Source organism: Neolamprologus multifasciatus, chromosome 16 (assembly GCF_963576455.1).
Source record: "Neolamprologus multifasciatus chromosome 16, fNeoMul1.2, whole genome shotgun sequence".
Taxonomy (NCBI): domain Eukaryota; kingdom Metazoa; phylum Chordata; class Actinopteri; order Cichliformes; family Cichlidae; genus Neolamprologus; species Neolamprologus multifasciatus.
Genome location: NC_140454.1, coordinates 25359038 through 25503216, shown reverse-complemented (window position 1 = coordinate 25503216; position 144179 = coordinate 25359038). Strand labels below are relative to the sequence as shown.

The 144179-nt window shown below is 39.4% G+C and overlaps 5 protein-coding genes across 11 annotated transcripts; 4 read left to right on the top strand and 1 right to left on the bottom strand.

The window, feature by feature from the left end:
- Positions 1–61284: 61284 nt before the first annotated feature.
- Positions 61285–64526, top strand: cxcr4b (chemokine (C-X-C motif), receptor 4b). Its single transcript, XM_085135420.1, has 2 exons — positions 61285–61441; positions 61825–64526. The coding sequence occupies exons 1-2, from the start codon at positions 61424–61426 to the stop codon at positions 62953–62955; spliced, it is 1149 nt and encodes a 382-aa protein (XP_084991546.1). The 5' UTR covers positions 61285–61423; the 3' UTR covers positions 62956–64526.
- A 1675-nt stretch (positions 64527–66201) lies between these two features.
- On the top strand, positions 66202–101612 carry dars1 (aspartyl-tRNA synthetase 1). The gene is made up of 18 exons (XM_085135415.1): positions 66202–66353; positions 72894–72996; positions 76168–76197; positions 76548–76605; positions 78295–78387; positions 79603–79705; positions 84180–84282; positions 84965–85045; positions 86690–86749; positions 93341–93452; positions 95243–95377; positions 96948–97095; positions 99249–99395; positions 99711–99753; positions 100133–100213; positions 100633–100744; positions 100877–100948; positions 101059–101612. The coding sequence occupies exons 1-18, from the start codon at positions 66331–66333 to the stop codon at positions 101148–101150; spliced, it is 1596 nt and encodes a 531-aa protein (XP_084991541.1). The 5' UTR covers positions 66202–66330; the 3' UTR covers positions 101151–101612.
- LOC146500926 (protein lifeguard 3-like) lies at positions 101189–108399 on the bottom strand. 4 transcript variants are annotated; one of them, XM_085135424.1, is made up of 12 exons: positions 108285–108399; positions 107534–107702; positions 105285–105725; positions 105129–105193; positions 104969–105022; positions 104797–104847; positions 104647–104686; positions 104413–104450; positions 104209–104296; positions 103754–103849; positions 103566–103619; positions 101189–102075 (listed from the first exon to the last, which is right to left on the bottom strand). In XM_085135424.1, the coding sequence occupies exons 3-12, from the start codon at positions 105621–105623 to the stop codon at positions 101926–101928; spliced, it is 975 nt and encodes a 324-aa protein (XP_084991550.1). In that variant the 5' UTR covers positions 105624–105725; positions 107534–107702; positions 108285–108399; the 3' UTR covers positions 101189–101925. The 4 variants fall into 4 exon arrangements, with proteins under 4 accessions (XP_084991550.1, XP_084991551.1, XP_084991552.1 ...); XM_085135425.1 differs by having other exon boundaries at positions 107534–107662; positions 108285–108397; XM_085135426.1 differs by lacking the exon at positions 108285–108399 and having other exon boundaries at positions 105285–105352; positions 105456–105725; positions 107534–108229.
- pnkd (PNKD metallo-beta-lactamase domain containing) lies at positions 108340–116664 on the top strand. 2 transcript variants are annotated; one of them, XM_085135421.1, is made up of 9 exons: positions 108340–108494; positions 108875–108990; positions 109196–109308; positions 110094–110152; positions 111123–111215; positions 111608–111771; positions 113369–113455; positions 113688–113803; positions 115223–116664. In XM_085135421.1, exons 1-9 carry the CDS (start codon positions 108340–108342, stop codon positions 115394–115396), a joined length of 1077 nt encoding a protein of 358 aa, XP_084991547.1. In that variant the 3' UTR covers positions 115397–116664. The 2 variants fall into 2 exon arrangements, with proteins under 2 accessions (XP_084991547.1, XP_084991548.1); XM_085135422.1 differs by lacking the exon at positions 108340–108494 and adding an exon at positions 108658–108764.
- Positions 116665–119642: 2978 nt separating this feature from the next.
- On the top strand, positions 119643–130364 carry gmppaa (GDP-mannose pyrophosphorylase Aa). 3 transcript variants are annotated; one of them, XM_085135416.1, is made up of 13 exons: positions 119646–119804; positions 121857–121954; positions 122177–122280; positions 122565–122757; positions 122930–122989; positions 123076–123206; positions 123353–123367; positions 126487–126621; positions 126952–127049; positions 127141–127187; positions 127399–127491; positions 129236–129404; positions 129762–130364. In XM_085135416.1, the coding sequence occupies exons 1-13, from the start codon at positions 119765–119767 to the stop codon at positions 129860–129862; spliced, it is 1284 nt and encodes a 427-aa protein (XP_084991542.1). In that variant the 5' UTR covers positions 119646–119764; the 3' UTR covers positions 129863–130364. The 3 variants fall into 3 exon arrangements, with proteins under 3 accessions (XP_084991545.1, XP_084991542.1, XP_084991543.1); XM_085135419.1 differs by lacking the exons at positions 129236–129404; positions 129762–130364 and adding an exon at positions 127768–129229 and having other exon boundaries at positions 119643–119804; XM_085135417.1 differs by lacking the exon at positions 123353–123367.
- The last annotated feature ends 13815 nt before the right edge of the window (positions 130365–144179 follow it).

Sequence of the window (144179 nt, the reverse complement as noted above, 5' to 3'; positions counted from 1 at the left end):
CCATTATAGCTGAGAGTACCAGGAGGAGGGTAAGCTCACCCAGAAATGCAGTTCCTATTTACATTTAGACAAGCCTTTCTCTGATGCCAACCCTGCTCTCTCTCCCTCATGACAGGGTTAACAGTCTTTTAATCTGCTGCTGATGGGCAGAGTCACATGATTGATAAAGCCAAGGTCCGGGACAGTCTACAAGGTGGCAGTGGTGTGTGTAAAAGCGATGCAAGTTTAATGTATAATTTGGGTTTTCCCACAGGCTCTCATTGTTTTCACAGAAAACATTTGGCAGAAACTGCCATGCTGATAAGTGCAATCCATCATTATAAATAACTAGTTTTACATTTTTCCAGCTACGATTTATAAGCTCATCCATAATCATAGCAGATGCAATAACGTCAAATTTAAAATCATTCATGCAGCAACGTGTTTTTTCACCAGCGTGTCTAAAGTTTTTGTTACGACTTTTCATTACCAGCTGAAGGGCATCATCAACTCCATCAACTGTCATCAACTCCATCACAACTGACACACCTGACTGGAAAATGTGGCATGACATTTCTTATTTTTAATTTAAAAAAATAATAATTTACCAGTTACATTATATTACCAGTTACACTAACCATCAATTCAAATATGATCATCAAATTCCATGGAAAGCAGTATTAAATGTCTTTTGAAAATCAAGATTTTAAGTTTATGTTTCAAAATTGTTAAAGAATAAGCAGATGCTGGCAACAACTTTTAAAACTACATTAGGGGGTTGTACCTAATTCAACATTTTGTAGAATTAGCTTAACCTAGGAAGGTATGACTCAAGTTATAGTCCTCTAAATGCACAAAGCAACTGGGACTCATTGTTGGGAACTAGTGCCAATAATAGGACTGGCTGTCAATCAGGCAAGTAGAAGCAGTACTTGGTAAATCCCCCTCAACAGTAATAGCAGATTGTCCATGAATCCCAGTGTTATACTTGTGAACTACAGTGTAACAGCACAGGTGAGTGTTAGTGGTGATCATCAGTGTTGCTCTTACCACACCGAATCAAACCACCTTTTTATAAATCATCGTACTTAGGATATTTAAATAAAATGCTTTTCTCCAAATGTATTTATTTATGATTTAACCTTTATTTAAAAAGAGAACAAAAAATTTTTTTTTAACAGATGGAGGAACAAATCCCTTTTGTGGCTGTATCAGGAAGGGTATATAACTGTGCCAAATCAAACATGTGGACCTGTTCACTGTGGTGATCCCTTGTGACAAGGGAGCAGCCAAAAGTCACTTTTTCTAGTAAGATGTGGACAAAAAGGTATGTCAACAAAATTACAACTGAGAAAATAAATAAACTACAACGTAAATACACATAAAACAAAACACAACAAGTCAACAAGTAACCTAAAACAAAATAAAAAGTCCAGAAGACAGAAGACTGTAGAGCTCTGAACTCTCGGAGGCAGACAAAAGCATTCAGCTTTAGTTTACTCTAAAGGTCATTCCACAGCCAAGGTGCAAAATTACATAATGCTGTTCGAGCACATCCAGAAAAAAGTCTGGGTACAAAACAAAAAACAGCCAAAAAAAAAAAAGAGCACAAATCACAGCATTTGTTTGAAGGTTTTATTCAGATAACAAGAAAGTTTACCCAATATGGGTTTTTTTACATAAAGAAATTATACCAGTGCTGTTGTTTTCTTAGGCTAATGAAGTCCAAAGAGCCAAATTTAAATTACATCATGATATGTGCCATACAGTGACTTTTATATAAAACAAACAACTATGATGAAAATATTTCCCTAACTGATAAATTAATACTGGCTCTGTTTTGATAATAAAATAAAAATGTCAACAAGTGCTCTATGTACTCAAGGAGAAAGTCTATCATTCATCCAGATACCAAAATATGTATAAGATCCATATGTTTGATAAAGTCTCCTCCTAGGCTAAGAATATTAACGTCATGTTTCCTTGTATTTTCTTTTGGCCTTTCTTCTGGCTTTATTGGATAGGTGCAGTGAAGACTGACAGGAAAGATGATGGAAGACATGAAGATAATAATTATATTTACAATTATATTTATAAAGTCAAAATGATCAGCTACACTAACAGTCACTTCCAAGATGATGCTCAAATTCCATGTAAAGCACTATGAAATGACTATTGAGTTCATGGATCAAATAAAATGTGCTATGAACCACAAAGGTAGATTAAAACCTTTTTAAAAACAAAAAGCAGCTGCTGGCAACACCTTTTAAGTCTACATTAGAGGGTTGTACCTCATACAGTGTTTTGTAAAATTAGTTTACTAGGGTAAGGAAGCTATGACTCAAAGTTAATCCTCTAAACACACAAAGCAACTGGGACTCAAGCATGAACAACACCATTTGATACCAACATTGCAGTTGTTATGGTACCATGACCCAAGCTAAAGCCAGCCTTAATTTCACTTAAAATATTATTGTTAGCCAAGTAATGTTTCAACTGAGAGTTTATTTTAGATGGGCCAAAAGAAATTGAATACAGGAGTGATGAAAACAGTTCAGTGGCCTAAATCTACAATTTAAAACAACATAGTTCTCAGTCCTTCATGCGTTTTCAGCCATTCCATCTATTTGCTTCCACTTTGCAAGAAAATGGATAGAGCCTATCCTAGCTGTCATAGGTTGAAAGACGGGCTACTCCCTGGACAGGTTTCCAGTTAATCAGAGGGCTGGCACAGAGACAGACAACCATTCACACTCACATTCACACCCAACTTACCAATTTAGAATTGTCAATTAGCCTAAGAGGCACATCTTTTGGGTTTTCTTCAGGTGCTCTAGCCACCTCCTACAGTCCAAAGACATACAGGTTAGTCTGATTGGTGATTCTAATTTGCCCATAGGTGTGAATGTGAGTGTGAATGGTTGTCTGTCTCTGTGTCAGCCCTGTGATAGAAGAAACTTAAACTGGATATGCTTTTACAGGGACTTCAAAGTAAAAGAAAAACCTCTTCAACCTGAGATGTAGGCAGCTAATAATTCTTACAAAAGTTTACAAAAGCTTAAAAATTACTTTTCCTGACTCCAAGGTACTACAAAATTAGTGCCACCTTCCTTCCCCTGCATCTTTTATAACTCATATTGCCCCTGTCCTTAGTCTTTTCTATTGCACGATTATCTTCAGGGCTTTTTCTAAGTCATCTATGCTCTAGTGCAAGCAGTTAAAGCTCTGATCTTTTCCACCATTTCTCCAGATGACCTAAATCCTCCCACAGTATATTTGATATTGCATAGAAGAACTGATTTTCCTTCATCTATTTAAATATTTTCTGTCCAGTGGTTGTCCAAATTATGCTTTTTCTGTAATTTAAGGACTAGTACAGTACATGTTTATCTAAAAGGTACTGGATTTTTTTATGCCCCCCACTGCAGCATGCAGTATATTGAGAACTCCATGACCAGTACACATCACCGTGGTGACACTTTGGTCTGAATGGGTTTTTTGCAGTTACAAGAGAGTGAAAAAATGTCAACCACTGCAGTTTTTCTAAGCTCTGCAGAGTTTTATGGTCTTTTAGCTTACTGTTGGGGCATTACCAAAGCTTCACTGCCTATTTTATTGTCAGTAATCAAGTATGGTTATTAAACTACTGTATCATTAAACACTACCTGTTCAGCATTAAGCAGCAGACATACATAGTAATTAGCTGATGAGCATTTAATGGTTAAAGGGCCATGAAGAGTTACAAAAGGGATCAAAAGCAGAGCTAAAAGGGCAGAGAACAATGACTTCAGCTTTCCTCTATGAGGAATATTACTTTATGCTACTTTATAAATCCATGTTATCTTTTGTGATTTGGAAGCAATATCTGAATGCTCACAAGTGTAAATGTGCCAGCCATTACTTATCAGCTCTAACTTACACAAATCTTTATCAAATAAACAGTAACAATAACAGTATTTAGTATTTTCAGCAATGCAAGTAGCATTGTTACGTGCCAAGAGATGTGGCTTTGCTTTTGGTGTTCTTTTTAGCTTTCAGGTGTCAAGCCTCCACCTATTGGCCAGTTCAAAGTTGATTGGCATGTGTCTATTGGCTGGTCTGGGCACAGTTGGCCAATAACTCTCCAAAGAACACTACAAATGAGCAGCTCCCTGGCCAGCTGGTGGCTGCTGGTTTCTGCTTTATGATAAACATTTGCGAACAGGATTTTTTTTTGACCCTATGCGACCCATATCCGATCATGGTATGACAGTGTGAATGGCACAAATCCGATATTTTCAAATCCGATCTGGGTCACTTTCGTATGTGGTACTGAATCCGATACATATCCGATGCTACAGAAAGCTACTGCTGTGTGAATGGTCAAGTCGCATTAAAGCCATCTTTTACGTCACTGACACAAGACAGACACCAATTATCAGCGCCCGATAAGACATCGCGAACGCTTCCTGGCAATCCGGTGAAACTGCTGGGAAGACAACGTTGGAGAAACGTGAACATTTTATTTGTACTGTATAATCTGCAGATTCTGACAGAAATCTGCAACTATCCTTTGAAGCACCGCTCCTCTAAAACAGCAATAAGGATCATTACTAGGTTGTTTACATTATTATGTAAATAGCAAAATAACTTAAAGCAAAAATTGGGAAACGTGAAGTCCGAAGTCTTTATATTAAGGGCCATCAGTCAAACAATATTGTTTGCTCTGGGTCTAAACAGAGCACGTTGTGTGTGACATCTTCTTTTGCGCATGGGGGCCGCTTTGAGCGTTCACACTAGAGCGCGTTTTCTGTCGCATTTTATTTGTAGTGTGAACGAGCAGACAAAAAAAAATTGGATTTGATCAAAAAATCGGAATTGAGCATCAAGACCTGCAGTGTGAACGTACCCTTAGTCACACTAGGTTATGCAGTTGATGCCACTCTTGTATGTTTTCACTGACCTTTTGTCGAGTAGCTAGGTAGGCTTTTTGTTTTGCATTTTTTGTTTCAGTTAGGCCCTGGAAGCTATCGACCTCTTTTTTTGTTTTATTAATTTCTTTGATTTTGATCAACCGCCCAGTCCTCCTCCCCCACCTCTTTTCTTTGGTTAATTTTGACTATCAAGGCAAGCCACCAATAAATCCTGCCTGATTCTTAACTGTTCTGTTGTCTTCCTCCTTCATTGATTGTGGTTGTCCAGTGTTGCTGTCTCCTTCCTACCTTTGCCTCCACCATGGTGGGGGGGACGTAACAAGCATGCAGTATGGAAATGTATAGTCATATACTAAAAGGGTTAAACATGTTATACAACATGACATGTGAAAAGCATAAATACAGCAAAGATAGGAAAGCTAATTACCTTTAATAAAAAGGGAGCTCTAATAGATGCTTTCAATTTCCTTTTCGTGTTTCCTATGATGGCACACACTTATACACGCTCTTGCATAGCATACATAACTTCTGCAAATTTTGCGATATATGTCCTTGGTGAATGCTGTCACAGATGCAGCATTTGCAAGATTGAGATCTAACAAAAAGTATTTGCTGAACAGCTGGGTGCGGTATTTAAGCGCAGCACCAGTGAGCTACAATTTGTAAAACACAGACATCTATTCCCAGAGTGAGAACAATTACAAATGTGTTTACAGGGGAAGTACTGTAGCCATTCCAATTAATCCAATGTACCAGAAAATAACTTCTATTAAATAACTGCTCTGCCTTACTTGCATGGGTGCCTCTGGGTCTAAATTTCCCCCCTTTTGTTCAGTGGAGGATTGTTCTTCCTCTTGGAAACATAGAAGTCATAGTGTGAATGAGGTACAAAAGACTAAAAGAATAATGTGTTCAGTCTAAAGGTATCATGTTTAAAAACAGAAACATACTGTAAACTCCACGGAATCTTAAACATGAAAGCTTTTTATACTATTCATCCATCCATTCAACCATCCATCCATCCATCCTCTTAACACCTTGGGCTTCAATCACACAGGCCTAAAAATCACTCAGCCACCACTTGGCAAGCTCCCACCTGGCAACCTGCCTCCACCAGGGAAAAATATTTTTTCCCCCAACTGGTTGGCAAGTCATTTGAGATTGGAGGAAGCCGGGCGAAACCGAAGAGGGTGCTGCAAAAAAAACCAATTGCTTACAATAATTAAGCAAAAATAATTATGATTAATGGTCACTAGCAGAATGATGTAGTTGCCCGAAAGATGCATGAAAGACTTGTCTGCAAATTTACTCTCTGAGCTGCAGTGAAACTCGAAAAAGGTTGAAGCAAAACACAAAGTAAAAGTTGTGCCCTGCTGCTATAACCAGCACCCTTCAACATTCTCCATTTCCAGTTTGCTTCAAACTACTTCCTGGTGAGGACTTTGAGTGTTTGCTGACGAGTCTGTGTCTTTCATGCAAATTACTTGTGACCATGGCAACCTGTTAGTGACCAGAACATTTGCAAAGAAATTTCCCGTGTAGAACTATATACCTCTTTGCGATTAATTTCACTATGGGAACTTCCAGCAACTAGTCAGCACCAACTTGCCAGCTGGTCATTTAATACACATTCAATAAATGGTCTCTAAGTGATCAGGGTTTAGCAATTTTCACAGCATGGTTTCAAGATAGTCACTGACTAGATGTGACCAGAGCCTTATACAATTCAGGGTTGTGAAATTCTGGATAGGGCACCAGCCTATCACAGAGCTAACACGGAGACAAAGATAACCATATGCGCTATGGGAGGTGTAGTATACATACAGTGGTCAGAAAAAGTGTTTCCCCCTTCCTGGTTTCCCACTTTTTTATGTTTGTCATGCTTAAATGTTTAGATCAAATCAATCAAATTGAAATATTATACAGAGATGACACACGTAAATACAAAATTGAGTTTCTAAATGAAGGTGTGAAAAAAATCCAAACTTACATGGCCCTGTGTGAAAAAGAGATAAGTGGCAATGAGTCTTTTACAGCACTGTGGAGGAATTTGTGCCTACTCATCTTTGCAGAATTGCAGCCACATTGGAGAGTGTTTGAGCATTAACCGCCTTTTCAAGTTCATGCCACAGCATCTCAATGGGAGTCAGGTCAGGACTTTGACTGGCTTAAGAGAAACAAAATGAAGAGTTTGGAGTGGCCTAGTCAGAAGTGGACTCGCTGGTGTGTTTCAGATCATCGTCCTGCTGCAGAACCCAAGTGTCCTTCAGCTTGAGGTCACAAACAGATGGCCATACATCTGGTTCCATGGTTCCATTTACCACAGGACATTTTTCAGGTCCTGAGGAAGCAAAACAGCCCCAGACCATCAAACTACCACCATTATGTTTTACTGTTGGTATGATGTTACTTTCCTAAAATGCTGTGTTACTTTTACATCAGATGTAATGGGACACGCACATTCAGCTTTTGATTTCTCAGTCCACAGAGTATTTTCTCAAAATTCTTGGGGATCATCAAGATGTTTCTGGTAAAACTGAGACGAGCCTTTATGTTCCTTTTGCTCAGCAATGGTTTTAATCTTGAAACTTTGCCATGCAGGCCATTTTTGCACAGTCTCGTTCTTATGGTGGAGACATGAACACTGACCTTAACTGAGGCGAGTGAGGCCTGGAGGTCTTTGGAAGTTGTTCTGGGGTTTTTGTGACATCATGGATGAGCCATCACTGCGCTCTTGGGGTAATTTTGGTTGACCGGACATTTCCCAGAAGGTTTGCCATGGTTCCATGTTTTCACCATTTGTGGATAACAGTTCTCACTACGGTTTGCTGGAGTCCCACAACTTTAGTAATAAATTTATAACCTTTTCAAGACGGAGAGATCTCAATTACTTTATTTCTTATTGCTCCTAAACTTCCTTTGATCCCAGCATGATGTCTGACTTTGGAGGATCTTTTGGTTTACTCAGCTTTGTCAGTCAGGTCCTGTTTAAGTGATTTCTTGATTGAGAACAGGTATGGCAGTAATCAGACCTGGGTTTGGCTAGAGAAATTGAACTCAGGTTTCCAAAGATGTGATGGAGGAGGGGGGAATCACTTTTTCACATAGGGCCATGTAAATATAATTTATTTTTGCATGTCACAATGAATGTTATTTTAAGATAAAAAACACAATTTTATTGTACAAACTGTTATGCTTCTGTGTAGCACACAGTAAAATCATACCACTATCATCTTCCTAACCATCAGCTCACTCACCAAGACTCTCCATTCTGTGTAAGATTTATCTCTTAAAGCACTCTGAGAAAAAATACTGTTTAATCAATGTCCCAAAAGAACTTTGGTCATATCAGCTCATCCAGCTCAACCTCATCTCCCTTGACAGTATCTAGGTGACTGTTTGTCCCATTATTTTATTTCTGATAGCTCTTCCCGTGTCAGTTTGGTCCACAGCAACATTCACAATTTCACCTTTGTTACGACCCTGCATTAAGTTGGGAATTCATGTGGGCTGAGAGAGACAAGTGAAGGAGAAAAGAATCTAAGGTTGTGAGATGAGATAACATGACAAAAGGTTAGCTAGAAGCAAGCATCCTGTAAACACACACTCGGGGATAACATCAAGAGCTTAAATTCAAATGGAAAGTAGTTGATGGAAATAGATATGACAGGTCACTGCACAGTTACATGAGATGGACAGAAGAATCGCTAGCTGGATATTTTTATAGCTTGTTCATTTCCATGGGCCAGCTGCTGTGCACTGTGCACACCTGCACATTCATAAATATATTCTCTCTTCCTTGCAAAACTATTATCATGCAGCTACCTATGATGCAACGTTAAGCTAGGATGGAAATTTACTTCCCATCTTCCTTTAACCCCTCCATGACAGATGGTTTATAGTATTGTTTGTGTCACACTTCGTGTTTTTCCCTTGGCAACCTTTGCCATTACCATGTATAGATTACAATGGGTTTCATCAATAGCTACAGCATAAGCAAGGCAGCACAAGACTGGAACTCAGAGATGTGAAAAATGTGATTCTGGAAATACTCGTTTATAAATTGCAGAGACTTAAATTTTGGAAATGCCCTGCTTGTGCTTCTTCACCCTGCCAAGGCAATTTCCTGAGGAAAAGAGTGGTAGTAAATATAGTTAATGTGCTGAGGCGGCAGTGTTACACCAACATGCCATTAAACAAGACATGAGATATTGGCGTGATTCTTCACACAATTGGGACTTGAAATCCTGAATTGTAAAACTCGGCTTGGATGGGATTACCCACAAGAGGACCACCCGGAGGTATAAGTGCTGAATCCCTCCCCAGAAAAAATAAATAAATAAGTGCATCAAGCCTGAAATTAAGAAAAATAAGACATGTCTGTACATCATTTTAAAATGCCTTGTAATTCTATCAAACACTATAACACATTAAAAACTGTTCACAATATCTGAACATCACCAAATCTTGCTTTCTGAGGAAGGGGAGCGGCTACGCTTTGATGACTTTTTGAGTTTTCAATTGCTTTTTGACTAATTTAGGTCATTTAAGGCATCTTGATTTGCTGCACACTACAGTGTATTCACTTCTTCCCAATGAGAATTTGGCTTTATCATCAAGACTTGTTCTCTATGACATGCTATTTGGTGAGAAGGGTGGTGTTTGAATATTAATGACTCAACATGTTGTGTTGAGAGTTGAGCACGAAGTAGTGAGGAACATAGCAGTCCCAGAACATGAAAACCATGTCTATATGTACACACTAAAATAGTTTTGACACAGATATTCTTTGTATTCTGTTGCGGTGGCTGTAGAAGCTCAGAAGGTGGAGCAGGTTGTCTACAAGATCTAAGATGCTGTCCGACAAATCCATTAGAGTGTGAATGTCTGTAAGTTAGTTTTAGAAAGCACTGCTTGTATGGATCGATGTGAAAGGGTGAGTGAGATATGTTGTAAAAAGCTCTTTTAGTAGTCAGGTAGAGTAGAAAAGCACTATATAAGAACCAGTCCATTTACCATTTTTGCAGTTTGTTGGGTGTGGTTGTTCTGCATCAGTGTTTGCGTGGATAGCATTTCCAAACGACATTCACATGAAACCCAAGATTTCCCAGCGGAACATTGTACTGAGATAATTATGATTTTATGATTTTAATGTAGCTGATCTGTATGTACTTTCATAGAGTGCTATGAAAATGGTAAATGGACTGATTCTTACATAGCGCTCTCTACTCTCCTGGAGTACCCAAAGCACTCTAAACATCATGCCACATTCACCCATTTACACAAGCACTGTTTCTATCTTTTGAAGTGCTTTCTAACAACCACTCACGCACATTCATATCGTATCTTGCCCAAAGATTCATGCAGACTACCCCTATGCAAGACATTCCTAATTTAACATTTACCATGCTGAGCAAGAAGGACGCTATAGAGTTTGACATAATTTAGAGGGATTTCTCTTTATCTGACATATTTGATTTACATGCACACTGCACTGGCTGAATAGAGCAACTCACCCATGAACTCTATCAATATCTAATAATATAATACTGTTCTGCAGAATTTTCCATAACTGCCTTGAGACCGCCACAATTATTTTAGATGGCATCAGGGACCACAAGAATAGTATTCTGAGCTGAGAATAACATCTTTCCTACTACAAGACTGTAGCCAAGAGGAGAAGTTTGGAGCTATTTAAAACCAGTGGATGAAGTGGCTTTTAGAAAAGTCGTCAAACTCCAAATAATATCCATGTCCAGGTATTTGAACAGATGTGCTATGTGTGAAGAACTGATAATAGCTCTAATAAATGGACAAATTGAATGAAATACATTTTTTGAAGACGTGAGCTAAAACATTGACCAGTGAACAGGAAAAGGATTAACTAATTATAGCAATTATTGGTTAGATGGCTGATTTGAATGCTACCATGGAAAAGAATAATATTGAAGGGATGTCTGTAATTCTGTTTATAAGATCAAAGAAATACTAAGAATGTGCAGTCCCCTCCATGTATTTTCTACTTTGTACTTTTCCACTTTTCTTTGCGCAGATGTCCTCATTAAGCCAGGCCTTATAAGTCTATAAGGAGCAATATTTTCTAAAATATATTTCTACAACAACAATTTTCAGAAGTTCAAAGATTGCTGTTGTACAGTATATTTGGTTTTTACTGAATATATGACCATGGGCTCATTCTACGTATATGGATTAAAGCTTCAGGTATCCTGGATATTTCAGTTCTTCAAAGGCGCATAGCCATGAAGTTGAACCATGGAGCTGGTTTAATTAATGTAAATAAGATAACATCGTTACTTAAGTGTTGTCCAGCCATGGCTGATGGTTTCTTGTTGGAGCAACCGGTTGCATTTGGTGAATTTATGAGATGTAATAACAGCATTTCAGGTGGAGAAGAAACTGTAGGAATATCATGTCACGTCCGGTGTGGCAGACGTGTGAAATAGGAGATAGGACCCAAAAGGCGGCAGCTCTGGTGCAGATGAGTATTTATTTACAAAAGAAAATACAACAGCAATGGCGCGGGTGAAGGTGTAACAGAAAACCTAAACCGGGCAAACTAACAAAACAAACCAGAAACGTAGATGTAGGGAGGTTCGGGGAAATACATACAGAGAGACGCAGGGAGACCGAGGGGAAACAACACAGATGAACCAGCACGAGGACGAGGTAACACACCCTATAAATACACACGGCAGGAATCAGGGGATGGGAAACAGGAGGGGAACACACCTGGAAGACATTACAGCTGACGAGGCAGGGGAAACGTAAACAGAACACACTGACATAAGACTTTCACAATAAAAGAGGAACTTACACATGAAAGGACACAAACTAAGAAACGTGGACTAGATACAGGAACACACGGGCAGAACAGAGTAAACACTAAACAGGAAGAACAAAACCAATAATCACACAAATAGAAAACACAAAACGCTGGGTCAAAAGGACCCAGGACCATGACATATCATGGACCTGTAGTATATCGTAACCTTACTTTCATAGAGATATCAGGAGTAAATCATTTAGATATTAGATAGACAGTACTGTCTAAAAGTCTTAAACCAGCACTCATTTTTATATGTTTTCTGGAAAAGTGAGAAATAGATGCAGTGATTTATTGAAACATATGCAAAAATACAAGGCCTTGTACAATTTTAGCTTTCTTCAGGAATATATTTTTTGAGGCTTCTTAACAGCTCTGGGGAGGCCAATCCATGGCTGGTAGTTTTCCAGTGTGTGTTTTTCTATCAGTATGTTTTACTGCATTGATAGTGTGTTTGGAATCATTGCTGATGGCAAAATGAAGGCACTGCCATTACGATTGTTTTCAAGATGGCATTTTGTTGTGTATTAAAATTAGATCATGCTTTTCTACATTAAATATTTACATCAGATATAACAAGCAACAACAAACATGCAGCACCATACCATGACAGTCTTCAATGTGTTTTACAGATAGCAGCAGACACTCACTGTTGTAGCTCTCTCCTGACCTTGTCCATGACAAATATGTCAAATTTGGATCACCCATAAGTCCTGTTGCCACAGAGTTTCAGTCCAGGTCATGTGTAACTTGGTCTACCTCAGCCTTTTCTTGATGTTTCTTGCTGTTCCCCTTCCTTAAGAATGATTTCTTGACAGCCACCCTTCCACTGAGACCATTTCTAATGAGGCTTCAGTGAACAGTAGATGGATCAACCGAAGGGCCAGATGCATCATCTCTCAGGTGATTATAGTAACACATTAGGATGGAACACATTACATCCAACAGTGCTGATAAATCCGTGTTAAACAGCTTAAAAAAACAAAAACTATTCATCTAAAAGTGATCAGGTAGAAAAACTTGTGTAACAAATGTTAAAAAATGACTCCTTAGCACCTTACAACACCTTATAACACTTGCGCCAAGACTTAAAATAAAGAAATGACACCACAAGATCTGTGATATGAGTTAACTTTACCCGACAAGAAGTCTGCCACAAGAGCTCTCTTCTTTCACACCCTCTAAAAGCAGCTAATTAATATTTTCCTTGCATATAAAGTAATAGGTTAGTAGTTTTTTTTCCCCTAAATCTGTCCTCTTTCTATTTGCTTTTAAATGGCAGACAACATTAATTGCTTTGGAGCCTATTAAATAGGTCTAATAGAAAAATCCTACCTAGCCATTTGACAACTATTTGTGTATTTTCCCTTTTTTGTTCTGATGTCCTTGGTGTGCTGCTACTCGGTTTGAATATTAAAGAATACATGATAAGACTGTATAAATAATAAGATTATTATTGCAGTGGACAAACAAAGGGTACTAGAGCTAACTTAAAAGGGACACACATTTATCTAGCTTTCTGCTTTTGAGATTTTATTCTCCTACGCTGTTTGTCTTGTCTTCTTCAGTGTGTATTGACCTTCACTTTGATTTTTTGAATAACTATAATAAAGTATTGGGCTATGTTATCTGAGAGTTGATGAAATAGAGTTTTTGATTCGCTTTTCCGTTTTAATTATAGTTAATTAATTAATAGTCCAAAGAAAAATTAGAAATTAGAAAATTTTTTAGAAGTGTGTACAGAGGATTGCATGTTTTTATTTTGTTACCACTTTTTGTTCTTACTGCCTTTATGATTTGACCTTTAATGCACAGCCCTCAAATAGAATCTCTTGTTCCAGTAAAACAAGAAATCTCCCATTCGTCATTCCTCTTATTAGAGTTGCTAATCATGGTTTCCGGTAATTATGGGATTTGCCAAGTCAGTGATCACAAGAGCGCACAATCATCTCGATTGATGAATCCAGCTTAGATAATCCAATTCTCTTGCGGCTTTAAAGAACTAAATAAACAGGATTAGATGATGTTTGATGACCCGGTAGATCTCATAAGTGGCATAGAGAGAAAGGGCCCCCGGTGTCACAAGAAACGTGAGAGTGTTAAAAGAAATGCCTCACCTTTATTTATTTTCCTGACATTCAAATTGTCATAATTTCTTTCATTTCTGTGTAAAATAACTCGCCTTTTATAGAAGAACTTACTGTAATTCCATAAGCATAAACAAACTCATGTTAAGTAATACATAATAAAAACATCCCTGGCTGACTCAATCATTTCCTTTAGCTTTTAAATGTTACGCAGTTGTTACTATAATTAACTATTCTATACTAAAAAGTAAAACTGTGCGCTTGAAAGAAATGTTGAAAAAAAGGACATAGATGTGAAAAACAAGAAATGGAAAATGATGCTGCTAATACCAACCTAACTGAAATTAAATCAAAACATGCAAGACATGTCTTTAGTTTTACTCTTTATCAGTGTCAAAGTTTATTACAATCTTTATTAACAGCTGTTAGTCAGATGGCTTAAAAAGTGAAAAATAGCACTGGGTTTGTTTTGTAATATGTATTCTAATATCATGAAACGATAATCAGAAAAACTAGAAGTTACATACTAACTAGAAACTAACATAAACTGAACTGGAATTGAAGTTTTAGGTTTTGAAAACTAAAAATCAAAATGAAAATGAATAACAATAACAATAAATTAGAAAAAAAAAAACGTTGATATTTCTGGTGTTTAGGGTAGATGAGACTGGAAGATTGCAGTATTTCTGGAGTATTTGAAATCTCAGCAGCCTAGAAAAAGAGACGTGGGATGACTGGCATTGATCAGCAAAGCTGGAAAGCTCTTTTGGGGTTATTAAGGTTATTTTGTGCTGGTGTCTGGTGAAATATTACTGAAGAGACCATTAAATGAACACTGTGGTACAGTTAAAGGATAAATCCAGTTCATTTCAAGCTGGCATATTTCCCTTTAATGTGGCTATTATACCACTGTGGATCATTCTCAATTTCCACTCACCCACTGTCATCTAAAGATTCAGTAAAAGAAGGACACTCGCACAAAACGGTACACAACTATCCGACTTTCCATCTGTCATTTTTAATATTTCTGATTACGTCTCACTTAAAGTAAACACAGAAAACGCTACCTGAAAATAACCACTTTGCCAGCTGTGTTAGGGATCTCCATCAGGGGCAACTAAGGTGATCTGATCAGCTGTTTGTTCATGAGCAGTCTATTCTTATGTTTACTGGCAAATTCTCACAGAAAAGCACAATGTGTTCTTTGGGATTGGTTTATGGAACCAACGAGATGGATCTAGATTTCCTAACTCATCACATTTGGACTTCTTCAGGACCCCCTTGGCATTGTGAAGAGCCCAGGGTTGACTGGGGGTTTTGATCTTTTTACATTGAATTTTTTGTTTGATGTTCATAGTTTTGTTTACTCAGCTTTATGTTTTCTTGATTATTTTGGAGTCTTTAGTTACTGTTAGAATTATCAATTTCTTTGATTATCTTCACCTGTGTGTCATTTCCCAACTGTGTCCTTCTAATGACCCTCGTGTGTGACATATAGTGCCGTCTTCCCTTCAGCCTTTGTTCCAGCATCCGTTACTTTCCCTGTATGTCTCTCTGAACATTTCTGTGGGCTTTGTGATTTTGGATTTTGAAATCAGCCTAAATAAAGTTGTGCTCTGCGTTTATTTTTGACTGACACCAAGTCTGTATTTGGTTCCTCTTCTCCCAGTTCATGACAGACATAGTTACCCAAATCATTATATTTTCCTAAAAACCCCAACACTGTTTAGTGCCTAAACCAGAGAAGTAGTTTTTGGTATCGAAAGTAAACCAGTGCGTGAAAGGAAAAGCAAAAAGCAGGTACAAATGAGCTAATCAGCAAGCAAAAGCAAAATGATAAAAAACTCCCAAAACACAAAGCTAACAAATAGGACACAAACTGAATTTTCCTAGCTGAAAAATGTTTAATCAAATGTTCTAACCTCCAAATGTTTACTATGTCGCTCATTAAAAGGGGAACGTTATCTCTCAGCATCCAATTTTGCATAAAAGGATGGACACCAAAGGAGCCTGTCCTTTCTCTGAAAAGCCTTCAGTATCTGACAACAATGTGCTGGGGCCTGGTTTTTAACTTCTGTGTGTGTGTGTGTGTGTGTGTGTGTGTGTGTGTGTGTGTGTGTGTGTGTGTGTGTGTGTGTGTGTGTGTGTGTGTGTGTCAGTGCCATTCTCAAAATGCAACAACTAATTACAACTGCTCAGTGGAGAGTACAAAGTTAGTATTACAAAAAAACACATTTATGGAAAATATGTCAAGTTGAAATAAACTAGAATGATCTTTTCATGTTTGTTCTTGTGGTACTGTCACAATTTTTAATTTTAATTTTTAATTTAATTTTTTTAAGGTGCCAGTAAAATTATAAATCAGTCCTGGATCTTGGACATGGCTTCAAATAAGACTGTGCAGGAAGAAGGCTAAGCTAACCCTAGCTGTGCTCACTATGGTGCGACTCCATCGACTTCTGGTCAAATGAGTTCTCTGTAACAAGGACCCATGCTGCTCTGTGACAAGAGACAGAGGGCATTTGACATAGGTCACCCATGCTGCACAAGTATGAATTCTCTCCGGCACTTGCAGATCTCAACTTGTCCAGCTTTTCATTATTCATAAATAACTCACTGGAAAGAGTGCAATTGCACAAATTACAGCCTAGTGAAGCTTAAAGATGATGCAATTTAAGTTCTGAGACATTGTATTAATGGCTCATCAAACTAAGGAAATGCCAGCTGGCATATGCCTAATGTAGATTCAGTGAGTCCATTAAACTATTGTCATTTCACACTGTTTCATCATAAAAGCCACGGTCTGGTTTCAAACATTTTCTCCCAAATACAAGAAGCTAAATGCAATTTTAAATGTTTTCTGTGACAGAGCTATGCAAGATGTTGAAAGACATGAGGTGACATGAGTGAAATGAGGCATTTCAACCACACTTGAAAATACGGAAAGCTGGAGTAGATCTGTGCAGAAGAATTTTGAATAACTTCTAAAGACAATGACCCTGACTGCAAACTGAAAACTCATATTCAAGGTTTTCTCGTGTATATTAGAGTAAGAAGAAAGTGCAGATTATCTATGGTGGACATCGTTTTAAACTAGCCTTTGTCTCTGAAAGATTGCTGCTTTGTGATGCCTGCATCCATTTTCTCATGAGCATTTCTTTACAAATCACATTGCTTGGTTAACGTTAGCTGACCGAGGGTAGGTGCTTTTATTTGCCTGTCAGACAGGCAAGTAAAAGCACCTCTCAACAATAAATAAGCAATCTTCAGTTACTGGGCTTTTCAAATGGTTTGGAAACAATGAGTCAATTCTCATTTTCACAGTAACCTTACAGCACCTCCCAGCATTAGGAGACATTTGCAATTGTGCCTAGTAAGCGTTTCAACACTAACTTTGCTCATGTTTTTTCAATAAAGGGAAATGAAAACAGCTGAATCTGATAATAGCCCATGCAGCTGCTAAAGGGGTAAATGAGTGAATGGAAGATAACAGCCTATAGCCACCAGAAGAGCTATTTAAGAGTTGTGGCAAGATACAAGGGGACCGTGACAATGGCAGGCCTTTTGTTCTCAACCTTCAGTGCAGTGAGGGCTCCATTCTCTCTGAGTCTGAGGTTCTTTCCCTCCATCAACAGCACAGATAAGTGCAGGTCCCACAGAGAATTGAGGGAAGAAACAGATTAGAGAGAAAATCTGATGCGGAGAAACACCAGCCTTTCCCCTAGGACAGAGAAGGACTGGTTTAATGTCAGCCCTGCACCTCATCACTTTGACAAAGACACAGTGTCCACCATCACAATGAAACAGGATTCACTCACTCTAGTAAGACTTAAAACTCAGAGAGTTTGGGTGTAGAGGTATACTTATTCTGAAGCTTTTGCAAGAAAAAAAAAAGCCCTCAATACATGTGGAAAATATGCATCAAGAGGAAAGAAACACTTTTTTTTAGCTAAATCATAGCACAATCTTATTTTAATCACGCTTGTCTGTTTGTGATTTCACACCGACAGAAAATAGAACAAGAAAAAGATTTAATCTGAAGTCCTCGGTTCTCTGAGCAGAGCCCTGTACGCTATTGTTACAGAAATAGTCTGGATTTCAATGGCACCTGTAAATTTATACGTTCCAGGTGGGAAATGTTCGGGGCGAAATGATGAATGAATGGACAAATGAACTGATTATTCATGCAGTCTTTTTCAACATATTGCTTGCAGTATATGTGGCTCTTGATTTGTAGGACTTTATATCCTGTCAGCCAAAATATTTCTTGTTTAGAAATAGACTGACTGGATCCTGAGAGGTGATATTGGATTTAAATGTGTAAAGGTATTATATTTGATTCCTGGGAGAGAAAAAAAACAGAAAAACTATTTCAATGTGACTAATTGAAAATAAATAAATAAAACCCCACGATAACAGTAGACATCATTCGAATTGCACTTTTTTATTGGTGACATTTATATATTTCTAAGCACAGATTTTTAAGTAATGAATCTTTTTAAACAAAAGACAAGAAAAGTAGTTTTCCTCATTACAGTCAGTACTGTCATTTGCTGTTTACACTTCAGTTATTAGTGTCTGGTATACTGATATGTATCCCTGCACGCAGCTTCAAAACAGAAAATATTTCATTATAGGTTAAATGTGGGATTTGGCGGATGAATGAATCCTAAGATTAGGTGTAGCAAAACACTATGATGAAAGAAATCACTTACAAGTAAGTTATGTAAAAAAAAATTATTGTATGTTCCAGTATTGCTCTGAGATTCAGTTTTCTTTGTTTCTTTCCAGCTGAATACCACAAGATATAAGCAGATGTAAGTATATAAAGGTAGAATTCCAGGAGTGAATCTATGTAACCAACTGTGGTGGAGTACAAACCGATGGGAGTCAGACTCTTCTTCAAATGCCATTTTACTGCTGTCTTAAAACACAGAGTCCCTTTAAAAATGGCAGCTGACTGCTGCTAGCCTCAGACCTGGTCCCCATCTTCGAAGTGACCATTTCAAAGTCAACAAAACTGCACATTCATTGCACACAGTCATGATAATTTTGGTCGTGCCATTCTGCTTTTCCTAGTGTGACAACAGTATTTCAGACTGCTGATGAATTACAGGTTTTTCATGATTACCTATTAATCCAAAGCAGGTGACACATCTTAATATTTTAATATGTTAATTATTTACAATTTAACAACAGTGAACAATTTCTATTTAATAAACTGAATCAAAACAAAATAAATTGTGAGCTCTCTTTTATAAACCACGCTTAAAAGAACATTATCATAAATACTGGAATGTATAGAAATGTGTGTAACAACATCCACAAGAAAAAGAGGAAGGACCTGAAGTGTCAAATATACTTAATGTTTAGCAGTCATGAGCAAATGTTAGTATACAACCAGATGTCCCTCCGATGGTAAACCTGTCTGATATTAAACACTGGTATATTACCAATACCAATATCAATACGCTATATTGCCAAAAGTATTCACTATCCAAATCACTGGATCACCCCTGTGGCCCCAGGTGGGTAAAATCAAGAACCTTGGTATGTAGACTGGTTCTACAAACGTTCGCTCTCAGGAGCCCACTGAATCCCAGCATGGTATCGTGATAGGATTCTACCTGTGCAAAAAGTCGAGTTCCGAAATTTCCTTGCTACCAAATGTTCTACAGTCAACTTTTAGTGGTATTATAATAGGCCACGGATAATCCGCAGAGGTTACCAACTTTCTGCAGGGTCAGTTACTAAAGACCTCCAAACTTTATATAGCCTTCAAATTAGAACACCTTTGGAATGAATTAGACAGGAAACTGTGAGCCAGGCCTTCTTGTCCAGCATCAGTGTCTGACCTCACAAATGCGCTTCTGGAAAAATTGTCAAAAATTCCCATAAATCCAGTCATAAACCTTGTGGAAAGCCTTCCCAGAAGAGTTGAAGCTGTTATAGCTGCAAATGATGTGCCGACCTCATTAACCCTCTGTATGAAGACAGGGATATCACTGAAGTTCTGAATATGAACTTCAGTGATATCCCTATTATGCATATTCAGTGAATATCACTGAATATGCATGTGAAGACAGATCAGCACACAGTGTGGGCGATATAGTGTATCTGAACATGGCAACAGTATCATTTATCTAATTGTAGTACCTCGCTGAACTTTAAGTCTACCTGGTCTTTCTTTGAAATGTTGTTGTGCTACTGGCTATCAGGGAAAATTATGTGACCTTCATCGACAAAAGTACTATTGTAACTACTGTAACAGAAAATGATTAGAGGTGCATTCATAATGAATATTAGCAACCTACATTCACTACTGCATTCACAACAGATGGCAAAGTGCACACTTCACTGCAGCCCTGATTTTCAGCCCTTTGAAGGAACAGCGAGTCATCACTTTGCGCTCTTTTGCTCCCACCACTTCCCTACTGTCATCTCCCACAGCACATTAAATGTATTAACCTGAAAAGAGGACTGCATCATAGAGAATGCATTTCCTGCATCAGCACACACCTGTTTCACTTGACATTCATCTAAGTAAGAGAGAAAAGGGGACGAAAATAACCTTAAGCATAATAGAGCTCATTTCACCACTTAACCTCCATCCGTTTTTCCCTTCTTTCCCTTCATGTGCAGATGTGAAACTTTAGATATTGATCCATTTAGTGCAGCACTCATATGTAGAATTAACAGTTGTTACTGATTGCAAATTTCAACAAATTTCAATTCTACAGTAAGTGAAGGAAGTGATAAATGATCTTGAATAGTCTATTTAACACTGCAGAGTGTGAAGAGGATGTTTTAGCATTGCAATTAGAAATTTTGCATGATGTTGATTGTATTGTAAAGGTGTCCATTTTTTTCATCAGCCTTTCATGGCAGAGTTGGAAAAAAATAAGGAAGGGAATTAATGCAGCTAACAAGCACAGTTCTTAGAGCAACAATGTTTTGTCCGCAGCTTGGCAGTACAAATGCCATTTCATTAGATGGAGAAGGTCAATTGTATCCATCACCCTTGTGGAGATAAATGAACAATTCTGTGGCAGCTAAAAGATCATCAATTGATGAAAGACTAACATTGATCTAAAGGAAAAAAAAGGCCAGCTTGTAACTGCCTCAAAACTAGTTGTTTCTTTAACAAAATTTGCCTCTAAGGCAGAGCTGTAAATTCTAAGCCTTTAATCAGCATAATAAATGAATGCGATTTGAAACTATTACACGTAATTACCTGGTATCTGGGATTATTAAATGCAGAATTTTCATTCATTTATCTATATTAATTAATTTAGGGGTGACCCACGCGTATTTATAACATTGGTACAACTGTAGACAAGTGCTTGAAACTTTATGATAGTTTCTTGGAATACTGCAGACTACTTTTTTATGAATATATGCAGCTTTGTTCCCATTACTAGATTCTGATACGTGGTTTATTCTGAGTGCTAACACCCAATAAATATGTAAAAGATAAATATAGTGTATTTTCCTTCCAGGTATGCTCTTTAACCTAAACAAAGATGACATAGACACAGGCTAGTGTGAAATCTCTGAGGGAAGTCTAGTTGGGGAAAGTCGTCCCCCCAGTCGATGTTTGAATAATGTATGAAGGATCTGGAGACATCACTTAGAGATGCTGCCAATATCAGCTGGGGCTCTGCCCACCCCTGTGGCTGCTGCCCTTTACCACAACCTTTAAAAGGTGGATTCCCTAATGCGAACGCAGTTGTTTTCTAAAATACCCAAATGATAAGGATACAAATAATCTATTCAGTTGTCACGTTGTGTGGTGCATTTTGTGTGAGGGACACAAGGACATTGCCTTATTGAGATAAAAAAGATGGAGCGATAATATAATCTTTTTATCCCCACCTGTGTTTACGTGGTATGACATTTTGAATATCGCTCTGTAGACCTGTAATCTTTTTCAACCCACTAATGCAGTTATTGCTCCTCCTGCTTTCTGTTTACCGTTAATGCTTTTGTTAAAAGAGCAAAACCTTTTTTTTTTTTTTCTTTATGTTGCACCATGTTAACAGGTCTGGTCTGTGTCCCATATAAGGTAAAGGAGTTGCATGGCTGAAGAATATGAATCTTAAATTGACAGTTTATTAGGATTATTAGGATTCAGTTGCCTAGATCTGCGTTCTCATGCCAGAAGGCAGGTCCCCAGGGTAACTCTGTTGATCCCCAAAAGAGAAATTCATGTTGCTCATGTTTCTCGATACAAAGAACTGTGCAAGGCTTCAGCCAACCCTTCATTTCTTTATATTTGAGTCCTGATGACCCAGACTTTATTTTCTATTTTTTTCTAAGTGGACTAAGGCATAGATCACCAGGCTTTCTGAAGGTATTTCAAAAAAAATTCTTTGAGTGCTTTTCGACTCATTTACAGTCCACTTTTCGCACCTGACATATTTTTGTTGCTGTTAACACTGATCTATTAATGTCATGAAACAGCTGAGGCAGGCAGGAGAAAGGACTCAAATGTAGAACTCAAAACACGGGGATGAACTGAAGGAGGCTGCTTTATTGCAGTGGCAAAACCTACACAAAAAAACACTTACAAAAACAAACAAATACCTAGAAACTGGGAACTAAAAACAAAACAATGGGAAACTAGAGATGGCGATCTCAGGGAGCACTACAGGAGAAACCCGGCATGAGGGGACAACGTGATAGAGAGAAACACAGGGCTAAAATACACTGAGGGATAACGAGGGAATCGGACACAGGAGGAGAGCACAGCTGCGACTGATCACACTTGACGAGACTAGGGGGAGACAAGGCTAGAGACACAGACATGAAACAAGAGACCGTCAAAGTAAAATAACATGAACACAAGGGGAGCACAGAGAATGCCTAAACACTGGAAAAATAAAAACAAAAAACGAGAAAAATTCAAAAAATTGATCAACACAAAACATTAACATGGAGTCACCAGACTCTGAAAAATGACAATTAATCATTCAAGAATAAAAAGGCATAAAATAGACATTTATTCAGGCATGAAAAAGTCCAGCAAAGAGTTGATACATGACCTGAGAGATGCATCTGGACCAGGGTTGGCGCAAGTGCGTTAGGAATGGACATGCATTCATACTCCAGTGGATGGATCAGAGAGTAAATTGGGGTTAGTATCTTGAACAGGTGGATTAATGAACTCACCATCAGAAGAGATGGAGATGCTGGGTGCAGCTGCTAAATCTCCTCAACATAACATCCTTCTACTCATTTCGCAGTTTTCGTGTTAGATCTTGTTTAAACGCTAACTGCACAAGCTGAACTTAAAAAACGTCCACCAGCTGCTTAATCCCAGCAGCACTCGTGTAATCCTGGATGCTAATGCTACCTCCATTGCTACAGCTTAGCTGGGTCTCTGGGTCAGGTGTTGTAATTGCGGTTAGTTAGGCGAATCATTAACCCAGGCTTGGTGGTCACTGCTGTGACATATTCCTGATGTGGATGCTCCAAACCGCTTTCTGATATCCATTTTTATTTACCGAGTGATGCACTTTGTACACATAGCTTCTGACATATAGCATCTGAGCTAACCTTCCTTACCGCAAAGAAAATCTCCACATTAGTACCGCACACGTGACACTTCTACCTACAAGGTGATGATCAAACAACGTGAATATGGTAGTTGATTTTAATTGGCTAAAGAAGAGTTAGCTCTATAGCTGTAAATGTATTTCACTTTTCTTTTGTCAGAGGACACACTAATATATTGCACAGGCCTGCCCCCCTATGGCCCTCCATAGCACCAATGCGGATCTTGACCTCCATCAAAAATGTTCTCAGTGGAAGTTTGATGTCAAGAAACCACTCTAAAAGAAGGGAAGCAGGGAGAAAGGGCTAACGCATACCAAGTTACTCAAATACTGAATTAAAAATCAGTGGCAACAGGTCTGATGGAGCGATGAATCTAAATGTGTCCTCACTCATGCGAGAGATACAGTGTGTGTCTTCTGCCAACTGTAAAACACAGCCGCGGCTTTGTCATGGTTTGGGGCTGCATTATCAAATCTGATGGAATTACAAAAAAGTACCATCAGACTTTAATATACCATGTAATACTATCAGCAAAGCATCTGATTGGCAATGGCTTGATTTTCACTGATCCCAAAGACACAGCCAGTAAAAGCACATCTGAATAGAAAAACATACATTTGAACACTGTTGGTCATGGTTAGTCTGGATTAGGCTGTGTTGATGAATAAAGGCGGTAATATCAAATATTAACTTTAATGCTTGTAAAACTGTAAAAACTCAGTTTTCAACTGAACTTCTTGGAGAAGTGGTTGGATTCTTTATTTGCTGAATATTTCAAAGTAAAAAGTGTATTTAAAAACTGTTAAAGCTAATTGCAATCTATTGTTCCTTCAGTATTTCTCTTTATGTAAAATTTTAAATTTGCAAATGGATATCCATTCTTCATTTGTTCACTAACAGCCTCAAACTCAAGGGAACTCCTAAATGTTAAGAGGAAAAAAAGGTAAGTTTCAAATAAATGATTACGTTTTACACCTCAGTTGTATCTAATTCTGCTAATTCGTGAAATGCTGAAAAATGTGGTTTTGACAAACCTTGTGTTGGCAAGCTGAAGTAAATCCAAGATTTACTCAGACCAATCTCAGACCAACAGCAGGAATACCTAGTTTTGACAAAGTCTATGAATACAGAGCCTATCTACACATAGAGCAATGTTAAGTCCATTCAGAACAATCCTGGCTGCTTTTCAAATATTCAGCTTGAAGTCAAATTATTTGCATTACTTTATTACTTTGCTTTCCTATTACGATTTTCACTCACATATGGCACACACAGCAGCATTTTGACCTCTAGAAAAAGTGGGGAAAATTTACAGAAGGAGCATTGGCAATAATTTTCCCAATAATAAGTTAAGCAAATAAGTTCAAACAAAGCTTTGCACTCTGTATATAACATAATTGGTCAATGAAATCGGTGTGCAGCTTTCTCCATTGGTTAGCAATGCCATCCCGTACCAGGAAGGTCACAGTATCCATCACCTCTTTAAAGTTGTTGTATCTGTCTCTCTGTGAGTGCCTGATGAAAACCCTAAACTGCAAGAGGTCTATCAAAAAGTCCACCATGAACTCTGGCTTCTGCAGTAAAGTGTAGCGATATTGAATTTTTAGACTCACAGCAACAAAACAAAAACAGGCTCAAAATTCATGCTGTGTTTGTGCACATTGTGAGTTTTGACTACCTCATTAAGCAGTCTTTCTTATAGTCATTGATGAGACTTTCAAATTTGGCAATAAGAACAGCTTCTGTTTAATAGCATATTAATAGTTATGACTCTAAATCTAAGCTATATAATTTCTAAGAGAAAAGACATCCTTTAATCCACTGGCAGATGTGAACGTCTGGTGTTCGTTGCATAACAATCTGCTTGTTAATCAGTACTGTGAGGTGTGACTGCATTAATGAGGATTCAGATATACCCTTTGTCACTAGTCAACCACTGTTTTTTCTAAGTTTCCTTGACAGCTTGGTAAAATAAATAGGATCTAAACACTCTTTAATGTGACATTAATCTAGATCCACTTTTGCAACACAACAAATACTGGAGTTCCCGTGTCTAGGAGGCGTCTCGTAGACAGACAAATGGCAAAACTACAAATGTTAAGAATCAAATCTTCACAGTGTGATTAAATCATCCCCGGGCTGTACAAAGAAACAGGTGAATTTCATGCAGATTTTTTTTTAAAAACCCAGAATGCCTTTAAGCACCGCCCTTTACTTTCCTTGACAGGTGCATGTTTGTTTTATTTCAAGGGACTGTTTCTGTTTATGAAGCTCCTTTGAAAAATAAATATATCCCAAACGCCACTTCCTGCCATATGCTCCATTACTGGGGACCATCTTCTGATACCCTTTTATACCGATATTACCATATTGCTTGTCATCATCTCAGTGGAAAGTTTCCTGATGGCTATTCTGGAAGCTGAGCAGAGTTAGGGTTAAACACAAACTGTGTCTAAATTGGGCCAGCACTGTCTTTACTGAGCAGACGGATTCTGTGACAGCTGCTGTACTTGTTGTATGCCTTAAATATTTCCTTGAGCCTTCAAGCCTCAAATTCAACCCACAGCTGTGCCTGCACCAAATTCTGAAACCAAACAGCAGAGTGCAACATGGCAGAAGCGATAAGAAGCACTGCTTTCAGTTGTTTCTTTAAAATCTCCCTAGATAATACAAAACTAATTAATCATTTATCATTAAAGGCAATAAGAAAGAGCATAATATTTCATTTTTATGGTTGTTTGCTTAGATTTCATTGAGGTTTAATTTTGCAAGCGGTGAGCAAATAATACAGCATTTTCTCCTTTAAGCAAATGCTGAGAAGAAGACATGCTGACAAGTTTGAAGTCGTAGCTGAGGGAAGCGGTGCGGAGGATCTATCGGAATCACATTTGACAGTTCAACAGAGGCAGATGATTCCAGAGCTGAGGGGGGTGGGGGTTCATTATCTCCTAATTACATGAGATAGAGCAGAGGCTTACTGAGCTGGTGCAGGAAAACACCTGCAGACTCGAGTGTGTCTCCCCAGATTCCAGCGCCAAGCCTGTTAAAATGCTGCATACAATCCGAACAGAGCAATTATGCCAGGCAGCTTTGGAGACAAGTAAATGAGACACTTAAACAGGAAGAGAATGGGAAGGTGGTGATGAATGTCATCAGCTGGGAACTGGAAAAATACATCCAGCGAGTCAGCTCGGTGTCTGAATAAACATCTGCTTTTTTCTCTTCTTTTTTATTTTATTTTTTATATTTTGTCATTTTCATTGTTCCGCAGCCAAAACCTGATTGTCCACCAAATGGATCGAGGCACTGCAGTCATCAGTGCTACCATCTGCTCTACGGTCATTGTCTTTGAGAGAGTGTTAAACACATCTGGTACAGAAATAGCTACCAGAAATTGTCAGAAACAATGCACAGTTTTGTTGCATTTTAAAGTAGTGTAAAAACTTCCAACACCTTCATGCATCGGGATCAGTGTAATGCTTTTGTGTGTGTCTGACGCAGTAATAAGGGACAAGAATAATATCGTTTGTTAAAGCTTGAAAGTCAGGGGGGAAAGGCAATAAAAAGGCAGTCTCTTGCAGATGTTATTCTGTTAGTGCACCCAACCCTGAACAGAGGGTAGAGTGTATCAGAAATGGCTTTCTGTGTGAAATGCCTGACTTTACCTGCATTACTCCTGCAGGGTGCTCTATGACTTCATAAGCAACAGCTGTGACACTCTCTTCCCCTTTCTGCTACACGCTCGAAGTCTTCAAGAAAAGGAGCACAAAAGCAGAGCATCTCAGTCTGTGACTGACGTGAAATAACTGACTCATCAGTTGTCCATTGCAATAGAGGCCACTAAGATTTATCTTTTTAAAAAGGAGATCTAGTTATGATAGAGTCCACACAGTGACAGAATGATTCATCATCCACAAGTAAGATTGGAAGAACTAAGTTACCTGTACACAAAAGGTTTAAAATTGGATTGCAGTGTCTCGTGTGGATATAAGCTCCTGTCACCAAATTGAGAGCAGCCTCTCTGCTGTTGCAGCACAATGGAAACTATATGATAGTGGGCCATCTAGTGGGCGGCTGGGGCACAACACTATTTTTTTCACGTTGCCATAATGAGGTAAACAAGTAGCTGTTCACTCAACCAAGCTTTGCATTTACTTATCAGGTACTTCTCTAAAGTTACAGAGAGTTAAGTCTCTAAAGTAAAATGATACAGCTGACTGATGCGAGGATGCAGAAGATAATTGCACAAGCAAAAGGTAGAACATGCAATTGTCCCGGTTAAATCAAATTAATTTAAGCATTCACTTGCACCTGTCTGTCTTTGCTAAGCTTAAAAGAACAAAAAGAAGAAATAACTGGACTGGTCTCCAAGGAATAGCTTTATTCATCACAAAGAAATACTTGATTGGGTATCAACAGTCCATCACTTTGAGCCACTTCACAGCCAACTGACCCCCAACTGGTACTGTTTATAAAGCTGGGTAGGACACTAAACTTCAGTATTTTTTCTGTTTTGCAAACCAATTATATGTTTATATGAAATCAAATTATATCATATCGCATGAAATCAATCTCCTACACATAAGTTGTAAAGGCAATTTGTTTAGTTCACAGAGTTCATAGAGTGAAATTACATATCATGCCAGCACTGTAGAGAAACGTATCCTCGCTTACTAAATGGAATGCTCTTTGCTAAGTTACAGGAGCACAGAAACCTAAGTAAAGCAGCAGGAGATATTGACTGCCGAGCACCATAATAGAGCACACTTTCTGTCTGATCTTTCTTCAATACACATATCCGCAGCAGATTTCATCCCATGAGACATTAATGGGAAATAGCAGACAGACCTGGGTCACAGGAACAGACAGAGGACCCAGCCTGCCCAGTGCATCCAATTAGCAATCATGGCAAAGCCCCGGCCTGGGGCTAATGGAAATGTAGATAAGATCCTATAGAGACAAATTGGAGGTAGGATATAATAAGGGACAGGCAGATGGAGACCAGGAGACTTAAGATGCTATCTTAGACACATGCTGGCTGGTCTTTCTTTTGCTGAGCAAGCATTAACAGCAGCCTTCACCCACAGAGCAAGAAGAGAGATAATTATGTCACATAATAATAAATTACTCTGGCCCGATTTCAGAGGATTCTAGATAGCGTTTGTCAGCACACCACTTGCTTTGTATGGCTTCCAATTTGGTTGAATCAAATAAAAACCCTGGGAGTGCAGAAGCTATTCACATGAACGTCCCTTTTTGCTTCACAGGAGAAAGAAGAGTAATCAAAGAGGGGGCAGGCTCTCGGTGCCAACTCTTTTCCATTACAATGCGTGAATACAAGGCACTTTGGCTCTCAAGTAAAGACCAAACTTTGCACCGTGTGTCCTGTAGGACACCGTGCTTATGCCGCGTTAATTCTGTGCTAATTACATGAGTGAGCAGACATTGGAGTAGTGCATGTGGCAGCTTTGACTACAGGGCGGGAGGTAAAGCATGCGGCGTCCTCGGCAGAGTTGATCACTGAGACTGATTCCCTGAGTGCAATAAAGCTGTGGGCAACTAACCGGGGGGGGGGGGGGGGGGGGGGGGATTCAGTCGGCATGAAGCTGCAGGTGATTTGTCAGTGTGGTTGAGAATGCAGGAATGTAAGTGAGTGGGTAGAGCAGCCACTGTGTGTGTCTGGATGTGAAGATGATTTTCTCTGTATTTCATCATCTCGAATTATCCTTGGGATTTTTTTTTTCTTTTTTGCTTGTAAGCAAAGGATCGGTTTCATTTTTATTGTAGGATGAAAGTTTCTTGGGTGGTTGCTTAGTCTGTACAAGAGTACAATCTGTATTAATCCTTTAAAAAATATGTCATTCAGGTTGCTGTACATAAAAGATAACTACTGTGACATCTTCCACTGGTTTTAGCCATGTTACTGGTTTTTATTTTTGGAGCAAAAAGTGACCACATTTAGATAACAGACTGGAATGTTAATTATCAGCCAATTGCAAGCCTTGATGGCCCATTGGTATGACAAACTGCACAACAGTTCAGTCAGATAACTGCATTAAAATGCTCCAAAAGGCACCAACACAGCAGTCACAGCCAGAAGGTCGTGTTCTATGACTTCATTTCGCAAAGGTGAAACCTAGCAGAGAGCCAGCTGCTACCACCTGTCAATCAAAGCGGCCACACCTCTAACTTGAACATCTTTAAGCCTGAATATAATATAACTCGGCAAGCACCCTTGCATATGACTTGCATATGACAGCTTGACATTTAAGTGGTAAAAATAGCCACCCTAAATGTAATTTCTTCAGTTTTCAAAATTTGATGATTTTCCCTAAAGTTACCAAAAATACAATGAATATATTAAAAAACTGTATGCTTTTGTACATGTGGTACAATCTAATACATACATTGGTGGCTGTTCTTGGCCATTTAGAATAGAATAGAATAGAATAGAATAGAATAGAATAGAATAGAATAGAATAGCCTTTATTGTCATTGTACAAAGTACAACAAAATTGGAGTGCCACTCCCTTGGTGCAAAATGCAAAATAAATATAAATGTAAAATATAAAAAGTACAATAAAACAACCGTAGTACTCAGACAATAATAAGTACAATATATACAGGTTAGCAGCATAATATAATGATAGTATGAATAGCAGCATAATATAGTGACAATGGCAAGTATAGTTAAGCAGGTTTAATTGTTTTGTGCTTATTTACTACGGTGATAGCTCTGGGAAAGAAGCTATCACCGTAAAGAAGAAGAAGCTATCCCTGAATCTTGAACTGTATCTTTTTAAAAGGGGGTCAAATGAAGGGAAATCTTCCAGGGAATCTTGAAACTGTGAAACTGCATGTCTGTGTGTATTTTTTATGAGACAGCAGTGACAGAGTTCAGGGAGACCTTGACATTGTCATGAGAATTGTTTGTGTTCCCACCACATTTACTCAGTTTCCCACGGACACAGACACCTGCTGGTCTTTGAATGGTTATACAGGGAATCTCCAAAGAGTTTCCTAGTAAACAGCACAGGAGTGATCATATCTGGAGCACAAAAGGAACGGGGGCCATACAGAGGTCAGAGTGGTTAGCACTGTTGCCTCACAGCGAGAAGGTTCCTGGTTAAATTCCCTTTTTGGGTTGTTTGCATCGTCTTTCAGTGCCTGCATGGGTTTCCTACAGATATTCTGGCAGCACAGTGAAATGCATGTCCGGTTTAAGTGGCCAGATAAAGTGTTTAAAGTTTATACAAAAAAAGCTTTGGATGCTACATAAATGCAAGTACATTGCATTAGGTTTGCAACCTGCAATCTAGCAAAATTTAAAAATAATTATTATCGATCTGTTCTGAGTGTACTGAAATTAAACTAGCTAACGAATATTAAAGCAGAACTTTTTCATCTGGCAGTCATAAAAGTATAAAGTTGCCAATTCAGTGGAAAATACACAAACAAGCCCCACAAACACAATGCTTCTTAGGTGTTTTGAATGCACAGACCGGTTTGCAACCAGCATTTTTTTTTATCTTTTGTTTTTGAGTGATAAATCTAGTCGATAATTACAGATGGTGGTATGAGGATAATGAATCCCAACAGTTCCACAGTGTTCTTGCCGGTTTCATTATTATCAATAAAATTTGTTTAAATCATCATGCTTGTCCTTGACGTCTTAGCTTTTTAGGCAAAAGAAAAGTTAACCATTTGTTAATTAGCTAGTTAACTAGTCTATTTACACTATAAATAAATCTATGGTTCATCCTTTGGTATAGATTCTTATTATTAGGAAATTAGTGGCCCAGCTCAAACTGAAAAAAACAGCCACATACCATCTTTTAAATCTATACTGTACTCTACGCACAGAATTAAAGAACATACCATCTTTCATTTCTTTCTCCACCTCTATAAAACAGAGTTTATTGTTTAATCAAATATACTGTAGTAATGTGAAAGAGCCAGTGTAAGATTGTTTTTATGTTTTTTTGTTTGTTTCATATCCTATATGGGTATTTTGTTCAGATGACTTTGCATGTTTGTTTTTTTCTTGATTATTATTAAAATTCTCCTGTATGCCCAAGTCTGGCATATTTACATGATTAATTTAAGCACTTAATGTCACGGCCTGGGGGAATCGGCGAGATGCTGATCGGCCTTTTTCTTTCTTTTGAACTCATTGTGGGTACACGCCCTCGGCCCGCGCCCACGGAAAAGAACACACCTGATGCCCATCAAGGTGAACGGCATTTAAGCCAGGAGGTGACTGCTGGTCTTCGCTGGATCGTTGTCTACCACGCGTCGGTGAGAGTCAAGCTACAGCTCAAGATAAGTCAAGTGTCTTTTGTGAATATCGTACTCATTCCTGTTTCCTCATCTACAGACCCCCTGGATAACCTTTCCCGTGTGAATCTGTGTGTCAAGTGTGAAGAAAGGAACTGCAGTCGTGTATGTGGAGAGTTGGAGAGCGAGTGATTCCCCCCTTGGATTTCCCCGGAGCCCCGTCCCTCACATTGTTGTATATAGCACTGCCCGGCACTCTCTGTATATATACCTGGTGAACTCTGTAAATAAATCCTTGTGTTCAGCTGATTCAGGAGTCCCGCGTTTGAGTCCCCTGCATTGAACCTTAACCCTTAAGTCTATTAATATGCATAGTCTATATTAAATAAATATGCAGATTTCCACTGTGGATTTTGCCATTTTAACATCAAAATCTACAGGGACTACTTTGCTTTAGGAGCCAGGAGGTTGTTGCTTAACCTAAATGCAACGTTTGTTTAGCGATCAATCCTTTACAGACTGCACCTACTCTTCATTTCTGTGCACAGTGAAAAATGTTTCCGGTAAATGTTATAAACTGCAAAGCGAGTGTGCCAAATTTGTTAATGAAAGTGGAGTGTTTCATCTGATGAGGGTAATTAAACAATACTAATTAAGCTCCCTACATAAACAGCTAATTACCTTAACCCCAGCCTCTGAGATAAAGCAAAGTTGCTCCACCACAAACAGCTGAGGTGAGGTGGAAAGATTAGCCAAGTTTTCTGGTTTGATGCAGCCTGCATATTCCAAACTCAGCAGCCCGGCTGCCTTATAATTAGAGAACATCACAGAGAAGACGCAGCTAAGGCAGATATTTACCTCAAGCAGCTTTTCATTTAGTCGGGTCTGAGCTGCATTCAAATCTTCTCCGAGACTCTTTGTTGCCAAGCAACATGAACCTGAGGTACTTTATGGCATTCTGGTTATAGAGTTTTCCCTTCAGGCTTTGACAATTCATATCTGAGATATATACTGACATGTCTATCTTTTGACCTCAACAAAGTCAATCTTCAAAATTAGAATCCTGCTCGAGATGTGCCTCTGCTAGTGCGGCACGACTAAGAGGGATTTGCTGGGATTCTCATATGGAATGTAATTTTTTCCTTTATTCCCTTTAACAGGATATATAGGAAGAAGGAAAGTGGATATGAAATTATGTTCGACAGAAGGTGAGAGCCAATGAAACCAGAGTAGGAAAATATATTGAAATATTCCCACTTGTTTTATCCAGTAAACAGTAAGAGAAAAAAGAAAAAAATATTCTGATTTTTCCTCTTGTGCTGAACATCTTGTTGCTTTCTGCTGGCATGAGGTTCGCCGCTAAACTTTAACTTTGAGAGTGTGGCAGTGTGCCGAGCTGACATGGATGAGGGTAAAGTGTGTGACTGTCTTCACAGAGAATTGTGCTGAAAAGTGACAGTTTGGCCAACACTCACTCTCGCTCTCGCAGGGTGAAAGATGAACCAGTGCGGGCCTCTCACGTCGTTGGAAGCTGTCCAGATTAATTAGGAGACATCTGAGATTACAGAAAGCTGAGTTTGGCAGCCAGCTTCTCTTTCCCCCTCGTCTGACAGGGATGCCATCGTGAGTAGATATCTGTCTGGGGATCGCAGGGAGCAGGCGGACTGCATGATTTATCAGGCAAAATTTTTGCAGCCTACCTGCTGAATTTGTAAACAACATTGATCATTTTGACTTAGCTTATACAAATGGCAGCGGTTTCCAACAATAAAGGTGCAGGAGCAGGAGGTTGCTAATATGTACTATGGCCTGGAGATAAACTCATATAGATTCTGAACAGCATCATTGATTTCCCATGCATCAAGAGGACCAAAACAGTTAGATGAACAATACAGAACCTTACAATGGAGAAAGACTGGGGAACAAAGTGTTGAAAAAGACATACTGGAACAAACCACAGCCACTGGGACAAAGACAGCACATAAACCTTTTGTGATTAAATAGAAACAGCTTCACTCTTTGTGGTTTATAGCACCGGCTTCATGACAAGCGTCTAGCCCACTGTGCTTCTGCTGAATTCTCTTCTCTGCATATCAACTCCTTCATCTTTGAATGTGGCATTTTAATGCTGCATGGTGCTGAAGCACAAACTCATAACACAGTGTGCAAAGACATAAAGGCTGATATTTTTGGTGTCTCTTTTGTGCTTCAGTGAGATTATTTGCTGAAGAAATACATTTTTTTCAGGTTTTGATTCGGCATAGAAAACATGAATAGACTTGGACACAGTCATATGGAATAGAAAGGAATAAATAGACCCTTTTTAAGTACAGTGTGCCTACCCTTTAACAAAGCTGTAGAGCCTGAGAAGTAGGGCAATGCTGTTTCCCTTGCATGCAACCAAATGAACTGTAATTGCCTGGGGACCTGAAAATCAAACTCGAGGGTGCAGACAGGAAGGAAAAGCTCATTCAGTGCTCTGATCAGCAGTGATGACTGGCAGGTCATTGTTAACATTCAGAAAACAAACAACTCTTGCATAAAGAGCCTCAGTGCTCAGACGGGCCAACAAACACTGAGATGGGAGTCACCAGGGACCAATGATATCACCGTGTAGGAGCAGTTAGCAACAGATTTAAGATCAATTTAACACTCTGGTTTGATGCTACAAAGCAGAGAATGATCATATTAAAACTGTAGTAGTGTGTGGAAGTAGGTCATATCGTGGTAGAAGGATTAATTCATGGCTTTGTTCACTTTTTTTGCTATTTAGATCTTATATCATGCAATATCCCGATGGACGCAGTGGGTCTGTCCCAAATTCCAAAATGACAAACGGGCACAGTCACATGGAAAAAATCCCCAAAAACAAGTTTTCCAGAGTTCTTGGAATAACCTGCCAAGTATCTTGTCAAATGTGTTTTTCTCTGTTCGCTGCATTTAGAATGTAGTGACCTAATGAACTATTAATGAGAGGATTCTTACAGCATTTGTACTGGTTCTCCGTGTTTCCTGTTTTATTTTGAAGGGGTCTTGTGTTCTTTGTTCATTGTATTTAGTTTCACTTCCCCTGTCCTGTTGCTAGGTTCATGTCAGTCAGCTGTTTCCCCATGTGTTCCCACTTCCCCTGATCACTCCTGTGTGTATTTAAGTCCTCTGTTTTCTGTATGTCATCGTCAGGTTATCTGTTATCTCCACTTTAGTCACAGTCATAGTGTGGCTTAGTGGTTTGTCATAGTCATAGTGTTTTCACAGTGTTTCTTAGTTTATTTAGTCTTTCATGTTTAAACTTGTGCCATCATAAGATAAGATAAGACAAGACAGTGGTTCCCAAACTTTTTTTGCTAGGCCCCCCTTTGTTTTACAAGAAAAATGTTCGTGCCCCTCGACAAACACATCCTCCAACCACACACACCCATATTTTGCTTCATTGCGGTTTATTCACACCTCAAACATTTAGTAAACAATTAAGCAAATACAAGTAATCTGCAATAAATTACAGGTAGTAATAAAATAAACTACTAATTCTTTTACGCTACGTCCGCACCTACACGGGTATTTTTGAAAACGCAGCTGTTTCGTCCACACGTAAACGGCGTTTCAAATCACCGAAAACTGAGATTTTTTAAAACTCTTTTTTTGCGTTTACCTGTGGACGAGGAATACAGAGTTTGTCATGCAACGTCAAAGGTATGTGACTTTTTTCACGTCATGCTGTGCGCCACGTTACTATTTACATGAGATGAATTGCAGAATGGCAGATAGAGACAAAATACTGTTAATCTGACTATCTTCAGATTTTAAACGCTTACATATACACACGCGGTTACTGTCTCTCTATTTAGAAAGGCAGAGGTGTCACGGTGTGATTATTTTACGTGTAGTTGTTTTTTTCCTGTGTAATAATATTCAACATTGCTATCAATACATTTTTCAAAAAATGCCTCTCTGTGCAAATTGGGTTTAAAAACAAGTGCAAGTGGACAGTGCAAAGTTGCATAGAAAAATTAGAAGAAAAAAAACACTGGAATAATATATTTATAAGATACTGTACACAATAGAATAGAATAAAATAAAATAAAAATAAAATACTATATACAATTGAATAAAATAGAATACAAATGCTATATACAATATGAGCATTATACAACGATGCCAGAAAGAGTATTGCACTTAGTGTTATTGCTATCATCCAAATAAAGGATTGCTTTTTGTTCAACCAGCAACTCCTCTCTTCAAGGTCTGCTTCTGGGTCCAATCAACAAAACACACCGGCGTACCCCGTCGTAACAGCATTGCTATAAACTTTATGTGAGTCTGGCTTTTGCCTGTACAGTAATATGACAGGAAACATTGTTTGACTGGACCTGTGGCTCTTTCAGCTTTTTTTTAACTTAGAAGATACTCTGATTTGGCTTTTTTGTTTTTTCAAGCAGCGGCTTCCGGGGATGGAGATATTGTCAGTCCATAGTGTTAGTAGTTAGATAGTGTTGTAGTCCATTTCTCCATCCATCTAATAGATTTGATCACAGAGACTCCACTGACTTTTCCTTTTTCTTTTCAGTTCCTAGCTAAAATGTTATATGTGTGCCACTTTCAGACTCTTAACAGGCCAATCAATTACATTTAAGCCAAAAGACCGCTGACATTAAAGGCGTGGATTTACCTCTCCATTTTCTGCAATGCTTTCACCATGTAACATACAAATAAAGAGAAATATTTTATCTTGAAGGAACTTTTTTTTTCCTGAGCACTGCGTCTTCCTACCTCTTCTGGAAATTGTTTAAACACGTCACATTTGTTTCACTTAGCAAGGTGTTGTGTATGCGGTGCACATTTGGCAAAGGTAATGAGGCTCACTATGTTTGAGTTCATTTAGCTGCACTGGAGTTTCTACATAAATTTTAGATGTGACTGAAAAGCTACATGGACCAGAAGGAGTCCCCGGTTGCCAGATATTTATAAGTACTGGAAAAGAAAAGAAAAAAAAAAAAAAAAAAACCCAACAAAAACAAAAGAGTCATTTTTAAGAATCATCCATCAGTGAGTCTGCAGTGCTTCATTCTGCCTACAGTGAGTTCATCCTCTAACTCCAAGTCCCACAGCAGCTCTTTTCAGCTACCTTCCTTCTATTCAGACAAGCAAGTATAGCTCTCTCTGTAGCTCTCTCTCTCTGTTAGTGCAGAGACAAATGGCTCCTGTAAATTACCTAAACACACACTGCCAATAATGGCAGTGTAAGCATTGCAAGAATGATTCACTGTGAGCTAAATCAATCTACACAACGCTGTTAGTGTGGAAAACTTTCCTGCAGTAAGCAGCATAACTTCTGCAATCTATTGTTCCCTCAGTGCTTGTCTTTCACTCCTGGATTTGACACACAGCAGCAGCACTAAGAGGCAAAAACATATCACAATCTAGTAATTTTTGTATTTCAATTTGCAAGTCTACTTATCCTGTATTCAGATTGCTAGCAGTTGCGTTCCACTAAATGTCAACAACTATTTTGTCTTGCATAAAAAGCAACATAAAAACTATAATTTTGTTGTCAGAAGCAGATACTGTAATTAAAGAATGCTATAAAAAAGGCAAAATCAAGCATCCCCTGTCTAACAAAATGTAGCATGCTATTTTATTTGCGTGCAACTACTGAGTCACAAAATGAACGATGGTGAATGGTAAAGGTAAAGCCATGAAAAAAAGGGAAGGTTTTCTCATTACATCTCAGGATGTCCTCTGGAGTCGTTTCAACAGGAACCTTCCTCACACTCTCATCTTCTCCGAGATAAATTGGCTGCCAGCCAGCTGGTCTGGATCATTCTGGCCTAAATGAAGAGTGAGACAGAATAGACGGCCTTGTCAATTTGTTCCCAATATCCTGGCTCACAGTGCTCCCCGACCTGCCCACTTCAATCCTCAACGCGATCAAGAGAATCTCAATCCGTGCGGAAAGGAGAGGAGCTATTAAAGCGATGTCGTGTCCCGACGTCCAGCTTTAATTATTAGCGTATAAAAATTAAAACCCTCATATCTTGTACCAGTGATGTCAGGTAAGAGTCATTTATTAGATGCGAGAGAGTGACTTTATTATACAGCAAACGTTCATGCGTGGTTTACTGCACAGTCGCATACCTGTCACTTTTCCATTTCATTCAAATAAATGCTGCTGGGGCTCCTCCAACACCGTGTCTTCATTGCTTTACGCTCCTTTCGGAGACTTTATGGGGGTTTAGCAAATAGTGGCAGTGCCCAGACAGCGTTTAGAGCAGAAGAAATGAGTGCTATTTCACCACCAACAGCTGTTATAAATGCTGACAATGTAATTTAAAGGCTTGTGTAACCTTTGACAAACCAGTTTGGCAAGACGACATCTTCCCCAATAGCTTTGCTGACATTAGGGGAAAAAAAACTATCTGGATTTACCTTGATTTGTGTAAAGCCATTTTTTGGACAAACTGCCTGTACCAAAAGATTAATGAGCTAATGCAAGCTGTTCTCTTGTCTTCTCAGTGAATAAAGCAAGTAAATAATCATGAATGTGGGGGTCATTATGTTCTTAGCGTCTTCAGTCCCGTAGACGCTGAGTTAAATGAGAGAATTTTATCTCAATTGCAGCTGATAAACACGAAGCTATTTGGGGAAACAGGAAAAAATACCTAAATGAATCAAAACGGAAAACCGTCTGGGATTACAGCAAGCATCAGCGCCATTTACAGTAGCCGCTTAGGGTTTGTTGATGTTTCCAGAGGAGTTGTGTAATACTTCATCATCATGTGTTGTAAAGCTTGTCTGCTTTTATACCTTAGAAGGATTTCCCCTCACTGCCTTCATTGTCCAAGTGACAGATGTGATCTGCAGGACGAGCAATCTAAAAATGAAGATCAACAATTGCATTTTGTTTTCATGTGCCCGCTAAGTGATGTCTCATTATATAAAATGAAAACATTTTCCTGTCATCGTTAATACAACCCAGCCAACAATATACCTCAATATTTTAGTTTATCATCCTAATTGGGCGTTAGTGTGATGAAAAGGAAATAGGAATTAAAATAGTCCGTTAACATCTGATTTGAATGCTCTTTGTTTCATAAGCTATTCAATAATCTAATTCAGCCTAATTTACATGATTACTTTTGCATGGCTTTCATCTTCCCAGCCAAAATTCAAATACAAAGAAACTCTTCCTTTTCATTTCCATTTTTAAACAGGCTTGTCAATCAAAGTGTGTAGGCGGGGATGGTAAGAAACCCAGCATTCAGTTCTTGTTTATGCTGGTTAACTGAGCCTGGTAAGTACCACGTGTTTTGATGCTGGATGCCAAAAACAACCCGAAAGATCAGCCTGAGGGGAAAATACAAAAAAAAAAGACGAGAACAGAGAGTAACAAGCGGTGTTAATTTTGGGATTTAAGGGATTTTCTGCAACAAAGATGAAAAGACAAAATCTCTCATCACTGTTGTTTAGTCGTTATTTAGCCACAGCTTAAGTCTTCTCATAATTCACTGCACATTCACTAAACACACTGTACAGTTTGATGAACTAATCCTGCCGAGTGAAACAATTCAAAGGCGAAACGAGAACTAAATCAGAAATTCACACTTCAACAATATGCTGTTATTTTGCAACAGTCAATGGCAAAAGAAAGAGTTTGATAATACAGTGCATTGTGGACTTGAGAAAGTTGGTTACAGCTAACAGCTCGAAGGGGTCTTGCTTCAAATCACCCGTTCTGCGTGGACTTTGCATGTTCTTCATGAGCCTGCAGAGGTTTCCACTGGGGGCTCTGGCTTCTTCACACAGCTCAGAGACATGCGATGTAGCTTCATTGATAATTCAAAAATGGAGATCAGTGTTCATGCAAGTTAGATAAAGTGCTTAAGTGCTGTATGAGTATGTGTGAAAAAGGCTTGTAGCGGTAAAGTGACTTGACTGGTCAGTCAGACTAGATAAAATGCTATGCAAATCAAAGTCCATCCCAGGTGATAAAGCAGCTATTATCTGTGATGTTATCTGCTTTCCAAAACGACTTTGCTATGTAAAAACTTGCAGCCAGTGTTGCTAGGAGATGTAGAGCATCTACCACTGGCAATTTAAGCTAATGGTAATCACAGGAGGGCAATATGTTCCCTGAGCTCAGATTTATATGCTGAATTCTTCAGCATTTGGGGTTAGCGCTCCGACATTGGCGCTCACAGGTTTCCTCCATGAATCACTTCTGTTTTTAAACAAGTGAGTTTCATTTAGCGCTGTGTTCGTTCTTCATGAATTTCTATCAACACAACTTCATGATAAAAAACATTAATTTTTCAGAAAAGCAATGAATTAAAATGATTTCCTAATAATGCAAAAATGAACTCATTGTCATTCTCATAAACCAGCTGTAGACCGCAGGAGAGAGCTGTAGCTCGCAGAGAAGAATATTTTGATGCAGGTAGCATCGAGCCTGAGATCATCTCTTGTTAAAACCCACTTGTACTCTGATCTTTTATGCTAAAGGCTAATTTCAGCCATATTAAAATAAAAAAATATATGAACTTTCCCTCCTGCTATCCAGCTATGAATATGATTCTACTCAGGTTCTAAGATATTACTCTCTGAGATTAGCTTTTACCCTACGGCAATAGAGGTAAATGAAATTTAATTTGTGGTGTTCCTGAATAATTCAACAGTTACTTGTCTTTGCAGAACCAGCATCCCAGTAAGGTTGGAGAATTCACAGAACACACAGTCAACAATTTTCATAGTAGAGTCTATTTTGTGAATAATTTGGAGGAAACCGTTAGAATATGCTTGCTGCGTTTTTGTATAGCCTGACATTGAAGAAACAGTATTTCACTATAACTGCATAAACTAGGAATTGGCAATAGAGCTTCTTAACCTGAGCTGGAAATAAAGGTGAAAAATGCTTCTCAAAGTGAAATGATGGAAAATTAAAATACACTGTGTCTTGGATGAGTGACTCATCTGCTGAATCTTTTTTAAAACTGAACTTCACTGCATCATTTATAGTGAATTCATTTCATTTTAAAATACCTCCATCCACAAGCAGTCCAAACAATGAACACTTTTGTATTATTGAAAGGCAGTTTCCCCATCGGATACAATTCTCCATGCAGCCTGCACAGCACATCACCGAGGTGTTTTTAGGTCTTTAGATGTTTTAGCCTTTCTAAAAAGAATCACAGCTCCTAAAAGTGGCACATATCCTTAACTGCAGTGTGATTGTGTGTTTTAGACTGCGATCCCTTGTCCAACTGTGCGTTACAGTCAAACTGATTCATCCAAGAACAGCCAGATTTCCTCATTTACTTGCTTGCACTAGTTTCCCAAATTTTATTACTAACAGTCTGACATCATTTCTGTCTCCTAGTTCTGGAGTCGCATTCCTACCAAGGAGTGGAAATTATTGAACCCAACAGAAAACAGTGGACTCTATCACAATCCTCGGGGATAGTGACAGATGATCACAATAACTGCTTTACAAATGGCGTGCCATAATAAATGACTACATTTGAATGCTATCCACGTGGATCTGTGCATATAAATTTGAAACGCTTTGACTGTGATCAGTAATCTGTGGGACAATCCATCTGTGTAATGGCATACATGTTTCCACTAGATGGCCCTTGCACCCAGCTGTGCTGCCTCTTTAGGATTCCTGTTCATTAGCGCTTGATCTCATTACTGCTCAATTCTTGCCTCAGTGAAGGAAAGCAACAGCCACTAACATGCAATGTTTCCACAGAGTTCATATTTGAACTCAAAGGCTGATGGCCAATTAGAAAATTAATTAGAAAATTAATTAGAAACCCCAGAACTTAGAGCCCAATTGTTAGTTTTGTGAACATTAATTTATTGGATTTTTTTCTTCTGCAGTGTTTTTTCATGACTTGTGTGCACTGTACTGTTCTTATACTTGTATACTCATTGGCTTGTCCCTTCAAAGGCATTGATTAATTATTCCGTTTAAATTATTTAATTTATGTAAAATTATGCACGAGTAAAATGTTTGGAGGGGAAAAAAAGTTCAAAATGTGCCCCCATAAACACCACAAAGACGTAGTAAGTCAAAAATAGCCTCCCTCATTGAGAACAACAAGTGATATGCAGAGTACAGTGTGTTCTCCTCATTTGAGGAAGTGGTTTGTTCACCAGACTGTGTCACACGCAATTCTATATTGAAATCATTTTGCTTAGCAACGTGAAGCAAAACAAACTGGTGTAGTTTTCTGCCCGAATGAACATTGGCTTGTGCAGTGGACAACGAATTTGACGCACCAAAATCTAAGAAGAACTGTGCATGATGGGAGATGTCAGTCCCTTTCTTGTGCTGGATAGAAACTGTTCTCTCTGCAATGATGGATTCCCCTCCCAAGGCCTTTCATAAACATCTCAGAGCTAAATGCCTTTTTTTCCACCTCGCATGACACCCCAGCTCCTGCTCACGATATTACAAGGTTTCTTTCCTTTCTTCTGGAAGCATGGTACTCTGAGATTCTTCCACACTGGCCCACAAGGGGATACTGGATGTCAGAGGACTGCTCAGCCTTGACATGGCTTCAAGGCACAAGCTAAGCAGCACTGGTAGAGCTGGTACCATTTCTCTTAGTGATTTATGGTCCAGAAACAATGAAAAACATAACAAAAAAATAAGATAAAGGCTGAATACTCTTCTAAAGGAAACAGTAGACAGCTCAGTGACTGAGAGGAGGAGGATAGTTGGGTGGGGGTAATTTGTCCAAAGCCAAAAAGTCACTGACCAGAGGGCAGGGTGGGAACGGGAGTGTCTGCAGGTGGTATGTGTAGGCTGTCCGGCCTTCATCTTTGCTGGGTCAGTTTACCTCTCAGTCCCCACACGCTGACCCTTTAATATGGGCTGTATCTCCTCTCCTTTCACCCTGGCTTTTATGGCCCCATGTAAATCTCTCTGCGGTAACACAAGCTTGTCAGGCCTCCTCTAGCCCCTTTCTTTTCAACACATTTATCCTCATGGAGAATTCAAAGAGGCACTGCAGCAGGGAGCTGGTATGTGGGCCTATTTGACTTGAAATAGATTGAAAAAGACTGGGGGATGATCAAAAAGGAGAAAGTCCGAAGCGAAACCTTAGACATGGGAACGGCTGGACACTCAAGTGGGCAAGAAAGCCCCGCTCAGATGAAAGGCAGTCGTCCATCAATAAGTCATTAAAGCAGACATGTACACCCATAAGAAAAGAACACTGACAATCACAGTCGTCTCCGACTCGAGTGTGAGTGCGCACGGATGGGGATTGGAAGGTGAGCCTGATGTTTGCATTAAAATTCATAAAGGATTAGATGAAAATTGAGGAAAAAGTCAAATGAGGAAGTAGTGAGCACCATCTGGTGGATTTTGTTTTGATGGCCCTGGCTGCTCTTAATTCACTCTGCGTGTGATGAGGAAAACACCTAACAACTTTTGGGCTTTCTATTTGTAATAAGGCTCTGTTGCAGCAGGGGAAAGTAGGTGCACAGAGGTCACTAACTGCTCAGGCAGGATTCTCTTTTACAACATAATGTTTGGCTGTAAAGTACCACCCAGGGCGGTCTGTCGACTTTATGTCTTTAGAGCTGTTTATGCTCTATTTATAGAAAAAGAGAAGAACATGGATGAATTAACAAACAAAACTCACTGAAATTGTGACATTTCTCTCCAGCTGCTCTATGTGTGTGTCTTTGAGCATGACCCTTTGAGGGAAAAGTGAGGCAGCCACCTTTAAAGGCCTATAATTTTATCACTTGTGGTCCAAACAGGCGTCTGTGGCCGTGATCTGTCTTAGTTAACCAATAAGAGATATAATAGCCTGACAGGGGTCACACCAGCACTCACTCATGTTGCTAATGTCACACGTTGAAACCAGGAAGCTTCTGGGGGCGAAGCATATAACAAAATTTACTGGGCAATAAATTCTGCCGCTTTGGAGAGTATAGTGGCAGCACCGTGTTACGTTTTATGCGATAAAATCTGTGCGCTGGGAGAGTAAAACTGCTGCAAAGGTTAGGAGGTTGCAACCATAAAAACACATTTCCCGATGTTTCATAGCTGATATAATTGCATTTTTGCAGCTATTTCAGTAATAATGTGGGATATCAACCTCGCGACGCCTTAATAATTTAAATAGGGCTGTAGCTGCGGAGCTGTTGTTCGTATCACCTTTCCAAATTGCTTTGTATTTTCCCAGTGCAACTGCCACAAGGTGTTATGCATCACCTCAAAATTACAGAGGAATAAGTGTACTCGATAAGTCTGTGGATTGAATCCTAATCATCTAGACTTTAGCTCTAAGCCAAGTAAAGATTTGGAAATAGCTTTGTTGCAATTATTGTGTGAAATACTCAGCACCAAACAAAGTCATTTACAAAGGCTTTCCCCTTTCAGCCATTAGGTGCGGGTCACTTTAACTGCATACTCTGAGGTCTTCGTGGCTCTGTGCTTGTTAGGGCTTTGATTAGTTGGAATTCCCTGAACAAACACTGGGAAGAGCTCTCCTTTCCATCTTTCACCGCGGGGTCAGTTTTCTTTGTTTGTTTGAAGGGTCCTTAACACAAAATTTGACACAGCAGCCTAATTCTAATTTAGGGGTCTCAATTAACCCAAAGGCCCCAAAATGTATTGCTATTACTTTTAAAGCTTCAAAAGTCTCTATTGTCAACTGTGTTTTGGAAAAAAGTGGAACAGTTAACGCCACAAACCAGCTTATAGAATGTGATCAATAGCAGCGTGTCTGTGCAGAACTATATAAATGTATTGCTTTTAACACTAATCTGTTCATTAAAGGTGTTTTAACTTAGTTTGAGGGTTATGCATCTTACTGAAAGTGCATTCAAATTTATTCGACATATAGTAAATGTTTGCAAATGCACCAGCTAGCCAAATGCACAGCATGTTTGATTCGAGACAACGTGACTCTGTTCAGTATTATTGAATGTGGTGTACTGGAAGGACACTAATGAAAGTATCTGAAGTGAGGCAGGGAGACATTAGAGTTGGTTGCAGTCTGGATGGTAAAAAAAGGCATTTTGTTGTTGTTGTTGTTGAATTTGGGCTGCATATCCCTCTTCTCCGCTCTCTGGGGTTGTGATTATCTAATTACAGTTTCCGTTTAGGCGATAACTGTTTCACGTGACTGCCTCACCTCGAGCTTCTGTACGCATGCACAATTTGATCTCTGATCTCAGGGTTTTTGGTCTAAATAAAACTGAACTAAAATAGAAGTGCTCTTGAAGAACAGGTGGAACATGCAGCTGCTTCAGGAGGCAGAGTTGGAATTTCTGTGGTTTTAACATTTTCACGACTATCAGCTGCGAGAATGAAATGCTAACTCTGCATACATGAATGCAGAAGGATGGGCACAGCTCTAGTGTGAGCATGGGACGAGTGTGTTAAGTGAATGCATCGTGAATGAGTGACAGTAGTAGAGCACATGTAGCTGGTCTTTTCCTGCCTTGCGAGCGTCTAATGGTGCGGAGAGCATATCCCGGTGGAGGAGACAAACACTATGGCTCTGCTGCCAGATGTGCTGTCAGGTCTGTATTGTCAGCAGCAACAAAGCACACACCAGGCTCAATGGTCGTAGGGTATTCACATTCAGAGTGAGATGTGGTGCCATTTACATTTATGCTGCTTGCGCCTGCCTGCCCACGCTGAGCAATATAACAGTGCCGTTTGTTCTCATATTCAGTATTTAAGATGTATTTTTCTCAAAACAAGAAAGCTTTTTCTCGTACACTTCCCCTCATTTGAGAAATTTATAAGAAAATGGTATAACAGCCTCGATAGATTTCAGCAAAAGGCTGCATGAGAATCTAGAAAATTACTTTTAATTTTCTCAGATAAGTTAATTTGTACATGAACTGGTAGAAGGAGCCCTCTTCACTGGTTTCATTTTTGCTGTGAAATGCAATTACCCACCCAGAAATAGCAAGAATGAATTGAGACGTGTTCTACATACTAACATACACCCATAGAAACATGAAAACACCATATACACACAGACACGACACGCCCAAGGGCACGTTCATAGACAGGCACACAAAGAAACATAAATACTAACACACACACACACACACTGCCCCATTACTACAGAAGGATCGGCCATCTGCCCCCAGCAGCAGCAACACAATGACCAGATCAGTGGAGTCCACTAATGAGCAAGCCTTTTCTGCTGTTAAGAATTCATTCACTGCCTCTTGCTGTCAAACAGCCAACAGGCTCTACAACCAGAAGCCAGAGTTCATCTGAGGAGGCTGCTCTGCCTGTTTCCAAAGCAGCAGCTCAGTTGCTTTAGTGCTGATGACTTAATCACCTGTGGCGGGGGGGTTTTTTTTGTTGTTGTTTTTGAGCAACACATCCAAAAGTTTGACTTTTCTCTGACTAAGATATAAAACCGTTTATTGCGTAAAAATTCATGGCACAATGCTCCGCACCCGTGTCAACAAGACGGAGCTGGTGTTTTGACACAGTCTGACGCCAGAATAGCCGAGCGAAGAGGCGAAAACAAGACTCACTCATATTTTCAAACCTCTCACGCAATCTGAGATGAGGGAAGTGCGACTCTAGCAGACTGGGGCTACTGCAGTGTCTCGTGATCTGTGGCGGTGTAGGGGTGGGAGGTGCGCGGAGGTTATTGATCTCTCTGTGGACATATGTGGCATCTATCAGGAGAACTGTCAGTGTGAGAGAGAGGAAGTGAGGGCACAGTGGAGTGGTTTTATGTGTGTACGTGTGATACATTGGGCAGACAAACAATAGCAAGACAAACAGGTTCACTAAGAGTTCACCCTGTTTCTCTGCATGTCTCACATAAGCAACTTGTTTTTGTTTCGCTTGGTCCTCTTTCTGTTTATTTCTCTTTCTCTCCCTATGGAGCCCTGCCTTGCTTCCTCCCACTCGCTCCACAGAACACTGAAAGTTAAAGGGTTCACTTACACACAAGGTGCTCTGAAAAAAAAAGAAAAAGAAAAAGCAGCAAAAGAGATAAGCTGTGCATCTGTAGCTATCATTTAATTATCAAGGCAGTGAAAAATGGCCATGCACTGGCCACAAATAATAAATGTTGCTGAGAAAACTGGCTTCAAATTCTTTTGCAAGCTAAGCTGCTGGCTGGCAAAAACATTTTATCCAGACGTTTGCTTGAAGCTTCAAGATAATCTGTTGCAGAAGAAAAAGCAACATGAGTAAACTGCGATACTGACTTTCTCACCACACATCAGTTCGATAAGTTTCCTCTGTGGATGAGTTTGGGTTAGATATACAATTTCACAGGACAGAAGAGAGACAAGTCGAAGATGGATCAGAGGAGCCGTGAGAATTATGCATTACATAAGCAAACATAAAATAGATTCTTTAAAAAACTTGATTTATGACATCTTGTTGCCTGAAGTGTTACAAAGCTGATGTACTATCATTATCTGTGTAGGAGAAATAGAAAAGCCCTGCAGAGGATTTAGAAGCCTGATGATGGAAAAAAAAAAAAAAGAAGAAGATCTTTCTTAGTGTATTATGATGGCAGCTTGCCACTGGGCTTTAAAACGCAGTAAATGTTATGAATCATGGGGAATGAGAAATAAGAAAAAGTTGGTGTGCTCGGCATGCCAGGAAGGGAAAAAAGGTAAAAAAATAAAAATAAAAAAAACAGTAGGTGTTGCATGAGTCACCATTACTGGAGCGCTGTTGGAGGCCTCATACATGGTGAGTAAGACTAATGATAAGTCTGAAGAAGGGAAAGGTGAGTAAGATCAACATACAGGTGCAAGAGAAAGTCTGTTTACCTTTGCATTTCACACCATCAGAGGCAGGGATTATAACACAACATAAGGCCCTTTAAGAGATCAATGGGTTACATGATAACGTTGGATTAAATTCCAATGCTGACCTGAATAAAGCCAGCTAATAATCTTTATAGCCAGCTCAGATGTAACCAAAACACCAGCTTAATAACAGTGAAATAGCAAATATATCAGCGTTATATATTGGGGACACCCTAACTCCACAAAAAGAGGGTTCAAACCTTCTGTGTGGTGTTTGCATCTTCTCCCTTTACATGGGTTATAGCGTCCTTCCTTGGTCATGCATGTCTGTGGACAGGCTGGGTCTGTCCACAAACATGCATGTTAGGTTAACTGGGGTGGATATGATTTATGAGTGTGATGGTCTGTCTGTCAGTCTAGGTTGGCCCTGCGACAGCCGGTGACCCACACAATGACAGCTAGAACGAGCTCCATCACTACTTCCACCATGAACTTGATAAGCGATTAAGGAACTAAATGGATGGTTGGGTTGACACATGGGTAAATACATATTCTTTCTGCAAAAATATAAACTAATACATTAATAAATGAATCACTAACACTCTTGTGTCAGTGCCTTCTTTGCAAAACGTCTGAAACAGTGATGTCAAAACTTGCCACGGTAGAACGACAGGACGGACAGACGAATGTTAAGGTTGTGTCCACATATGATAGCAGTAAAGACGGAACTACTGATACAATTACTGCAAGAAATGAAGAAGTCATTTGGTTACCAAACAGCCGTAAATAGACATCCACACAACACCCACTCCGAATTCATAGATCAGAGTAATATCAGTCTGGTTTTCTTAATATCAACAACACTTTGAAGTCGTGTCAGTCTAAGTGTAAACTCTGTGTCATTTGCTGCATGAAACCTGTGATGTGAGCGCTTTATTGTGTTGTCAGAGAACTCAGCGGCGTCAGTTAACACATGTCCGATGTCGGCACAACTTACTATCTTTCAGGCAGCTTTTTCAGGCAGCTGACGGTTATTCAACCTGAAAATGTTTGCTGGGTTAATTACATAGTTGCACCTAAAGGGCAATTAGCTTAGGTTAGCCTGACTACTGGAGGCAGTGGGAAAAGTCTAGCCAGGCTCTGTCCAGTGATTAGAATAAATAAAAACCTACCACTACCATTAAAGCTGAATCACTGACACATCAAACACCGTTAGAGTGAAACAACTGTGGGGCAGGCAGCTCGTTATAAAGGTCAGTTAGCTGAGGGGGGCTGAAGATTGAGGTGATTATTCTCTATAGGTCACTAAGAGCAATCCTTTTCACGTGGATTGCATTCAGTTCTTACTTCCAGCTGTATATTTAAAATGCGTGCACCAATACTTAACGCTTCAGGGATTTGTCAAGATTTTGCTTTTGCTCTGCGAACAAATTTAAAGCTGTCATGTCGGTGGTTTAACCCCATTTCTTGGCATTTTGGTATAAAAGAGCAGCTCCCTGTCCCCCCACCTGCTTTTGTATTTGTCTTTTACTCTGTAATCGCTTCTGTTAGTGTGTTTGTTTTGCGTCATTTTAATGTAATACTTTTATCTTGAGCCACAGGACATAAAACTCACTGTCTTGTTTATTAAAAGCCAAACTTTATTACACTTTTATGCCATCGCCATGGAAGGAAGCACTTCAGAAAAACGTGATTCTGGCTTTTAGGGTTTGGTCCACAAAGCAAGAAAATATTATTTAAAAAGTCCCATTGTCGTCACGCTGTCATATGTACCCGTTTGACACATGGTTGCCACAAAAAACAATATCTATTTTAACCACTTGCGTATGTGAAAGCAGACAGAAAATATTTCTGTCTGCTTTGTGACTGGGTGATTGTCAGTCGTGTGAGTTGTGCTGCTAGTCAAAAGCAGAAGTCCCAAATAAATGTGCCCTCTCTTTCTATCTCCTTTAACCAGACAACATAAAACATCCTTTAAGGTGAGAAATGGAAGGATATTGCACTCCCAAAATTTGATGGTATATCATCAGCTTTATCAAATGAGTTTTGTGTCACTCTCATGTGTAAACCTATAAATTGTTTAAACAAAATGTGTTTCTTTAAAATTTCCATGTCTTGTGTGGTAGGTTTAAAATTCCAAAATGCATTATCTTTATGGTTCTTGATAGGACGTCTTTCTTTTTTTTTTTTGTAATGACTGTCACGTGTAATCTTATCTTGTGACATTTTCCGAAATTGGACATGGAAAAGTCTTTTTTTTAAAGAAAAGGGAAGTGATGTTTTTGTTTATCCACATCAAATGCTTCAGACTTGGGTGAAATTGAAACGTCACTTCTGCAGTTTTGTTTTTTGTTTTTTTTCCCAATAAATTTAAGCAGAAAACCCAGAGTCATATACATGAGGCGTATTTCAAATAAATGATATACTCATCTCTGGTTTAGAAGTAACTCCTCAGTGTGAAACCTCACAGCTATACTCAAAAGCACCTTCTTTTTTCCAGCACGCTGTCTCAACATCTGCTAATATATGTGTCAAAGTCACCTAATTTTGTCAGATAACATATAGAACCAGATGGAAGGCTCCCTAGAGGGAGAGGGGCCCTCATTAATTCTATTTTGCTGTGTACACACACACACACACACACACACATGCATCAGCCTAAGACATAAGCAGCTTGTTGATACCACAGAGAGTAGTTCTTACAGATCCAAAGCTGCCCTGAAGGAAAGAGGCCCATGATGGATCACGCATTGATTTGATTTAAAGTGAGGGTGAAAGCCGACGTCCATGCCCTCTGCCAGAGAGGTGAACCGTGATTGAGCAATGGCTGTCCAGAGGGTTCACTCAGGAAACTGTAAGTGGACAGGCTGGACCTGCTGCTAACAATCACCTTTTGTACAAATCAGCTGGAAATGAATTGTTGATTCACAGAGTGGAACAATAAGAGAATTCCTGCTGCAAGCTATTTCACCACACCGTGTCTGAGCTTGGAGACAAACACAGAAATTATTTGATTTTTTTCAATTGGCAGTCATTAAATATTCAATGTTTCGCATGCAATGAACGTGCCCAAGCCTTACCTGAGATTCTTCTGTTTACACATAATAATATTTCTGGTGCCGGCTGGGTTACTTGTCTCACGTCTTCCCCACCTACACACAGCGGTGAATCATGGCTTTGAAATCCAAATCGGAGTCCTTATCAGCACTGAGGAGCAAAAAGAAAGTGCCCGCCACACAGAGAGATGGTTTTTTGTTCTTTTTTATTTATTTATATATTTTTTGCATAAAATAGATAAGATGTGTTGTTTACACTGTTGGAAGAAGAATTCAAATAATTCACTTAAACACTTATTATTTGATATTAATACACTGGTTATAACAGTGTGCCAAATTAACAAATGCTGTAAATATGGGAAGGTTTGCAGAGTTTGTGCAGGCATTATGTGTTTATGTGACTGTAAAATGAGCAATTTAATGCTTTAATGCTATAGGGACAGTGTACAATACGTGTTGGTGTTTCAGTACGATTATCTATAACTCATGAGTACTACAGGTACAGATACGCTTGCCAGCCTTGACTACAGTTCTGTTTGCATAACAGAATTTCAAATCCTAAAAGTAAAGAAATGTGGTGACTACAAAGCACAAAAATTCCCCCTCTCTTTGTAGTGATGTATACGTATACAGCAAAACATCAGTAAATGGAAATGATGTAGTTCCTTAGAAATGTATGAGACATTATCGTAGCTGAGCATATTTTTCATTTTACTGCTGGCTGTTTGTATGCGTTTCATTTCTGAAAATCACTGTGCTACTACTCTCGTTTCTACCGCTTGTAAAAGCCTTTACTGTGTGATACACGTCAGGAAAACCCCTGTGATACACAGGAACTGATGTGATTTGCAGCTGCAACGTGTCTAAAACAAACAGAAAATAAAACAAGCGCTAGAAGAAAACAAAACAAAAAAATTGTCAGTACTTTCCATACAGTTTGACTGAAAGATGAGCCACTAAAAGGTTCTTTAGCAGTCTAATCTAATAGACTAGCACATGGTCGAGTGTGAAGGTTGCCAGTGGTGTCCAATAAACACTTCAAAACACACAAGGTTTATCTAAGATACAAGACCAAAGTAAACAGTGAATCACAGCAAGAGATGATACCAGCCGAAACACACATCCTGCTCTTACTGTCATACAGATGTTATTGATGATAACCCAGAAGCTTTGTTGACACTCCTGATAATGACACATTCTGCCACCTGCCTAGGGCCAGTCCTTTCTGGCCACCACAGCTCAAAGCAAATATCTAAGTGTCTCGCTGCTTGACAGATAATAATCAGTCTAAACAATATGAGTTCAGAGGAACTTGCTTCCACCTCGGGCCTGAAAAACCTCTGTCTGTGTCCAGAAAAGCAACATTTTATCACACCCTGCTCTTCAAACTCATGTGCGCTGTTGACCTGCCGCTAATAATTCACGGTTTGTCAGAAGGGAATGTACTTTGAGCAAATGGACCCTCAAATGCTGAGGGGATACCGGATTATAATTTTCAGAAGAACAAAGAGAACAAGCGCTAAAACAAACAGCATCTGTCGTATCCTGATCAATTCCCTTCCTGTGGGAATGCCGTGCTATTGGTATGCTGATAGAGTGACCAGTGCCCATCCTATATCCTGTCATAAACAAGTCTGAAGCATGCTCCAGCTAAATAATCAAAATCCGAAGAACGGATGCTGAGCTAGGCACAGCAAACCCACATGTATTATTTACTCCTTACTTTTGTTTACACAAAAACACAATAATCCTCACAGATTTGGGGCACTAGGGGGTAGGGAAGGCCCAGTATCAGCGGCGGGATCTATGGTCTTTGCAGTTTTTAGAAAAGAAAAGAATTCAATTGTGCTGAGAAAATAAACCCAAAGGCAGCTGAGTACAAAGGGCCTTGACTCCCAAGCGAGCACCTTCAGGAATCAACCAAAGAGTCGGTTTGAGGGGGAAACTCTATCATAAGGCCGAGGGAGTACTGACGGTCGGTTTGTTTAGCTCTAAATCCTGCTATTTTTTATTCACAAGGGGCGCACCTGGTCTGCCTTGATACAAACATGAGTAGAAACAGTGTCGTGACTCCCTCCAATAGCATTAGGATGCTTCTTTCTTAAATAATGCACATTTCAGTATAAGTGCTTCCTTTGTTTCCATATCTTCAGTATCAGACGAAAAAGCTTTGACATTGCCAGAGCGAAGAAAACACTCAGCAAGTTCACCTGTGTTTATTCCAGGTGAAATAGAAAATTGGCACATGGTTGGAATTGCTTCACATGAGGCTCCAGTGTAACCGGTAGACGATGATTAACTCATGTGACTCATAAAGTGAGAACCATAGCAGAAAAACAAAATTTTTGTTGTTTTACAACCCGCTGCCCTTTCCTGGAGACGTTAGGAAAAAGAACATAAAACAATTATTTGCTTTGTGTTCGCTTCAGGCAGTTAGTGTAGACAGTGTCATTTTTAAGACAGGGCGGCACCACGTGGGCGGTGAAGCTTCCCTCTGGCCGAGGCTGATATATATATATATTCCTCCTGTGGTGCTTTGTTCTGGTCTGGTGCTGGACACTCACTCTGGATCGGAGAGTAATGTCACTCATCACAGGAACCTCTGTCCATCGATACACAAATCCACCTTGTCAGTTTTCCATCAGTGGGTTTAAATAATGAATGAAGCCCGTCTCCTTGTGCTGAGTGGAGCTATAAATCAGCACTAAAAGCAAACTGCCCAAGGCAATACAATAGGTTTTACAAACACACGCACACTCCCTCTGTGGAAAGCTTAAAATGCTATGTTTTTGCAGAATAATCTGACGCTTGGTAATGCTTATACCTTGCTATGTTTGGTCTGGTGCTGACCGGCAAAATAAAATAACATCACTTACGTTTCATTTTGCAAATGCACTTTTTGTGCTCCAGTTTTTTTTTTAAATATTTCAGCATGTTGACTAAAAGCCAGCAATTCCCAGAAAAATATGCCATCAAGTATTTGTTTGTTTTTTTACAGCTACAAATTTGGTTTAAAACTATAAATTAGAAAATTTGTTATGTTGTGTGGCCTAATTAGTTGCAAATTGAAATAAATTGCAACAGTTTAAAAATGCATTTGTGTACTGGTGAGTTTTTTCTGAGAAAAACTGCTGCTAAAAAAAATCCTGCAAAACTTTTGAAGTTAGGAGCAGCGGTTGAAAAGACAGTCTGGCATGGCATCAGGTTTATTCCCTCTTTCCCTTCTGTGGTTACTCGACCCTGGAAAGCTTATCTACTGTCATCTGGTCTATTGTTTCTGCTATCTGAGGTGATCAGCGCTGAGCTGAGCCTCTGTTCACATTTGAGCCCCCCCCTCCCTCTTCCACATCCACACGGGCCAGATGGAGGACCTTCACCTGCGGGGACCCTGAAAGAACACTCGCTGTGATCTTCTGTCGTATACAAATGCATGAGAGGGATCTCCCTCAGTGTCTGTAAAAAAAAAAAGTAACTCAGGGAACTCTTTCAGAAAATGATTTACATTCCTTCTACGGCAGGTCTCTGATGTGCAGAGGCAGTGGAAGCTATATAACCTTGTTTCTTTGAGAAAACTTGAAAAGAAAAGATTGAACATCTAAACTGCCGTGCAAATGAACCCGGTTTAATCATCCACACAAGCAAATGTGTGCTTGTTTTTTGGTTTTTTTTCCATAACGTACTTCCACTCATGACTGATAAACTCCACTAGGCACTGGAGTCTGTTTTGATAGTATTTTAACACTGTTGCAAGGCAAAACCACAGTGGAGACGTTGCTGAAAAAGGAAAAGGAACCCTGGTTGCATTTATCATGGACTCATAGAAAACACCCTTCCTATGTAAAAACTGGCTGCATTTCTCAAGCGGCTGTAACTTGCCTTGGATCTGCGCCATGTGTGGATAAATTTCTCCTAACTGCTTGAGGGCAGTGTCAACCATTTCACTTTTTATTGGTTCATGCCCTTGTGTCTAATTCTGCAGGGACTCCATGTCAGGACAGGCAGCAGCAGGATTCGGGGTAATCAGCGTGAAAATGTGCTGGAGTAAAAATTGCCTGCTTCCAGTTGTCAGACCAGTGGCTGAGGAGTAAGCTTGTTAGTATCATGTAGGAAATACGAAAATAAATCACTTGGGCCTCATGTTGAAGGCATAACGCGTGTGTGTTGCTGTCCTACTGTGACCCCAAATTGACTTCATCGCTGCAGTCAGAATGATTAACATATTTTAAACTCACTTTAACCCCTCAGAACCGGATACTTAAAGGTTCGTTTCAAACCCACTGGGCTAAATGTTGCAAACTCTTTCTCTAATTGCACACAGACACTCAAATACATCATTGTGCAGGTAAGATTTGGGGGCACAAAGCGATGAAAAAGACAGAAGTCAAAAGACCGCAGATTAGAAGTTAATTTCTCTCCAGATTATCAAACTCACGCTTTCTTCCAATTAATCAACATGGACATGAATTTGCAGTGTAAAGACTCCTTGCACAGCCTTGCATTTAACACTGATTTCATCAAGTTATCGTGACCTTGACTGAGTTGAGTTCTTTAAAAGGGTCGGCAACACATGCAACCCAACAGCTAAGTAGGAAGTTTAAGAGGGTGCTTTCCAAAGATAAGGAGCAAGCTTTGTCTTTAAAGTGGCTCTATTGTTCAAACTCGATCCCTTTCCTCAAATACAAACACAGATACCAAGCAAGCCGGATACTTTTACAACATTTTTGAGGAAATATAATCATTAATAAGTCTTTGTGCCAACCAAACTATATTCCTCTGACAATGACAGCCACTGCGTACCATTCAAATAACGGAGAAAAAAAGGAGTGGGGTTATGGTCGTTTTCTGTAAAATACCCGCTTTTATAATTAAAGTCATGAGATAAGTTTTAAGAGTATCAGTTCCCCGCTGTCATGTTTTACACACTGAGGCTTGATGCGTCTTGTCTCGACACAAGACAAAACCCAAACAAAGGCGCAGAGAGAAAGAAGGATGAGTCTCTGGCGTTGGACGAGAGCCTCCAACCACCCAACCCCCACAAGCAACCTTGTCCCTTGTACAAACCTTCACGATTAAGAAAACAAAGCGTACCCTTACAGAGCACTGACTGATAGACAGATAAAGACGTTTTGCATTCCAGGGTACATAATGCATTGAAATATGTGCAAACATGAGGGAATGAATTCAGATGATATTAAGTCATTTAAAAACACAAAGCTTCAGTCCTTGTACATTACAGAGCCCCCCATGACCTGCTTTCCACAAAACAGATGTAATACTTACTATACATGATTCATATGGCTCTGACAGTGTGGATAAGGTCAGGGTAAAAATATCTGATCCAGCAAAAGCACTGTAATAACTTGAGAATGTTTCTGAAGCACCAAATTCAACTGCCAGTGAAACCCTGCTAGTACATTTGTAAGCACACACAGTTCTTTGCATGTACAGGGAGACTCTACACACAGACCACATTTAATTCCTCAGACAAGAGATTAAAGGTATTTGAGTTACCAAAACCTTTGGTATATTTACGGGCAACACCCAAAGTCAGCTTCAATAACAAAGGGTGGATGTTATTTTCTATGTGGTGATTTTAAAAAACGTGCGGGAGATATTTGAGCAGCGCTATCATTATGAAAAATTATCACATGTCGACTTGCCGAGGGGGGGCGGGATGAGTTGGAACTGGAGGGCTGGCGTTGACTGAATCGCACCGCTCATTCTTTTCTTTATCTCACTGGCATTCTTCTGCCTCATTTCAATAGCCATTCTTTACTGAAGAGCCCCCTTTGCTGCTGTTCACACTTGTAGTGATTTGTATTCTAAGTAGCTCAGAGATCTTTTGTATTCTGAGCCGATAGCAATCTGAATCCTCATGCTGACATGGGAGGCTGGAGATATCCTCCTGGAGCCAGAAAGGGTCTTATTTATTTTGAGTAGTGAGATCTGTTTTGTTTAAATCCTAAAAAAAAAAAAAAAAAAAAAAAGAAAAATGGCAAGCACTGTGTGCACACATTCTAAAAACGATGAGAAGGGTGAGCTCTAAAACAGGATAGATTGCTCTGAATGGTTAATGCCTAGGAATTTAATTTTCTTATTTACATTTCATAAAATAGATATGAATAAAATTAATTAAAAACCCAAAAGCACCCAACTAAATGCCAACTAACAAAGAAGACAAGCAAAAAGTTTTGTGTCGTCCATCGGCATGTCTGTACCGAATATAAAAGATGGATGCGGACGAGAAGGTAAACCAGCATCAGCTCGCATTACCTTCTCAGCTTAGCTAGAAGACGCATCTGTTATTAACTGTGACATTGGTCATATTAATTGGGAAGCTAATAGAAAATAGGTGCCTGCTCCACAGACCTGTGCAGATGTTTTGAGCCACCACTTGTTTCTTTATATTTTCCTAGGTAAATGGGAAATAGGTGCAAATACTCGATATTAGCCAAAGTTTGGACTAATTAACATGCTTGAAAATTAACATTTGGTGAGACCCTTTTCTTCCTGTTTCCCTTGCTTAAAAATGGCTTCTTCACAGCCACCAGGTGGTAACCTCATGCATCTCTCAGGTTCTTTGTCAGGTCCTTGCTGGATTTTCTTTATATTTCTTAAGAACACAACCTCCAGATACTGTTTATCTGCTGGAGATATTTTTTAGGCCTTTGACTTCTTCATTTATTTTCTACAGTGCTTTTTCAGTTTCCTCTATTTGTAAAGGACTGCCAAGTTAATGCATTTTCGGGAATCACCTACTGCTGCATAAACACTTTTTAACGTCAAACTGTGTCATCTTTGGCATTTTCATAGATAATACAAAAGAAATATGCACAGATTATGTGTTTTGTGACAGGCTGCTAGCAACGAAGTGCCTGAAGATACAATAATGTTTGGGTTTTTTTGTTTTTCTTCTTGTTAAGTTGATGATTACATGTAGGAATAACACTGGTTCATGTCTTGATTTAGGTTCTTTTTCTTTTGCGTGAATGATTTATAGGTCACTGTTGGGTGGCTAGGCTAAAAAAATTCCTCTGAAAATGGTCAGTCAAAGGGACTTGACTGAAAATGAGCAAAAAGGCAACCAAATCCTATAGAAAAGGGCCGTTAAATTAGCAACTTAATTTAAAACATTGCCATGCCTTTGTGGCCATTCTGATTTAACACTTATCTTTTATTTTGACCGGGCCACACTGTTTAATTGAGCTAAGAGGATTTGAAAGTAGAAACTGAGATGTAAACCTTTTAATGAGGTCACAGATCAAGGGAACATTTTCTATTCCCTTCTAAACAATGTGACTTATTTTTGGAATTCAAGGAGTCACACTTCCCACATTGGTCATTAGAAAAACAAATGTATGCATTTCCGCAAGCCTCACTTTTTCAGCAAGATTTGCATTTGAGTTATGAGAGAAGCTACGTCACCTGGCTTCCCTCATGACCACACCACAATGGTTTATGCCAGTCAGCACTCATCACCCGTTTCATCATTGAATGGTTGTTATCAGTTGAAAGAACTCCTGTAGATGTCATTAGTACCTGCCTATTGAGCCACCTAGCAGGCTCAATAGGCAGGTATCACCTAATTTGATGGTGGTTGTTCTGCCTTGCTGCACAACAATAACGGGTTGGGTATTGCCACTTTCAAGCAGTATAGTGCTTAAAACTAAACTCTGCATGAGGGTGGAGAAGGGGTGGGTGTGTCATAATTAATGACACTTACATGCCAGACTTCAATTTGAGACAACAGATATAAAACACAGGGATTTTGACTGTGGTGTTGCTCATTGTTTTTAGGCTCCACATTTTGAAGCCTCATTCTTAGCATCTTGGCCTCCATTGCATTTGGTTTGTACTAGTCAGATAAATCTACAAAAATGCAAAGACCACAAACATGATAAAGTGGGACAGTTCAGTTTGTCAAATTAGCAGAAGTGAGGGCAAACAGAAAGCTATCTGCTACACTCCTTGTGTAAGGACATTTTGCAATCAAAGCAACTATGTCTTTAACTTCAATGTCAAGTTTGAAATCCACCCACTGTATAGTTGTTTTTGAAAAGGTACTAGGCTGTAAACTTGGGCTTTAATGCTGCTAATTGGGTATTTTAACATAGTCGTCTATAGGGTGGTTGGAGAAAACCTCACATGGCCATTAGAGGAACTGCAGTTCTTTGTTTTTCTGCTTTGGCTTAATTTTTCAGCACCAAAAAAGAAGATTAAGACTCATTATTTGATTATATTTAGGCACCAAAAACTACTACTGGGTTGTTTTCTGCTTTTCACCTATTAGAACATAATAAGGCACTTTCTGGACTACAAGGCCAAGCCTATAAGAGTGAGTACCATTTATAAAGACCTTTCAAGTGTGGGGTGACATTTGAAACCAGCATGGGCAAGACTTACATCAGATGCTGTATGAGCTACTACAACACAAGTATTTCTTAATTTTTGCTCCACTTTCAGCTGGTTTCATTAATAATCGGATTTGCCAACTTGCTCCCTCCACTGACCTGACTGAAAATAGCCCGTAATAGATTATAATAGATTGATGCTTTATCCAATAGCCTGCTAAATCCTATTTCAAAGTGTCCCTCAAAAAGCATAGTTTAGACTGCTGCAGCTGTATGTTCTCAGCTGTGTAATTTCAAAAACCTTTAAATCCACAACACAAAACCTTGGAATTGAAAACAGGCCTTGGGAATATAAGCAAAATGTTTGGTTTTCAACCTACAAAAGCTTGAGAAAGAAAAATAGTTCTGAAAATATCTTCAAAAAGTGAGTCGTTAGAATTCCTCTCTGTGGCCAAAATGATTTATGGAATGTAGAAAATTAAATGCTTTGTGTTATTCAGCACTGAAATGGAATCCAGCAATTCTGCTCGTGGACTGATAACAGAACAACTGTCTCCGTCTGAACGGCATTGATAACAGCATCATACCAATACAGTGGCCTTTCTCTGAGCTGCAGGTTCCCCTTGTTTCCTCCCCTCAGGAGTCCAGCTGCATGGGGATCTGAGAACAACAAACAGGATTAATCTACAGCAGAGTTTCAACGCGTAACCGTTTCAGTCGGTTTAATTCACATCCAGTGATGTGTGATTAATATCTCTGAGAATATTGATCTGTGCTATTTACTACAGTTGTTTAATTTTTACTTTTACACGTACAGCAAGCTGCACACGCCACAACTACAGAAAGTGAAAACGTAAAATGCACATCTCTGTCTCTGCCGCACTGCCGGGGATTTTACAAATACATCAAGGACAGAAAGATACACACGCCTTGACTGAACGGCTAATATCAATTCGTTACATCAGTTTGAGTGACAAGCAGGTCTGACTCTCCTTAGGTCACCTTCGGTTTTTACATTGGACATTTTATTGTAGAGGAAACATAATGCCACAGCCACAAAACAAATAAATGGCAGTTTCGGTCCATCTTCTTATATTAGCAGGAATTTTATGAGTAAGGCATGACTATGGTATTTTCCAAAAAAACCTCCTCATTTTGAGCACCATGATGTTCTCTTAAACCTTTGTTAGATCTCACTGCCGATTTTATTTAATTAAATTGTGAACTGTGGAGACTTTTTCAAGGCTGTTAATGTTTTTAAACGGTATGTGTCTCTAACAGAGTGCTTTCAGCTTTTAAACTTTAATCATGCCTACTTTGGTATACCGCTTTATAAATGTGCTCAGAGTTGATATAGGCAAGGGGGGGAAACACGTGCCTCCCATAATTCAAAACGAATGCGTCTAGAAAGCCAAGATCAGCCCTTATCATGAGGAGGAGATCAGTGATGAAGATGGGACTCACAAAATCTATCACTGCTCTCATATATCAAAGACAAGAAGTGGTATTTGCGTGCCACATGGAGCATATTCAGTTTCAAACTACCGTCAGTTCCGTCTCAGAGGAGGGCGGGGAGTTTTGTGTGGCCCGGTCGCGCTGTCATTACCCAACTGAAATCAGAGTGGTTTGGTGGAGCCGTGGGAGAATGAATGCTTTGCACACTGACGTTTGAAAGCCGTTTGGAAAAAAAAAAAAGTTATAGGGTGTGTGGTTCTTTTTTAGATCCGCTGGGGGTCATTTAGCACTTAAGAGCGCAGACATAACAGCGCTTGAAAAGTGACAGGTTGTGTATAAAGGTGAGGAGAAACTCAGTCCTCTGCTGATGAAATCTGTCATCGGAAACGGTTATTAAGTGATTTGTTAGGAGAAATATAAGACGGCGAGGGTGTGGGGGCTTAATGACCAGCTTAAATGTCAGACCTCACTTTACGCAGCCTGAGGAGTGAAGCGCTAAATGTGAGCCAGATTACGTGTAACGTGAAAAAGCCCGTGTAATTCTAAAATTGCCCTAATTTCCATATAACTCAACTGTTGGGACTTTTGTAGGGAGCCCTTTTCCTCTTTTAGTGTCTGTAATCGCGTGTGATGGTATTTATATGTTCTCCAAAACGTCATTGAGTAAGCACAACATTTCACTGCGGCGCTCTTAACTTTTTACATTTAAAAAACACAAATCTATCGAGATTTAATGAAAAAGAGACAAAACATCAACAAAAATGTTTATTCTTGAACCTAATCCGAGATTTCATTAATTACACATTTTTCACAGTTGCCAAATTGGTTTTATACACCGTTTCCAGACGCGTACTTCAGCTCCTTGCGTTTTTTTTTTTAAATGTAGCAGGTAAAACCAAACGTTTCTCGAACACATACTTTCACAAACGCCCTTACCACAAGTACAGAAGTTTGATTTATAGCGAACCTTTTTGGAGACTTTGCGTGCATCCTGCTGCTGCTCCTCCCTCCCTTTCGGGGGAGGAGTTAATGGCACGGAATAGTATTTATTGGCAGGCGCTGAAACAAACAACTTATCATCGTGCGTCTCATGCCAACCTTTACTCATTAGTCCCAAAGTTGGATTGTTATCACCATGGATGAAAGCGTGGAGGTGAGTGTTTTTCTGTTGTTCCCCCAACCTGTGTGTGGGATGGTTATCTTGTTGTATGTGTGACTTTTTTCTTTCTTTTTTTGCTTGAATAAAGTTGATGTTTTCCACGTGTTTGCAGTCGAGTAATTCACTGGTCTTAAACTTAGTGTCTCCTTCCATACAAAGTAATTCGAAGATATAAAGTAATTTGAAGAAGAAGAGGAAGAAGAGGACTTTCTCATTGTCACTTCCAACTTAAGACAAAAGTTATGATAAAATATTATAATGTATTTATAGGAGATGTATAATACATTTTTAGGTAATCTGCCGCTCTTAAGTAATTAAATGATCCTCTTAGATCTCTTATGTTTTCTAACTTTTGAATCTTTTTTTCTCTTTTCCAGTTCAACTATGACTATATTTTTACCAGCAACACTTCTGACAACATATCAGAAGGGTCTGGATTTGATTTTCCAGACCTGAATTTACCAGAGATCTGTGGCCAGACATTCAGCAATGACTTCAACAAAATCTTCCTACCTTCAGTGTACGGAATAATATCCATTCTTGGGATAGTTGGTAATGGATTAGTTGTACTAGTCATGGGTTACCAGAAAAAGGTCAAAACAATGACGGACAAGTACCGGCTCCATCTGTCTGTCGCTGACCTCCTGTTTGTCCTCACTCTGCCCTTTTGGGCTGTGGATGTAGCCAAAAACTGGTACTTTGGAGGTTTCCTCTGCGTGTCTGTGCACATGATCTACACCATCAACCTGTACAGTAGCGTGCTGATTCTGGCCTTCATCAGTCTGGACAGATACTTGGCAGTTGTACGGGCTACCAACAGCCAAGCCACGAGGAAGCTTCTTGCAAATAGAGTGATCTACATGGGTGTGTGGCTGCCGGCAACCATTCTGACCATACCTGACATGGTCTTTGCAAGAGTGCAGAGCGTGAGCTCTTCAAATATCAACTTCAAAGAACAAAGCAAGGACACGGCAGACTCCAGGACTATCTGCCAGCGCATGTATCCAGTGGAAAGTGAAGTCATATGGATAGTTGTTTTCCGCTTCCAGCACATCCTGGTGGGCTTCGTTCTGCCAGGCTTGGTTATCCTCATCTGCTACTGCATTATCATAACAAAGCTGGCACAAGGCGCAAAGGGCCAGACACTGAAGAAAAAGGCATTGAAGACCACAATCATTCTTATCTTTTGCTTTTTTTGTTGCTGGCTCCCCTACTGTGTTGGCATCTTTTTGGACAACCTCGTGATGCTGGGTGTGCTCTCCCCCTCATGTGAACTGCAGCAAGCGCTGGGCAAGTGGATTTCTGTCACTGAGGCGCTAGCCTATTTTCACTGCTGCCTAAACCCCATCCTCTATGCTTTCTTGGGAGTTAAGTTTAAAAAATCAGCTAAGAGTGCACTGACAGCGAGCAGCAGATCAAGTCAGAAAGTGACTCTCATGACAAAAAAGCGAGGGCCAATTTCATCTGTGTCAACCGAGTCGGAGTCCTCGAGTGTTTTGTCAAGTTAACTGTCAGCCTCGGAGTCTGTGACTTGATACTCTCAGGAGTGAAAAAGCTAAGCTGTAATTTCAAAGAACTACGATCTGTACAATTGTAAATGAAAGAGTTTTTATACGTGAAGATTTTTTTGTGTGTGTGTGTGCCTTTGTACTTCAGTCGTGTGGCTTTTGTGGTTCTTATTTTCTGTATTTTATTTTCTGTTCCTCAAAGCAGATCGTGTCCTCAGGCAGTGCCTCATTTCCATTCATTCAGTTTTACAATCAATACCCATTGTCCTAGTTTTTATCCTATAGTCTTTGATGCTGTATCAAAGCTCGAACACACAATGTGTGTTGTCCTTTCTGGGGTTTTTTAGGACTGGTAGCTGCTTTTTGAAACATGTACATAGTTTGTAGCATATCTATGTTCGCACCTAAGCTGTGCGATTATCTGAAAGCTATAATTTATTGCTGTCATCCACACTGGAGTTTTGTAAAATAACTTTTGTAAAAGTCTTTCAAAATGATTTTTTTGTACTGTTTTTTATGTGTTTGTATTGAAAATAAAAGAAACTCAAACATATTTTGTGGTGCGCCTTTTCACTGGCTTCTACTCCCGTGTGTGCATGTGTATTATCAAGGGGGTTGGGGGAGTGTCACACAAATGTCACCACCTGAACTGGCTGAAAAGCAGGAGGAATGAACAGACAGGCCCTGTAATTGCAAGAACATCTGTGCACTTTTACATCTTAAGCAGCTGTGACACAAAAGCTAAAGTCTTCAGTTTTAATTAGTGACCATATGGGTCTTAAGAAAGATTAAGGTCCCCTTTGACTTATTGACTTTTATCATTCTCTGTCATTCAGAAGTTCAATGACTCAACTTGGTCATTCTTTGACTCACAGAATGGAAATAATAATTCAGAACTGAAGTCTGAAGATGCAAAATAAGAAGGATTAAATCTGATATTATACAGTGATAACATAAAATATATTGCTTTGAACAGACGCACCAGTTTTTCTGTTTTGAATCTTTTATCTTCTTTCATCACACTAAACATTTAATGTGCAAAGAACAAAGACAAGAGAGATGCTCGGGCTAGGAAGGACAACAATAGTTTTCAAGTAGAATAAAGCCATCAAATGGCTGCAGTACAATGCAGCCCTGGCATTTATTCAGTGGATTTCCATGTCTACATGTAGAAGAGGTGAGAAGTCCTTGCATCAAGCTGCTGTGCCATGCAGTGCAGTCATTCATTCATTCAAAGCTTCAACTGAGATACATTTCCATGTCTTTACATATAGAAAAGGTGAGAAGTGCTTCCATCCACCCACAAAGTTAGTGGGTATTTTCCTCTCACAGTAAAGCAGAATTAAACATGAGGCGCTTTTTGGATTTGGAAATGGACCCAAACAATCCAGAATTAGCATAAGAGTTTGCTTTTATCACAAAGTGCAGGAAAAAACCCTTTACTGTATTCACATAACTCACATAACTGTTCTTGATCCGCATTCCTTTTTGCTGGATGGTGATCATCACAACTATCGTGTGCAAGATTGCACTCAGATTACACATATCAGGGTTATGCACTACTCGAGTGACTTGATATCAGGTATTGAACATAGAAATATCTGTATCATCTGTTAATGGACTTGACTGATTATATGTTTTGATAATTTCCTTTTCAGAAACACAGAGCATCGGTATAATAAAATGGATACGCAGATGGCGTTTTCCTCGAGACTGACTAAAGTGCCCATTTAAGTGCATAAATTTTAAGTGGTCAGCCCCCCGAGGGAATCCATCCTTGGCTGAAAGAAGGTGCCCTTTCATCCATTATTAAAGCCATTATTCTCTCTGTTTGGTCAAAATATACTGTTGAACAACTCAAGTCTACACTGCTGCTCTTCTGCACTGCCAGTGTTGTGTTTTTTGTTGCAAAACATCAATATCCTCTCTTGCAAAAATGCAAACTTTCTGACATGTGATGTAGCAGGCAAAACAAACCCGTGCAGAGAAGTGTTTCTTGTTTGGCTTTCTGGGTTAAAGGCCAAAGCTGTTGAAGTAGGGAGGAAATTGTTTCAATTGGTCATTCATTATCTCTATGGATTCTGGTGCAAAGTTTCAGACTGGGACTTCAGCCTATTGTTCAGTGTGCGCAGGGGCTCATTTAACTGTTCCTGTCGAGAGATGTATATTAAAATTATGAGTGACATGTCCGGTAAGCGCAGAGATGATTTTAAAGGACTAATGCGAGCTAAGCAGGAAAGAAACACAAATGCCACAGGGCGGTTACATGCTCCACTAAAGGTTATGTTGTTTTGGTTGAAAAGTGAGCAGCAGGAAGGCTGCTTCCTCTATCAGGAGCTCCTGTGGGTAGCAGCCTGAGAAAAGCTTTGATGACACCCCCACTGTATTCAAACCACCATCACTCGCTGTGCACGTCATTCCTCCAAAGGTCACTGGATACCTGGATGCACTTAGTGCACTCAACCAAAGGCGTGAAAGTAATTTCATGGAGTGTCACTTTTAGTGTTCATGTGGATGTGTAAAACAGCCCACACATGTGGTCACTTTTGTTGTTTTCCTTGTGTGTATGTTGCGATTGGTGGGTTCATTAGTTCAGATGTTATTTTCTTAAATGTAATTGTTTTGTAACCCATCAGTGAAATAAGAGTGATAAGCATACAATACATTTTTTTTCAGGAAATAAAGTACCATCAGTCTGCAAATAGTCCGTTTTTTGGCACCAACAATAATTTCTGTTATTAATAATAGTAACTCTTTAAAAAAATGTGTTCTGTTTAATCTTCAGAGTCCCACTTTAATTCATGATAACAAAGAAAAGTATGGGCACTGTAACTGCTGACTGGAAAATTCTTTGAACTTGGTATTTTAAATCAGCTGCCAATATTAAGTTTTATTATTATTATTTCAATTGTATAATATTATAACAGACTTTGGGCTTAGACATGATGTCGTTTTGGATCTAGGACTTACATCTGTTATCTCAACTTGTTTTTAGAGAATACTCTTTTATCGTCTCAGTCTGAACATTGATTAAAAAAAAAACAGGAGAAAAACAAAGGGCTTGAATGTGTTTCCTTGATTGTTTTGCACCTTTTCAACAGATTACTCTTGATTTCTATAAATTTCCTTCATTTGTTTGCAATAGGGCTGTTTTGTCTGCTTTGTCAACCTGCCGGATAAACCTCAGTCAGTCGGAACTGCGTAGTGTAATTTAGTTTCTAGCCGGGATCTCGAACATCCGGTATTCTGTGCGCCGTCAAAACAGGTCCCTTGTTCCCGTGCCCGTGCATGCTGCGAACAGCTGATGTCGTGCTCCTCACTGTCACACAGTCGTGAAACATTTTCTCCTAAGTTTTTACAAGCGAATAAGTCGACATGACGAAAGAAGAAGTGCAGGGGTAAGAATATGAATAAAGTGTTAAGCTGTGCCTCAGATCTCGGAGCGCAAAATGATCTTACTGCGGTATGCTAACTCGGAGAGCAGGCAGCTAGCATTGCCTTAATATGACAGATGATTGCATCAGACACTTTAAAGTTCTGCTGCTGCAAAATTAAAAGCTTAAAGGTGTAAGAAGTGTGAGACAAAAAACAAAACGAAGCCATGACTAGTTTAACCTGCTCACATTACTGTAAAATTTGACTTCATACTGGCTTCACTGGATTTTCTGGTGAGAAGTTTTAAGAAGATAATACGACTTCTTAGAAGTGGTACAGGTGTTCTGATGGTTTTATAAGTGGGTTAAAATTGTTTTTAAAACAATATACTTTACTTGTGTGTCTTTGCAGCTGAGTCAAACCTGGAATCTCAATTAAATAATGTCACATTTAAGCAAATTTTTCACACATTAGCTGCACTATATATACTCTCAATGCGTCATGTACAGATGTGATCAGAAGTTTGCATAGTCTCATTACAGGCATGAATGTTATGGTAATTTTTAATTGGAATGATTTCTTTGAAATGTTTTTTTTAATTCCAGGGTGGAATGATTGTACAGTATAAATCTTTAATGAACTAACAAAGAAAACGGGACAAAGGAAACAAAATAGCTGTGCTTTTCTCTAGTCTAATGTCTAAGTCAAAAGTAGACATACAGGTTTAACTGTATACATACACTCACTAATTTTAATAGTGCTAAATGTTCTAGGTCTTTTTTTTTTCTTGAAAGCCCTATTGTTAAGTCCTCATTAGTGATCACGATTGGCAACAACTGGTAGTTTCTCTTTCGAGCATGTAGCTGATCAAAATGCCAAGATTGTCAGCGCTAACAATTGTACACAAATAGTGTTCAGATGTGTCACCACTTCGCCAAAGTTTGGAAGATGTTCATACCCAAAACAGGAACCACCAGGGCTCAAGCCTGTCATGAACTGGAAACTACTGTATCACCATCGTCACTGTCCGCTGCAGAGTTTTAATATCCGGTCTTTAAGTGATGATGTGATGAACCCTGCTTCCAGGCCCAAACCACTCTGCGTTTATTAAGGCTGCTGTGTTTTTAATGTGTTTTAATGCTTTGTATCTTGTTCTGTTTATTCTCAACAAGCCCCTAAAAACAGTCAGTGATCACTGTCGGCCTCTCTCGGCTTTTATTACCACTATTCATTTTAAAGCTCAGTTTTTAAAACCTTATGATGTAACTACAGCCCAGCTGATGCAGCAGTATATTAATGACTAACCTCGTATTGCAGTTGCTCTCCTGACTCAAGGTCGGTCCGTTTACAGCATCCTGCCATGTGATTGCATTTTTCCCTAACCATTGGGAATCCTCACATTAACCTTTATTGAGTGGAAAAAAAGTTAGCATTCATCCTCCAGCTTCACTGTGTTTATATTATGCTAACATAACTGTGTTGCTAGCGATCACGTAGCACATCATTATGTACCAGCGAGCCAAACCTGAGTAACCCTATAAAACATCACTGCTGTTTACTTTCCTGTCTTCATTTATGTCGGAAATGATAGCAGAGCTGTACGTCTTAATTTGTTTCAGAACTCACTCAGTCTGAACATGGTATATTTTATTTAGCTGGAAACTAGCGAGCTAACTCTCGGCTAACTTCTAACTCCGTTAAATTTCATAAATTCTGTTTTCATGGATGCCTGCATGTTAAACTTACTTGTTACACCTGGTCCAGCAGCCACACTGATCATTTTATTACAGATGAAAGAATTTAGACAGTTTTTCAACTCTGAGTGATGCCGCAGTGATAGTTTGACTTGGGGACCTGCAGCAGAGTTTGGGCCCAGGCATGGCTAATGACATCAGACTTAAAGAGCAGATTGCCATGGACTAAGAGGCTGCTCACCAAGAAAGAAACCCATGGTCCAAAGTCAATACCTCCAATTTTGACTGTAATTTGCAGTTGCCCACATTTACAAGCCAGATGCCTTCTAGAGAAAAGCTTTAAGGTCAAATGAGGCAGAGATTGCTGATAGGAGGAGTAAAAGTCAGGCTTTTAGACTTAAGACCACTGGGGCATCTGTCAAGCATAGTGGTGGTAGCATCATGTTCTGGGGCTTAGTTGCTATTGAGTGAACTGAATAAGTAAGGAGGACTACCTTTAAATTCTTCACTGCAGCTAAAATCAATAGACAGTTGACACTTTGATTTAATTGGGTGTTCAAACAGGAAAAAGATGTCAAACACAAATCAAAACTGGTTTTGGAATGGATAAAACAGGCTAACATTAAACTACTGGAGTGGCCAGGTCTGTGTGAAGAAACCAACCAGTTTAAATAAACTCTACCAAATCTGCCATCAGTGGTCAAATATCCAGCCAGAATCCCGGAAACTTGTTGATGGCTACGAAAAATGTCTGGTCGAGGTGTGACTTACTGAGGGACATTAAACCAAATACTAGTGTATACTTTTGACCACAAGTGTAATTGCGAGAAGTCTGCTATTCCAATTATCCTTTCACTTTAAAATATGATAAACTGATTCTATTACTTGCAAAGTTGAAAATAACTTTTACTATCATCCATTCTCCTTTAAATGATAGCTGTGTTTATCTTAGGTTTTTGGAGGTCTGTATTCATTTTAAAGAAAATAATCTGGTGAGCAGAATGTTTGTCCTTTTCATACATGATTAATAACTTAACAAGGCTAACAGCCCAGAGGGTTTTAAAGAATAACTTTACTGGACAAAGGTAGTTTAAAAGTCACGTTTGCAGATGTCAGACTTGATGGTTTTTGTTCATGCTCATTCTAGAGTGTGCTTTACTCGTGCCATTTCCATTTATGGGTCACATCAAAACTTTAAAGTGGATGGTTAAGTCATTCAAAACTACAATAGAACATGAGTGAGTCACCATAAAAATAAAAAATCAGCACGTGTAAAGCAGAAAAAAAGTCCAAAGTAAATATCACGGTACTTACAATGTTTGTGTTGAGACTGCAAGCTTAGTTATTTGCAGACAAGCTGCTGTAAAGCTTTAGATTAATATCTCACCAGCCAGTTTGAATGAGTAGAGTCACCAGCTTGGTAACAGGAAATAGAAGATTAATAACACATCAGTTCCCTTGTGTGCGATGTCATTTTGCGTAGTGTTTCTCTCATTTCATGTTATTTAATATCAGCCACTGACATTATAGCTATAATCCTTAATCCCTACAGCTCCATGAGTCTATTATTGCCATTAAATGACTTGTGAAAGTTGACAGGTGCAAATGCAAAACATGTTTGAAGTGGCATGCTTTTTATTGGCTATTCTGGTAAGAGTAGGTAGTTTATGACTGCTTGGAAGGAGTCATAAAGGAGGAGGAGGAAGAAACTGGGAGAGCCAGTGAAGTCAATGACTTTTAGCAACTTTAGGCAACTACAGGGGAAGAAACTGCTGAAGACACCAAGGAGAATGTCCCTAGGTAGCCTAATGTATTTGTTGCTAGGTCAAGTCAGTCAACGCTATCCCAACCACTTTTTGTTGCTAGTATTTTTTTAGCCTGCAGTGTCTTGAAGTTGCTCAATATCGCTGATGTTCAGTAGTCTCTGGTTGGTGTGACGTAGCTAGACACATCCCATGTAGACAGTAGAAATGGCACAATACCACTTTTTTATATCCGATATCATAAATTTAGATATCTGCCGATACCGATATGAATCCGATATAGTCTATTTTATAATCAGTAAAACAGTTTTTTAATGTATATATATCTTGCTGCATTTTGTATAAGTTCATACTCAAATTTAAAAAGACAAAACACTAAAGCTTTTCTATTATACCTGTATGCAAAATTACACTGAACCCAAAATATTTTTCAGTTCAGTAATACTGATCTTTTCATTTAAACTTCTAGCAGAACTTTAAATCTAAGTATTTAAAGTAATATTTCAAAAAGTAATTTAAAATGCAATTTGATGCAGATTTCAAAAACTCTTTGGTTCCGAAAAAAAGAAGCACATCAGCACAAAATAATGTTTATGTTGAACAACTAAAAACAACAGGTTGTAGAATGGACCCTTTTATACTTAAAGCTTAACATAAATAGACATCCATAGTGGAAAGCAGTGCAAATAAATGCAAACACGGCTTTATGACACTCATCTTTTGTCAAGATGGATGTAAGTGTAAGCTGTTTCTATCACATTTAACCTGAGAGTGAATTTTGTGTAATTTCTGTGCAAAACGTAACACAAGTATGAATAAAAGTGTATTTCATAGGGTTTTTTCTGAACCACAGAACTGTTTAGGCTGCAACACTGCTTTTTTTTTTTTTTTTTCCCAGAGTAAAACTTGAGTCCATCCATTGTACGGTCAGACTTAGCTATGACAACGCACAAACATCTGAGCTCCATGTATCGGTTGTTAAGCTTAACATAGGAATGCTTTACAAACATTCAGAGATGAACTTACACACTTGCTTTACTTCTCTGGGAATGCTTGCTTGGAGATGAAATGCCGGTTTGGCAGCACATAGCGAGGCTCCAGATGCTTTCAGTGTGAAGTAACTCCAGACCACTAACAGTTCTCGCACGCAACAGCCGCTCTGTCACGTGATGCACACTGCTCCAACGTGCTAAGGTGGTTTAGTCTACACTCTTCCTCGCCCTCTCCATTAACTCCTCAATTCATCTTTATTCCAAGGAAGATTTATTCCACATTAGTGCCCAGATTAAGTGATGGGCAATAATGTGGACGAAAAATAATAATAAAAGAATAAGCTTCAAATTAAACACTAAAGCCTTAACTGTGAGTGTTCAGCGAGATTTTTTTTTTTTCTGGTCTTTAAGTACAAGTCACAAAACTAACCTGGGTTAGTTTTGTGAGGTGCTTTTTGAAATGTAATAGATGGAGTTAAATTTTTATTTCTCCCCGATATCCATTCCAGTAATTTAGGTCTGAATCGGACTGATACTGTATATCGGATCGGTCCATCCCTAGTACACAGGGCTATTATGCGAGTATAAAGAGCTTTCTGCTGCTCTTGTGACAGCCTTTACACTGCTGAGTCTCAGCCAATGACTGGTACCACTTTGTTTCATATTAAACTATTATTAACTGTTTGTCTTTTATGATACGATAATATTAAAAATGTTGTTACAATAATATGTTGTGTTAGGACTTGGTAACTGTTGGGCATACGCCCATGTGATCTATATTATGCATGTGTTAACTGACAACTGCAAAAAAAAAAAGCTGACTGTGCAACATATGGCAGTATGTCTGTCATTAAATGATGTGTTTTTAACAAATACAAAGGCTTAGAGTTTGATTATAAATGTGTGTGGACATCTGCACCACAGGCTGATCTCACTCGCCTGAGGGGGGAAAAGAGGCTGTTGATCCAGTTTAACGAATTCAGCCGGTTGGCAGAACACATAAATAATCCAACCTGAGTGCATTTTAATTGGTCTGCTTTGTGCCGTTTTCATCCAGGTTCCAAACACGCTTATAGCACAAGGTAGCAACAGACCAACCAATAGGCTGCCTCAAAACTGTCTTTTAAAACAGGTTAATGTGACAAAGAGTTTTAGGTGTAGTTGAGAAACATTTGAATCTCATGTGTGCTGAATTAGAATGAGCCTCACCACCTGAATCGTGGTGTATTTTTTGTCATTTCGATGGGAAAATATATGGTGTGGTGCTAAATCATAAAAGATCTCAATGGTGGTTGTTGGGACAGTGGTGTCACTATTAAATGTAGATCCTTGGGGGAAGTACGAGTTTGGTCTGAAGTCAAAATATGTTGTGATTTCTGTGTCTTGTTTAGGTTTTATTACTATTCATAGTCGGCCTTTGATCTGTGTTATTTCCTGTGACTAAATAGGAGCGAGTCCTTTATAGCTTGCGTGCTTCCTTCAGGACTAGACACCTGGTCTCATTCATACACCTGTCATCTTAGCACACGTTTATAACAGCTGACGGAAAAGTAAAAAGTCCCAATATTTTATATGATCGTTTTATCTCTGCTTATCTTTTTTACCGTTATGTTCTTCTGTGACTTACATGTTCACCTACATATGAGAGTGTCTGTTGACCTGTTGCTTGCATAAACCAGATTTTTCTACAAGCAAAAGTTGAATACTTATCAGCTCCTGCATTATGTTGTGCTGTGTAGTATGGCGGTTGTTGTGCAAATACAGACATCTTTTACTTTCAGATAAGGCACGGTGTTATCACAGTGTTATCATAATTGAATGAGCTCCATTTTTCTATGTTAGATTTTCAGGCTAGCATCTTCCTAAAGCTGCACTGTTTATCCAGGCGATCTTAGTTCCTACTTTTCTCTGCTGTGCTTCTGTTCACACAGGCTCCAGCAGTTTTTGTTTAGAACAACAATGGGAATAAAAGTAGTGCATATTTAAAGGCTGGAGGTGGTGATGGTTCAGAATTAATTTTCCCAGGCGGTCAATAACTTCCTCGTGGGATGCACAAGAAATAAGAGGTGGAAGTCGAAGGAAATGTTTATGTTGTGCGTTTCTTCCTGTTTCAGGGCAACAGAGGAGGAGCAGCAGGCTCAGTCAAAGAAAGCCCTGAAGAAACAGCAGAAGGAAGCGGAGAAAGCTGCAAAGAAGGCTGAGAAACAGGCCAAAATGGTCAGATGTTTTGTTTTCTTCTGTTTTGTTGTTTTGCATCCGCCACTCTTGTACAGCTGGTAAGGGTGTGACGTGCTGTTGTGTGGGCATTTGGGGTTCAGCTGGGTTGGAGACTCCATTGTTTAAGTATTCCTGTCATTTTGGCTGTGTTTATATCCACCCAAACAAAGTGCTATTTTCTTCTACACCAAGTGAAAAGTTCCTTCCTAGTATGCCATTTTAACCATTTTGCCACTTATTGTAATACTGTGCTTTTGCCCACCATAAATGAAGCTGACAGGTGTGCTGTGTTGTGTTGGGTCGCCAACCTTCTGTCCCCTTCACCATGTTTCATTAAAAAAATGGACAAATAAATCACACCTGATTTGAATTTGGCCAGTATTCATCCAACTCCAGCAACTCTGTTTTCTCTTCACCCCCTGACTCCTGTTCTGATCACTTGTACAGCACACTCCATGTTTCATATTAACAATAATTTAGTCCATTATTTGCTAACATTTTATTCTGTCTTAAATGTTACCAGTACTAGCTGTTGATGTTATTACTACTAGTGGCAAGCCCACAGGAAGGTGGGTTTCTTCAGGCTGTGCCCAACTGTGCCCTTGGGCAAAAGCCCCGTCACCACAGACTCTTCTTTAAGCACCCTTCTCAGGCTTGGCTCTAGGGTGCGCCCTCAGTAACTTTGGTTCCCAGACAGGGTGAACTGGTGCCTTGCATTCTTTTCTTTGGTTTTCTGAATCACTTTTGTCTGGCCCCTCATTTTAAACTAAGGTACTGGGCATTATTGGGATATGCAACCCCCTCCACTACAATAATGTAGAGATGGCAAAGAGGAGATCCTGGTGCAGACTGGATGAGCTCGAGAAAGTGGTTGGAGAGAGGGAGCTCAAGACTTCTCCGTCTACACTGCTGACCCAACGACCCAGACATGAATGAGAGACAGAAAATTAGGGCTGGATGATAGAAAGATAAAGATGGGTCTATATAAAGGCGATAACTGATTCTTTCTGTATTTTATGTATGAAGATAGTGCCGCATCATACCAATCATTTTGAAACAGAGTTGAAGCCACATCATGTTGGGCTGACACACAGAGTGTAGGAGGAGCAGCTGGCAGCAGCACATGTGCTAATCTCTGGGCTGCTGCAGCCGTACACACTAGTATTTCAGGAGTTTGAGCAAGATAAATGGCAACAACAACAACAGAACATGTTAATTTCAACTTGAGCAACAGCATTACAAAACACGACAACCCAGCAGACGCAGCCTGAGGCTTAAAACACGAGGACATTGTATAAGAGAAGGGTCCAATGAATTTGGCTCCATGGAGACATTCCTACATGGAGCCGCATGCACTGCAAACTGAAAGCATGTTTCTGCAAAAGTAAGCACTTACATCCTTGCAAAATTAAACGTATATCTTTGTTTAGGAGTAAAAAGGAGCGTTTAAGCTTGGCAGAAGTTATTATTTCATCTATATTGTGAAACATGTATGGGTATCGATTGATATAACCTAAACGGAGATATCACCCAGCCCTACACAATATGAACAATGGATTGATGGGATACTAGATCTTTCAGCTGCAAAGACTTATCTCCCCATCGCACCAAGTGAAATGAACACATTTTCCACCAACGTGCAGATTGAGTAATATGTTTCTTGATGTCCAGTGACGCAGATGGATTAGTTGTTAGCGGGTTTCTGTAATGTCACAGTAACTAGTGAAGTCACATATTTATTCATATTACACAAACTTTGACATTTTGCTGAACTTCTGCTGTTGCCCAAACTTAGGCTGATGATCTGATAATAGTGGTGTTTTTTTTGGGTGTCTCACGTGTAATAAACACAGCGAACAGCAGCTCCACCCACTAAATGGTGTGCAGATATGATGCTGCACATCCTATCCTGTCTTATCAGAGAACTGAGAGAGAAGCTGTTTGCTTGTTTAAACACGTGATTCAGCAAGCCTGCTAACCACTTGGACTTTTGATGCAATTTTGGCTTCCAGACAAGGTCCTGACAATGTTCAGGTCACATTTGCTAATCGTAGTTTCAGATTGATACGCTTCTTTCCCTTTTAAGCTGTATTTGCTATGAAGGCCATGTCGAAACGGCACAAAAGTAGCAGAAAGTTTGAAAATTGTGAATTGGTAACATTTCTCCAATCATGAAATGGGCAGATATTGATACTGATGTGATCTTACATATTTTTCTTTCCCGTAGGTGTACCTTTAGAGCAGAATCTGCAGGATATAAATAAGGGAATCTTTAGAAAATGTGCCATCTAGTTTGACACCCTTTGCATAGCCGTGTCATGACTGAAGTGCCTGTGATAGTGAAAACAGCAAAGAATCCTTTCCTCCAGCTGAATTCATCCAGTCAGCATGTTTCATGGAAGAAGCAAGTGCTGTCACTGTTTAATCCACTGGATATTGCTGCCTCTATCACTCTGGAATAGCAAGCATTGCCTAGGGGAAGAGCTCAAAGCTGAACCGAATGTTTATTGGGCCTTAGCTGTGTTATTTTCTGCTTTGCGCTTTTTTGCAAGGGTTTTCTGCCAGCACTTGTCGTTTTTGTGGGACCGATGGGGCTCGGCTTGCTTCATGGCCGTAGCCTGTTTGCATGCACATGTTCACAAGCTGAATATCATCCATCATGTGACGGGATTTTCACAGCAAGAATGGGCTATTCCAATTCACTCAACTGCCACTAGATATTTCTGTACACCAATGTCAATTTGCATAGAAAATGGAACTGTAACTTTTCCCAGACTCGATCTCATCGCGCTGTGAGAGTTATATGCCCAGAAGTCAGCGCGGAGATAAAGAATATCTGTTCACTTACACTGTTTCTATTACAAAGCAATATCTCCTGCTGCCATTACTCATTGTCTTTGATGGGCTGGAGCAATGTGTGGATAAGCTGTGCATTCTAGGCATCTAAGTCTTGGCTCTGGGATTGAACTGCAGTCTATTATTTGTATTTAAATCCCTGGTAGCGTGAGATGAAAAATCGATTTACATGCCTGGTGTAAAAAAAAACAAAACAAAAAAAAAACAACAACATTTTAAGTTGGATGTTTTAAACTTTTAATTAATTAACAGTCCTCTTGTTGTGATTTCTTAGTTATTTGTCCTTTAAATCCCTTTCTCCTCTTTGTGTTTCAGGCTTCTGAACAACAAAGCGCAGAGGAAGATGTAAGTGGCTCGTAGAGATCACAGCACTCGTCCTCCGATACAAGTTCTCTGCTTCTATGACTGACTTTGATTTTGGCTCCTGTGCATTCACACCGTGGCAACAACTTGTGTGCAAATACCTGCACGCATACCTCTCCCTGCCTGTTTTCTGTTCAGTTTTTTTATGATAAGCCCCATTATCTGTTGTGTCTGTCTAAGATGTAGTAGACAGACAGACGTCAGAAGCTTATGAAGTCAAAGTGGCAGAACTGTCTCGGAGAACAAAAAAGTCCACACGCATGCGTCAGTACTGTTTTCATTTAATGGTTAAATGAAATGCTGCTAAAGATTTCACCCTTTTGATTTTTAAGGACTTTGCCAAGGACCGATATGGTGTGTCAGCTATGGTCCAGTCCCAACAAAAGCTGGGTTAGTATGGGAGCTACTTTCTTCACTCATCAGCATTTCATATCTGAAAGCGGAAATTGATTTGTATTGAAAAAGAAGACAAAACATCTTTTTATTAGATTTTTATTAGATTTACATTGCCATATAGTCCCATTAAACTCCTTTATTTGAGTAGTTCCACATGTTGCAGTGTGGAAATACTCAATTATGTTTCTGTGCTTGCCAACTTGATGGATCACTAACATTAGCAGGAATGTTTGGTTGTATCCTAAGTGATGAAAATTATGTAATGAGAGGCTGACGTGATGGTTCATAAGAGTATCAGAGTTTCTGTTGACACAACGATAATATAGGAGGGAGGTTTTATTATTGTAGATGTCATCGTCGGCGTGTCTTTATTTTATAATGTTACAGAACAACTTTATGATTTTGATAGCAGAGTCTGCCTGAATTTGAAAGAGTGAAAGAAAGATCTGAATTTTTGATCATTTGTTCTTATTATTTATGAATGAATGAACTAACAGTAAGACAATACCATAGATGCATTAAACACACAGACGTGGTTTCTATCTCTGATCCAGTAGCTTGGGAAACTTCAGTAGCATTATTGGTGCTACTGAATGGTGAGGGAATAACATTTTAGGTCTCCATCATAATGTAACAAATATATTTCTGATAATGAAATTAAAAACAAGGACAGACTGAAATGAGTCAACTCATTGCTGGAAACAGGAACTAGTGTAAGACTACAGTTAAAAGTGACAGAAAAACAGGCTCGAGTGCAAAAACAAACAGAAAAAAGGCTAATCAAGATCATTGCCGGTGGCCCGGCTACTAAGCTGCCGCCAAAAACAAAAGATTCCAAGTCGGTTATACAACAGTGACGTAGGTCGGACACTTTTTTGGGAAAACAGGTTGAGCATTGGTACAAAGTGTAAACTCTGCAGCATGTTTGTGTAGACGATGACTTCCCAATCCAGAACTTCACAGTTGAGCTTTTGTCTGGCTGTCAGTCATACTGATTTAACACGATAACATCATGAAAAATCCTTTTGGTGTCATCTCTGGTCGCCATTTAAGCGATGCTAGTGATAATAGCGGTAACGTATAATGTTTGATAAACGATAAACGAGGCAGCAGGCGGACCTGTTGATGTCGTCCATCTGTCTGGATGCACTTTCAGCTCCACTGGCAGCAAACAAAGTGGTGCCTCCCTAACCTGCATAGCAAGCTCAGCTACGAGGATGGAGCTGGAGCTGGAGCAGAGGTGGGGGCTGAAACCTGAGGGCTTTCATGTGGGTTGACAGAGTTCTCAGCCAACAGGGCGGCTCTGTTTTCTCTGGTGTAGCCTCGGTGTCTGCCTTCTCTGCTCACTGATAATGAAGAGTAAGCATGCCTCTGAGTAATACAGGTGAAACTAGAGTCAATTTGTCATAGAGCACAAAGAGAGCAGACGAGTTAGACAGCTTTTGGCAAGTCTCCTAGTGTTTCTTATTTATTAGGCATACCTGTAATTTGAGCATTTTATTGTCTGCACTTTTACACGTGCACAAGCATGCTCATTGGCTTTTCTTTCTGCCTTTGGGAGTATGTAGGGACGAGAGGGGAGGGATTCTTTGCACGCAGGTGGGGAAAGGGAGGAAGCAAAGTCCTTTGAAGTAATAAAATATTTTGTGTTTGTGTGTGTGCGTGCGTGCGTGTGCGAGCCAGACAGGGAGTTGGTCCGGGTCCAAGACCTTACTACTGAGAAAGCTGACCAGCTGATCTGGCTGCGCGCCCGGGTCCACACCAGCCGAGCCAAAGGTGAGATCACCTCCCCCTTTGTTCACCTTTTGTTTTTCTTTTGTTTTTTTTGGTTCTGCAGCTTTCTTTTGTGCGAAAGACACAAACGGCCATGATTAGATGCCCCCTCAGCTAATCCGCCGTGAACGATACTGAAAAGTTTATAACATCTGCCTTGGGGTCATTTTTATTCACAGCAGCACTTTCTCTTCAAGATCAAACAGCAGTGCCATTTGGCTTTCACTTGGTGTTCCATTTCAAATGATGTAAATGACAGACATCGCTGTCTTTAGGTTCAACACTGGAGGCCCTGTGCTAGAAGAGAAGCATAAAGCTTTTATTGCAATTTTATGCACCAAACACTCCCAGAGTAAAATCAGAATTTTAAAAGACTTTGCTCCTGTTTGTGAAATATTTTCTTAAGATTGTGAGGCGTTACCAAGCCGATTTGTTTTTCCACTCTTTCCTTGTTAAGCAGATTGACAACCTGAAGGTGTTTTTGATATCACCGTCAGGCTAGCTTGTCACTGCCAACTGGAAGATCAGATAACCCGTCAGTTCCAGATGCTGGCAGTCATGAAGCTTCACTATTTGAATACAATAACCCTCTGAGCTTTGCCTGGTTATTGCTCCTCTCCATAAATAGTGAGCCTTTTAGCAAATAAACTATAGTCTCTGTGATGGTTTGTTTTTTTGTTTTTTTTTAACCATTTCCTTTAAAGATAACTTCCAGAATCAAGAGCCACTTCCCCTCCACTTGTGTCTTCATTCTCTGCTCGCTGTAGGATGTCTGTGTGAGCAGAATAACATCCTGAATTGTGTGAGATGAGGTACATCTGTTGGTGGGATTTGGGCATCACTACTATTTCCACCACCCGCCCTATTCTCACAGGCAACAAACATCAAAGTAACTGGGTGGTCTGATTATCTCCTGCCCTCAGTCTTTGTGGCTAACGTGTTTACACTCTTCCTAGGTCCCTGTATATGTTTGATAGGAAGGTAGCAATCAGCCTTTCTCCACACAGTGCTCTTCAAAGACAAGGCTCTGTTTGCAAATGTTTGACACTTCATCTGATCCCTACAGCTGTGAGACACTCATCTCAAGTCACACACACAGCCCTTTTGACTGAACAAACCTACTTAGCTTCAGACAGAGTGCCCAAGGTATTATTCTGACAAGGCTGTTATGCTTATATTGTAAAAAGCGAGCTCTATCTATTGTTGTTTTGCTTTCAGGGAAGCAATGCTTCTTGGTCTTGCGTCAGCAGCAGTTTAACGTGCAGGCACTGGTCGCAGTGGGGGATCGTGCCAGCAAGCAGATGGTCAAGTTTGCCGCAAAGTAAGTACCGAGACTGTTCTTCCTGTCAGAGAGGGCAGAAACAATGGTGGGAAAAAAAACCTTGGCCATAATGGTCCACTGATCCATTTTCACACGTCTGACTGAGGTGGAGGGCGGGGAAATCAATCATTTTTTCACTTGGCAGTAAAAGCTGGCTTTCAACAGGGCGGAATACAGCAGTGGCCTAATGGGGCAGTTCCTGTCAAGATGGCAGATACAGCTCCTTGGATCAGAGGAGGGAGAAATACTTAAGAGCCAAGAATCATTAGTCACGTTAGCAGCCAAACTGTAGCCCATTACTGGTAGTCGATGAATGGACATAACCATCCACGGATGTGCACTTTATTAAAGAAACAAAAGGGGTGTTGCTGATAATGATGTTAGATTAGGCTCACATTAGAGGTTTGCAGCAGGGCTTATTTGTTTAAAAAGAAACCCTATTGGGATTTTAAATTGACACAAAAAATCTTTATGATGCACCTGATGTAATTTACTGAAATGTGCAGTTTATTCATTAAAAAACCCAAACAGTTATTTTGAAGTACGCCCAGTATTTAGTGAATTTAAGAGGGAAGAACTTAATTATCACATAATACTTCTTCTTAGACATTGCTAAATTAAGCAAAAGGTAACACCCCGACTGTAATCTGCAAGACTGAAATGACAGTTAAGACATGGGATAACACTGATCTTAAGCAATGCAGGGATTGCAGTAATGAATGTGTGTTGTTTTTTTTTTTTCTTTTAAAGTGTAGCTACTATTCAGTTGCACAAGTGCGATGGTCTGATAGGCTTAAAACATTTTTAAACATTTGAGGCTTATAAGTTGGCATGAGACTTGATGAGACATGAGATTTGATTGAAAACTGCCAAACATCTTTGGAGTGCCGTCAACCTCCGTAACTGTTCGAGACATTCATTGGCATCAGGCGCTGCTCACGCTGCATTTCCCCACAGTTTTTCCTACCTTGATCCTTGATCCACCCTTGAATACATTCAAAACGGTCTGTTGTATTGGACTACATAACTAACCACTGAACAAATATTAATTTCATGTAATGCTTGTGATAACATTGGCTTTCTTTTGTTACGGTTTGTTGAAAACACGAGACTTGATGAAAGATATAAGTAATGAACGTTGGTTTTAATGTACACAGCTGTCTGAGCCGTATGTAAACAAGTCGGAGCTGCTAAATGTTTGATGACAGGCAGCATGTGCCTAAATTACCATTTGACACGCACGCATTATGTTCATGTTTTCAGAAATGAGGCCCTGAGATCTCGGTGTAAGTTTGTTGCGGTATCGTGAGGTTCATGGGAAATTTAACCCAGACACAGGCAAATTTTTCTAATGAGGTCAAGGTCTCTGCTGCTGAGACCAGAGTCTTGACCTTAACTTTGTAACAAGTATCACCAACTGCTGACACAGCAATAGTTCCTCTTTATAGTCACTGAGCTGGCCTTTTTCTTGCCGCTGTTGTAATATGGCACTGGGGCTTTCAAAATAGCTCCAAAGACAGGCAGAAAGGGGTCTGCAGCTCCAAACTGTAATTTCCTTTAAGCCTCAACATTTGAACCCCTAACAGATGAAATGAATAACACCAACCATGTATTTAAAATTCAATTGCTGTGGTAATCCCCGGTGTACAACATCCACACCGACACTCCCTGACAGCAGCAGCCTCCTTCATTAGGACGGTGTGCGCTGTCTGTGCACTGAAACTGCCCCAGAACAGCCCGAGCGACACTACGAAAAAGCCAAGGGTTTAGCCTGACCAAAGCTCAACAGGATGCTCTGAAAAATGCTTGAGCTACAGAGTTGCCACAGAACCGAACATCCAGGTCCCAAAAACCACACGAGCTCCTGTGGAGTGTACATGTTCCTCAGTGGGACTGAGCTTATGGAGGCCCTGCACGATACTTGGCTATTTTTTTTTTATGTTTTGAAAATGAGGGTACGTCAAAAGATGGTGCCTTTTTCTCTATATATAAATTTATATATAAATAGTGTTCTCCTTGCACTTTGACATATTTTTGTAACCAGCGATTTCTTTTATGTGCAGCACTTCCTCAGTCTTGTTCTGCAATGTTGTGGTCGGACAGTTGGATTGTTTCGCAATCTTATGCCACCTGACAGCCTAACACCACAGCAAGTGAAAGTGATGACATGGTTGTCAAGACAACACCATCTTACATCAGAACTAAACAACAGCAAAGTCATACCACTTTGCAGTCGCTTACCAAGCGGGTTTCCAAAACAACATTGTTGCTGTGCTTCTGTTTTTTGATGTATCTCTAAGAACAGGTGGCACTATCACTCCTGTAGCTTTGTGGTGCACATTTAGTTTCAGACAATGTGGTCTGATGATTGACAAGCTGATTGAGACCCTGGATTACAAGTAAATCCCCTCATAACTGCTCTAAGGACGGAGATTGCATTGCTGAGAATCCCCTTACTTGTATTGCATGTCCAAGTGATCATCCGTCCATTCTCACAGTTTAATTAAATGATCTTCTGCCTGTGCTCAACCTTTACTCTCAAGTACCTCTCAAGTGCTGAATGTAGAGCAGCGAAGAAATTGTGGCTGAGCTCTGAAATGGAACAACATGTCAGTTGTTTGCTATGGAGTTGGTCGGTTTAATTCAGAGCGCGTTTCAAAACTGTTGGTTGTTTATTTTGTGAATAGCACTAATTTGTGATGATGTACTGTACCTGGATGTACACAGATTTGACTCGCAGGGTTCTTAAATCACTTTTGAGGCAGAGTAAGGAACAGTTATGTTAAAAACTAGTTATTTTTCATAATTGTTGTGTGGCCGGGGAAGAGTACGTGTCATCACATGATGGGGGTTATTTATTTATTACTTTATTTAAACTAATTGAGATTTAAAATCTCATTTACCTGTAAATGAGATTCACTGTCCTCTGAGGTCATTGACAGGAGGCGAGAATCCTTCTTTTTAATGCTGATATGAGGCCATTTAGAGTGATATGCTGATTTTACTGTCGGTTCTTGGGATTCAAAGTGGTATTATAAGATGATACATGTTATAACTTCGAAGCTGAAAAAATCTGAAAGCGACTATAGCCAGGAATTTAATGTTGTAACACTTGTTCAGTCAGTTAAAGTTAGAGGCAGTTTGGAGTCAGGCTTGCCGAACCAGTCAGCTTGTCCTTCCTGGATCACTGATTCGAGCGCTCACTCCCTTTTCTCTTTCCTTCTTGTGTTGAATGAATCTGTTTCTGTTGGTGTGCGCTCAGTGTGTTGTCATTAGACTTTTGTCCTGCAGCAGAGGTTATTAATGTGGGGATTTATTTATCTAGCTGATCTCCGACTGGAGGGGATTGGGTCTGGTGGCAGCTGTCGTGGGGCTGAAGGGACGGCGGTACCCCAGCGTTCGGTCCCTCATTACTGCTTTGTAATGAGAACGAGTGGTGGATTACAGCGGGTTTCCCATCTGGCCATTTGCTGTGAGACAGTGAGCGTTGTACCTCAGATGTTACTTTGGGTTTCAGTGAGGAGCCTGTGCAGGGGGATGCTGCACTGTTTTGTTTTTTTTTAAACTGATTATAAGGAAATTAGAAAGGGTTCCCCTGGTATGCTGTGGCTCACAAGAGGGAAATTCTTACCCCAGCTCTCAAAGTCAAAGAGTTTTTGTAGTAGAGCTGGGTACTTTCCAGGAGCTGTAGTATGAGGCAAGTTTTATCAAAGCTAACAAATCCCCCCTCGAGCCCCAGTGCTCGTGTTTGTTTATTTTTCCTTTGTGACTGAAATTATTGTTTCAATAAGAAAGTTAAGATTGTGCACATTGCTATAATTTATCGTTCCAGCTGAGTTAAAAACTGTTGTTGAATTGCTTAGCTGTTTGATATGGACCAAGTCTCAGCCAGGTCTTTAAATAAACACTTTGACAAATAATGTGGTGATAGAAATTTCACCACATGGGGCCTAAAATTTATTTTAGTGGGTAAAATGGTTTTGCAGGTGTTTTTTGTTTTGTTTTCTTCCCATGTAAGATAAACAATCACCAACAGACACCCATTTGTTTAAAAAATACAGGAAAAAGATGAAAGTGATAGCATATTCTGCCTTGTTGCAACCTGTTAATTTGAATCTAATGTAGTCTCACGTTCACGATTACTATGAATAGGGCAATGTGGTTTCTTATGCCACAAGCTCTTGCGGTATGTCAATTAGCCCATATGCAAATATCAGTGCTGTTTTTATTTTAAAACACATGAGGAGGGGGGGCTTAAAAAAACCTACCGCCCAGTCAAAAATCACTCACCCATATACCCCGCACTATCCTTGGTGCATAAAAGCATGAAAAATGTAAAATCTTGTCTACAAGCATTGCACATACTTTAACGGATATGTGGTTTTCACAGTTGCTCGTCTTTCCAAACAGATAAATCTGTTTTGTAACTAACGTGCATCGCTTACACTTTCCTCCCCCTGAATGTTTCCACCAGCATCACCAAGGAGAGCATCGTCGATGTGGAGGCGACAGTGAGGAAAGTGGAGCAGAAGATCGAGAGCTGTTCGCAGCAGGACGTCGAGCTCCACGTTGAAAGGGTTGGCACTTTCACTGCAGTCCTTAATGGGCACTTCTTAGCAGACAGACATGTAAACATAGAGAAGATAATACAGTTGCTTTTAAAGCCGCAGATGTCTCCTACACATAAATAAAGAGGGTGTATTTTTTGCCTCCCAGCACATGCACTGCGTACGCACCCAGACAATGAAGCATCCATAATTCATGCTATTCAAGCAGGTACCAAAGAGGTTTTCACTGTAGCGCATTGACCATTTAACTCTTCCTTTTAAACTCTTGATTTACCGCAGTATCTGAGCTTTAAGTAACATCCATTTTATTTATATGCCAAGAAAATGTAACAAAAGTCACCTCAAGGCTCCTTTTTACTCTTATGTACTGTACTGCAAAAGAATTTGATGTAGTGAATGCATCACATTTTGGTGAATGGGACGAGATTTTCTCTGCTATGATGCCCAATGAAAAACATAAAAATACAAAACAACAGTTGACAGCTATGGTTACCAGCAGCACGTAGGTGATTTTCTCACACATTGATGAGGTTTTAACAGATGCAGCTTTTAGCCCCTTTCATTTTCACCTTCTTTGCCTGTTTCTGGAGTCCAGGGACTTTCCATTGTCTCAGCATCGAATAAAAACATCGGTGGTTTGTCACACTTTTAATTTTTTGTATTTTTTTTTTTTATCTGTTTCCCTTCTCAGATTTTTGTCATCAGCCAGGCTGAGCCTCGTCTCCCGTTGCAGCTGGAGGACGCTGTCAGGCCTGATGGAGAGGGTGAAGAGGTGAGGATGAATGGGGGGATGGATGAGGGGAGTCAAAGTGCAGTTAGAGTATTAGCTGAGTAATTATTATTCATTTGGACATCATTGGTAGCATTTTAGGTATCTTAAAAACTTCTAAAAGCAGACTCTCAGTGTAAAAAGAACAAGGCCTGATAGTTACTGTGTGTGTGAGAGTCCATTCACTGTCATGGAGTGCACAGACGGGTTTAGTCTGACTACACAGTGAATATAAGTCCGTTTTTATCTGAATACTTTATATCAAAAGCCAAATGGAAATGCATTCTGTGCATGCTGAGCTCTAACGGCGCTCTTTCAGTGAGACTGTTTTCAGTGAGGAGAATGGAGATTTGTGTTTTTGGCAGCGTCAAGGATTGGCTGATTAAACCTAATCACCTTGTTTGAATCACCCTCCTCATGCAAATGGTGATTTCATCGCACAGTGTTTATAAGAGCCGGCTGCCAGTGTTGAGGGAGTTCTCTGAATTGCAATTAAGGAATTGTGCAGTGATGCCTTGAATCATTCGAGAAAATCATGAAGCATTTAAAAAGCCATTCTTTTTCCTAGCTGCAGTGTAGGTGGTTAGAAATACATGTAAACCTTTGAGGCTGCTGGTTTAGCAGCACCAAAAAACGATGGCTAAGCGGAATTCCAGCTCAAAGCAGTTGGTTCTGTTTCCTGATTCAAACCAAAAAATGATTATTCTAGTATAGAGGATCAGCTACAGCTCCCAGATTTGCAAAGTGGAAACATTGAATTTTTCAATAATAACATTCCTGATGTAGCCGTTGAATCGGCTTAACACATAAAACGGCAGGATGTCATTTCTTTCGTAGCTTTAGATCCATCGTATCTGCTGTGGAATTATACATCACACTGTACATGCGTGCACATTAATATGAGTCTCATCAATACCAAAGACAGCTGAGCGCCCATCATTGTTTATCCAGTAAGCTAATATCTGCAGCTGTAGCAGCGTCTCAGGTGTTTTCTGTTGGGATTCAGCATGTCAGTCACAGACTTGTAGCAACACCTGCTTTCCCCAGAGACACTAGACTCAACAGCCCTGTCTGTCTAACTGTCTGCCCATCTAACACTTTGTCCCTCTGCGTGTGGCTGCTTGGAGCAGGATGTGGCTACACAGGCTATTAGCTCAAACCCCTGTGGGTCTTCTCAGGAAGCCTGACATCCACGACCCTGGAAGGAGCGGCTCTTCCTGTGATGAAACATTTACTTTTCAGTTGTTACCTTTTTCCTTTTCTTTATATTCTTTTTGTCCTGTTGTCCCACATTGCAGGTGTCTTTTATTGCACTTGACTCTGTTATACTCACTAAGTAGGTAGATGTGGTAAAGCTGCAGGAGAATGGTAGTTTTGCATTGTTCCCAGGAAGGTTTTTGCAGGCTGATTGCATTGTTTTAGGTTTGCAAGCTGCCAATAGCTTTAAAGCTAAAAATGATTTGTATTTCTTTTTTTGTTATAGTTTTTCCCTGTGAGTTGTGAAAAGCCTCTAAAATGCTTCCATAACACTGACGGCAAACACTCCTGTGTGAATAGGAGGAGATGAATAGTAATGATTTTTAATATTTCATAGGCTGAGGAGGTTTTGGTAAGATGAATGTGTTTTTTTTGTGTGTTTGTTTTCAGGAAGGGAGAGCCACAGTTAACCAGGACACCCGGCTGGACAACAGAGTGATCGATCTCAGGGTAAGTTTCTATCATCTGTGACCATGTGAGTCTGCAAAAATTTGCATTTGGTTTGATACATGTAATATTGCAGTTGATTAATGATGAAGTTTTAGCCGTTTTAAACTAAAGTGTTCATAAAGATTATAAATTTGATGCTTTATGGGTGCTTCCTTTGTGAGGATGTCCTACCCGAAGGCTTGGGGTTGCCTCAATGTCTCCCTGGAAGAGTTGGCTGAAATACCATTATAACAACAATAATTTTCCAGCTTACATTATGTCTCCTAGTACAGAAAACTTCTACCACAAATGTAGGCTGTTGGAGAGTGAATGTAAAATATTTGTGAAGGAATGCAAACAACAAACCAGCGCACCTCTAAAAGTAAAGAGAAAAGGCTGTGATTTAGTGGGCTGGTGATATGAATCTTATACAGTGCTGAGAGATGTGCTAAACTTATGCGAGCAGCAGAAGACACTAAGCCGCAAAGTGTCTCATTGTTTTGATATGTTCCTCCCACATGGAAGATACGACTGGCAGGAAGGCAGCAACACCACAGCACAGAGCCACTTTGTTCACAAGCTTCACAACAACACCTGCTTCTGCAGCACTGTGCACTTTGAGCTCATGGACTTGGGTCTGTCATCAGTTTTGCTCTTAAGAGCCCGCTGAAGCTATAAAGTGCTTCCCACACTGGCAAACTCTTCAGAAGGGAACCATAAAACGCCTCTGATAATTATGTAGTTCACATGAAACTCCATTTCTAACTTGAACATTTTTAAAGTTTAAAAGTTTACTTTTAGTTTTAAAAGACGGCTGGACTTGCAGACAGTTTCTGGACTGTCATCCGGACGTGCTGGCTGATGTAGAATAGAGTCCAAACAAATCCTCTAACACTAGTGCTCCCATTACCTCAGCCTTCAAGATGTAAGAAATGTGATTGATTGTGAGCCCTACGTTATGCTATTTTGTGATTAATCATAATATTTGGTCTGTAAAAACTGCATCCAGCTTCCTTAGATCAAATAAAAAAGGTGATAAATCTGTGTTACCTATGTCGCTGGCTTTACAAATGCAGACAAGCGCGACACCCAACAACAAATTTTATCATAAACCAGAAGGAAAGAAGAAAACTCTGAGAACTCATTTTCTACAAAGACCGATTCCCCGTCCTGTCATTTTTTTTAGAAAGATTTAGATCCACATCAAACACACCATTCTCCCTTTGCTTCATGCTCCGGCTCTTCGTGAAGTTTCACATGTGAGCGTCGGAGATGGAAAGTAAAGCCAGTTGGGTTTTATCAGAACAGGTCCAAAAGTTTTGAAGAGAAGAGAGCTGTGATTTCGATACAAGTGCAAAAGCAAAATGTCCTTATGCAGATTTGTGTATTTCAGGTTGCTTTAGGAAGGGTTAGGGTGTATTCTGACTACCACACATACTGTACACATACAGGCTGTACGAACAATGATGTCAGCACTAGACTGTGGTCAACCTCCAAGTACGCGTATCGACAGCTTCTTGAGTACGATGATGAGCCCATAATTGGATGCTGGCAAATGTTTAAATTTTTTGAGCTTTGAAACCTTTGTGTGGTATGTATTCACCGCAGCTGGGTTTCAAGGAGGTATGAACTATTGAGAGGTATACCAGAGTAAGGTATATTTCATGAGGCCCCTCACCATCAGAAGAACTGCCAGTTTCAGGATAGTAACTGCCACCCACCAACCCACTCACTATTACGCCTACTCGCTGCAGACTTGCTGTAAACAGGAAGCGCTTTCGAATTTTTAAATTAGGTCTTACACAGTCTGGTTTTTAGGTCGGTTTCCCCACATTTAACGCTGGGCACAGCCCCATGTGTGATGTGTGACACAAATGAGTCATAGGTGGTGTGATGGTAGAATGAATGATTTGCTTCAGTGCCTTTTAAAGAGGTTTGTAAAAGTGTTTTAAGCAGGGACGTTTTATATTTTTCTGCACTTCTTCTTTCTGTCATGTATCCAGATTGTAAATGATGGAAAAGTTTTAGCCAGACAACCCTGAAGCATTGTCTGCAGATTAATGAGCTTTCCAGGATTTAGACACGATCATATTTCGAGTCAGCCGGCTGTTAGTCAGACGAAGACTATTCAGGACCGGACAGGCACTAGAGATGGGAAAGAGTGGAATGTGAAGCACTTTAATTAACGCAGAACTGTGCATTGAAAAGACCCAGGTCTGACTTCATGATGATGTACGGTAACTAGACTTGAAAACCAGACAAGATCAGTTGTAGAAATCTTGTGGTCATTTCAGATGAGTCAGTCGATTTCTGGGAGTGTTCACTGGCATTTTGACATGCTCTGTCACCCAACTGTTGACTCTTGGGGGCTTTTGTGCCTCTTCACAGCAGTTTTATGCCTCACCCTGGTTTCGGTATTTATATTGATCATCTAAATACTGAAACACAGTAAAAAAAAAAAACCAATAAATAAAGGTATTTCTAAGTTTCTGCGGCTCTTCCAGGATTTGAACACGTTGCCGTTGCCAACAAATAATTGTCACACCCTTCACATAGACGGGAGGTCCTTGAAGAAACTGGCAGTCTTGTTTTCACACATTTGTCGTGGTTGTGTAATAACGTAGATGAATCACTGCAACCATCTTTTTTTTTTTTTTTTTTTTTTTTTTTTTTTCCGCCTGTCCCATTTGGTTCTTTAGCCGTCAGAATTGTTGTCTGAAGACCAACAAGGATACCCAATGGATTTATTTTGCCAAATGGATCATCATGGCATTGCCGTATTGGTCCATTTGATCGACCTTTGTTTTTATTATTTATTTTATTTTCAGTTGTTACAGACGGGACAGACATGAGTGAGGGATAGGAAAGGGAGAAAGAAAGAGGAAGGAAAAGAAAAACAGAAGGGGAGAGGGACAGTGAGAAAGGGGGGAAGAAAAAATATCTCCGGGATCACCTGTTGAGAGAAAAAGAATAGAAAACAAGCAAAAAAAAAAACAAAACAATGCAACATACTATACACAACACCATCGCATTAATCTAGCTAAGTGAAAACAGCAGTAAATACTAAATATTGAATGTTGTTGTGCAGCACGCAGGACAGACAGCGCACAATGTGCTTTGAAGTAGCAGCCAAGAAAGGTGTGATTTAAGTCTACGAATAGTGAACACCCATGTGCACACCTGTGTGGATCGGCGCGCTTGTATTCAAATGGTTTCCCCATGTAATGGTCTGCTAGAGGATGTAGAGAGCCATAGCCCCGTCCCCCAGGGCATGAAGCAGGCATGGAGGAGATCCAGGCCCCAGACATCCAGAGGCCCCAGAGTGCAAGAGCCCAAGGAGGACCACCGGAGGGGCATCCGTGCCACCTTCATGGGAAGGGCTGAGGATCCCCAGATGAGGGGTCACCCAGTAGCCACCGGGCAGAAGCTAGAGGGGGCTGCACCGGCGTGCCCGCCGGCTCTGCCGGCAGCCAGCTGTGCCAGAGTGAACCGAGCCACAGGCACAGAGGCCGGAGGCCCGAGGGCCCCCCGCGCCCCGGAAGAGGCCTGACCGAGCAGCAGGCGCCAGGCCCCGCCAAGTAGTCACCGGGAGTGAGCTGGTACATACCTGAGCGCCCAGCCCCGGACACCAAGAACCACCAACGCACCGACCCCTGAGGGCATCAGTCACCGGCAGGGAGTGTGGTGAGGGGAGATAGGCCTCCACACTTTGGAGGGCCTTGGAGTTCCCAGAGAGGTGAAGTCTAAGACCCGACCTGACATATAGACACAGACAAACAGGCACACACAGACACAGACATGCATTCCCACCCTCATGCACACATATACAAACACTCAGCACTCACCCAACGCAGGAATAAACGTAAATGGACATGTACACACAATCACACTCCCCAAACATACTCTATATCCCGGGTCCAGGTATCCTCACCCCCAGAGATGGAAACGGCACCCAGACCCAAGAGATGTTACCCTTCCCTCCGGGGTGGAGGCAAGCAGACCGCCCCAGGCTCCGCAGCAGCAGGGAGGCCAATCGGACAGCCAGCATCTCTTCCCAGCCCCCCCGCCCCGATGGCTAGCAGAGAACAGGGGTGTGTTAAGACCCCATACCTCCCTCCTCCCGCTCAAGTGTAGTGTTGCTGCGTGTTGCTCTAAAGTGTATTTAAAACAAGGGAGAGCATGGTGCTGCTGCCAGAGAGCAGCAGGTGTTAGCACGGCCCCTCCCGAGAACCCTCAATGTCTACATGGATTTAAAATTGAGAGGTGGGCACCGGCGCCAGAGGCAGGTTTGAATACACAGACCGTCTACTGGACGCCGTTAACGTGCCCACCCTCAAGGCCCTATATATATATATATGTGTGTGTTATGAGAGTGTAAGTAATGTGGATGTCTAAGTTGTGAGATAAAATTGAGGCACAGGTGGCCAGAAGAGGACAGAGGGGGGGGGAATGTCTCCCCTGCACCCTGGTGACACACCCGCACCCCAAAGCCCTACCTGTGTGGGTGGGTGTGGTGGAGCGTGAAGAGGGAGGCAGACGGGGATGGGGAGGAAAAGAAGGGAGGGGAGGGTGTCCCTCCCTAGGGCCAGCTCCCCCGCTGACCCCAATATGCACCCCCGTCCTCTGGTATCCACCAAGGCAAGGGAGCCCAGGCCCATCCAGACCGGGGCCTACGGCAGCAACACCGCCAAGCCCCACAGGACCCGGGGCAGCCCACTCTACCCCACCGCAGAGGAAACTGTACCCACCCCAACATTCAATCATCTCCCAGACTACACAAGACACAGACACCCAGGTTAAGTTTATTCTCCACCTCTCCTATGTCTCTCCCCCACCTGCAGAGTGGACTCCTGCAAAGATGGAACAACCTCCCTGCCAGTTCAAGAGCCCCCCGGTTAGGCCGATGCACAAGAGGCCCCCTGCGCCAGGGCTGAGCCCCCGTGCACCCACCCGCCCACAACCTCGGCGACACACCGACGAGGACCGAAGCCCCCAAGGCCCAGCCAGAGCCCCAGCACGGAGGCGAAGCACCCCCGAACCCCAAACCCCCACGCCCGCCCCGGATCCACTCAGGGGCAGCCAGGCCACCAGGCCAGTAACCTACGTCCGCCAGCACAGACCATCCTCCAGCCCCGCTGCACGCGGCCACGAGGAGAACAACCTCTGAGAGCGACCAGAGCCACTAACCAGGTTATGAACACAACCCCCGGGTTAAGCCCTCCAGGGATAACGTCTCTAGGGGTCCTCCAGGTGCCCTAAGCCCATCCCAACCTCCACATCAACCACAATAGCCAAGGCGGGACCAAACCACGACCCCCCACCCCCGCTAGGTGATGGAGCCGATCAAAGGAGCCCAGAGGGATTGATCTAATGTGGTGGCAGAGGCTATATCGAGACTAATGTGATCTATTAGATAGTTTCTGTATTGGCTAGAATTAAGATTATTTTTATTTTTCCAGTTCATGAGGACCGTTTTCTTGGCGATGCATAGGGCAATAAAAACCATGTGGACTGTATTAATTTCTGTAGTGACATCATCCAAATTTCCCAACAAGCATACTAAAGGGGAGGTTGGAATTTTACATTTCAGACACTTTGATAAGTCCTCACATATCTCGTGCCAAAACTTCTGCACTGGTGGACAGAACCAAAGAGCGTGGATGTAACTGTCTGGTGTATTGCCTTGACAGTGTGAGCAGTTGTTGGCGGATGTAAAGCCCATCTTAAACATTCGATGACCTGTATAGTGCACTCTATGCAGTATTTTGTATTGTATTAATTGCAGATTGGGATTTTTAATAAATTTAAAGGTTTTTAAGCAAATCTGAGACCAGACGTTTTGGTCTAAGCTGACTGATAAATCTGCTTCCCACTTTGCAATAGGAAGGGATATTGATTCATCTATTTTAGAAAGTGTTCTGTATATTTTAGATAATAGTTTGGGGGATTTAAGAGTAAGAAATTGAACCACACTTGGTGGTGTTTGTAATTCAACTTGACTGAGGTTAAATTTCTTTTTTACTATGGATTTAATTTGTTGATATTCTAAAAATCTTTTCTTGTTGATCCCATATTGTGTAACTAGTCTGTCAAATGGAATAAATTCTGTTCCCTCTAATATATGTTCTAAGTATTTAATTCCTTTACAACTCCATTCTGGGAAATTAATCATATTTTTGTTTTGTAATATGTCAGGGTTATTCCAGATAGGTGTACGTTTGCATGGGATTAATGAAGACTCCGTTATTTTTAGAAACTCCCACCATGCTGACAGAGAAAAGCTGATGTTGATGCTTTTAAAGCATTCATGTCTTTTGATGTTTGAGCTAATAAATGGTAGGTCTGAAATCTCTAGATCATTGCATAGTGCCTGTTCAACATCTAGCCAGGGCTCATCTAAGAGGGTACATTTTAACCATTCTGAGATGAACTGAAGCCTGTTGGCTAAGAAGTATTGGTGAAAATTAGGCAGATCTAGTCCTCCTCTATCCTTGGTTCTTTGTAGCGTTTTTAAGCTGATGCGCGGGGGTTTATCTTTCCAAAGGAATTTAGAAATATGTGAAATATGCAACCATCTTGATGGTGTTTATTTTTGTGTATCCTCCTGAAAAGACGACCACCAGCCAGGCCGTGTTCCGCCTGCAGTCAGGCGTGTGCCAGCTCTTCAGGGACACCCTCACCAAAAAGGGCTTTTTGGAGATCCAGACGCCGAAAATTATATCGGGTAAAAACAAAAAAAACACCCTCTGCCCCATTGACACGTGGGAAAACTGAGACTAGCGTGCATTGAATCATTTTTGATTAGATGTTTCAGTAGAGACACACTTGTTTTCACGTCACTGTCCACAGGTGTTTCGTGAGTCATTGTGTGGCAGTTGTAAGTTGACTTCCTCATCAGGCTGATCTAGACTACACTTCAAATCAGGAACAAAATAAAAAGTTCAGCTAAAACTTTTGAAACACACACATGCGCAGTCATGCACATCTATGCTAAAGGAGACAACAGACAGTAAGGTATTAGAGGGAATTTCATCGTTTCAGACCTATGAGGGTTTTAATCCAGACCGCTGGGAATTTCGATGCATCGACCAGCTCTCACGTCAGCCTCTCTGCTTTCACATTTCCACACAGCGCCCTTCTAATTTGACAGGAGAGGCTTTCCTTAAGATCAATCCCAAAGGATCTCATCTCACTGTATTGAAGAAAAGGAGGACTGAAAGGGAGAAACTTAGAACTCAGACAAAAATCTTCTCACCAATATTCAGGAGAAAGAGTCATTGGAGCTTTCACCTTTTAATGCCATATCTCTTTATTTTTTCAGCATTAACTCAGTTTGGAGGCTCCACGTGCTTTTTGAACCATTCAAACTTTTACTTAAAACATGTAATGTACTGTTTGAAGCTTTAATAATCTAAAATAATCCGTTTGGAGTCTTTATGATAAAAAAAGATAAATTCTTAAAAGAAGCAGAAGCACAGTAGTCTTATGTCAATAGTTCGCAGCCCCCACATTCCTCCCATATTTTGAATTAACTGTGGTGAAACCTCCACACTCTCACTTCCTCTTTTCTTAAAGAGCCAATGACGGTGGCTGTGACTCGAACGCTAAATTCAAAAGTGGCGCTCTTTTATTTTGGCGGCACCTGTGAAAAAATACACACAAAACCACATCTTCCTGCGTGGCACCACCCATGGTGCAAGCGTGAACAGTTTGTCCTATATGTACAGCCCCACCCACCTTTTGAGAGTGTGAAAATATCAGTTGATGCCCTCTGACGTTTTTGTCACATAGAAGGCGACACGTGTTACGAGTGTTACACGAGTCTGGGACATGATGTCCTGAGAACTGACTTTGTTTTGAAAAATATGCCCAGCGGTTACATAATCATGTAAAAAAGAAAAGGGTTGTTCTGGTGAATAAGTCAAAAAGTTGGGCCGTCATTCCTTTATTGACCTCAGCTCTGTATCTGATCAGGAAAGTATAGTTTTTGAAGTAGTACATAATGACTGTCTTTTCTGAGTCTTTCCTGGTTGTCCTACTAAAGTTCCTGATGGAGATCACAGGAATCACTTGAGTTTCTAAGTACAAGTCTTTGTCTGGAACAAGCAGACAATCTGTCAGCATCTCCCCAAACGCACCTTTCTTTGATAGCGATGGTCATAAAACGCACTCGTCGTGTCACAGCGTCACTAATCTACAATTCCTGTAGATGTTTCAAATTAAAAGCCTGAGTGTTTCAGTGGACAACAGTTATGTCATAAGACTTTTACTTTGAAACTTTTTTCACCACAGTTTTTTTACTCTGGACTCTCTCCAACCATTATCAGAGGCCTGGCCTTTAAAAAAAATGATGGTATTTATTTGTGTGTCTGCTAGCCAATTATAGTCCCTACTGAAACATCTAATAAATTCACAGTATATATCATTAGGTGGGATGGGTGAGGTTTTGACTGTAATAGCTGTTTTTCATCATGTTTTTCTCTTTGTCATTACATTTTCTTTGTCCTTTTTTAGCTGCCAGTGAAGGTGGCGCAAATGTTTTCACAGTGTCGTACTTTAAAACCAGCGCCTTCCTGGCCCAGTCGCCTCAGCTCTACAAGCAGATGTGCATCTGTGCTGACTTTGACAAGGTCTTCTGTGTAGGTCCAGGTAAGCCCCTCCCCCCAGTATGTCACCTTATACACTGGCAAACAGGAAAAAGAGACGCGAGAGGATAATGAAAAATTTAGACCCTATTAAGTGAAAACAGTTTTAAAATGTCACTAAATGCATTTAGGCTGTTAAAGTTTAACAGACCTCCCTGTAATGCTTTTACTGTGTCAATGCTGCTGTAGAGCTGTGTGATAGTGACACAGTGGGACTTGTAAAAGACTTTATAGAGACGAGTTTAGGGGAAATCCAAGCAAACACTGCCACCATCTGATTATCTAAGCAAACTCTGCCTTCATCTATGTGCATAAAGTATATATTCTATACATAGTCGTGAATTTTTTAAAGTTTTTTTTAGATTGCTACTCGTATCTGATTTTCATTCGATACAGGATTCTCTCCCAAGATCAAATAAAACATCTGGGACATTGATCCGCATTCGGTATTCCACTGACTGGACTGAGGTTTTTGTTTTGTTGTGTGTAACACCACAGAGAAATCAAAGGGCTTAAGGTCATTACTGCTTCTGAGGCAACAATGTCCTCACCACGGTTGCCTTACTTACAGACTCACTGATTCAGCATGTAAGGAGAAGTGGGATCAACACTCCTCTAAATCCCAGTGGCAAAGTACATGTTTAAATTTAGGTTCTACAACTATGTCGCCACTGTTTGAAATCAACTAAAAAAGGTTCACCAGGGAAGAAGCGGAGGGAAACGTGAAGCATATCTTCTTGCGGAGAAGCATACATCTCCATATTTATGCTTGGAATCATTTTCGTTTTCCAGTTTGTTGAAATATATGCAGGGGTCAGACGCATAATACTTTCCAGGTTCTAGACAAACACTGTGTGAATACGAAAGCAGGAATGAACATTTACACTTTGTTTCAGACACAATTGAATAAAACTTTGTATGCATGGTTGTATTTTCTGAATCGCAGTCATTGTGAAACTGTGTGCATGTGCACATGCGTGGTTTCCAGGTAATCCAGCCACAGTATGTAGATACAGAAACACATTTAATCAGATGTGTCCGTGCCTTTTTAAGAACACTTTTGACAGTCTGTAAACCTGTAAAAACAGCAATCGAGCAGCCGTCCTTGAGTATGACCGTTAACTCCAACTAAATGAAAGTAGAAGCCATGATGTTATTAATTCACCATACAAGTACTTGTAAAGTACTCTGCTTTAGAATAATACAGTAGTCAGGAATTATTTATTGGCAGCCGCATTCATACAGAGTTTCTAAAGTACCTCTCAATCAGCCATAGTGCAAGCACCTACATTTCACAGGGATATAAGCATTTGATTATCATCAACTTTCAATGCCGCTCATCTACACATCGTCATTGTTTCACAAACCTTTAGGCGGCGGTGATTCAGAAGCCAGGTTGTAAGCTTGATGATCCTTTATATGGGCTTCTGTTTTGTGAGCCGTCCAAATTTAGGAATTTCGAGTACAATGGAAATGACACTTTATTCCCGGAGATGCGCAGAAACCTTTCGTTGCTTCCACACCACCGCAGTTTGCTTTGTTTAGGCACTCGTATTAAATCAGCGTCATTTCAGTTTTCAGGGCGGAAGACTCCAACACGCACCGTCACCTGACCGAGTTTGTGGGTCTGGATATTGAGATGGCCTTCAACTACCATTACCACGAAGTGATCGACTCCATCACTGACACCATGGTGCAGATCTTCAAGGGCTTGAGAGACAAGTAAGATACACATTTATTGAGTTAAGGTAAAAGATGAACCTAAAACTGTTGGTGTGTTGCAGACCAACTTTTGCAACACACTGAGCTGAATTATTTAGTTTTACAGCCAGCAAAATGTCAAAGTGTGTACATCTAAGTAAAACCATGTAACTGCTAAATCTAGATTAATTAAATGTCATCACATATGGCTGTCTGCTTAGATGAATGTCAGCAATTTCCACTCCAACTGTTTAGTGAACTGCCAGCAAGATGACGATAGGATGTGGTTTTATTGCCTCCGTGTGGTGGAACTTGGTACAGCAGGCATTGAGAGCTTCAACATCAAAGGTTAAAATAAAAGAGGAATACTGGGCGAAACTCTTTCTGTGTGGAAACTGTAACATTTCTGACGACATACGTCTGTGAATGTCGGTGGTTTTTGGACGTATTTATTACAGTGAAAACTCAGAAGGGGGTTTGCAGTGCTTCATGCTTTATTCTGTGATTACAAGTCTTTTATTATAAAGTAAATCCCCAGAGGAACCACATTAAATCAGTGGAACACTGAGTAAGGTGTCAACTAGCTTAATTTGAATTCCCTTTTTAATGTCTGTGACGTTGGTTAGTTTCAGGTTGTGACCACTGTTCCTCTTTCTCAGGCCCATTTGACTTTTTGCCCTTTGTTCTCATGACTTTCCAGACTGTTTCCCTTGACGTGTGAAAGTGTTTTGCATGTGTTATGTACTTCTGTTTTAACACATGAAGCACAGATGACTTTGTCCTTTCCATGCTCTGTTTGTCATCTCCTTTTAATTTCACAGTAAATACAAGTGAAATTTGTTAGGTGTCTTTAAAAAATATAATTTAGTTGTTAAAAATCTTGTTTTGGTGTCATAATGTTTCTAATTGTGATATAAAAAATAAAAGAATCAGAAATTAGTGAAAGGCATTAGGATAGCTTGGCCAAGAAAATAGTCAAATGTGGGTTGTGACCATTATGTGAACAATTAGTCTGGTATTTGTCTCTATCTGCACAGAATTGTGAGTCCTTCGATGGTAGATTGTAGTTTGTGTTTGTGTACGTGCAGTACTGTGCAGAAGTCTTGCATTTTCTAGAAAAATGGGCATCTCTTGGGACATCCACCATGTGTACTGACAATAATTTGAGCCACGAATTTCAAATTTATGTATTCATCAGTTCATCGGACCTGTAGCTGATGATTTTCAGTTCATTTCTTGTGTAGTTTGGCCTTTTATCACAAATTACCCTCCTTTAAATTTGCTTCTTGAGATCTTTTCTGATGAGGCTCCAGAAAAATGCACTTCTCAGGCCCTGTTTCACTTCTTAGCTGAATTGTTTATTAAGAATATGACTTTCAGATGCTTTTAATGTAGAATTTTAGGCCAGCTACTTCTTCATTTGTCCTCCACTTGTCTAGTTTACTACATTTTTTTAGGCGCGTACTCCACACAGTGCCAAGTTATGCCACGTTTTTTTGGCTAATAGCCTTTTGGGAATCACCTTTTTAGTGCAAAATTATCCTTTTATGCCCGTCAAACTGTGTTATCATTGTCATTTTTTGTAGATTAAACTAAAGACAGTGGAAAAAATGGAGGGGGGGGGGGCATCAGGCTAACAAAGTGCACAAAGATACAATTTAGATTGGTTCTTTGCTAAGTTGTCTGTTATGTTTAGACACAACACTGGTTTGCCCTTTGAGTTGGGAGGCTTTTTGTGCATTAATTATTTATGGGTCAGTGTTTTATTCACGGGTCAGTCATTTTAAGTCCAGGTACAACCGCTGGACATAAAATGAGAGAAAAAACCATCAATGTCCACAGAAAAACTTTGAAAGTGGTTCAGAAAACCGGAGAACTATTACCCAATACCACTTTAAAGCTTTTTAAGACAGCATGTCTCCTTGGAAGCAAAATATGAAGAAGGGTGACATGACCCTTTTTCACAGTAACACTTGTAACAAGTATTTTTACATAGATATAAATCACCATTACATACTCCAATCATGATTGGAAAACTATTGGTGTATGTGAAGTTTTATGTTTGGGTTAAAAAAAAATTAGTGGTTTGGGGAAATTTCCCAGGAAAATGAATTAAAGTCAGCATTATGTCCTCTCAACACTCTGGAAACTCAATGCATGTGCCTCTGCGTCAGCTTCCAGACAGAGATCCAGACGGTGAATAAGCAGTTCCCAAGTGAGCCTTTCAAATTCCTGGAGCCGACTCTTAGACTGGAGTACACCGAGGCTGTGGCCATGCTGCATGAGGCCGGGGTCGAAATGGGTGACGAGGATGACCTCAGGTTAGAATACATCACACAGCCTTTGCCCCACAGCCAACTCATCTTGTCAGATGATTTCTTTTGATAAAAGCAGAAGTAAATTGTAACATGTGCTTAAAGAGAGGATGTGAAAGATCACATCAGTAACTCAGCATTTAAGTAATCCTTGTGATCAAAGCTGTAATCTGCAGTACAGTTGGAGCAGTGACGTTAAAAAACAGTCTGAGAAATAATAACTGCAGATGATTCACTGATTACAATCAGTTTAAGTAATATTTTAACAATGTGAGATGTGTCTGTCTTTATTAAACTCAATGTATTTTTGCTGTTTTGTAGTACACCCAATGAGAAGCTGCTTGGCCGCCTCGTCAAGGAAAAGGTTTGTTTTCAAATGTGATTCACTCATTGAATGAGAAAATTATGAATGTGACATGATCCAACAATGGATCACGTAGCCTTTATGTATGAAGGTCAGATAAAAACACGAGTGATTTTTAAAAGTAGTAAAAAGCCAATTTGGATATTAGAACTCCAGAATTTGTATATATGAGCTGTTAGTCTTCTTCAGACGACCTCCTTCAGTAAAAGCTGCTTTATGCTGTAAGATAAAGACTCTACAGTATCCTGGAGAAGTATTTTATTATTCAAGCTCACAGTTGCATCACATAAATAAAGAAAAGGATACGTGTGTGTCTCTATTAATCCTTTTGTATGCAGTTATTGACTCTCACTCCTCTTTTTTTTCCCCCTCTCCACAGTATGATACTGACTTCTATGTGCTTGATAAGTACCCACTGGCTGTTAGACCGTTTTACACAATGCCTGATCCAAGCAACCCTGTAAGTCTTTCACTCACACATCAAACATACCAAACACACCAGCCTCTTAAATTTGCACTGTGGCTCCTGTGGGCAACGTAATGCTTTTTTTCTTGATATTGTCCTGACAAGTCAAGAAAAAACATCATCATCCATGAGCAATGCCACAAAATTGCCAGTTTACTACATTTTTTTTTATGCTACCTGTGTGAATTTCAATTGCCAGACTGAGATTTCTGTTAATATTTGGCTTTAAAAATGAATATGGTTTAATTTTATTATCTTCCTGTCATAAACATTGTTGTTACCCAAGTTTTGTGCCAGTGTTACCTTGTCTGGTTGACTTTAATTTTCTTTTCTTTTCTTTTTTTTAAATCCCCTCCTGTCATCATCATATGTGAGAAAAACCTGATTTCTGAGTTTGTTTTATTTTTGTCTAGAAATACTCCAATTCTTATGACATGTTCATGAGAGGAGAAGAGATTCTCTCCGGAGCTCAGAGAGTCCACGATGCTCAGCTGCTGACAGAAAGAGCCATCCACCATCAGATCGGTAAGAAAAAGAGATGTTTCCATTTCTTTTTGAGGAGCATTGAGTGAAATTCAAATGATTTGTCTCCCTCTGTTGGCAACCAGCGGAACAACACTAGAACATTTTTGTGCCTCTCCTTTGTTTGTTGTACAGATCTGGAGAAGATCAAGGCATACATCGACTCCTTCCGGTATGGAGCTCCCCCACATGGCGGCGGAGGCATTGGTAAGAAATATGTTTTGTCGGGGGAACTACAGGAATGGGTTTTTTTTGTTTGTTTGTTTGTTTGTTTTTTTGTAAGAATAAAAAACTGATAAAGATGTCATCCTTCACAGGCCTGGAGAGAGTCTGCATGCTCTACCTGGGTCTCCACAACGTTCGGCAGACCTCCATGTTCCCACGTGACCCCAAGCGCCTGACACCTTAAACCTTCTGGTGTGGACGACACATAAATACTGGTGACGGGAAACAATACTAATCCACACTCAAGGAAGGGAGAACATATATAGGAGCTAATGCCACCCTAGAACTCTTAACGTGTTACTGTAATTAACCACCGACATGAAGAAAGCAGTTATAACAGTAAGGTATGATTTATTGATCGGTGTGCACCGTTTTCTAACAACAACAAATAACAGAAACATTAAAGAGAACAAAGGAAATGGCCAGTGATTCAAGAAGACATCTTTTTTTTTTTTAATCGGTGAGTCGGTGTTCTCTGGGTTTTCTCTTTGGAAAAATGAAAAGTACATAACAAACAGATCTTAGACCTTCTTACTACCAGCACAGATGTTTGACTAATGATTGTGGTGTCCAGCAGTATGCCTCCAACTATGTTTTGTAAGTCTAAGCACTGACAATAATAAAAACAAATGTGTTGATCTGTAAATGGCTTTGTTCCCTTTTTTGGAGGCAGAAACACTTTGTTAATGAGGAGGTTTGATCGAAGTAATAGTTGAGAGTACTACACTCCTTAACGTGCACATAAATATTAAAATGCAGCTATACAAATGTGCAAAGCTTAAGCAGCTCTCTTCCTTTACACGGGCTAAGTGTAAGCTTTGCGGCTGCAGTCCTGCTACATACAGCCCAACAAACAAAGTGCTCGAGTGTTACTGGTGTAGAAAAAATAAGTAATAATCTTTCTGACAGTTTGCTGTGTGTCTGCCAGTAAATACAATATACAAACTCCAACCGCTGGCTCATTCAGTCGCAGCTCCGCTGACTTGAAGGATGAAGAGGAAGATGTGAACAATATCAACATACAGAGAAAGCGCTCCGTAGACGTACTCCTCTGGGCTGATAGCCAACTCCCGATTTCCGATAAGAAGTTGGGTGTTGTACACTAAAAACTAATATAAGGAAGAAAAGGAAAGAGGAAATTGATATAAAAAAAAAACATGAATACAAGGAAAAATGCTGCAACATTTCTAGTCTTTTGTCATGTTTGTGACCATTAATTAAAACTTTTGGTTTTTGGACTGTTACGTGTCACTCACTATGACCAACAAGAAAATTTACATCCTGTATCATGTGAGGCTACAACTGTACTAATGGCTTTGTGATTCTTATATTATATTTTAATTATATTTTGATATATTTTGAATTATATTTTGAATATAATGGTACAAAAGCAAAGGTCAGACAATCCCCAGCATTATGGGAAAACCACATTAAAAAGTGCTATAACATGTATACAGTGAGATTACCGGTATAAAAAACCTATTGGGACAATGAATGTGGAAATCATGTTTGTAACAGGAAATAAAAAATGTCCCTTAAAAAGCCCAATTCAATTCAGTCTGTTCGATTAGGGAAAACTGTGATTTTACCTCTTTTACTAAAGAAAGCATGTGACAGAGGTGAAAGGGAGAGGAGACACCGTAATAAATGTTAGCTTCTTGCAACATCATCTGTGAAAAGAATACTGTGTTAGTGGTGAACCTGCCAGCTGAGCTACACAATGCTGGTTTCTGACCACAGAACCCACCTAGGAACACTGAGCCTTCATGTCATGCTCAAGGAGTCTCTTGATGACATTTTGGTTGTAAACATGCACAAACAACTTGGTTGAGGTCACTTTGTAGGGCTCTGACAGTGCTGCTCGTGTAACGGGCCTGTTGACATGGCAAACCTGTGCCTTACTGATGGAGCTGAGCAACCTGTGGAGGCTGCAGGTGCTGTCTCATGCTACCAAGTAGCAAAAAGCAAAACTAGAGAAAAATCCATCAAAAAACCTTCCCTTTCGGGAGGTTGTCTTGTTGTTGCCTTTTCTGTGCAACTGTTATCACCTTTTTATTGGATTCACAATAGTTTATGCTTTCTATCTGGACATCCTGATATCTCTGAAGTTAACAGACTTTGTGTTAAACTGAAGATTGAGTGTTCCCCTCTTTTTTTCCATTTAAGCAGTGCAGTTTTTGCAGTTATCCTGTCTGGACTAAAGTTGCAGACAGAATGACTAATATCTCTGCTACAATGCCTGCAGCATCGTTAAAAATATCAAAACACAGTGGGAAAATTTCCATGATATGTACTGATCATGTCCGTTTTGGAATTTTGGACATGCTGGAGCTTCTTCCTGTGGCATCACTCCAAGACTTAAACTTGATTTAACGAAAGGCAAATCACAAAAAACATGTCAGCTGGCACGACACTTCCATAGATCAAAATCAAGACAAATACGATGATGAATAGTAGATTATCACCACATTATTTAGGGCTCCTAAATAGCTATGTATTGGGGGTGTAAGGACTGCTAATGTCTCGCTTGCTTTTCAACAACAGACTCATAATACCAAGAAGAAATACTCGGTCTAATTTTGTGTCAGTGTGGACTCACCAGAGTGTAAACGATGGCTCCAATTGCAGCGTAGAGCATATGCAGCCAGGGGACCTGTTGAGTGACATAAGAAAGGCTCCTGAATGTGAAATCAGTCACACAGATACACCCTTGGGAGCTGCTGTTCCTCACACAGAGAAACACGAGTAGTCAGAATAAATTAAATGACTTGACCAGAGCAGGCTCACATATTGGAAGGAGAGGACGATGGCTGTAACAATCCCAATGATCATGAGCAGAACGGCCGCAATGCAGAGGAGTCCGCCGCAGGAGGTGAAGTCCACCTGTGATGAGAAACAAGTCATTAAGGGGATGAAAGTGAAGCTGATATGCTTCAAGCTACATGAAAGAGCAGTGAGACTATTGTGAAAGAGGATCGGAATAAGGTGAAAGAGAAATATATGTGTGTGCGTGTGTGAAACGTGTCTTGTAGAAGCCAAAAATGTAACTTGTGTATCTCGAGTTGCATCAGACAGAGAAGTTGGATTCGCATCTTATCCCAAAATGTTATAAATATTTAAAGGATTTCAGTGCCCCCATTGTAATGCAAGACAAAGGAGTTCTTTTACACCGACAACAAAGACATCCCTTGACAAGCCACAGGCTACTGAGCTACAGCGAGACAGTTTACATCTCCGTGTACCTTAGTTTGGAAGCAGAAGACTGTCACAGCTATACAGACTAATGCTGTTACTCCCATGGCGATAAACACTGCTTTGGTTCCATAATAGCTGTAAAGGACACATGTAGCGATTAAAACGAAACAAAAAAAAAAAGGCACATATATACCATCAGGATCAAAATGTGCTGTTTTGAGCTGTTGTCTGAATAAAGCCAATAAACAAACCTTGAAACTGCTCCGGCCATGTAAGACAAGGCAAGAGTCTGCAAGATCAAACATGAATACAATGTGTCATAAATGTCAGAGTGAGTTGTAGCACTTTTTTAGAGATGTCTTTTTTCTACTGACTTTACTTTTTCAGTCTTCAGCACCTCACACTATGTTAGTTCTGCACATATATATCTGCTGTGGCATTACCAGTGTCAATGTCTGACCCTTAGTCTAATAAACAACACTTACAAATACTCCAAGCAGCACAAGATTCCATGGAAAACGCCTCCTAAAAAGTACAGAAACCACAAACATCACTGTTTATGAATATTTTAATAAGCCATAATAATAGCAATAATAAAACAACTTAATTTTTCCAACTTATTTGGCCTCGCTTACCTCGGCTCTTTGCAGCAGATGAGAATGCAGTAAACCACAAAGTAAACCACACTACGGAAAGATTCACCACTGTGATTATTATTACATACATCATATTCTTCACATGTTTTTTTTTTTATCAATTGATGTAATTGCACTAAAACTGTGCGGTTGTTTCTTAAAAGTAACTCACAAAGATGCCCAGTAGATGCCAGGGTAACTGATGACAAACATCCTCACTGGGTCACTGTGAAAGCAGATACATGGCATCACCAAAGGGCAGACTGTGTTTCTTACCCTTCACCAGATACATTCACCAGTGGCTAGATGGATGTACAAATGGGGAAACTTACACAAACGTAAAGACAGCAACAACTGAGAAGGTGACAGCAAGCTGTGCTGATAAAATTAAGTAAACCTGTCCAAAAAAAAAGAAAAAAAGAAAGATCAGAGCAGCAGGATTGTCACTGGCACAAAGAGCAAGTTAAGACACAGTCACAAACCCTTACTTTTCTGATGAAGGCATGCCGAACAGATGTGCTTTCCCACTGGGTGCTGAGAAAATCCTCCATCTCTCCTGCAGAATTTGGAAGAGCCAAGTGGTAATTTATCCTTGTTACACCTAATCTAAATATATTGCAGGGTGTGATTACTTCAAGACTGTGCCACTCGCTAAGAACCTGGGTTGGAGTCAGGCAGTCCAGCAGACAGAGTCGGTATTGTGGTGGGCATCCCAGATGGAGGAAGGCCAGGGCCTTGACACATGCTGATCGGCGGGTAGACACCCCCTTGGCCCCAGTAGCCAGGACTGGGACTGTAAGATGGAGGTGGGGGAAGAGGAGAGCCATGCTGTGGCTGGTAGGGGAAGTTATCACACTTAGGATGATGCAGTGCTTCCTCGTAGGGGGGAGGACTGTCAATTTTAGATGTCATCATTTTTCTGGACTACCCTAAAGACAGGATGAGTGGTACAAAGCTATGTCAGACTTACATCTTTTCACTATCTACTAGTTATTGCTCACTTTCCATTTTCATAATTACAAAATAAAATCTTCCTTCTATATTACATCGTAAATCACAGTATGTTGCGTTGCTTAATTCTGTGCTATTATTTCCTGGAAAGTATGTGGTCACCCTAGTTTCAGAAAGGGTGATCACACAAGTCCCTCCTTGCGCACAGCATTATTATCTGTTTTTCTGTGTTTCACATGTGATTCTCAGAAATCAGCACCAAATAACAGAATTCTCAAGTCTGGCTCGTTTCCAGTGGCTGTAAAGAAAATAGGGAAGGCTGTCTCTACAGGACGTCCTGGTGGCCTCGGGGACGTTTTGGCTTGCTGTGAACTTTCAGCTGGTTCAAGCACCACGCAGGAACCACGCAAATCTACCACATCAAAGACATGCAAAACTGTGTGCACGTCGCTCTGTCTGTCTCTCTCAGCAAGGCAGGCAACATGAACCAGGTAACGTTAGACACATTGAACAGATGAAAAGGAACGATGGAGGAAAGAGGGAGGGAATAAAGAAGAAAAGGCAGGTAAATGCTGAAAAATAAGTGGCAGTCAGGAGCAGGAACGTGTGCATATGTGTTATTTTGATACTTTTGCACAGTTCTTGAGTACAAAAACCTCTCACTGTGCATAAAGCTCACTGTGTCTCCCTCTTTGGTTTAAAAACTGTATTAGATAAAGGTATTATTCCATATTTCTGGCTTTGTACATGTGTATGTGGGGTATGTGTGGAAGATTTTCCCTGTTACAGCGGCAGCCATGTCAGATTTTTGAAAACTTGGAACTCACAATAATAAATTACATTTAAATTTAACATTAAAAATGTAATTTTGTTATCATGCTTTGTTATCACCGCAGACCAAGGGTGTCTGCGGTGTACTGTAACACCGCAGACACCCTTGGTCTCCTTACACTTGTACTTTAAGTGTGAGTCACTTGCTAATTAAAAATTAATTTGACTATTATAAATATTTTAAATTAAAGTGCGCACGTTTGTTCGGGATAATTGGGCCACATGTAATGAAACTGCAATATTTCGAAGGGCTGAAAAAAGGTGTGGTTAGCTGGGAAAGTTAGCAGTCTGGTGCTGTTGCTTGAATTATAGTTTCACTCAGCTCTTGGTTGTAATTCAACATATAGTTTCACAAGACACATTGAAACAACTTAAACATTATTGTGTCTGGAAGGCACAGTCATGCCATGTGTTCACATTTATTGCTTGATAAAATATAAGAAGGGTCGCGCAAAGTATGAAAGTAGAAACCAATGACTGTAATTCTGTTTAATTTAAGAATGAAGTATATGTGGACACTTGGAGGCCAAGGAAAGTTCCCCCATCTAAAGTTATGATTTTTCTTCTTTCAATATGCAATCCTGAGCTCACCTTAAGTTTCATTTATTCTATTAAAGCACCTGTAAGAGCAGTCGAATCCCTCTGCAGCACCTCACCGGTCTGAAAAGGCCAGACTGCATACATTTTTCTTTTTGTATGTAGTCAGATTGCTCATAAAAAATTAGTACTGTACTTTTTATAATTTTTATGATAGGAAAAGCGAAAAAAGCAAGCATACTGCCGATTGTGAACAGAAAATTAAGCCTGTGTTATTTTTAAAACCCCGCCATACATTATATACAAATTTTAAAACAATACAACACTGCACTCAAGTAATCTCTTTGACCCACTTTTGGTTTGCTATGATCTGGTCACCCAGAAAACAAATGAAAACAAAGCAGAAAAGGTTACTTACCTTGTGGCTTGCGCCTGAGTTGGGTCCACTGTGTCCTTCAGTCCTGCCTTGGAGATTTGCAGCCGTGCACAACAGGAGGATGTCATCCTTTGTAACTGGATATGCTGGCTGAAACTCACACTGTTACTGCTGCTCTCAGAAAGAGGAGACTGGTTACTCATGTCGCCTCCTGTTAAAAAAGTACCAATATTACCAAAACACAAACTACTGGTTGTACCTCCCTCTACAATTAGTTAAATGCCAGTGCTTCCTTGATACCTAGTCAGCTTTGGCATTTTGTCTAAGGGTAATTGTAAGTCATAATTATATGTCAATGTATTTTTTCTTGTACTACAAAAATCATTAGAATTAACCTACAATACGGTTATAACAACAGACAGATAATTATTCAACATTTACATCAGAAAGAAATGGGATTCTAAAAACAGAAATTCCCATTTTAGGTGTTTCTTGAAGCAAAGTGGATTTGGATATAAAACAGGTAAAATCACACAGTATTTTTGCTAGTTCATATGCATGTTAAAGTTTGCCTGACAGACTATCAAAACCCTTTTTTTAAATTTCATTTCATTTACTACTACTACTTCCCAAGTGGTTCTGATGCCTAAACCTAAGCAATATGTGATGGGAAAAATGTATAATGAAAATATACAGAAAAAAATATAATATACTCGGTTTTAATACATAAAAGAAAACGTAAACACGAGAAATCAGGTGTTAGCACAACACCGGTAGTGAGCCTAAAAGTCACCAGGGGACTGTTGTGACGTGTCGCTGGATACGTCATTACGTTCCGCTCAGAGGCTATGGCGCTTCCTGACTGGATAATAACACTGGTAGCCACTTCATCCTTCATCTGTTTTTGTTTGTGCCTTCGCTACAGACGGACAGGACAGGTGTTTTGGAGAAAATTGTTCAGCAAGATAATGGCCCGAACGGAGAAGCCCTTGTTCCGAATAGCGTGAGTATGGCGCCACTTTCCTTGGCGACAGAGATTTCTGTCGTTTCCTTGGCGATTCTCTTGGCGCAGCTTAGCAACATCTAGCCATTTTTATGTGCTATAGATTTATCCCACGTAATTTAATTTAGACAAGACCATTTAAAAAGTACAGCTGTTGGTGTTCTGCTGTGAGGCTCTTCTCGCGATAATGGCATTTTTTTTCATCAGCATATGCTGCAGTGGCTTCAACTTTATTTTAAGAGACGTTTGCATACCAACCATTTACGTTACGTCAGTTGTGCTCATTCAACAAACCAAAGAAATGACAGTAACTGCATGGCGAGGTTAATAATGTTAACAGCTTTTACTATTGGGACATAACATTTCCAATTGTCTCCCAGGTACACACTCTACACTAAGACCAGACTTGGCTACATGTACTACAAACGGCAAATGCGCAAAGCTCGTGAAAATTACCCTGGAGGGCATTCAGCTACAGATCCCGTGGAGTTCAATGGTATATGCAACAATTACTGGTTTAACTGGGTGACACTGGGCCAAACAATGCCTTGCTGTCACACGCTGTACATACCATAGAACCAATTGTTATTACTATCAGTACAAAATTCTAGCATTTGTTTTATTGAAGATGGATATTTTTATTAGTGCATGTTTAATGTTGTCCCGAATAATTATTATGTCATTTCTTTCTCTGCCCACAGGTGTTAAAATAATTCCTATCTCTGTGCTCTCTGACAACTACAGCTACCTTATCATTGACAGAGCCTCGAGCATCGCAGTCGTTGTAGACCCTGCAGACCCTCAGATAGTTCAGGTGAGTGCCTCTAATGTCACTTATGTGTCTTTGAATGGGTTAATAGATTTAGGCTATTGCGCTGAAAACAGCAATCAGTAACTGTGTAGTTAGTTCCAAGGGAAAAGTTGTTGTTTTTTCTTCAGAACATGTTGCTGCAGAGAAGTCAGGACAGATATCGCCTGATATTAGTGAAACATGATTGATTTGCTTCTAGTTCAGCATTATTTTGTATATGTACCACAACTCTGATCCTTAAAGGTATTATATGAAATGTATAATATCTAGTATTAAGATCTTTAAGAGAACAAAATATTTTTAGGGGAGTTGGAATAATACTATTAAAGTGTGATGATTGTCATTCAGTTCAAAGCCAGTTTAGTAACACATACAGGACATAGATGGTGTTAAAATGTATAAATAGTGTGAGTTACAAACAATATATGAAAGCCTGTATAGCATTATTGCTGTATTTATAAAAGTATGAGGTGTGTAAACAAAAAAATTGAGTTGTATTGAAAGCTTGATTGTAATTGTAGGGCTCATTGACATTGGAGCCTCTCTCTCTTACAGCTGGTATCTCTGCACTGTCATTTTTCTGCTACCTTACAACCATGTGTTTTACTTCAGCTGCAGCTGTTGACTGTCTGTAGCCAGCTGTTGTGAATGAGTGTGTTTTGTATCCATGGTATCTCTCCTTATTAAATACACAAGTATAATAACGCTGTGATGTGTCATGAATCTGAAGTGTTGACATGAAGGTTTTACCAACACCCGAATTATTTTTATTTATTTTTTTATTTCAGGCAGTCCTCGAGGCAGAAGGAGTAATGTTAGAAGCAATACTATGTACACACAAGCACTGGTGAGTTTCATGTAATTTGTATGTATAAAAAAGGAGTAGGGGGGAAAGACAGCATAGTATTGTGACATTTAGCATAGCAGTGTTATATTGATACAGGGACACCAATTATCGATATTTTATTTTGGAAATACTGTGAACAAGATGGCTCACCTGATAAGAGGCAACCTTTCTGCAAACAGATGCAGTCTGGCTTGGACTGACTGGAATTACTATGAGACGGATTGTAAATGTATAAATGCAGAGAGATTGCCAACATCTTGCCATCAGTCTGAACGAGTCTTTATTAATGATTACAACTTGAAGGGACTTAAACTTAATGGGCTGCCAGCTCATTGTATTCTGGTTATATTCCTATAGAACAGGAAGGTTGATCAGTGCAAATATAATAGTTTAATGTGGCTATTGAATATTTATAACAGTAAATTGCTGCAATATCAGAAACAGATTGGATGTCATTGCCAACTTGACCCCATTCAATATGACACTGGTAACATTTATAGTAGGTCTTAGTGACAGTTTTGGTGTACTTTACCATCTCCTTTTGTAGCTAAAAAAAAATCCTGAGGTAACTTTATCTTATTGGATAAGACAGATATTGAAAATGTTTAACTTCGAGGACATAATTTGCAGTTGAAGGCAAAAAAATCAAAATATATGTTAATGTGATAATCATACAAGACTCAACATGTCACAAAAGGTTAAAAAAATCATACAATAATAGGTATAGTAAAATAATAACGTGATTCACATCTCTAACACAAGAAGTTAGACTTATTATTGCCGTACTGCAGATTAAAAGAATGCCATGCATTTGTATGTATAGATGTTTTCCCCACATTTTGAAAGTCCTGCCTTCAGTTTGATTAAAGTAAGCACAGTGGGGTTTTTTTTTTTTTAAAGTGCTTTGTATCTGTAATGTGTGGATATTGTCTAAATTGCTGCGTGAACCTTCTTTGTGATCCGTGTACAGGGACCACAGTGGGGGAAACAAAGGGTTGAAACGGCTGCACAGCTCATGCCGAGTTTATGGAAATGCGGCTGATAACATTCCAGGCCTCACGCAGTAAGTCCCAGCTTGCACAGTATAGCACACTGGCTCACTTTGAATCATTCTTACTGTACTAAGTCCTGTTTTGTTCCCACTGTCAGTAGTGGTAGCAGCTGACTTCACACTAAATTATCGTGGCATGAGTGACTATTCTGTTATGTCTGAGGGGATGGAGGGTTATTTTAGGACTTCCAAACCACCAAACTAAAGATTTTGTTTTTCACATTTTTTTTCTAATAATGTAAAAATAATATGGGAAGGTAGTCGTTTTTGATACCTTTGCTCAACTGGTACATTTCAGAAATGGAAGTCTATTTCAGTTATTTTTAATCTTTTAATTTGCACTAAAAATCAGTAACTACACACTTCTTGGTTTAGGTTTTTTCATTACTTATTTTTCTTTCCAGCCCTCTCTCACACAATGACTCGGTAACCGTTGGGCGTATGCGCTTTAAGGCCCTCTTTACCCCTGGACACACGGTAGGCCACATGATCTACCTCTTGGATGGTCAAACGGTCGGTGCCCCCTCCAGCATCTTCTCTGGTGACCTGGTGTTTCTCTCAGGATGTGGTGAGTTATGCAGAAAACCAGATCAAGATGAATTATTCTAGCTGTTTGCTTCTTTTTGGGGGGTTTTCAGAGTTACTGAAAATGCAGGATGAAATAGTTTGTTTGATGTGGAGTCATTCTACACGGGTTCTCTGGGTTTTACTGGCTCAAAATTGTTCTCTACAGGGAGTGACTATGCATGCAAACACAATTTGTCTGCACGTAGTTGTTACCTTAACAGAAGTCTATGCATTGCCCTGTTATTCCTTGCAATTTGATCAAAATATATGTTATGCTTGAGTAAAAAACTGGTGTGGCGTTTTTAGAGTTTTTGTGGGGTTTTTTTTTTCTATACTGTAAAAATGCTGAAGTCTGAGAACCTGATGATCGCACAGTCTAAAAGTCAGCTAAAATGCATAAGTGTGATACAAAGGGAGTGTGATTTTGACTTAATTGTACTATGTGATATATATGAAAAACCCATCTGTCATCAGTGTTTCAATCAGTGCAATTTTAAAAAATCTTTGACCTGATGCCTTTTCTGCATTCACATCTGTCATTTTTGGTTCACATCCAGATTACCTCATTCAAAAACAAGTTTAACATTGCTAATGCAAGTCAGCACCATCTTAACTGAATACTGTTGCATGCAAATTACACCTTTTCATATTTCATCGGAAATGCTGATTAGATTTCCTTTGCAGTTTACTGAGCGTTGGCGACCCATACATGCTTTACTGTTTCAATAATTTAGCATAGGTCTGTTTTATTTTGTTCATTTATGGCTAGATTTGTCACATGTTATTTAATATTACATAAAGTTTTGGTTTTGGTTTTGGTTTTGTTTTGTTTTTGTTTTTGTTATTGTCTGTTTGTTTGTTTGCTTGCTTGGATTTTGTTTTGCTTTCCAGTTTTGTTTTGTGCTTCCTAATTGCAGTTCTTATTTTAATCTACATTTCTGCATTGCGGTTCCTGTAACTGTCCTACTTGTGAACATTGACAAGTACAAGTTGCAATGTTGTAAAATATAATAAAAATTGAGTTAAAGAAAAAAAAAAGATTTCCTTTGCATAACTTAATGTAACATAGTTTTTTTTTTAATAAGACTTGAAATAATTTAATCAGTTGTGTCAAAAAGTACTTAAAATATATACTTAATTATAGTATTGTGTATTTAGTGGCCTGTTTTGGTTACCTTGTAATGCCAATGGCTTTTTGTAACATGTTCTTTAATATACAATAGATTTTGAATAGCAATTTAGTGGTTGCCTGGTTTAGCAATTAATACATTTTCATTATGCACAAAATATTGAGATCAGCAGGAGACACAAACCCAGCCTTGGGTAAAATCTATGTGTGGATCCATCTGATGTGATGACCCATTTGGGAAATAAGAGAGAAGCTTAAAGTGTTATACAGAGTTTGTACAGTAGTTTGTGTCTTAATAGCTAGTGGTCATCCTCATGACCTTTTTATCTTCCAATTAACCAATTTGACAATCTAACTATAGCAGTAATGAAAATATCCTGGTAATACTAAAGATTAGACCATATGAATGCTTCAGGAACCCTGTTTGGAAATTGGAATCTCTTTGTTAACCTGTCTGTATTGTTTCTAGGGAGAATGTTTGAAGGCAGTGCGACAACAATGCTGTCATCTCTGGACACAGTTGGCTCCTTGACTGATGATACTCTATTATGGCCTGGTAGGAGAATCTTTTCAGTTGTCTGATTCAGTGTCAAAAAAGTTATGTTTGTGTGCTGCGGATGAAGTTGTGGCTTTAATATGTCTTTGCTTTTAAAAAAGAGTGTTTTATCTATATACAGCCAAACCATAAGAACGGGTTGCATAGGGAATTCTTTGGTTTGTAGGCTTTTAAGTATGGTTATACTTGGGGCTGTGATATTTTTCTTGTGTGTCCACTGGCTGTCCTGCAGGTCATGAGTATGCAGAGGACAACCTGCTGTTTGCTGCTGAGGTTGAGCCGCACAACACAGCCAGGGAAAACAAATATCAGTGGGTGCTGCAGCAGCGAGGCCAGAAGCTGTGCACGGTGAGAATGATGTATCACCATTGTTATGCCTCTCAAGCGAGCCATCCCAGGATTCATGTTGTCCAACACCTGAAATAAGGGCTTATCAGTTGTGTACAGCGTTCGTGCTGACAGCACTCTTGAGTGCACGCCGCCCTCTCGCTTTCCCCTCTTCCAGGCTCAGTCGAGTCCATCTGTGATATAGTCTGCAGCAGAGCAAAGGTTTGCTGTTCAGTGAAGTGCCCATCCTGAATTTAGATTAGTTTTTTATCTGTTATCAATACATGCCTCTAAAGGCAGTTTCACGAGATTGGAGCTTCCAGTTGATGATTTCCACCTCCAAAACTTATTGAATGACTATAACGTTTCCTCTGCAGTCTGCATGTTTTCACATTTCACACGTAGTCTTTTGCTTATTTATTTCTCCTGAGTTTGATCTTTGAGTATTATTTATTAAAAAGATCAGATATATAGTACACCAAAAAAACATGCATGAAAACTGTAAAGTTTTCCTTATAGCAGAGTTGCCTGAAGGTGATGACTTAAACTTCTGAAACACTGCATCTGTATTTGACCAAATGTATCAGCAACTGTAGCACTGCTGTGACTCACTCGGTTAAGCAGGTCCTTTGAATAAAAACAAAATGCCGTGTGGCATGGACACCCAAGGTTGCGAATGCGAGAACTTAACAACAAGTAAAGTAGGATTTTAAAATTGATACCACAGGTGCATCTACTCAAAGTCTCTAACAAGTTTGAATATCATTTACCTCGACCTCAAGGTCAGAGGTCAAGTTTCCTAAAAAATCTTGTGAGCGCAATAACTGAAGAAGGAAGTCACCTAGGATTCTCAACTTCATGCCATGCAGTTACTAAAAATCTTGGACAGGTTTAAATCCTGGAGACCTTGACCTCAAAGTCAAAGGTGACCTTTCCTGAAAAGCATCTAGGATTTTCAAATTAAGGTTGATGCATTTGCTAATTCCAGATCTCATTGGCGGATTTTAAACTGTTATTGGTAAGGGATAGGAAGTCTGACTTAACAGATTGTTTTCGGCTTGTCATAGTAGGAACAGACCAAGCATTATTAACAATTAACCGAGTTTTATTCAAGCATCCCTTTGTGCTGTGATGCTGGAAAGAGGAATCCAGGTTGAGCTTTTCCTGTTGTGATATGTCTCTGCTTTGTTTAGGTTTATTACCAAATTAATGTCAGTGTATCCTGGTAACAAATTAGCTGCTGTGTTTTCTTAATACTCACAGTGATGCCATCTGCAGAAATGCATTGTCTGTTTTGTGATGGGGAAAGGAGTAACAGAAATCACTTATTTTATCTTCTATGATAGATTTATTTATTTTTAATCTTTCTGCAAATGATTGACACTGTTCAATCAAGAGCCTTTGAGGTGGGCTGCGTTTTGACATGCTCTTTATTTCCAGTGTCCCTCCACGATTGGAGAAGAAAAGCAGTACAATCCTTTTCTGCGCAGCCACTCTGCAGAACTCCACCTGGCTCTGGGTGTCCAGCAATTCCAGGAAGAAGACTGGACCCAGTTTAGGGCAAGGGTGCTGGAGGAACTGCGAAAACGCAAAGACCTCTACAACAGGAGATAGTACTACCAAGACGTCCACTAAACTTTAGGGAACAGCAGAGCTCAGCTGCACCAGACACTGGTACAAAAGCAGCTATTTGCAGGTGAAAGCTAATAATAAACTGATCTCTAAAGGTACTGTAGAAACAGTTTGATCTATTCTCTCAGTGTTAAGGGGCATTAAGTAGTTTCTGACCTGTAGACCTGTAGACCTGTAGCTAGGATGGTAACCACAACTTCGTTATTACATAATACTCATTAATAGTTCTATTACCTCTCCAAATGCTGTAAACTACAGTCATTTTTTTGTTCATGGGAAGAGCAGTGCTGATTTTGTTTTTACTTTTTACATAGGATGTAAATATTGTTTTGCATTACTAGAGCATAGACATGTTTTTTTTTTTTTTTCTTATTGAGGTTTTCTTTGAAACACAGGGTGATAACAATGCACTACACTGAACCGTTAACATGTTAGGTACTGATTTGTTTACTCAATAGTAGTTTTTAGAACAAGTAATAAATTGTATTTAAAAGGTTTCTGAGACAATCTTTGGTACACACGCTGTATTTGTTACCCTGGTTTCAGACTTACAGTGATGCTGAAGGGTAATTATCTTTTCCCCAAAGACTGACAGTTTGGGATTTGAGTATTTGATTGTGAATATTTGATATTGTGATATCAACATATTCACCAAATTAATGCTAGGATTCATTTAATAAATCGCAAAGGCACTTTGCTGTTGGTACCTTGTGTGAAAGTGAGCACAATGTGACAAAAAAAGTCTGTACATTAATTCTTTTTAATAATAAGTTTAATAATGCAGTTTTTTTTTTTTTAGTTTGACTTAAAAAAGTAACACAAACATTCATTCTTTGCAATGGTTGTGTTTGGGCTACTTGTACTGTTAGTTTTTTATTTTTTATTTTATTTTTGGTTTGTTTTTCCTTAAGAATTCGTACATTATAGTTCATGTTATAGTTGATGTGAACAACGTAAACAAGTGGGCCAAAGACAAAAATGTATATTTTCTTGAACAGATCTCTTTTGTGCCTGTGAGCAAATCATTTTTTTGTGAACTTCTTGTTATCATTTTAAATTTGTTCACTCCGTGAATGTGAACTACAAAATATGTGAAGGATCTAACTGGTACTTAACTGTAGTGAGACATGACTGAATTCATGTTGAAGGGACGATTGAATTAAGACTGCATTTATAATGTGACTGTGGCAAAATAAATATTGTTTTTTGTTTTGGTGTATTTGACCAATTAAAACCTTTGGAATGCAAAAGTTATCTTTTCTTTTCTTTTCTTGGTTTGTTTGTTTGTTTGTTTTAACTGTATCGGATGATTTTCATGATGTGACTACTCTCAGCTTCTGTTAAATTGTTGCTTTTTTGGATTGCTTCCTGTTCAGAAAACAGACCCAAACTTATTAAGCTTCCACTTTATCGCGTCTCTCTCGTATTCAAACTGTCATCGCTCTGCTATTAGCTCATCTTGCCAATGGACTGTCCTTCCACAAGTCACAATAATTACTACTTCTATAGTATTGATCAGAATTTAATCAAACTTACCCACAATAATAATCTAATGGGTTTTTACCAAAATTGTGCTCAAGGACACTTTTTTTGTCATTTTTATAGGCACTTGTCCATGTTCACAGTATAACCTTCATGCATACTTCTTCCAGTCTCATAATATGTTTGCCTCTGATGTCTTGAACAGTAATCAATTTAAATCATATTTATCAGTCTTTAACATGTTCATGAACTTCATGAAGTGCCAAATGATGTGAAAGTTTCAAAGTATTGCTTTGCCTTTATATGTTGCATACCACTTGTATCCCATTAGACTGCAATGATCCTTATTGGTCATGATCATGGCAGGAATCGTCCCATTGTTTTACTCCCATATTCATAGATATTTCATGTTAATACTTTAGCAGCTACACCCACAGTCTGGTCACATGCTCACTCCTCACAGTCTATGGCATTTTAAAGTCTGCCAATGACTGTGAGTGGAAATTCACGTGACTGTACCCATCAATAAAGTGAGTTTTTTCCAGTTCTGCCAGCTCTTCTCCATAGATTCAGTATTTTCATGCCACTGAAGTTCACATTTAAATAGTGAATCGGGTCTAAGACATTAATCATTGCAAGGATTGCAAAGCATCTTTGAAATGCATGCTCATGTTGTTTGTAAAAACAAATTAGCCTAAAACTGATGTTAATTTGGACTTATTTAAAAAACGTCTACAAAAACAGACGTGTTACAGCAGCTGAGCTAAAAAGAATCTTTGACGTACAGTTTTTATGATCTAATCTTGCTGGAATTTAAACGTGAAATTTCATAAGGGATTTAACTAGATTAGGATTTTATAAGAACATTTGATAGCATAAAATGTGTGACAATACAGTGGAGAAAACAGTCCTCTTTTGCACATTTTGTTTTCCTTCTTTGTGTCTTTTTTTTATACAAAGGAAGTATAACGCAGTTTCTGTCTATGTGCAGAGGGCCAAAATGAAAAAGAAATAAATCTTTAAACTTTTGAGGGGGTTTGAAAGCGCTTCAGATTTCTGTGTTGCTCCTCCAGAAAAGCCTGTACCAGAGCACCTTGTCCCTTGGTGATTGTTGACTAAAATGTTATTCTGTTTGTTTGATGCAGACTCGCACCTTATTTGCATATGTTTGAGTTATGAATACTACCACATGGGAGACTGTTTTACTTCAGGTTATGTTTTAATGAGTAAGCATGAAAGTAAACTCTTCTATTAGAGCTGTGTAAGTGTTGTCTTTGCAAGCATTCAAAACTGACAGCTGAGATATTTTCCCCACTGCTAGAACTTCCCTCAGCTGAAATAAGGGAATAACCTACTTTGTGTGGATGCAAGAGATGTTCTAAAAAAGGAATAGATGAACAGTAAGAAAATATTACAGCAAGCTGTAGGATTACAATCCTGTTTTTTGTAATAATCAGATTTTATATCCTGTTTGTTTTTGTTTGTTTGTTTTTTACAAAGGTAGAACTGGATTTATTAGAACTAAAACAAGAGCTATAATACAGTGCAAGTGAGTAGTGGCAAACTGTAGCACATTACAGGTTTAGGATTAAGTATAATCAGTTAATATTGTGCTAGTCTAGTCTAGTCTAGATATGCTTGGGCTATCTACTGCAGTAATCAAAGATATGTCAGACCCAGGTCTTCATACTCTTATTTTCTCACTAAAAAAAGGTTATTTAGAATGTTTTCACAACACAGTTGCAAAGTCTTTCAAGACTACATTTTGTATAATGTGGTATGGGGTTTAGCTCAGGACGTAGAACATGTTATCTACTAATCGGGAGGTTGGTAGTTCAATGACTTGATCAAAGGGTGGCTGCTTGAAGGGTGGCTGATCCAGTCTGCATGCCAAAGTATCCATGGGCAAGATACTGAATACCAAGTTGGAATGTGAAAGTTAGATCGAAAGAACTTAGGTGTATATATAAAAAAAATTTAAAAAAATGTTATCATGTTTGGTTTGACAAGAGGTGGAACTGAAGGTGGAACACTTACAGATGCAATGTTTTCACTGGGAGTGACCACAATGAAATACATTAGAAATGAACAGCTTGGGCTGAGTGGTCTGGAGACAAAGTTAAGAGACACAAGACTGAAGTGGTTTGGACATGCGTAGAGGAGGGACAGGGCATATATATTGGACAAAGAGTGTTTTAAATTGTGCTGCCAGGCAGGAGGAAAAAAGGAAGACCATAGAAAAGGTTCATGGATGTACTGAAGGACATGCAGAGATTTGGTGTGATAAAACTGAATGCTCGACATAAAGTGAGATGGAGGAAGATCCACTGTGATGACCTCTAAAGGAAGCACCTAGAAGAAGTATGCTACATAAAATAAATATACAAATAAACAAACAAATAATGCAACAATATTAAAGCACAACGAATGAGTTTTAAGAAAAAAAAAGTTCAGATGTTTAGTTTAATGTATAGGAGACACATAAGGTACACAAGGTTTACTGAGCCTGGATATAATTTATATAAGAGTTTGCAGTGGTATTATAAATGATATATTTTTTAGTATTTATAATATTTAGCATACTATAAATTAATAACATCATAATTGATGCAGTTAAACATAATCTTGAAATATTGTCGCACGTATACAAAGGCATATTCTGGTGATTTCAAAAAGAGCATTTGTAGTCCAAAGTTTTCAGGCGCTTGACTCCGTTTCACTCCGAACACTCTGGTCCGTGATTTCACGATAATCTCGTAACGTCACAATCAGGAAGTGAGTGCGGGAAATGCTCTCACAGCTGTTGCTTACTGCTGCAGATAGTTTCCAGCCAGGTCTTGCGTGTCACCAAACAGCGTTTCTGTCAAGATGTTGAAGGCGGTCATTTTAATCGGAGGTCCCCAGAAAGGTAACTCTTTTCCTTGGCGTGTTTTCAAAGTCATTAACGTGTGTTTAAAGCAAGGCTAGGCTGCTAATGCTAACAGGCTGGCTGAAGTTGTTTTTATCACTGACGTGTCACAACCAATACAGTCATTGGTCACAACGTGTCCCACGAACAAGAAGTAAAATCTTACCCATATAGCTTTTATACCCTAATATTTTATCACCACGTCTTGTAAACTATAGTCCAACCTGAGCACAGATTTTTTTGAAAACCCCCCAAAACATTAGCTTGCCTTCCACTACTGATGCATTAATGTCATTCCCTCTCAGCAAGCGTGACAGTTATTTATAGAAAAGTATTTTAGATTACTTATTCTATTAAAAAAAATAAATAGTAAAGATTAAATAATAAAGTTAACGGATGTGTAATGAAAGGCTCTATAGCTCGGCAAGATCGCCTGTCTTTTATTTTATACTTAGGAGAAACCAGCTACATACTTACATACAGTACTACATACTTACAGCAGATACAATACTTTACTGTATCTGCTTTGTATTCTTATCTTTTTAACGACTGAACCCTCATGATATGATTTGCTCAGACCTTTCCATTTACAAAACAGAAGATGGCATGCTTTGGAGGAACAGCCCAAAACAAATAATAAAATAAATAAAATAATACATAAAAAAAAATAAATCAAGAAAGATTGAAAGACAAAATTATAGAAGAGGACTGACATGTAAAGCACACAGAACAGAAGCTCACAGAAGGCAGGCAAGAACAGACTGATGATGACAGAATTGAGTGTGAGAGCATGGTGAAGGTGGAAGTGATGTAAAGAATAGACTACCAACCCAAGCACTCAGAACTGTAGGCAGATTAGTAAATGCAGATCTTCTCATGCATAAACTCCTTGTTATATAGTGATGACACAAGTGAGACCCCGAGATTATAATTATATTATAACAGTGGCATTAAAATAGCGAGTGTCTTTCCTCTGCTGAAAAAATATCCTTAGATCCCACTGTTTTATATAATTACAAGCCAATTTCCAAACTCCTGTTTATTTCTAAAAGCCTTGAGGAAGTTCTTGCTCGTTAGTGTCTTCAGATTGTTGAAGGAAGAACATCTTAAAATAAGTTAAATAAATTCCAGTCGGGTTACCAACAAAACCACAGCACTGAAACAGCTTTATTGGAGATTGCCAATGATATTCTTATGCACTAAGAGAAGGGTGAACATTCTATTTTAGTCTTGATTGACTTATCTGCAGCCTTTGTTCATGCTACTCTTATTAATAGACTACAAAACAGGCTGGCATCACTGGTACTGCTTTCAAATGGTTTTCTTCATACTTATTAAACAGATACCTTAGAATTCATATTAGTCAATGTATGTCCACCTCTGAACCCCTCAGGGCTCAGTTCTTGGACAATTTCTGTTTTCTTTATATACGTTACATCTGCTTAATAGTTTAAATGGATTCTCCTATCATTTTTTATGCAGATGACACATAATTGTACTTTTCTGTCAAGCCCAACAACCTCAAGAGCCCCTCCTACCTCAGTGAATGCTTGCATCTCAAAAGACACTTGTTTGTCTTTTTTAATTCACCTCAGAACTGGTACAAAAATTAAACCTGCCATTCAGTCATCTAGAATGTCTAGTTGCACCTTAGGAGTTAGAAAACCTGTCTGCCACTCTGACTTTAAAACTAGAGGTGACTGCGCTTTTGAGGTTGTTTTGCCTAAACTGTGCAACTGCCTTCCTCAGTCAATCAGGTTTGCTGACTCTATGACTCTAAAATTAGCTAAAAACTAATTTTTAAAGGTTACCTTTCCCTTAATCTTTTCCTCTTTATTTTCAACTATAGTAAAATTGTGTGTATGTTTGAATAAATGTCTAATCATGTGGTTGATTGTGTCTGTTTGTCTTAATGTTAACTTGTATACCTATCTGCTATGTGTGAGTTTAATTTGAACTGTTAAGCACGTGTAATCCTTTGTTTTGAAAAGTGCTATACAAATAAAGTTGTTATTATTATTTTTCTTAAAATATTCAAACACTGTTTTTCAGGCACAAGATTCAGGCCACTGTCATTTGAAGTGCCCAAACCCCTGTTTCCAGTAGCTGGTGTTCCCATGCTTCAGCACCACATTGAAGCATGTGCCAAGGTAAGTTTCATTTTAAAGTATTGGATTGTCACTAGTTTTGAAATGTTGGCTCTTGTTTGTTTTTTCTTTTTTGTAAGAGCTTAGTAATTCTTAAAATACTAAAGCAACTGTCGCCTCATTAGTAGTTGGTGTTGGGAGTTTCTTGGCTTGTGTTTTGTGACAGACATCACCCACAATCACTCTAATGCTGATCCTTTTTGTTTTCTTTTTTTATATATATAGGTTCCAAACATGAAGGAGATTTTGCTCATTGGTTTTTATCAGCCAAATGAAGAACTGAATAGATTTCTGTTAAATGCACAGCAGGAGTTCAAAATTTCAGTCAGGTAAACAGTGGAGCTGTTGGCTTTGCTTTTTTATAGAAAAATGTTTACATTTCCTAGGTATATCGATAGCAGCGACACGAGCTTGTGAGAATTAGGAAGATGTGATAGTTCAGTGTCAAGATTTATAAATACATTTTGTATACGACACAAACCAGAACACCATTTTGATTGTGTTTGTCTTTAGTTATTCTTTTTTGTGGCAAATGTAATGCTTTACTTGCCATTGTGTATGCCCATTGCTGAATACCTGTAGATATTTCACTCTTCTTAACTCTTCACCACAGGTACTTGCAGGAGTATGCAGCCCTGGGCACTGGAGGGGGCATCTATCACTTCAGAGATCAGATTGTCTCTGGCAGTCCAGAGGCTTTCTTTGTACTGAATGCTGATGTTTGTTCAGCATTTCCTCTTACAGAGATGCTCAGCTTTCAGAAAGAACACGGAGAACCAAACAGCTTTGTTATCCTTGGGACAACGGTAAAACGTTATAATTAGTTTCTGGAACATGAACTGTAGTGAAAGTAAAACTAGATTTACTTGGTTGGTTTTTCTTTGACTTTTTGACTACAATTAAAATGGTTATATTAGATCTTTTCTCTTTATAGAATTTGAGATTATGCTAAATTATATTGACATTTTCTCTAATTAGGCAAACAGAAAGCAATCCATGAATTATGGCTGTATTGTGGAAAACGAAGAATCGAACGAGGTATTTAACCATTTGGTCTTCCTAGACAGTTACTCTGTACTGCTGAAACTTAAAATTATGATTAATCTTTCTTTTTTGATATGTAGGTCTTGCATTATGTGGAAAAGCCAAGCACATTTGTGAGTGACATCATCAACTGTGGTATATACCTCTTTAACCCAGACATCTTCCAACATATTGGCGCAGTCTTCCAGAAGAACCAGCAGGACATGTTATTGTGAGTTGTAGCTCTCCCACTTGTTGGTATGCGCGTGGGAATGTGTGCGAATACCATTTACTCCATTTCTTTGTTTCTCTTCATTTGTCTTTTTTCCTTCCTTTCTCCTCCCTGCCATGTTTTCTGTCTCTTCATACAATCATCAGATATCCCTATGATGGGTAAGTGGGTATGATTAGGTTGCATGGTGTGGTTTTAGAGCACTTAGTGTATGGGGTGAGAATTCCTTGTGAATGCTACTTGTATCACTTTTCTGTGCACAGTGACATGGAAACAATATTTTTTTGTTTCTTAGATTTCATGGTCTGACATTTTGAGCACTGTTTACATTCAGTTCAGTTTTGTTTAGCTTAACACAAAGGCTGGAAACTGGTAAAACAACTCTTTGGATTTCTAGGTGAAAAAATGTCACCTAGTACTTTTCAGTCTGTACACAAGCCATAATTTAAACTCAGTTTACCATTGTTCTGTTGGTGTACCCAGGTTTTACTAATGACGTCCTAGCTGGACTATTATAAGAAATAAATAAGATTATGCTTTGTGAAACAGCTCAAGATGTTGAAAATTAACTAAAAGTATCAACAGCTATAATGTTACGTCAAAGATGTCTCTGCATTGTATTTGAAAGATATCTAGTAATTTTAGAATGCCAACCAGCTTATCGTCTGCTTATCGTTGTTGCAGTCGTTTTGTCACATGACAACTGTAACATCACCACAGCGCCATTCCCACCTTGAGTATACTTGATTATACTTTCCACTTCTGCAAGTCTGCTAGGGCATGCTCAGGTCAAAGTAGTGCAGATTTTGTCATTAGACAGTGAGCGCGATGGGTCTGTGCGGCCTTCTGTGTGTCTGCCTGTTGTTCACGACCATGCCAAGTCATCCACGGAGATTTTACATTATAGTACGCCAACTACTCATGCGCTGCAGGCTTCAAAGAGGTATAACAGGAATCACTACTCAGCTGTCAGATCTCCTGCTGTCCATGTCGGTGTCTGCAGCGAAGTATAAACGAGCCTTTATACTGACACTGAGCGCATGCCAGACTTGCTGCATTCTTCTGCTGAAATATGCGTGTCACCACTCAGATAAAACCCTCTGCATCAGCACTGCTATAAGAGTAGAAGAAATTGAAACCAGAAAAAAAAAAGCAACACAAAGTTTTCTTCATAAAGTCTTATCTTTTGAGCCTTTTGCAGCATCTCCCCTTGTATAATCTGGGAATCCCTGAGCACCTGATATATTCTGATATATCACTGATCGAACACTGGTGTCTTCAATCCAACTGTGCCACCCATGTCGAGTTACAAAAAGTCAAAAGGGGCACAAAAAACTGAAATGACTCAGGCCGGCAGTTGTGATGTCGCTTTTCAGGATGGTGACAAGAGCAGGTATAAATAGGCTTTTAGTCTGGCCTGTGTAATACCACATTTCACCTCTAGATAGGATAGTAAATTCATCTAGCTTCTGTTCTGCCCATATTTTTTCATACTGTCTTTGACCTCTAGTCAGTCATGTTGAAGGACTAGCAGGCAGTGAACGAACCAGTAAACACAGTAAACTGAAGCTCTTGGCAAGAGCAAGATTAACAGGAGCCAAGATTTTGCTGCTGCTGACTTCAGTATGTCCTAGAGATTAAAGAAGTTTAACTAGCTTCAGATCAGGAGGTCCCATTGCCTGCTTTTATGAAACATCGCTAACCCCTCTAGTGTAGAGCACTACATAAAGCATCTGTAATGGAGGATAATGTTCATATTTAATAAGAATGGTTATTCAGTCCTCTTACCTTTTCCAGGAGTAGTTGCAAATTTATAGAGTATAGACAAAATGCAATTCACATCCATATGCGTAGGTTTAAAGAAACATCTACGCTATTGTAACCTGCTCTTCTGAGGAACTGCATTTTGAAATGGTCTGGGGTTTTTTTTTTAAAGAGGCTCAACACATTTAGTTGTCTCTATAGTTTCTGCTGAATAAGCTAGAAAAAAAAACTATAGTCGAGATAGTGAAGCTTCATGTCAAACTGATACAGATGTCTTGCTTTGCTCCTCGCTTCACGAGAGGACTTGCTTTTTAAAAAAAATATAATAATATGCATGTGGACTGAGTGTACCCTGCTATTTCACAGAAGCTACAATAAAACATGAGATCAATATATGTTTTTTAAAAATACAATCTTTGATACTTTTTCAGTTTGTTTTCACGGTACAGTAGCTGACCTAACAAATACCACACCAAGGACACTTGAAATATATTACAACAGGTCAAACCGCGCTTTGCATAATTCACCTGCTAACATCAATAGCACTTAAATCAAGCTGGGCACTGAATCAGCAAAATTGTTGAACACATCAGAGATACTTGATAGAAATAAGAAGGCTTTTACTGCAGTCTCTCGGGGACCGCTTCGCCTCTAACCACACCCCCTCCTTCTTAGTAAAACTTCGATTATGGGTGCAATCCTTTAAAATATTCTTTTCATCAATATTTAACACTCTGTTTCATCTCAGGGCTCTCACAATACACTATGCCAGAGACCCTGATTAATATGGAACACATAGTCTCTTCTACTTAAGTTTTGGATCACAACTAGGTAATCAGCTTTGGTTTCAGCCCAGCACTGACACCATCAAAGATAACAGTGATGCATTTTAACTCAGTGTTCTCATTTGACTCCGCAGGCTGGATAGTAGGGCAATAAATTCATGTTTTCTTAAGAGACTTTAGAGGTAATGGGAACTGCTGGGTTGTTGTTGTTTTTTGGTGTGTTTTTTGTACACTAAATATTTGAAGAATCTCAATAGCTACTCAAGAACGGGAGGAGTGATAGGGGAAAACGGGATGTAATTCACATTTCTTTATTCACCTTTGGCAAGAAAAGGGAACGTGATAAACTTCACATTTTGTATATGTGAATTGTTTATTTGATGTTTGGAGAGAAAGCTGAACCTGATCATTAACGACCAACCCTGGTTCTAAATAGGTGTGCTTGGTCTACGCTGCAACATTGGCATGCAAGTCATCAGTTTTCATCTTGGTGAGCAGGCAAGGCTTGGCCACAGCTTTAGGTTATGAATTCTGGAAAACTTGTCACCTCATGTTTTTCAAAATTCAGAAAATATACGGTTTCAGCTGACACTCGAAAATAAAGTTTCGTTCAGTTTAGGGTAGTTTATGCCGATTCTGTCTTGAATTTAATTCCAGCCTCAAGCTTTGTGCACAATATTTTAAAAAATGGGATTTGTAACTCTGTGCGACTGATGATCTATTTCTGGCAGAGAGGAGCCAACCAACGGCTGGCACCGAGCTGAGGCCATCAGGCTGGAGCAGGACATTTTCACTGCCCTGGCAGGACAGGGAAAACTCTACGTATATAAAACCCTCAGCTTCTGGAGCCAGATTAAATCTGCAGGGTGAGTGAATGTGTCATAAATGGTGTCGCATTCAAGATAGCATAAATTTGATACTGCAACCCTGAATGTCAAAGAATATGGGAGACACTGGACTTGCATACATATTTGTTCCAAACCTTGTTGAAGTACAACTTATTTCTTTTGACACAGAGAGTAAGTTTTTATAGTTGTTTATACAGTCCATGTAGACTCACCAAGGCAGTCTTTGTGCAGTGTGATTACGCTATAAGCTGTACAAAAATGTACAAAAAAATTACCACCTTAAATGAAGAGACTCTTGATTTATACTTGTTTCTTTATTTTATTTCTTTGACTTTTTTTCCCCCTCAGGTCTGCAATTTATGCCAGTCGATTGTACCTCAACCAGTATCACACAACTCATCCTGAAAGACTGGCGTCAAATAAGGAGGGAAGCCCCAAAATAACTGGTACAATTTATTAACTTCCTGTATCTTTTTTTTCTTCCTCATAATGAAACAAACTAATCTATTTAGACTTGCTTTCTTTTCCGTTCTCCAGGTAATGTCTATATTCATCCTACAGCTAATATTGATCCCACAGCTGTGGTAAGGGTTTTCCTTTGTTGTATTGCAATATGCTTTAAATAGAAATGTCATGTCTTGTTAACAGCAGAGCCTCATATTAAAAATTTTGTACTGTATTCAACTCTAAAAAAGAGAAGGATGTGCTTTTAGATGGTCTGATAAGTTAATTTGGGGTTACTAGTTGAAATGGTACAGATATTATCTCATGCAGTAATTTATTTTCTCTTTGCAGTTGGGTCCCAATGTTTCCATCGGCACTGGAGTGACTATTGGCTCTGGTGTCAGAGTTCGAGAATCTATCATCCTCCATGGTGCAAATTTACAGGTGACTGCCTCTGAATATAAAGTACACTGTTAGAAAAAAAATCATGCTTGATATCGATACTGATATGGACTGGGTAATGTGTTAGGAATGAAAGGATGACAGGTTGGAATTGAAAGTGATCACCTTACAGAGGGTTGTATTCAAAGACACCTGAAAGTCAGAAGTGGAAAAAATGACGTGACAGTCTATTTTGCTGAAATTTCATTGCAGCAACTCAAAATGGTACTCAGTAGTTTATGTGGCCCCGCGTGCTTGTATGCATGTCTGGCAATACAGGCGCATGTTCCTGATGATGAGGCAGATGGTGTCCAGGGGGATATCCTCCCACATCTGGACCTCAGCATCACTGAGCTCTGGGACAGTCTGAGGTTCCATGCGGCATCGAATGGACCGAAACATGATTGGATTTAGGTTGGGCGATCATGGGGGCCAGTCGGTGGTATGACCTCCTTCATTCTTTAGGAACTGCCTGCATACAAACTGCCACATGAGGCCATTCATTGTTGTGCACCTTCTCCTCATTGCACAAAGGAGCAGATGCCGGTGTTGCTGATGGATTAGGAAGCTTCTACGACCCTGTTCAGCTCTCCTAGAGTAACTGTCTATCTCCTCCATGCTCTTGAGGCCCTGCTCATAGACAAAGCAAACCTTTTAGTAATTGCATGTCTTGATGTGACTTCCTGGGGGAGTTGGACTACCTATGCAACCCCTGTAGGGTCCAGGTATCACCTCATGCTACCAGTGGTGACACTGACCATACCTGAATACAAAACTACAGTGAAAAAATAGGAAGTAAGGATGTTGTTTCATCACTGCTTCTTTTCTAGTGCACCTGTTGTTAATTTCATTAAGACAAAAGCACCTGAAACTGATTAACAACCCTCTCTGCTACTTAACTGACCAGATCAATATTCCAGAAGTTTAACTGACTTGATGCTCTGATTTAAAAGCGTTGAGCAGTGTAATTTCCAATTCCCTGCTCAACTTGCTTCACTTCATCAGACATCATGTCTTCCTTGGCATTATACTAAACATCAAACTAATTGACATGGAAGTGAATTTATCTGAAGTGATCAGCTTTACATTTTATTAGTAATTTTATCCGCACTTCAGCTGTGACCTCTCTGAAATTTATCTTTACTCATCTGTCAGACTAGAAATATTGTCGCATGCACCTCACACAAAGATGTCATTTTTAACGATTTTGAGGCCGGAATAATTGAATCCCACACCTCCAGCGATGACTGGCAGCCTAAAATGAATTTATAGTGCTGGTGACTTATTGTTTTCATTGCGCATTGCCTAGAAGAACAATTTGTAATGTAAGCAATACTTACAAATCATCACTACCTGTTGAAATACTCACTGCTTTTTACTTCTCTTCATGTTTGAACAATCTCTAATGGAGGAGTGATGCTTAAAGTGGAGTTTCAGGGTTTCCAGGGACTAATGACCTATAGCCAAGGGTTCTGCAAAATAATCAAGTGTAAGATGGGGACCACATAGGAAAAGAAAAAGAGCATATTCCACCCTCTATTATTATCTCTGAGAGCCAATAGAATCACTGAATTGATTGTTACACACTATGGTCAGGTATCCTTGGAATACGTGACATCATATCCCCCATCTCATCCCAGAATTTGGAACACCTGTATTAAAGCAGATGTGGAGACTTGAAACACAACAATTACCTGCTGAAGGCTTCCCAATTTTTCACTAACTTCCTTTCCCCCCCTTCCACAAGGATCACTGCTGTGTTTTGAACAGCATTGTGGGATGGGATAGTACCATTGGCAAGTGGGCAAGAGTAGAGGGAACCCCAAGTGACCCAAATCCAAATGATCCCTATGCAAAGATCGACAGCGAGACACTCTTCAGAGAAGGAAAACTCACGCCCTCAATTACAATTCTAGGTAAGCCTGCTCCGACTTGAAATTATATATCTGTTCAAGTATTGTGTTCGGTATATTGTTCTGAGAAATGAAAAGTTATTGGAAAGAAACCAATACCTAAGGCCCAGTTCCTGCATGCATTTGAATAGTTATTTAAGATATTTGTGAATAAGCTTGTAAATCACAGGTAAGGCACTTTGAATGAGGTGGTATGCAAATTAAAATTCTCTAATTGTCACAGTTGTTTTTACATTTCAGTAAACTGTGGCTAAAAAGAGCTACACAAATAATGTTAGGGAGTGATGTGAGAGTCAGACCAGCAATAAACTGTCTTTGTCCTTTGCAGAGACTTAATACTGCCTTGCTTTGTCTCCTCAGGTTGTAACGTGACGATTCCCTCTGAGGTGATTATACTGAACTCAATTGTCCTCCCACATAAAGACCTCAACCGCGGCTTCAAAAACCAAATTATTCTCTAGTTAATCTTCCTCACGCTTCTGTCCACTTATTGTCACTGATGAAGGATGCTGCTGCCCAACTGCTGGCTCTGTCTCTGAGTTACTGTATATAAGATGTCAGAAATGAATATATGGAAGATTCATTTCATAGTTTTGAAAGATAGATTTTTTTTATATATATTTGTCCTCGAGCCTTTATGCAACATTGAGTGTCAGCAACATTAGAGAGAGGCTAATCATGCATGTTGATTCACCTTGAAAGGTTCCGTCATGCCAGAGGTTTTATATTGTTTTTACTTATCAAATTTACCGAACTGTAAAATTACCGCAGACACTAATGTAATGTATGTAGTTGGATTTAATATGATGTAAAAATGACATAATAAAAAAAAGAGTTTATAGATAACACATATTCTGTTTCTCAAGGGCATCCTTGACAAACGTGAACTGTTACTTCAACATGAGATGGGAAATTATTGGAAAATAAAAATCACTGGCTACCAACTGTGGTTAATTTTAAGAAGTGATTATTTTTCTGCAGCGATGATTAAAACCTTTTAGCAGCTTCATTGTTAGTCTAAAGAATTGTCTGCCATCAAAATAAATCAGCAGACTTGAGATTTACATTGCAATCAAGCAATGTTGCCTTTGGAAATGTGAATTTTGTGGGAGTGAGGTGCTTCTCCCAGCAACACGAGATACTTAAATTGTGCAATCACTGAAGAAACTCTTCCAGTTTATGTAAACAGCACATTAACATTTACTTATTAGGCACCCATGATCACTTCGGTACTTTTGCTTTAATTATTACAATGAGAGTGTCTATCGAGAAAGTCTAAACTCTGATACTGCAAGTTCTTTATAATATATTTTAATCAAATCTGTTTTGCACATTTGAGCATACATTTTTTTAGTCATGGTGGGTTGGTGTCAGGTTTTACATGCTTTTCACTGTTAATTCAGGTGCCTTAGAGCTTCAAAAGACTGAGCCCAGTTGATGATTATCCCACCAAGAGGATAAAAACACTATAATGAGGCCCTGTAGCCTGGGATGAGGCAAATCTCCACGTTCCCCAGATGAAAGGCAGTCCTAAAATTCATTAGATCAAATAGGTTTTCCACTCCCATAACAGTAAAAAATTACAATTTATTTATGCAGAGAAGTACTCGCAGTTATAGAAGTAGTAGAACTTGTATGGCTAAATTGCAGTATTACTTACCAAACATCTAACAGCATGCTTGTCCAGCTTTTCTTTTTTTATTCGACCTTTGGGGAGAAATGGTTTGTGTGTGAGCAGGGAAGCCATGTTTACAACATGTGTAAAATATACAGGACAGAGTGACAGAAACCATCAGGTGGGAAAGGCAGCAGAGGTGACATGTGACAAATCCTCCCTGCTCGGGCTAAATGAAGAGCATTTCAATGTGGTGAGTCAGAGAGCATAGTGTGTGTGCTCATCTTTTTCAGTCAACATAGATTTTTAGAAGTGGGTATTTAAACTCCTCTGCTCTTATGTCTTTGTTCCCTCTATGTTATAATTATTGTCATCACCACTCTAACCTCCACTTGTTGGAAATGAATACTGATTCCAAGATTATTTGTTCTTCTAGATAGATAGATGAACATTTCATTATCAGGAAAACAATAATGTTTGCTGAAGAGCTGCTGTATATATCGTGGTTGGTCATCCTCTTCATTTTCATGCCAGCCCTTGTTACTAGCTGCTTCCACAATCTGACCAGCCACTCTCGTGCTACATGTTGTGGTTAACAGTTGGGTAGTACAGTGTGTCTTTAGTAAATAAAGCATGAGGAAAGCTTAAGTGTCTCTATTAGCCTTTAGAAAGTCTCCACTGTATTGTATTGTACTGGTGGGGTAAAATGCAGAACTTGATTCATGAATCACGACTTGTGTCTATTACAGACATGTGAGGTATTCATATAAGGTGATACTCTGATCTAAACAGATGACACTAAGTCGATCAATTACAATTAACTAGATGCTTACACATCAATTTTAAACAAATTGCTTTTTTTTTTTAAATAGTACATTTTTGAAGCTAATGATTTTGAGTGCACAACTTCCACAGTTCTGACTGTTTCTATTAGAGGCCAGGTTAGTGAAGTGCTTGTCTCCTTGTCAAGATCCATTGAGCACCCATTGATCTGCTGGCTGGTGACATCCAATTCCAGTGCCTCACTTCCTGCCAGTTTGAGACTAGACTCGTGTGTGTCCTGCGTGTGCTTCAGTGCTTACGATGCTGAATGTTTCTCGCTGCTGAGCTCTTTGAACCATATTTAATTTCCAGTGACCCCTTCAAAAAGTGAGAGTCGAATCTTCCAGTTTTTCAGGGCAGCCCTTCCTTGAAAGACCACGATATGCTGTATTCAGTAAAGGTTCGCAGGAATTTAATTGTTATAATATGACTTAAATTAACTTGGGTGAGTGATGAAACGTTTCTCCCACTGAAAATGCTACGTCCAGATGAACAGAATCAACTTTTTGGGACTTAAATTAATGTTTATTTGTGTCTTAAGCAAACTCTTTGCAGCTTTAGATCAGGACTCACTGAAATTGCTCATACATGTCTTTGTGGACCTTACTTTGTGCACTCATAGGCAGACATGTTGGAACAGCAAGTGGTCATCTCCAAACTTCAACAAAGTTGGGAGCATGAAATTGTCTAAACAACAACAAACACCTTGATATGTTGAAGTTCCTTTTAGTGGAACTAGAGGGCCCAGGGATGCAAAATGTAGCTCAGCTTGAGCAGAAAACTGCCTCTATTAATGTAACAAGCCCAAGTTTCAGATGCAATTAAAATGGATAACATAAGCCCCAGGTTTTAATAATATGTAATATGTGATGATGTATGACAGTAATAATAGCCAAAATAATAAAAAGATAATTCCCACAAGCTGTAGTATTTTTCCAATCTTGGTAGCAAGGAGGTATGCAAAGACAATGGCAACGATGCATGTCAAATTCTGCACGTTTCTTCACGTACACATCAGCATTAACATCAACATACACATTACAAAGGTTTGATTTTGAAAAAGCAAAACTACCAACTGAGATAATGGCCCGTAACCTTAGTGGACAAACTTAATGTCCACTGATATGAAAGAATAAACAATGAAATCAGCGTCACTGGTCATTGTTTGCTTTCAGATACTCTGAATGTGTGTAGGAGGGCTAACAGTGGAAGCTAGACCAACTTTGGGCAAAGGTCCAGGGAAGTTTCCACTTGAGAGGACAGGTGAAGCGTTTGCATGCCAGTACACTGAAAGGAAGATGCCTAACAGAAGCCTAAAGGATTGACAAATGATCTGTCAAATAGAAACTGACATCTCACGGTGCTCAAATTCATACGGTAAAGAAAAACAGGATTTGGCTGTCATGCATCGCCGGTGAATGCTAATGTTTTGCTAAACTGTGCTCTGAGAACATCCAAGCCCACCAGTTCCCCGAAGAGGTGTAAAGAGGGCATTTTTGTTCTTACTCAGCAGACGTGCTGTGTTGTAGAAATCTTTCGTTTTTGACTTTTGACTTTGAAAAATGCATTGTAAGACAAACCAAAACATAACAGAAAACCAGACAATAAACTTGTCTCAACCCTCAAGGTTTAAGGTTACATTTGTTACAAATTTTACAGCATTTGTTTTTAACCCCTTGCGGAAACTGATTTGATATCTTTTTTTTCCTCTTATAAATAAAATGTGGCTTCTCCTGTTGAACAACCAGACATATACTATAAATCCTCTCTTATCTTTTATGTGTTAGGCATATTTTCCCTTTTGCACTTTAGGAGGACAGCTTGTTTAATGCAGAAAAACTAATAAAATACTGTACACTGCAAAAACAAAAATGAATGTGGACATGAAAATATAAAAATAGTCTTGAACAAGTGAAATGATCATTTTATATTCTTACTTTATTTTTTCAGAATGATGTGTCTCAGCTAGATGTGTCCTTGAAGGTGCCTTAACAAATACACACAAGCTGCTCATTTCAGCCTCTGCAGGGCACACTGAGTCAGGATTTAGCAAGATAAATACAGCCTCTATAGATTTTTGCTCAAATGTTGACAGTCTGACTAATATGGCTGTGATTCATACCTTCATGGCACCACATAACAGTATTTTTCTTTTAAAATCTGCCTGGTTGTCACAGTGATTCCACTCCACCAGTTGACAGCTTTAACTGGACTTTAAATGTAGCTTTTAGATACTGCTCTGAAAACATAAATTCAACAAAGTTGCTCTGCAGTTCGATGATGTTTATAGTTCCATTTGTGTTTTTCTTTTCTCTGTATGCTTTGTGAAGTTTAATACAGAGAGGTTGAGCCAAGTCCGAATCCCTACATTGAAACAGTCTTAGTTCCACTTCTCTCACCAGGCTGAACTTTCATAAACTTGGCGGCTGTCTCTCCAGCAAAGGATTTACCACAATGTCTGAAATGAAATAAAATTGCAATTGCATAAACTCCCCCCCCCCCCTTTTTTTTTTTACTTGTAGAGTACAATTTTGTGAAACGCTTTTATTGCAATGCACAGACACTGCATTAGTTAACCTTTCTTCAAAGTACGGTGGATGATCTCTTTATTATTGAATAAAAGAAATTCTGATATATTGACAACAGCAAATCAAATGCAAAACCACAATGATACTCATTTGACAAGTGGAAGTAGACAATAGACTGTACATAAAAGATGGACATAGCTTCTGGTTGTCAAGCAACTTAAATTAAACAATCCTTTCATTGGCTGACAGAGGGCGACAGCTGTGGTTGATTAAACATGTCTAGTTGTGGAAAAAAAGTGATTGCTCCCCTGCTGTTAATACTGACTTTCAGGTTTCAGCCATTATGTTAATTATAGAGTGAAAAAGAAGGATAAAGTATGGTATTCATTACTTTATGATTAAGAAGTTGACAGTCTATGAACATGCATTATATATATATATATATATATATATATATATATATATATATATATATATATATATATATATATATATATATATATCAGCCTTGAGACGGCTGCTTTTATGCAGGGTGACATTAATATTGCCCAAATGAGCTGTTGGAGTCAGTTGTAGACCTGCATTTAGAGCTGCTGGGACAACCAGAAGGGTACTAATGTCCTGGAATAGCACTAAAGTAACAAATACTGATCAGGTTTGCAGACCACAGATAGTAAAAAACAATGTTTACTTTTAAGAGAATAGTGTATATAATTATTTTGTTTTCTTTGTTCTTTTTAAATGCACTGTTTGCTTTTTGTCAATTTTTACCAGTGAATCATTAAGATGACCTTCAAGAACGTGGTGGATGTAAGCCACATTTTAATCGTGTTTACAGACAAAATGATACACAAACACACATGCAAGCAAACACTATCATAACCATAACCTCCTAAGCATTCAAATGTTTCAAAATACATGAACTGACTAGAAAATAATAAGGTAGAATAACAGAGAAGGAACAAATAAGTACAATTTGTATTTAAGGAATCTTACCAGCACCTTGCTGAAACCATACCACGAAGATTTCTCAAGACAAAAGGGGGTCCAACCTCGTTCTAGTAAGACACACCTAACAAACTGGCTGCTGAGTACAACTACTGATCACATGACTAAGTTGCAACACGCATAAACTAAACAAAACAGGTAAAAAGATTGAGCCCTTTGGGACCCCGAATGCCATGATAGCAGCTAATGAAGTAAAATTGTTAACAGTAACTGTAAATACTCTGTTTGATATGTAGGACGAGAGTCTTTTGAGGAGAATTGTATGGTCAGCTGTGTCAGATGCTGCAGTCAGCTCTAGTAAAATAAGAACAGTAAAACTACCTGAGTCTGCACTCTTTAAAATGCCACAACCCTAAGTAAAAAGGGGTGTTTTTTTCTAAAGCGTCAACGTCGTTGGCTTCGTTTATCTCTAAAAGGTAAAAGAGATAATCGGTAAAAAAGAATTTTTGAAAGTAGAGGTAATTTGGAGATTGGACAGTAGTTATGAGGAAGAGTTGGGTCTAAATCTGTTTCCTTTCAAAGAAGCTGAATACTGTTTAAAATAGTCTGGGACATACCGGTATAAAATAGACTCCTTTATAATGTTGTGATGCCCAATTTGCATGTTGTTACTTATGCTGGACTCAGTGTCCTTCAGTAGGGATAGAAATGAGCCATTGGACCTTAAAGCTTTCCAGCAAAACCTTTCCGAGTCTGCAGTGAAGGTGCTACAGACGGCAGGACTGAAAATAAGAAGACCCTCATATAAAGTCAGTGGACTCTCTCCACCTCCACTCACTCTTACATTCTCCATGATGACAGCTGCTGCAACCCTTTTGCCCAAATCTTGTTTAAATTCACTAACTCTCAAGAAAAAAAAACAGCATCTTTCCTTTTTTTTCTCTATTTCTACTCATGTTCTCTTATCTGTTTGATAGAAAATAATAAACTGTAATATAATGTCACAGAATTTGTGTTCCAGCTATTTTGGCAGCATACCTATAACAGGCTGCCTGCCTCAGTTCTGAAGGAATATCCACATCTACGTGTGGCCAAGTTTCAGTTTCAACTTTACAACAGCTTTGGCAGTGACTGATTTCATCAGCAGCCATTTGTGCTTCCTGAGCTCCAGCTCAGCATTAAGCTGACCCACACCTCTGAGCTCTTAGCAGAGAGAAAAAAGTCACTAAATACAGTAAAGGTAAAATGGATGAGTTCAGTGAAATAGTTGTTTTTCTTAGAAGCAGTGAAGTAAGTGAGGCACCTTGTCCCACAGCAGTGGTCTTCTGTTTGACTTTGCTGTAAGGTGTACTGTTAATTAGTCCACCCCAAGTCCGCCCACCCTTATTTTGTTCCTTTAAGCTGAAGTTTGCTAATATTACATCATTTAATTACTGGAAAAGGTTTCTGGTAGAACGTCCTTGTGTGTCTCTATGAACTATGCTGCCCTATATCAATGGATTTCTAATACACTGAGCTGTTCTTACTGATGTTGTGAATTTTCCCTTAATTAACATACATTTTAGGTCAGGCAAGGTTGGACTAATATATTTCAAGCAAGACGGCAACAAAATCATTATCTAGTCATGCAATCTATTCATGCTCAAAAAATATCTTGAATATTTATTATTTTTTCTATTTATTATCTATTTTATGTAGCATACTGATGTGATGTGGCGTCAAACAAACATAAAAACAATCCTGCAAATAGCTTATGCAGTAGCTCTACATACAGACAAAGGCCAAAGCCTCTTCCTGAAGATATTTTCTCTCACTGTATAAGTTCTGTAGAGGTAACAATCACTAACATATTTTCCTCTTGTTTGATATTATGGCCCTAGCAGACCTGCAGTGGTTTCACTTGTGTGGGTGTGTGGTATTGCTCTCTCCTTCTTGTCACAGACACCAGCCTCTTTCTTGTGGAGCTGAAATGTGCACACCTGAAGCTTCACTCAGCAATCACCTCTTGTAGTTAAGCAGAGGAAGAGGACTCGGTAAAAAAGTCTTTTCTCTGTCTGTGTTGAGTGCTCCTTTTTCCTTCCCCCTTCTTTAAACTTATTGACTTGTTCCCAGTTTCTGAGCTTTATTGCACCATTTCTTTCTGTTCTTGGTTGTAATATTGACTTGGCTTTCTTCTTGAGTTTAATTATTAATAATAATCCTCTGTTTTGTTCCCAGTTCTAGCTCCCTGCCTCTTTCTCCTGGACACTTATACTGTTACTTCCCCACAACCCCTAGACTGAGGAAGGTAACACTACACTATAGCAGGAAAGAAGGAAGGAAGAAGAACGTTTGACCACAAAAAAGTGACTGATTGACTTTTCTTTAATCCAAGTGCAAAATCCCATTCTCTAACATTGGAATGTTTAAACCCCACCAGCCGGCTAGCTGCAGTGTTCCTGATTCAGTCTCTGCTTTGCTTCGTTATGTTTGCACTTATATACAAATCTGCATTACTGCACACTAAGGACTTTTCAAAAGCCACGGTCACACGAGGTAATGTGCTCGCCCACTCGTCATGTTCACTGAAGACAAATAAATGGCTGACTAGAGTATCAGCTGGAAGCTCCCAAACACCAGCCTATCTGTTTATGCCCCTTTTAAAAAATTTGCAGCATAATGTACACTATAAAGTTTAATAATTAACAGTATAAAATGACATTTTCTTCCAATTGTGAACTCAAAGTCACAAAAGGACTTTGAGAGTAAAGATGATAAATCTGGGTTGTCATCTTAAAAAGTGGAATTTTGGTATCTCAGAGATGTGCCTGAGGATGTGGATTAGTGGCACACAAGCTGCAAATCTCACAGGACCCTGACCTGCCATATCCCTAAAACCTTCGCCCTTTCTCACTGAAAGTGATTTCAATACCTGCTGTTGTTGCTTCCCATATTAAAAAGCTGCCAAACCAGCCCAGTTTTTCTAAGAAATAGGGCGCAGTAAATTTTTATCCCACACTGATAAATGAAGGTCTTACCTGGCAGGTGTTATTTGGTAGAAACTGCTAGCCCCGTTCTACTCAGTTCAGTACTAATTAACTGTACACGGTTTATGTGACGTTAGAGGACTACATGTGCAGTGTCGCTGAGAAACTAATCCAAGTGCAGGCAAACATAAAAGCATAGATACATACATGCTTATGAGTAACCACTGACAGTTGCTGGACAGTAAAAGGACCAAGCAGCTATGCAGCCAAGAGAAGGCTTTATAATGTGGGGCTGGAAAGCTTCTTGATTTATGCAGTTTGGTAGATGGTCCAAATGTATCCTCCTGCAATATTTATTAGACATGCACACCATCACTCTACATTCTGACTGCAATAGTGGTGGGTGGACAGAACCCTATGCATAACATTGCATAATGTAAGGCTGTCACATACTAATGGAGGATGGCAGTGTGATTATTTGCATCATTTCCATAAAATCATAATTTTGCACATTCTGTACATCTAAGATTAAAGCATCTGAGAAACACCCTGTCCTGGGGGTGGGGTATTTGCTTCTGCTGTGCTGGCAGCAGCTGTCAGACAGCTCCTGCATTAAAATAGACTTATGTATATTGATGCCTTGTCAAAGTATAGTTATGTTCAGTAACACATCAGCTTCCCTTCATCTGAGTTAGCTGGTTACCAAACTAGAGCAAAACACATGTTGTGCAGTCGGAATAATGTGTTCCATGCAGTTGTCTACTGGTAGAAGTGAGCGATTAAACAAAAGATGTTATCTTTGATCTTCCATTATGTTCAAAATAAGCTGAAAATGAACCTATAAGTGGTTATAGAATAAGATATGACTACCTCTGAGACTAGAAAGAGATTTGAAAAACAAAGAAACTTCTTCTTGAAGGCTGGTTAACTTCAAACATTCAGAATTTTGTTTTTTGCACTAAAATATGCTAAAACAATGCTAAATCTACATTCACTTTTAAGTTGTCTCTGTAGAAATTATACTATTTGAAAACTGCAAAATAGTTTTTTCCCCCCACAGCTCTCCAGATCTCAAGTTCTTGAAATGTGGCTGAGACAACGATCAGTGCACACACACAAACACATGCACACACAATTAAAGTAGTAACAAAATTTCCTTCCTGTCATTGATGTGAACACCTGTTCCCTAAACTGGGATTTCTGTTCAAAATTAACCTTCTCAAAGGTGAAGTTAAAGGGTGCGTTTCTTTGTCCCCAGTAGAGGGCACTGTGGATATTCATTAAGGCCGGGCATGTCTCTCGTGTGTGTGTCTGTGTGTGACCACCCAATGATTACAGTGTTTGAGCAAAGCTGTGTAGACTTTGGTTGACTTTGTGAGACTGAGTACTTTTAGTGTTCTCCCTACACCTGTAAGTCCAGGAAAAACATATAAAAATAATAAAGATCATATTTTTTTTTAAAGATCACAAAACCGATCTATGAAACCTTTGTCTCAAATCAAAGCTGTGATCCCACCACTGGATTTAGATACATGAATAAGCCTAAAAATAGGTGTTAATATGGTCCAAATGTATAAGAATCTCCTGGAACATTTAAATGCATTAATATAAATCTACCTACTGTGATGCAAATGAGAAACGATACCTAAGAGAAGAAGAATGACTTTAAATCTTGCAGGTGAGGCTCCTTGGCCACTTTCATCAACGAGTCTCTATAATGTTGTCCTTTTGAATGAAGTAATGGACAGCGTTATATTAATGAATGCTTTTATCCTTTGTGTAAAGTCATTTCTCATTCATCTTTCTTTTTACCCATTTTCCTATCACTCCTGACTCTTTTCTATTGTATATGATTATGAACGTAGAAATATAGATTTACTACTGGCCTTCCCTCCAGTGTCTTCATCTCTCTGTTCCTGTTTATGCCATCCTTTTGTTATTATAGAAATAGAGGTTTGCTCACTAAATTAAATGCAGAGGCTTAATGATTTTTTTAAGTGTCATTCTGATGGGGAGAGTCATGCAGAATCTGTTCTGCTCCTGGCTTTACAAAACATTGTTTATAAAACACTCAAAATTATCAGCAGACAATAATAAGACAGTGGCTTAACTTGGCACATTCATTTAAATGAAATGGGGTTTATCTATGGAAGACATTATTTGTGGCAAAGCTGACATTGCTATTAATTGTCCTCTTTACTACAATTACTGTCAGTTTTGAGAGAAAAAAATATTTATGTTGTAGGAGGAAATTGTAAACTGGATATCAGAAAATTGGCAATGGAAGGGCAAATAATGTTGGCATTATATTACTAAGATTAATCTGAAATTGTTTTTCTATTAACTCTTGTATGCAGAATCCTTAAAGTGGAAGAAATATAACCTATGTAATATACACACGGCACAAACTAAATGTATTTGGATTCACTGGATTCCAAACATTACATTATACTGCATTATGTTTAATTGAACTTTTTTCCCTTTTCTGCAACTGGACCTTTTGTGGGTTATGCTTATAGCTGCACACAAAGGTACAGGACTGGGTGTTAATAGCAATGCTGACTACTTATGGGGCAGAAGGAGGTCACCATCATGTTTACTGGTGTGATTCTATGGAATGGGTCCACCAGCAAGTCCTGTATAATCAGAACTTAACCTGTTTAACATGTTTACAGTTTTTTCTGATTGCTTAAGCACATTTTTTGTAACTATTGGCTATTTTTGCAAAACTCTACACACAAATAAGAAAACCTGTCACCCAATTTCCAAAACATTGTAGTTCTCTTGCAAAAGCGAACACAGCTAGATTAACTCTCCACACCTTTGTAAAAATGGTGTTTTCGTATCAAACAGTACACACAAGCCATCATCTACTAAGCACACAATGCACCAACTACACACTGATGGTATGAATACAAAACACATCTGGCTTTTGCTTTCTCTGTGCACAAGGTAGACTACGTCAGTTTTAGCTCATACTTTTGTCATAGATCTGTAAACATAGAGGGATCCAAACTTCAAGTACTGGTGTTTATTCCCACACATCAAAACAAACACAAGTGTTTATTTCCAAGTATAGGATTATTTGCAATCGCCATGTTGACTATATGGGTTTCTTGGTCTGCAGTGAACATGCTTCCTCTGCCCCAGCATCTGGTCAGCTAGCAATTCTGTAAAGTAACAATTTCAGTATTTTTACATCTATGGTATTGTTGTGTTTCTCATTAGCATACGGCAGTGCTACAAATCTTAGTGCAAAGTGACTGTACTAACGATTCTCATTTCAAAACGTCCTTATGATGCTTGCTACAGTGTAGCGGCTCGAGTTAGGCTGAACCCGTCGGCCAGCTTCCCTCAGGGTCACTCCACGGTTGATTACATGGTCCACTATTGTAGCTCTGATGTCATCAGCAATTCTATGTCTTACTCTTCTTACCCTTCCTCTCCCCCCTCCTCGTCCTCCTCTTGCTCCTCCTTGTCCTTGTCGTCCTCTTCATCCTACTTCTTCACCTCCACGTCCTCTTGCTCCTCCTCTACTTCTCACTCTTCCTGCTCCCTCCATTGTACTCCACACACAGAGCTTACCTGTATTATAGTGCTTGGGCTGATTGCAAAGTGAACTAATTATCTAAAAAAGTTTTCACATGTGAAAGTGTGCCAGACAGTTGGCAAAATAGTGTAAATAATGGCCGTAAACGTGTATAGTTTTGCTAGGAGTGTGTTGATGATTTGGGAATTGAGTGTAAAGCAGTGAGTTGTGTTTACAGTTCTGCAAAAAGAGTGCTGTGCAGTGGATTGTAGCTACAGGTTTGCAAAGTGTGTGTTACAAAATGGCAAACTGAGTGCAAAGCAGTGTTTGTGCTTTTAGTTTTGCAAACTCAGTGAGTGGTTTTGCTATAAGTATTAATAGTTTTAGAAATTGTGCTATAAGAATCACAGTTAGGGTTTAAGCATTCAGAAAAAACTGTAATTAAACTCTTTATATATGGGTCCCTAATGAGTAACGCCTCAACCAGAAGATCCTTGGGCAAGGGTTGCCTATAGGTAACTATTCCACTTTTTTTTTAAACCTGATTTGGTCTTTTAAATCTCTCGCCGTCAGCACTGGAACTCCTGGCTGGACATTCTCAGGGTAGTTAACTCTGTAGGTTCTTTAAAATTACCAAACAGCATTTGCTGGATCAGCTACACACAGCCAGGAATCAAACCCTGGATGCATGCTGCCTACATCCCTTCACCACTGCTGTTCTTTAACTTGTAAAATATACTGAGAAATTCTTAGAATTAGAGAATTAGAGAAATCTTTTTCTAATCTAAGAGTCTAATTGCTCAGGCTGGCAGCCTTGTAATTATCCATAGTGGTAATGTTTTTTTCTTTTTAAGAGGTTCATCGGTTCAAAAGCACTAAGGTGTACAGAGCAGTCAGGATACTGACTGCACACAGCAACATTCAGCTCTGTTAGTATCATAAAGAACAGATTATAAAAGCTGTAAGTAGCAGATTGTGATAAAATGTTGTTCAGCTTGGCAGCCCAGCAGCCGCTCGGTGAGTCATTCTTTTACCTGAAAACATTTTCTATTAATTCCCGACTAACACATTGCTGCAGGTGACAGTTGATGACAGCCTACACTTGTAGTATTTGCCATAATTCTAAAAAACAACAAAGGATTTTTTGGCTTGTCTCTTCCATCATTTATCATCATACATGTAAGGATGAGGAAATAGCTGATAAAACCGATCAGGGTTCTTTGTTTGTTCATGTCTTAAGGTTAATCTAAGCCATTTATTCCAACAGTGGCTACAATAGATGGCATGTGAAACAAATGAACAGAACTAATTCAAATATTGTGGTGATGCTTGTTAAGCAAATAGTGGGATGTAAAACAATATTGTATGCATTTCTTTGGTATTGTCTGCAGCTGCTCAGGCTTTGACTATTTCTGCTTGTGATCTTTAGTATTATGCACAGCCAAAGTGCAGCTATGCACACACTAGCCACTTTTTAGGTACTTTTTAGGTAGGAACTGTTCAACTACTAGTTAACACAAAGATCCAGTGAAGACCAGTTCTTGTCATCCAAGTCACTCAGCGCTCCATCCAAGCCTCACTCTTCATCTTTGCCACCACCAGCGCTTAGACTCTGGGGGTCGTTTCCTAACTAAGTAGCTGTAAGTGTTTAAACCTAACCAGGCCCATGCTAACCGGGTCTTCTGGATGAGGAACCTGCCTCATGCCTCCTTATTTAAACTCTGTATAGAGCAGTGGTTCTTAACCTTGTTGAAGGCACCGAACCCCACCAGTTTCATATGCAAATTCACTGAACCCCTCTTTAGTGAAAAATAAAATATGATTTTTTTTCAAATTCAAGACGTAGATATGTTTTTTACTGGTGCACAAAATGAGCCATGCATGTCACGGCGGAGTGCCCAAACCCCTGAGACCGACTCACCGAACCCCTAGGGTTCGATCGAACCCAGGTTAAGAACCACTGGTATAGAGATATTAACTCTTGGTGGTCAGCATTTTTTCATCTGGACGTTTTTTTTCCTTCAGTCAAAAACTATTCTGGAAGTGAAGTCTGTGCAGCTGGACATTTTTAGAAGAAATGATTGTAGTTTATTTTGTCCACTGGCCTCAAAGTTTAAATGGCTCTCTGAGTGGTAATTTGGGGGACATTGTTCATTAAAGGCACAAAACATTCCTTAGTTTGAGACAACATATCTTGATAATACTTTTAGGGGGTTCCTTTCTGGTGTCTTCAGATTATATTGGTACTTGTACTAAAATGCTTTTTTTTTTGTCCCTGTAACTCATCTCCACTAATCTAATATAATCCGAAGAGTTGTCCTGCTTATCGCGGTTATATGGCTTTTTTGTGCAGTGGGCTTATTTCAGAAA

Bases quoted from the DNA above. Each gene is read 5' to 3' on its own strand.
- dars1 (XM_085135415.1), top strand. From the start codon at position 66,331: ATGACGAAAGAAGAAGTGCAGGG. The intron at 72,997-76,167 runs GTCAGATGTTTT...TTTGTGTTTCAG, and splicing joins CTGAGAAACAGGCCAAAATG to GCTTCTGAACAACAAAGCGC. The intron at 95,378-96,947 runs GTAAGCCCCTCC...GCGTCATTTCAG, and splicing joins GGTCTTCTGTGTAGGTCCAG to TTTTCAGGGCGGAAGACTCC.
- LOC146500926 (XM_085135424.1), bottom strand. From the start codon at position 105,623: ATGGCTCTCCTCTTCCCCCACCTCCATCTTACAGTCCCAGTCCTGGCT. The intron at 104,687-104,796 runs GTAAGCGAGGCC...TGTACTTTTTAG, and splicing joins ATCTGCTGCAAAGAGCCGAG to GAGGCGTTTTCCATGGAATC. The intron at 102,076-103,565 runs GTGAGTCCACAC...TCCTTATATTAG, and splicing joins GAGCCATCGTTTACACTCTG to TTTTTAGTGTACAACACCCA.
- pnkd (XM_085135421.1), top strand. From the start codon at position 108,340: ATGGCGCTTCCTGACTGGATAATAACACTGGTAGCCACTTCATCCTTC. The intron at 111,216-111,607 runs GTAAGTCCCAGC...TTTTCTTTCCAG, and splicing joins AACATTCCAGGCCTCACGCA to CCCTCTCTCACACAATGACT. The intron at 113,804-115,222 runs GTGAGAATGATG...CTTTATTTCCAG, and splicing joins GAGGCCAGAAGCTGTGCACG to TGTCCCTCCACGATTGGAGA.
- gmppaa (XM_085135416.1), top strand. From the start codon at position 119,765: ATGTTGAAGGCGGTCATTTTAATCGGAGGTCCCCAGAAAG. The intron at 126,622-126,951 runs GTGAGTGAATGT...TTTCCCCCTCAG, and splicing joins AGCCAGATTAAATCTGCAGG to GTCTGCAATTTATGCCAGTC. The intron at 129,405-129,761 runs GTAAGCCTGCTC...TTGTCTCCTCAG, and splicing joins GCCCTCAATTACAATTCTAG to GTTGTAACGTGACGATTCCC.